Below are 144,179 nucleotides of genomic sequence, written 5' to 3' on the forward strand. Positions count from 1 at the left end.
GCACCCTGTTTGCAATAAGAGTCACATTGGGTTCTGATATAACAGGAATTGCCTCCATTGTCACTACTGAACAACGCTAATATGTTGTATCGGATTCCAAATTCTTATTTAAAAACAGGAATGATTTGTCAGAATAGAATACATATGCATAGGCCCATTGATCTCAGTAATATATTTATTCATTTTATCAGTAGGGCCAAGCTTATAGTAGGACTGATGTATTTCTTTCTATTTTGGGGGTGATTTAAAAATAGCAAATGCATATACCTATATATATTTGAAATGCTGCTAGCAAATACTTTGATACATCAGGGTTACAGCTTTACTATTAATTGTAACAGTGCATAGTAACCATGGAGAACAAAAAAAATCACATTGCAAAATGTCTCGAATATGATCAACCATAATATTTCTTTTCTAGAATTTTCTGATTAAAAATGTTTTTGTGTATTCTAAGAGATTTTAATGAATTGTTCTTCTGCTTTAAAAACACAAACCGCTAACAATATTTCATTATTTAGATCTTTCCCCGTAACTAACAATGCAATCCTAAACAGAGTTAAGATCAATGGGTTTAAACTGCGGTAACTCTGTTTAGGATTACACTTTATATGCACTTTTTTTGCTGAACAGTATTAGGCAAATTTATGAGCTCTACATTTGAATAAGAACAAGGAATTATCCAGGAATTGCTCTTGGCAGAAGAGGTGGGGACAGCTGGAAGAGCTGGGGAGTAAGATGTTGGGAGCTAACTACCTATGCTTTGAAACTCCTGTGCTTCACTGTTTCAGACTTGAAATCAGACTGGTTAGAAAGATGAATCAGGGAGCATGTGAGGAGGTAGAAAGGAACATAGAGCATCAAAGAATGGAGACTACAAGAAGGAAAGATGAATGTTGGTATTGGGAGGATTTATTATTGTGGGGGAAATCAAGAAGTCCAACATGATTCAATAAAATCATTGGGTGAAAGGATCTGATCTTGGTTTTGGAAACTTTCTCTAAAGAGAAACTTTCCCTCTTTCTCCCTCCCTAGGAAACCTGTGGATTATAGAATCTGAACTTTCCCTTTACTGCATGGTCCCCTGAAGTGTTTGATTCTGCTTAAGAAAACTTGCATAAAGACCACACATTTCTCAGCCTCTGCAGGTGTTGATCACTTAAGCAAAACTAGGGAGGATGTGGCTTAGCTTACACATGCAGCAGAGCGAGGTGGAAATGAGGGGGTAGAGTTCTGAGGGGGTAGATTGGGCTGTACCAACTCTGACCACAGTCAGGGCATGAAATGTTTGTTGTCTGCATGGACATCCTCTGAAGTTATAAAACAAGCATAGTACTGAGTGGACTAGGCTAGAACATTTTTTTTCCTGAGGTGCTAATTTAACTGAAGTTTTCATGTGTGAGCATACAAAAAAAAATTGCCACATGAAGTAGTCCAACCTATTCTACTGTCTCCATATCCTACCACTTAATTCTGTTGAGTGTAGACTACGACTTTGTTATCACCAATTACTGCTATTGTGACTGGTCCCTGTAGTTAATCTTGATTACATTTGTCTTCAGCATAACATGACTTCCTGTATTATTGTGGCTTCCTTGGTTTTTTTTTATTTAATTTCACTTATACCTCACCTTTCTCCCCAAGCGGCATATGTCATTCTCCTCGGTTCCACTTCATCCTCACAACAATTGTGAGGTAGATTAGGTTGAGAGTGCGTGACATGTCCAAAGTCACCCAGCAAGCTTCCATGGCAGAGCAGCAAATCAAACCTAGGCCACTCAGATCCTAGTCCACCACTCCAGCCACTACTGCACACTAAAAATCTTCATAATGTGTCTGTGTATGAAGTCTGAAATAGTGGTTGATTTTACCATGATGATTCTACTGTGACATTCCTGTTCTGTTCTTCTGCACACCGAGGCCAAGCTTATTTCTCTTGCTTTTGCTTGGTAAAGGAAATTTTGGGCAAGCAGTATATTAATTGGGTTGAATCCTGCAAGCAGAGGAACCTCTTATATCAGTGGAAGACAACTTGTGTTTGAGAGAAGTGCAGTCAATAGTAGATTTGCAGGATTCCGCCCATTCTGCCTCTGGAGGCTATAGCTTGCTTGCCTGGGACAGTAAAGGGGCAGCTAACTTTCCATCTGAACTCAAAGGAAAAGTAATCCATTCTTTTTTTTCATCTGCTTTGCTGGAGGGCCCATCTGTGAAAATTCCAGAATTCAGGAGGAGTCTTGCTTAGCCCCACTGATTAAGTGGGGAGAGGGGATTTTTAATCTACAATTAAAGCTGCTACTCAGGACACATTTTAAGTAAAACCCCTAAAACTAAATAGATTAACTCTCTGGTACTGAATCTGAATGAGCATGGTACTACACTGTCAGTACGGACAGGGGCAGTTTGAGGAAGTTTTCTTCCAGCCTATAGAAATGGCCTACAGCAAAGTCCCAGTGAAGTAAATGGGGCGCTGCCTGACTCTGCATCATAGCCAGTTCCACCAGCTCTCCAGCTTCTGTCCAGGCACGCCACAAATTCTTCCTGTTTATGTCCCAGGATGGCCACCAATGAATTAGACTATTAAAACCTGCAGTTTAAAGGAAAATTGCACCGCAGTAACATTCCCAATTTGTTTTTTAATGCACTATAGTCTCTTATGTCCTATTTTAAGGATCCCTGGTTAAGTACTGACATGAAACGTTATGACTATTTTCTTACTGCACCGCTAAAGTTATGCTGTATGCAAAGCACACACATTCCCGAGTGTTCTTCATTTATGAACTTTGATCCTGCGTGGAACTGGGAGTAATCACAGAACTACCGTCGCCCAGCTCTGCTTCTAATGGGCCGCCTGTACATGGTGTTTGAATTTGTAACCACACCAATAAAAGCCATTCCCAACCCCTCTACATAACTATGCCCAGGACCCGGCTGTATGAGTGCCCCAAAGGTTGGCACGCTATTTGGAACTGCTTATAACCTCTCTACCTTGTGTGTTGTGTTCTTAGCCGATCCACTGCATCAAAAAGTAAACACTGAGGTAATGTATGCACTGCAGTCTCATGCTTGGCAGAAAGGCTCCCCCACACCCACCTCGGGCACAGCCACTTTCTGGAGGCGAAATTCTGACGCAGAGCAGCGGGCCCGAATAAAGGGGGGGGGGAGGGTGCGAGCGTGGCCTGAGCAGCACCGCCGCTTTTCAGCGTGTGTTTGTGTGTCAGAAGGCGCTGGCCCCGCCAGTCAGGCTGCCTTCCATGTGCTCCTCCAGCGCTTTGGGGAGGAGAAGCAGCCGCCGCCGCCGCCTCGGGGCGGAGCCCGGCGAGGAGGGAGGCTGCCCTCCCATTGACAATGTCCCACCCTGTGCCGCGCAACGTTCCCTCCCTCCCTATCTCTGTCGCACACACGCGCAGAGCGGAGGGAGGCGGCGGCGGCGGCCCCAGCTGTAGCCCAGCCAGCCAGCTCAGCGCCTGAGCGGCAGCATGGCGGGGCTGCGCTACCCGCAGCAAGGCGGCTACTGCCGCGCGGCCACGGCCATGAACCTCCTCTTCGGGGTTTTGCAGGTCCTCCTGCCCTGCTTTCGCCCGGGAGAGGCGCACGGCCAAGGTAAGCGTGGGGAGAAGGCGCGGGCGGGGTCTGCCCCGGGGAGGATGGTGCAGGCGAGGAGGGACGCAAAGGGGGGAGGGGGGAACCGAGGCGCCCCCCCCCCCGCCCCAGGGCCGCGTGCGACAGCATCGGCGCCTGCCGGCTGCGAAGAGCCTTCTCCGTCCTCCCTTTGTGCAGCGGCGGGTCGCCTTCTGAACGCTTCCAGCCCTGCCCGGCGAGCTCTGAGCAGAGTCCCTCCTCCGCTGCGAAGTCCCATTGCTTCGGCACGCGGCCTGTTCTTTTAATTCGTTTAATGTAAGGCAACTGCTGCCCTGTGACAGATCTGTAAAATGTCCACGGCGGGGTGTGGAGGGGAGGCTGGGCGAGCGGAGGACGTTACACAATGCGTGGTTCCTTCCATTCCTCTGGCTTGGCGCTGCTCCCTCCCCTGAGCAACACGCTGCACGGGCCCACATTGCCGCGGAGGAGATGCTCCCCCCGCCGCCGCGAAAGGAGGCGCTTTCGGGGAGGCCCCCGGTTTGAGGCAGCCGCCCTGTGCTGAGCTTTAGCCGCCGCTGCAAATTGGCTCCGAACCCACCGCTGGTGCGCCAGGTTTGCCTTCCTCCTGCCACATGTGATCGGCCGCTGCAGTTTTTAATATGGAAGCCTCTTCCAGCATAGAAGCAAAACAAAACAAAGCCTCATGCACACAAAGCGAGCGGCGACAGATTTGCCAGTAAGAGAAGGGCATGCGCCTCATTGTAAACATAAGAAGAGCCCTGCTGGGCCTGACCGGAGGTGCATCTAGTCCCGTGTACGCTTTTAAACAGTGGCCAGCCAGTTGCCCTGAAGGAGCAATAAATAGGGTGCAGGAGCCACTGCCTTCCAGCACTGGGAATCAGAGGTTTGTTTCCTCTGTATGTGGAGGACTGTCTGGCCTAGTCTTAACACGCACACCCCTCCCTTTGCCCTCAGTTGAAATGGCAGTTTGGGTATTGAACGAGTGTTGTTTTTCCCTTCTCTCTCCCATAGTCATTGATCCCATTCCCAATGTAGTGGAGTTATGGCAAGCTGAGGAAGGGGACCTCCTGATGCCTGCACAGGTAAGGAAATCTTGAGGTGGGAATGCAGGCAGCATGTTGAGTAGCCACATAAAGACGGGAAAAGCTGTCCATAAATGAACACTGAGTGGTGGTTTGGCAAACACCTTCCCCAAATCTACGTGTTTTCTGCACTTTACAACCATGTTCTTATATGATTTTGCAAGCCAGGGTGGCTTTTAGTTCAGGGTGGTTGCAGTGGATTTTTTTAGAGGGTAGCAGCATTACTATAACACCTTGCTAGGTTCAGAAGCAGACCTAGTTAAGATACCAGGTTATCTATGAAAGGGAAATGGTTTTGAGTAGCATGTGATTCTTTTGGTAAGGGAAATTTTTAAGTTTAGTTTCACTTGACTTTAGTGTACAAGATTGAGGCCTGTCTAGTTTACTGCAGTGGTGCTCTTGCCAAAGGTAATCTACACTGTAACCTTATGCACATTTCCCTGAGACATTTCATTACTTTAGTGGAATTTTTCTGTAACCTCAGCATGTTTTGTTTTTTTTAAAAAATGTTGATAAAAGATAGACATATCTTGATTCAGTGTGAGTTTCATCTTTAATTTTTTTCTTTATACGGTAACATCTTGAGTTTTTTCCCCAAACATCTCTGGAATAGGTGGAAGAATATGGGTCACCTGAATTTATTAGCATCTCTGTTTTTGTGTGGATATATATAAATGTATTTTTGTGTGTGAATGAGAGAGAGATAATATCTAATATACTGTAGCTCTGATTACTAAAACTTTATTTCTGAATGAAATGTTTTTCCATTTTTTAACACCAGGAAATTGGGATGGGAAACTGTGTATTTCTTTTAATACTGACCTGGGCATAAGTTCTGTTGTACTCTTAAAGGACTTGTATGTATGGGGTTGCATGCAAATATTTTCCTGCCAGGATTTGGATTATGGATACACATGAATAGGGGAAAATGTGAGCCTCTGTTCCTGTGAACTGTAGAAGGCATTGCCTGAATTACAATGTGTTTAAAAACACATTTTTTAAAAAATCTAGCTGGCTATTTGTAGTAATACTAAAATAAAATTTGGCACACACATTCAATCATTGAGTTTGAAATAATGTAAACACCAGTAAGGTGTTTGGATAAGACTTCCAGGGGCTGGGCGCAGCTCTTCTTCTGTTCCATGCAAAACAGGGAAAAAGTGACAAATAACAGATTTGCATAATTTTGCATATTTTACAATTTGCATAATTTATGCAGGATGCAGAAACCAACTTTTCCTGTTACAGAATGTGAATTGCCTGATGAAGAGTCATTTGTTTCTAGTATGGAATGTACACAAGAATGATTAGGCTTTGGGGGGTTCCGCATGACCGACTTCGATGGGACTTTCTGAGCAGTCGTGCTGCAGTGGAGTTGCACGAATCCGCTGCTCTCCGATTCCACATTAAGGCTTTTGCTTTGCATCGACATTTCATTTCATCATGCTCAAAGTCCATCGTGCGGAATTTGCCAGTATAAAAATCAATTCCTCTTCGCTTTTTCCAGGGGAAGTGTCGACAGACATGCGTCTTCTTCATTTTTTAATTTTTTTTTCCAAAAAACATTGCTACATATAAACATTGCATCAAACAAACACATCTGATAGGTCAGAGCATTTCCCGTCAATATTGTGGAATGAGTATTGGTTATTGACATTTGGAGGGAAAATTGTTACCGATGACCCCACTTTCCCTCTGCCTCAGAAGCTGTCAGCTGTCAGCAAGGAACAAATAACAAGTTTGGCACGTTGAAAAATGGACATGTTGTTGGGCAGCTGTTGTCACGTGACACAGGATATATTTCTGCATAGACATGTAGAAACATTGCAACGTTTTTAATAATTTTTTTTTAAAAAAGAGAAACGAGGGGAAGGGAAAGGGTAGTGGGTGTGGCTTGGAAAACGTGATCAACCAATCAAATTTAGTTGATTTGAAGGGTGGGAGAAAAGGGCAAGGGTGAGGAGAACATCGTATAAAGAATTTCGCACCGTTAAAATCCCTAATCTGCAGTGAATGGATAAATAAGTCGGGGGAAAAGCAGGAAGGAAAAAAATGGACAAAACCTGCAGTGACTTCGAAGCTGCTGCTAGGATTGCCTTCCCATGTGTGGAAACGCAAAAAAATCGAGGTCATTTGGAAGCTGAACCGTGGAAAATCACTAGTGGAGAATCACCCTTTGTTTACTTGATGAGAAGCCAGCGCTTATTTCCTTAGAATCTGAATTGCTCTAAAAACTTTTACCTGATAGATTACAGAAATACCTTTTTTTGTCTTGCTACCTTCGTTATGACTATGTGAAGTAGTGTGATTTCCTGCTTTTTTTTTTGGCAAATGTATTAGCATGAGATTAGAGCCACTGTGCTTTTGGCAGCTGCAGCACCATTGAGTCTTAAAATCTATCAATGAAATGATCACGTCTTATCATTCTGCTGTGAGATAGCCTAGGAGAAGCAGCAAAGTCCATAGAATGTATATTTTCCTGTATTCCGAGAAGAAACTTGTTTTTCAATATGTGTTTTAAAGGAAGAGTTAAACTGTAAATTCATGAATTTTGATGAGCTCTTTCTAGTGACATGAGAAATCTTTGTCTGGTTTGTACATAATTCTGATTTCAGGATCTTAACAAAATACTCCAGTTTTGTTAAAAAGGAAATGAAGGCTTAACTTTTTTGTTTATAAAAGATTTGGTCTCCAAAATTCTTGTTTTAATGACTGGTAGAAAGATAGAATCATTATTGGATGACTTTGGTATGTCTTTCTATATTCTTTAGGACTAAACAAATAGTAAAACGAGTTAGGCATACGTGCTAAAATGCAAGAGAGACAGAGAAAGTAAAGGTTGCTACAAACAGGCAGAGGCAATTTACAGCACTTCTTTGTCAGAAGGAATGATAGGACAGCTACACAAATAAATCCACAAAAGCTACCAGCAGACTGCTTGCCTACAGTAATCCTGTGTTAGTCACTTGCAGCCTAATCAATAAGAAAATACTTTTGTAAAAGTTTGCTTACCTGGTTGCCTGGAAATGATCTTCCTTGACACCTGCCTGTGGGTGTTCTTCAGGTCTATGTTATGGTACTGATAGCAGTGGTGAGCATCAGTTCTTCATACAGGGATTTCATTGGCAGGCAAGATCTAATATTTGTAAACCAGCCTTGTTCCTACAAGCTTTTGGGAATTGATTTTTCATTGTAGAACTTGATGGCTGTAGTAGTTCATTAGAGACTGTGGTTAGAGCTAGCATAGTGTAGTGGGTAGAGTGTTGGACAAGGACCTAGGAGACCCAAGTTCAAATCCCCACTCTGCCATGGAAGCTTGCTGGTTTGCTTTGGGCCGGTCACACACACTCAGCCTAACCTACCTCATAGGGTTGTTGTGAGCATTAATTGGAAGAGAGGAGAATTATGTAAGCCACTTTGGGTCTCATCTGGGGAGAAAGGTGGGATATAAATGAAATAAAATAAATTTTTAAATTCTTTTATAAACTGTTTCATAGAATACTAATACACAGATTATAAAGTCAAAATCTGAACTCTTCCATATATACCTTTGGTCATCCGTGAGTACGCATATATGCATTTACATGTTTGTATGCAATTGGTCTGGCACATGTGTTACATGTCTCTGCTGATCTTTCAGGTGAGTAGGAATGATCCTGGAAATTTTGCATCCCCTTCTCCATCTGATTGTGTCCTTGGCTAAGTTGATTTGCTTCACGTATGTTCAGCACAGTTTGTTTTTATGCTTCACTTTAACAGTAATTGCCATGTATGACTGTGTAAGAAAGTAACCACAAATAGCTACTTTTGTTTTGAACTTTCCTTTGTGGACTCATGGGCTAATCTTCCCTTAAATCCTCTAAAGTAGTGGCACTTCCTTTTTTATTTTGTGGAGTTTGTGGGCATTGTTTAAATTCAACAAAGTAGTAGTAAGGGTGCTAAGAATGGCTTTATCTCAGTTTTTTAGCGGATCTCCGCATATTTTACTTAAATTTATCATGGGTAATTTTCAAAGTGCTTGGATTAAGATGAAATGGATGTACAACAAGAATAAAATTTAGAAGTTAATTTTTATGTATTTTTTAAAAAATAAACTTCAACTAATGTGTAAGACAGGCACTACTTGTTTCATAAACAGCCCCAGGTACACAAAGTGCTCTGCAGAGGATGCCTGCTGTTCAGAGGCCTATCTTTTTTTATTGGGTCATTTACAGATAATGTTAAACTCTATTTTGGATTGAAATTGCCACTACAGGTTCACGGTCTTTCCTTTGTGCCCCAGATCCTGTTGCTCAGTCCAAACCAGTTAGTTATTTCCTTTTTAATGTAAGCAATAGATGGCTATTGCGTCTGAACTAGCAAATAAAAGTTTGCTTTTCCCCTTCCAACCAGGATTGCAAGGGCCAATTTGGAACTATTTTGCAGTCCTTTTTTGTATGGAAAGTGTGAACTGTTGTTTGCTAATTCAGATGTAATGGCAAACTCTGGTATGCACAAAAGTGGAGAAGGCAAAAGAGAGGGAAATGTGCATGGGCCAGAGGTTTAGTCATATAATGGCAAACTGCAGTTCTGCATTTCTTGTGAATTGAACTAATGCACTGTTTCATGAAGCATTGCAGTCTATTTTGGTTGTGTAGGCGGGTATGCTAGCTAGCATAGGACTGCTGATGAAATCTATATTTTTTTTGTACATAGACTGTATACTACTAGTTTCACAAATTTGTAATATATCTGCTTAGGTGTAGAATTTAGTGCCAGTAGGTTAAAGACCTGCTATTTTTAACATCTTCTGATAGCTGAATAGTTCTCCATTTATGATGCCTTCATAATTGTTTTTGGATCAAGACTAGGATCTGGGGGAACCCCCAGGTTCAGATCCCCACTCTGCCATAGAAACTTGCTGGGGGACCTAGGGCTAGTCACATTCTCAGCTTAGCCTACTTCACAGGGTTGTTGTTAGGAGGAGAGGAGAATGATGTTAGCTGCTTTGTGTCCCCATTGGGCAACAGGTGGAGTATAAATGAAGTAAATAAATATGTTTATAAACTTCCAGGCTCAAAAAAGGCATGTTAGTGATTTACAGTGCAGTCCTATGCATATACTCAACAGCCAGTATCTTTTAACTGATAAGCAATGATGTTTTTGGAAACAGATTAACTTGGCCCTGAACAACCAACAATAGCTGCTCAGGCTCTAGTAGTTTCTCTCTGTCCTCAGGTTCAACTGAGTAATGTCTGTGTTCTGGAATAAATGATGGATAGAATAGGTGAGGTGGGTTGGTGACTTGCAGTCACGAGAGTATGCAACTAAGAATTATGCCCTGGAATATAATGGGATGGAGTGGTAAATTGGCCAATCTAGATTTGAAAGACTTTGTGATAGATCCTCTGGAAACTTGGATTCATTCTTCAGTCTTACCAGCTGCTGAGTTTTCCCAGGGCATCTGGGCTCCTTCAGTCATCCTTGCAACTGCAGTATCTGACCCAACTCCATTGGGCCCCTAGATGTCTTATGAAAGGATGGCATCTCTTAAGGCATCTGAGTCCCCCAGTGGAGCTAACCTAATTTTGGGGTTGCTATGGCAACTGCAACACTTCAGCTCCACTTAGGAGGTGATGTTTTCTATTCTTCTCCGTTCCCCCCAACATCCCAGCAAAGGGGGGCAGATTGGGACAGATTTATGGTTGCTAGCTGGGCTTGGGCTGCGTGACATGTCTTAAAGGGCTGCCTGCAGGAAATAAGATGTACACCCATGCTTGCACAATCAATACCAAGGGTGGCATGCAGTTTTATTCGTATGTGGAAAAAAGCCACCTACTACTACTACTACTACTACTACTACTACTACTACTACTACTACTACTACTACTACATGAAAATGGGTAGAGAAAAATCAATCAGACAGAAAATTTGGCAGAAAAATCCTTCACAAAGCCAGAGGACAAACTTAGAATCCCGAGGCTGAAGCAAAACATAGCTATAGATATTTTTTGAGAGATAATTTCCAAGTTCAACTATAATTTGTCATTGGACACCCTTGAGAGTTAGTCATAGGCCTGAGAACAGGGCTTCACGGACATTGCTTTCGTAGGGTCTTAGTCTATTAATATAATGCTGTTTTAATCTTCTATATGATTTCCTAGACTTCCCCACAAGTCTTCAAGCAGCTAAAAATTCTGCTGATACATGAGCCATTTTCCTTCTCTGGCTAATGTATTTTAGTTCTGTCATTTTACAGTAAGTTGAAAGGAAGAGTTTTATTTTGTATTACTGTAACTGCATAATAGGAATGGGCAACAGCAATTTATAAGTGCTTTTCATTGTATTTTATGTATTTAGGGATACCATCTTTACATTTTATGGTCACCTCTTTAGATCAGCTGATGGGAAACGGAATAATTTCAAACATTTTTAAGGTCTGAAGCTGTGTCCTAGGCCAAATATAGTCTCAATCACTGCTTGTTGCATGTATAAAGTCCTGAGCAGTTGAGAAGTTCCCCGGACATACTGAAAGAACCCCCCCACCCCAAACCTACTGAAAGAAACCCAACACATCTGCAAATGCATGTTTTTTGTGGTTATGTTCATCAGGAAGGTATGCTTGGCCACAGTTTTTTAATAAACATATTGGCTGTACTGTGTGGATGTTTGACATTTCTTACATCACTTTTAAAGACACAGTTTACTACTGTGTGGATGTTTGACATTTCTTGCATCACTTTTAAAGACATAGGTGTCACTTGGAGCTTATGCCAATACTGAAGAAATATGAGGATATAGCAGCAACATTATAATTGCTTTATACATGGGTACTTTTCTGAAACAAGCATGGATAAGTGAGTCGAAGGTTGGTTACGTTGTATGTGTTCTCAGATGTAAGTAAGCCTCCTATGGCTGTTGCTTAAATAATTAAAGGGATACTTGGCCTTGAAACTATATTTCTCTTCCTATGGATGTCAGATAGGGATAATTTTTTGACCAAGTGTTTACATTAAAACTGTTTATTACAGTGAAAAACTATATGCTAGATATGTGTTATCCTAGCCGTCCAAGTGGCCCAATGTTGGCTGGTTCTATTTAAAATAATAAGCCTTACTGTTAGAATAAATAACTTAGATTTTGCATCTCAGACCACTCTTAGATGGTTACTTAAGGAAGGCGAGAGGTTGATGTGGTTCACTGTCACCGAGATCCAGATTTGTCATGACATTTTTGCTTTTTATGAAGATAGTTGCTTGTACTCTGTACAGGTACATGCATATAATTCAGAATAAATTAAGTAAAGAATTGTATTAAAATATCTGATCATGTTAGTATGACAGAATTTATCAACTAGATGCCATATATTTACTCAACAGCTGTGCTCAGTGAAACTGCGAGCAGAACCACAAGTGACAAAAGGCACAGATTGGACACTTGTCAGCTTCCCTCAAGTTCTGATGGGAAATGTAGGCAGCTTGGCGGAATGTTGGACAAGTGCCAGTTGAAAAGTCCATTGGACAGCAGTCAGAGAGCCAAGCTGCAAGACTAGGATGCCTACATTTCCCATCAAAACTGGAGGGAAGCTGACAAGTGTCCAATCTGTGCCTTTTGTCACTTGTGGTTCTGCTCTGCTTTTTAAATTATTATGCTTTGCTGATAATTCATAAAGTTTGTAAAATTCAGGAGCTATGTCAAGCATCCTACAGTACTGGAGTCCCATTGAACAAAGTCTCTCAGAATAATGTCAGTGAGATTGCTGATGACAAATGGATGCTGGAAACTTGTTATTGTTGATGACAGTCATTCATGATTTTTTTTGTGTGTGTGTGTTCATTAGGCTGAATCAGAGGAAGATGTGGAAGAACATCCACAAGAGCAAAGGTAAGGAAGGATGAGATGAAAAGATCTTCAGTTCTAGAACATCTTCAGTTGTAGAACCTTTGTACCATATGCCTTGGTAACAATGGCATCAATTTGGATATTTTAAAAAATAGCTTAATTTTTCCCCACTAGAAAAACACAGCATTAGTAATGAACAAATTTTGTTAATTGTCGCATTCATTTTCCTTCTATCCTGTGCTATCTCCCCATTTGCTCCTTATAGGATGCTTTCTTTTAGGAAGTCATTTTATAGACCCAAACCAAGTATTTTAACATTCTTATTGCACGATTACAATCTCATTTGTTATAAAACATGTGTATGTTTACTCAGAACTAACTTCCTATTGCAAGTGTGTACAGAATTGCAGCCTTAGATAGTATTCCATAGAATGTTTACATTGTTATGCCAATAAAGGTATTCTTAAATGGTATGGAACAAGGAATATGAAGACAGCCATTCTTATCATGATAAAGCAAATAATAAAATTGACTTGTTTTGCATTTGGTATAAGTCTTAGAAATATGATTCTTGGACAATAACAACTTTTTTACTAGTTTAATATTCCTGAAGTTTGTCTATCCTATTATTATCTTGCCCTTCCTCCAAGTAGTTTAGGAAGGTATTATAAATTTGCCACCTCTTTTTATTTTCACAAACTTGTGAGGTATGATAGATCAGGATGAGAGATGGTGATGACTTCAGAGTTACCAGTTTGGTGTAGTGGTTAAGAGTGCGGGACTCTAATCTGGAGAACTGGCTTTGATTCCCCACTCCTCCACCTGAAGCCAGCTGGGTGACCTTGGGCTAGTCATGGCCCTCTGGAGCTCTCTCAGCCCCACACACCTCACAGGGTGTTTTGTTGTGGGGATAAGAATAACATACTTCGTAAACCGCTCTGAGTGGGCATTTTGTCCTGAAGGGCAGTATATAAATGGAATGTTGTTGTTGTTGTTGTTACCTAGTGAACTTTACGACTGAGTGGGAACTTGATCAGATTTAGCCACCATACCACACTGGCTCTCAGAATGCTTCGCTGTGATTACAATTTTTTTTTCTCCCTGGGAAAAAATTAATAGCCTCCCATTTGAAACTAAAATCTATTTTGCTGTTTTTATAAAGTATAGAAAGGGTTTTGTTTGGTGTTTTTTTCCCCCCCAAAACTGAATTCAGTTTAATTATTTATATATTTTTTATTGATTTTTAGTTTAAAACTCGGTTTTTGTTTAAAACTGAGAGTAAATTACTTCTCACCTCAACAGCAAACAATTACTCTTTAGAGCAGATGGTAATGGTGCAGTTTGCAAGGACTAAGCAGGGTCTTGTTAGTGGAGGCTGCTTTTGAGTTGTGTGCTGTTCCATAATTTTTTTCTGAATGTCACATTTTCAAAATGGAGGCCACTTCACTTTGCATTGAGTATTTTGAGGGCTTCTTGTAGCTTAAGTACGAATTCTGTATTACAGTTGCATGTTCTCCCAGTGGAAGACCATGCAGACTAAACCACTTTTGGCATAAGCTGCCTACCATATACTTTGTGTGATATGATTCTTAGAAATATAACAGTTGAAAACAAAAGTGTATAATACAAAAACAGTTGAAAACAAAATGTATAATACAGTTGAGTCTCCAGCCACTGTAGGTAAGCAAATCAACTTATCGTGTGATTAAAATGTGAAAAACTACATTCTTGAAACACAAGCAAGATAACAATATCGAATGCTGTGTTCTCTTAGAAACTTGTTAGGTTAATTTTAGAAATAATCAACTGTGGTTAGACAACTGACTTCCTTTGTATATCTTTACTTTGTAGAATCTATATAAGAATTTTAATAGGATGCAGAAATGCGACAAGAATTTATTTTCTTTATGCCCGTGTGTCATGCTAGGGTTAGAAGTCTTGCATCTGGTGAAGGGATCTCTGACTCAGGAAGTATCATGCTGGAACAGATTTTGTTGGTCCTTAAAGTGCTACTGGAGTATGGTTTAATGGAGTTAGAAGTGAATATGTGGAAACAGAAGCCTTTTTACAGACGCTTTGTATGCTGGTTTGAAGGCATACATAATGAAGACTACAGGGGAGGGACTTGTGCCCTAGACTTCTTGATATATTTGATATTTTATTTTGCTTTTTTAGATCAAAACAGAAGATAAGAATTTTAACCGCTGGAAGGCTAGATGGTGGGATTAATTCCCTGAGCAGTGCAATTCTGAAGCCTGCTGTGCCACTGTCACCCATGTACCTGCAGCGCTGCTCATCTGCAACCTAAGGACTTTTGCAGGAGAGCTGTGCCGGTGGCCAAGCCCAGCAAGGCGCCTGCCCTGCCATTCCCTTGACAACCCTGCCAGAATCCCCCAATGGGCATGCTATCCCCCTGACAGGCGCATGAGTGACAAGCAAAGGCACAGCCAATACGTGGGCTGTGATGGCCGCTGCCCATCAACACCTCCATCTTAGAATGGAGAAACGAGCGGTAAGATGCTCGTCAAAAATGGTACATCCTCCCAAATCTCGTGGATTAGTTTAGATTTAGTTGAAGAGCTAGAAAGGCAAACATCAGTTAACTTGGTTATCTGAATGCTTAAATCCTCTACATAAAAAGAACTAAAGGCTTTATTGAGAAATAAGTGCCTGTCATAAGAAAAGTGCGTTTAAATTTTTGCTTTAGAATTAGATAGTAGGAGTGCCGAGGAACTTAAATGTGCTTTGGGCCTTTTGATATAAAGAGAACAATTAGCTGTTGGGAATCAGGGCCATGGTGCAGGGAATTAATGGGTGCAGTTGTCTGCTTCCCCTATCTCTCAACTTTTTGTTGGTTTGTTTTATGGGAGAAAACTCACATGATGCCTATATGCTTTCCCATTAGTGAATGCAGCTGCTCCTGAAAAAGGGAGCAATTTCACTGGGAAAGCGTGGCAGTATATGTTAAATTCCTTTTACCATGGTCTCAGTGGTCCTCATGAAGGGGCTGTGCTGTCTCTCTTAACATTTTAAAAAGTAGGTGAGACTGGTGGAACTCTTTGCGTAAGCTGAGCCTAACAGCCTACCCCATAATTCAAGGTTTCTTTCACTGTGAGATAAGTGAAAGGATCCCGTTGAGTTCTGTAGATTAATCCTTCCTAATCTCTGGGTGAATTTCCACAAAAAGAGACTCCTGCTTGCCTACAATTACATGGCCTCAGAGTAGGAGAAGGATTGTACAGGATACTGGAGTATGGGCTCATTTCTTGTTTAGTTGGGCTGAACAGTTTCCTTAAACTGTGCTCTTGAACTCAAGGGCTGTATAGCTATTTGACCCTGGGGTCTATCCTAACCCATGCCCTTTTTGCATACAAGTAGGCTACACAGTTTTCTCATTCCTAGCAAACGATAGTTTGTGGATTCCAGTGGCTTGGTTTCATGTTGATGTTGGCTTTAACTTGTGTCCCAATCAGAAATCTAAATTTAAAAGTTAATTATACTTGTATGCTTATCTTTCAGTAGATATAGTTTTTAGCTGATCTCATTGATGATGAGAAGAAAAAAAACCACATATGCAGTTTCACATAGAGTTGCAAAAGTTCCTGCTAAATGCCCAATTTAGCATTGTGAAACATGCTTCTCTATGCAGAATATAATTCTCTGGTAGCAATATTTTCTGCAACAGGAGTTATATCACAAATGAAAAGACAGTCCTGAGCAGATGAATGTGGATGGATGTGTCTGTAAAGCACTGGTTTAACCAGTTGAAGCTATTATAACTGCACTGTCTTTCCTTTTTTTAGAAATGTAACATACAGTTGCTCCATTGGAAAGTTTAACTTGCATTGTCTTCATACCTTTTTTTCTCCAAGAGCAGCATAAGTCATCTTAGGTCGGTTTCTTTATAAAGAACATACCACAAGCCAATTAGCAAGTTAGCTGCTTAATAATTTTCTCAAGTAGTTTTTAACACTAAGGATGAAAGTACAAAACCAGTCCTGGTCAACGAGATACTGTGTCTGAGTTGAAGAGTAGACTTGACCCTTTCTTGTAACTTGCACGAGTGAACAGCCTACTGATTTCATTATGAGAAATAAGCCTTGCCTTGGTTTCTTCTTCTTTTTTTATAGTAATCGTGATATAACCTTATTGCAACTTCTGTTGCAATGTGAAATATGTTTCAGAATATACATACTTGAAATGAACAGGAATGGTAAACACTGCTGCTGTTTCCACTGTATGCAAATTGTACTGTTTGACTTGTATTCTTAAGGTTTAGGCAAAACTTGGTTCTTAGCACATGCTTGACATGCTGACCTTATCTGTAGACTGAAAGAACATCATCATCTGCCTAATTTCTTTTCTCCCGATGATTGAATAGCTAATATGTTTTGTAGATTAACATAGGTTTAAAACAAATTGGGTCTTTTTTTTTTTTGGCTGTCTCTTCCACTTCTGTAGATAAACTTACATGAAATCTTTCTTTCAAATCTTCCTTCTAGATGGAGCTTTAATCTTTTCTTCCCAAATTGCTTATCAGTCTAACAAGAGTATGTGTTAGGAAGCCATGTGCAGAGAGGTATCTTTGGTGTGACAGAGGACTACTGTGATCAAACAAGGATGTAGATGCAAATAGAAAAGAGTCCAGTAGCACCTTTAAGACTAACCAACTTTACTGTAGTATAAGCTTTCGAGAATCACAGTTCTCTTTGTCAGTTGTGTCAGATGCAACTGACGAAGAGAACTGTGGTTCTCGAAAGCTTATGCCATAGTAAAGTAGGTTAGTCTTTTCTATTTTGCTACTACAGATTAACACGGCTATCTCCTCTGGATCTATGACTGTAGATGCAAATAGTTAGCGCCAACGTCTTTGTTAGCATCACAACGCAGAGAGTGCCCTTGCAGCTAGTTTTATTATCAATGCTTATACCTCCAGGTAGCATGACAGTATCAAGTGGGAGTACTGAAACTGCATGAAGCATTGCTTCTTGTTACCAGCCAATTAAATCACTGCACAGGAGATTACTGAAAACTGAGCCAATTTAATATCAATATTTAATTCTTAATCTTTTGCACTACCACACAAAGAGCAAAAGCTGTGACAGCAAGTTGTTACAAAGACATTTATTTATAAATCAGTTCAAATACTTAAAGAAGTGGCAATGTGAAAGAGGGGGGGAAAACCCAGGCTTCTATGGCTAGTTGGAAAAGGGGACATTCCTTCCCAACTAGATCTCTTACCGAGAACTTGGCATAAGGTTTGTGTGTTTTGCCAAGATGGTTTCAGCCTGATGGTGCAATGGGGAGATACCTCCAAATTATGTCTTGACAACCCCAAAAGAGGGGCATCTGGAAAAGTAGTTTATTTTGGAGTTCCAGTTAAAGAATCTGGATAAATAGCTCTGCAGCTATAGGATTAACACATTGCAGTTGATAATGTCATGTGTGCAGATTTCATTCTAACTCCTTGTATTCTTAAAGGGTAGTGAGCAATGCGGCTATCTACGGAGGAAGTACTTGAATTTGCATAGACATGTAATATCTTCAATATTAATGGATGATTACTTGAAGGAATAAAGCTGGCACACATGCTGAATGGGGTGTTCCAAAAATGTGCAAATAATTTTTTCTTTCTCTTTGGCTCATAGCATTTCCTCTTAGTAGTTCTTCGCCAACGCTGTTCAGCAATTTATGCCCATTTACTCAATTCCTGGCTTGTGAAGCTCCTTGGCAATGAAATGAAAAGGAATTTTAAAAACAATATTGAATTGATGCATCCCGGCCATGGGCACAGTTTACAAAGAGCATCTCATGTGCAAGACCCACTGAGATGAACAGCAGCCATACTGTAGTACAGTCATACTATTGTAGAGATGCTGTTTTTTTATTATTATTATTTCTTTGACTCATTGTCTAGCATTATCAGCAGTGGTCAGAGTCAGTTGTCCTGCATGTAGCCAATTTTGCAGAGTTCCATTACACAATGTCAAATGCAGCTGTACACTTAAGGATGTGGCTGTGTTGAGACTATAACTTGCCTTAATGGTGTGGGTTTTTTCTTTTTTTGAACCTTTAGTGTACTGTATAGTACTGTAGCCTTAGAATTTGTCACCGTTGACTTTATAAGCTTACAAGTTTTAGTGTGCATTTCTGATAAACCCTAGATATAAAGTGGCATATATCAAAGAATTCCAGTTACAATAGGAAAGCTAGAATTGTGGTAGTCATTGCTCTGCATTAGATCTTACCAGCTTTTGGCTGAATTTTATTTCATGTATACCTCACCTTTCTTCCCTGTTACGAGCCTGGGCCTAAATGTGTGTGTTATGTGCCATCAGGTCGCCTCCAACCTATGGCGACACTATGAATGAAAGACCTCCAAAACATTCAGACTTGCTCTCATCTTGCAAACTGGAGGATGTCGCTTCTTTTATGAGTCAAGCCATCTCGTTTTGGGTCTTCCTCTTTTCCTACTGCCTTCTACCTTTCCTAGCATTGTTGACTTTTCCAGAGAATCTTGTCTTCTCATAATGTGACCAAAGTACGATAGCCTCAGTTTTGTCATTTTAGCTTCTAGGGAGAACTCAGGTTTGATTTGATCTAGTACCCACTTATTTGTCTTTTTGGCCATCCATGGTATCCGTAAAACTCTTCTCCAGTACCACATTTCAAACGAATCAATTTTCTTCCTGTCAGCTTTCTTCACTGTCCAGCTTTCACATCTGTACATTGTAATGGAAAATACCATTGTTTGGATTATCTTGATCATGGTCTCCAGACAGACATCTTTATCTTTAAGGATCTTCTCTAGCTCCCTCACAGCTGCTCTTCCAAGTCTCAGTCTCCTTCTGAATAGTGAGGCTTAGTGGCTCCAGGGAAGCCTGTACTAGAGTGACTACAGGGCCTTCATTTCCCAGGTCCCTTTTGAACCCTGTAATTGGTTAACAGGGGATTTGGAGTGAAAAATTGCACCAATAGAGAAGTAGGGGGATGGTGCCTGAGAAGAAGGGATGAAAGGCCTCGCCCACAGTGGGAGGGTGTTCACTCCTAGGGAGCAGAGGTGAGGAGAGGTTACTGCAGACAGAGGGATCCCTCATCCAGAAGGGGTAAGTCAGCTTGAAGCCAGTCACCAGGAGGCAGGTAGGAACAGTCTAAATAGATGTGTTAGGGTGTATTATTTTGTTCAGCAACCTTTACTGTTCTCTTTATTCTGCAAAGTTTTGAAAACCAGTTGTTACTGGACCTCTTAAATATTTTTTTTTTACTATTCTGCCTTGGTCCTCACATCTCTTTCGGTCACATATAAAGTAAAACCTACTGAGAAAAGTAAACGAAAGGAACTGGGTGGGTGCTCTGGGCCCTCCCGAAGAGACCTGGACTAGAGTAGTGGCAGCCTACAGAGAGCTTCCCTGGTCCCCTGCCTGCGACATCCCCAGTTAGGACCCAAAGTAGCATACATCATTCTCCACTCCATTTTATCCTCACAAGATTTTATTCTGTGAGGTAGGTTAGGCTGAAGTCTGTGATTGGCCCAAGCAAGCTTCCGTTGAAGACCAAGAATTCAAGTCTGGGTCACTCTAGCCACAATATACCACACTGGTTGTCCTCTTCCTTCAGAAGAGGAAGGAAGAGCCCCATTTGACATTGGAAAAGACAGCTGGTAGCAGTTTTGGGGTCCATAGAGACAAATGCAATATAGAGGGGCTGCAATGAGGAAGGAAACAGCAAACTGTGCAATTCTTTCTTGCACAAGTGAAAATGCTAGTAGAACACAACCTATTATGTTAATTTTTGTGACATTTTGCACAGCATGCCACAAAGTTTCCAGAGTTCCTTATATGACATAGTCACAAAATACTTGAGGAAAGAGATAAAAAAGCAAAATGTTGCTTAGAGGAAAAATGCAGAAGTTTGATATTCTTTAAGCCTACATTGATTAGAAACAGCTGTGACGTTTTAAACATTCTTGTGATGCCTCATATCTAGTGATGCCTTGTGATAGTAAACATTGGAGTGATGCCTTTAATTTGTTTGCAATCCTGCTATTTACGAACACTTTTCAGGAGTTATTGGAACCAACATGTAATCATTTTTAATTTGACTACATCTCTGGGAAAGAGATTTCAAGTTATAGGCCTTGAGTTTATACAAGGTATTTGAAATATGTTGTGGTCTTTTGCTCTCAGTATAGATTCTAACATCCTGCTGTTAATTATTTTTCAGTTCTTCTGGGAATTAGATGTTTATAGCAGAACACTAAAGAATAATACTGATGAATTAACATGACAGCAATAGATACAGCTTGCATTTCTATACCTTTATGCATATTAGATATCTCTTCCAGTTAAGGCTGCTCAGTGGTAGAGTTCAAAAATAATCTTAATGCATAGAGAGAGAGAGAGCAATAAAATCAAAAGGAATCTTATCTGTTTAGTCTCATTTAATCTCAGATTCATTTATTTGCTAAGCATTGCTTTTCCGTGCTCAGCATCCAAACAAAATGAAGCCCAAACTAAACATTCAGCTTTCAAATGGTGCAAATAATGGCCACCAGGGTTGTTTCAACTTGGGAAAACTTATACAGGTGTGTGTGTGTGTGTGTGCAGAAAACTCTCCACCCACACCAATGTCCCAAACAGTGTGACTTCAGGGAATGTGCGTTGGGTATGAGGAACATGGATGTAGTTTGTTAAACATTGTAACATCTAGCTTGATTTTCTAGATTGTAAGAATTGAGAACATTTTTGTTTTCTTCAACCCACCACTCACAGTTTTTGAAATGACCACATTGCTTAGTTACCTATAGCAATTAATCTAGGGGAAGAGCCACATTTTGAAATGGGCTATATTGAAGTGGCTCATTCCTGTCGGAACGGGGTTGGGCAAAAGGGTTCTTTAATTCTTTGTTCCTACCTCCCTGTGTGAACAGTAAGAGGCTTTGACAGTGTGTTTCCCTTACTGCACCAATTAACTCATAGCTTGACTCTCATGAGAATTTGGCTGAAGTGCATATTAAGAGTCAGTTTCTTCAGATTGGCAGATAGTCTTGAGGGCCAGCTGAATAGCTTTTGGAGGCTGGGTTGAAGTCATGGGCCACCCATTGTCTTTATGTATTATGCAGCTTACCTCTCCCATCTGCTGCAAGAGCTATGCTCCTTTCTATCTTTCTGGGACCTCAGCTAATTGGTGAGTAGGTTTCTGATTCATGGAAACAATACTGGTAAGATCATGGTAGCAAACTTAAACATTCTCCATAGGTAGTTGGTTGATTAATAGGAAAAGCTGAGTTTTCTGGAAGAAGGGGATATAAGGGGCTTTAGGTAGGTAAATTTGTCTGCATCCATAATCAGTCTTGGGAGCTGGAATAATGGATGGTGCAGGAGAAACCTCAGGACTTAACTAGATGGTATGCTAGATGTTCAATGAATAGACCTTCAGGGATGCATCCACATATCATTAAAAAGTAGTTCAGCTAGTTAAACTCTCAGTGGCTGTTAATTTGGTAGACTCCAGAGATTGCCTAGTCTCTGTCTTGGGGATAGTGCCATTGTGCTGATTATGGCTTACTACTCGACCCTGTAAATAAACAGATATATTGGTGGTTTTAAAAATCTTGTATGAATTATATCAAAAAGTAAAATTCAGCTGTGTATTCCCAAAATCCCCCCCACTGGATAGAGTGGAAATCATTGTGCTGTTTTGCATGTTGATGTTTGTCAGTAACTCGTAACACAGGTTCTTTGTAATTGCAGTTTAAATGTAATCATGAGTGAGTTAGAACCACCTGAACTCCGAATTTCTGTACAGATGTGTGGTCAGAAAGGCTTTTTCCTGAAGTTTAAGATATATGCTTTCACATATGAAAATTGTTTAGTCTTGTGTGTCAAGATGCAAGTAAAACCCATACGGTCTGGCAATTCATTGATGAATGTCAAATCTGGTGTACTGTAGCTGAGGTTAAAGCTGAGCATATGATTCTGTTATCTATGGGAGATACCTAGAGTGACAGTCTTGTTATCCTGAGACAACAAAGTCTTGAGGAGATATGTTTAAGTATAGGCAAGGTTCACATGTAGCCATGATTTGTTATTACAGGAGCAATTCTGGCCTGATTTTTTCTTCCTCGCCTCATGTGTGGCAAACTATACATATTGTACTATACTCGAAACCACAGGAGGAAAGAGAATGGGCACTAATTTGTGGTTTAACAACAAATTATGTGTTGCAGCAAAAATGGAAGGGGAGCACTATGAAAGGACAAAGAGGAGGAAACCTTAGAGGCTGCTTGTAATATTTTGCATCAAAATAGCTTGGATTATATTTCTTCTTGCTAATACTTGTTTTTAATATTTGTTGCTGTGAGTAAAATATGAGTTTAAATCTGATGAGTGGAGTGAAATCTGATTGGGCAGTAGCTGTACCCTAGGGGGTGGCATGAACTGCAGTTTTTAGTCAGTGCTGAGGGAAAGTTTTCTCGTCACCATTTGTATATCTAAATGAGAGGTTATTTTACTTGAGTCAGCCAAACTCTATGGAGTCTGAACCGCCTACGACTTTCTGCGAGAAAGAATTTATTCTGCCAAGTTCAATGAAACTATGTGTTCCTGAAAGAGACTCTGTTTCTCAGAGCATGAGGCGACCACTGAAGGGCCAGGGGGCGGAGCAGCCTTTTAAGGCATTCAGCTCTGCCCCACCTCTTGAGTGCCCAGATGGCCGAAGGTGTGCCCTGCCACTTTCCCCTTACGGGGTGGCAAAGGTGGCCCCTGGCCCTAGCAGCCAGGTCTGTGGACTGGGAAGGGCTGGATTCTCAGAGAAACAATTCTGGAAAAATCAAGCAATCTGTGTGGCAACCTGAGAGCCTAATTCTGTCAAAGTCAGCCAAACTGTGTGTGCACCTGGGGCGGTCTGTGGATATCTCAGAGAGAAATTATTCTATCTAGGTCAGGCCAACTGTGTGGGAAGCTGTAAATCTATGTCTATGTGTATTACATGAAAATTTATTCTGTTAGAGAAGACCTGTGTGGATGCTTAGTCTGTGTGACAGGCCTTGTGAATATATAACTGTCTTTGAAACTTCTAGGCTTAAGAACTATTCTGAAATTGATACCCTTATCAAAACTCTGAAACTACCGTGCTTATGTACTTACAAATTCTGCTTTTGTTAAGAAAAAAATCCCTTTTCCTCTCACAACCACCCTCATGGTCTGACCATTCTGTCAAGCTACTATCTATAACAAGCCTTCCTATATTACAAGGTAAATCAAGAAGGTCTAAGGCAAAAAGCCTTTGGTGGCAGCAAAGCTCTTTTGTGGGAGTCAGGAAGGTGGCAATATAAAGGCCACACAAACAAAAGGGAAGGTGTTCTCGAGGTAAAAGCTTCGGAAAAGTAGAGAACACCTGAAGCTCCATGTCAGTGGAATTAAAAAGTGTGTTGGCTGTGACTAGAACCCTCCTGAGGTATAAGTTTAAGGTACTGTAAGGAGGAGCTGGATTTAAGGTCCAAGGCCAAAGGTTTAAAAAAGGTTTAAGGTTAAACCAAACAGCAAATCATTACTGGCTGGTTCAAAACTTAGAAAATTATTACACCAGTGATGTTCGGATCTCATTCCTGTAACAGCAAACCATGTTTTTTCTTATATGTAATGTTTGCCAGTGTGAAACATTAAGTGGTAATTGATTTGTCTCACGCTCTGTGGCAAATTTAGTTTGGCTGGTTGGGGTGAAGAGAGGACTTTATATCCAGTGTAAAGACTGAAATTTCTTCTTGTAGATTTTCTGTCAGTATATCTAATTCTCAGTTTGAACATATCTATGGATACTTAAATCCAGCAATTGGAGACATAACAGAAAAGTCAGATCTTTCTACAAATCTGAGAAAAGCCCCAGGTTTGTAGAAAACTCTGACATCTTAAAAAAAAAATCATGTTGGTGGGTTAACACTCTTATCCAAATGATAAAAGAAGTGCTTGTAGCTTTAAGAAACAAATGCCTTCAGTTGCTGTTGCTAGGCAACAACAAAAGTATTGCCAGCATTCAAGTCTTGGTTTCTGTCAGTAGAGGGGGGGCAAAGTCCTTTCAGGAGCTGTTTTGACCTTTGAGGGAGGACTCAGTGGGGCTAGGACCAGCAGGAACCACAAAGTGACAGTAAGTAACCAGTTACTTACTGTTCAGCAGCAGCGACCCCATGCAAACCAGGGTGATAAAGTGGTTAGAGTTTCAGATTAGGATCTGGGAACCCCATGGGGTTCACTGGAGGATCTTGGGCCAGTCCCACACTTTCAGCCTAACCTACTTTACAAGGTTGTGAGGAAAAATGGAGAAGAGAATGATGTAAGCTGCTTTGGGCCCCCATTGGGGAGAAAGGTGGGGTATAAATGAAGTAAATAAATAATAAAAATAGCTGAAGATGAAGTACAGATAAAAGGTTGATTCATTGCCTGGTGGTTGGGAAAGAGAAAAGGAAGCAGGAAAAAGTGAGGATTATGGGGCTGCCAGGATGAAAGAAAGAGGAAATTGTGTGGGAATCATAGGATTTGAATGGACCTCTAGTGTCATCTAGTCCAACCCCCTGTACAATATAGGAAATTCACGGTCCGTTCCCCCCCCCCACACACACACACAGTGACTCTTATTGCATGCCCAGAAGATGGCAAAACACCATCAGGATCCCTAGCCAAACTAGCCTGGGGGAAATTGCTACCTGACCCCAAGGTAGCAATTGGCCTTACCTTGGGCATGTAAGAAAGGGCCGCAAGAACTAAGCATTGATGTAACCCTTCCTGTCCACCCTGTCATGATTTGCCTAGGTTCACAGAATAAGCATTGCTGTTTGGAAGGAGATACAGGGGAAAGTGAGGTGCCCCTTGCAATTCCTTGCAAATTCCTCACAGCACACTGGACCCAGCCCAGCTGGCACTGCACAACTCAACCAGAGTTTTCCCAGAGAGAGACTGCCAGGGTGAGGGAAGAAGGGAAAGCTGAAGATGAGAGTGGGGCGGGGCAGATAAGGTAGGAGAGAAGGAAGCAAAAATGGGGGTTTTCATGGAAGGGAAAGAGGAAGTAGTGGGGCAAGGGAAAATGAGATGTCCCCCACAAGTCCTTGCGAGTTCCCCACTTGTATCCTCTCTAAATCCTGAGACCTTTGGCAGTACCAGTAATTCTTCTTCCGGTTGGTGCTGAGAAGCTCATACATTCTGATGGTATGAAACATAACAGCAGTAAATGTGTCTTGGGACAATGGGTTGTTAAAGCCCCATGTAGGATCGTTGCTCTGCCTTCTGTAGCTAGTCTTGCTTTGTTGGAAGACTGTCAACTGGGAATATAAAGTTTAATTTTCAGATGTTTCCTAATCCCATTTCAAGCAATATTTTGTTTGCAAATTAATACTGTGAAGCTTTGCTGGTCTGTTCTTTATATGCCAGAAATTCAGTATTTTTGCCAATTAAAACATCTAGATCAGAACTTCTCAAATGTTCGCTTTCTTCAATTGAAAATCTTTGTTCTGTCTGGCACATGGTTTAGAACTGCCATGTCTTTAATTGGTTTTTGATTTTTTAACACTTACCTATGCATCCATTCATCTTTATCCCATCCTTTCTCCACTCCCCATTTTTGTTCTCACAACAATTCCGTAACATAGGTTAGTCTGAGAGAGTTATTGGCTGAAAGCATTCAGAGTTGGATCCACACTAAATTTTCTGCTAACAGAAGGGGAGGTGAAATTTCTGTCAATTCCTACCATGCTGCAGACCCCTGATTTGTCCCTAATGTCATTCCTGAGGGTCCCCTGTCGCCCAGGAGCAGCATTGGCAGTGGAAGGAGGTAGAGTTAGGGAAAGTTGTGTTCCACTGATGGAAGGGCCTTCCTTTAGAGCTAAATTTAGTCTGGATCCAGCCCTCAGTGAGCTTTATGGCAAAATGGAGATTTGATTGTAGGCTTCTCGGGTCCTAGTCCAGTGCTTTAATTACTATACCACACATCCCTGGGCAAAGAAATGGACAGTGCTTCTTATTCTTTAGGCTCTTCTCTAAGAGACACTCAACCAATAAAATCGCTAAAGAACTATTTTTGTTATATCAGGGAACATACATTCTACTGTCAGTGTAATAATGGTTTTGAACTTGCTGTACCTCTTACTGATGTATGGAACGGTTTTCTGTCATTTCATATTTGCATGTTCTATTTCTATTTTTATGCTAAGAAAAAAATGCACTTCCATAATACCAGCATTTTAATCCTTGAACACATAAATCAAAGGAAAAAATCTAGCACTGAAAGAATTTTTGTGATGACATTTAAAATATGAGGATAGCAGAAGGACAAAACTGTTATTTCTTCAAATAATTAATCGGCATTATTTTAAAGATGATCTTAAGGAACGCATGGAAAAATAGCATTCTGGAAAAGTTCTTCAATTTTATGAGAAGTGACAGTTGCTTTGTGTAAGTATTCATAGACAGGCAGCCAAATGTCAAAGTGATCCCTGACCACTACATCGAATGGTTGTCGTTTCAGATATATCTAATGCTAAATGCTTCTCTTAAGTATTTTCCTCTTTTCATTTTTTTTGTTTATTTAACAGATGTCAAAATACCATAAACACAAATACTGTTCAAATCCATGTGAAATACATGTGAGCAGCAGTAGCAGACAATTTGGCTGGAAGGGGTTGAGCAAGAAAGTGGGGCATAAAGATAATTGTGAGAGGTCTAAGTAATTTTCGGAACAGAATGTTGTGCCTAAGGAACGTTACAATAAAAGAAAATTCTGACTTAACAATATTACTAAATTTAAGCTACAGTAAAATTCTATGAAAAAAGCTCTGGCTACAGTGTGACTGAAGAAATACGCTTCAGGAGTGGAATAGCTAAGGTTAAATTAGAGAAAACAGAATAAGATAATCCAGACAGAGAAATCAGCAAAGAGCAAAATTATTGAAGCGGTTTTATTTTCCTTATGGTTTAATTTGAGTAATAGATGTAGCCTGAAAGATTAAAATTAAAAAGTAATTTAATTTTCATACTGTAGTTTTGCAACAGAAATAAGAAATACGCCTGCCTTTAAAAGGTGCTAGTTGTCTCTTGAAAGAGTTCTTCGGAGAGCAGTGCTGTTTGTAATTCTGAGGCCTGTATTCCTGGAACAGTAGTGACAGAATAGCAAGAGCTGAAGGGCCTCTACTTGACCAGCTCCTTGACCCGTGTCTTAACATGCTTTGTTGCTGTTAACTGCTTTTCTTTGTTGCCTATTTGATTTCCACTGCAGAGTTTCCAGTGCTTGTTGGCCAGATGATTACTTCTAGATACCTTCTGCCACCTCTTGCAAGATTCAAGATTTTTGTTTTAAAGTGCATTGCTACTTCCTGTGGTTGCAGACTGTTGACATGAATGTATGTTGTGATGAGACTGCAGGCACCCGCATGCGCCTAGCTGACTGTTCTGTTTCTTCCAGTTTGTATTTATTTTCAAGGCAGCCTGTGTATGCATGAAATCTAGCGTAGCATGTAGGTTGGTTGCATAGCTACTTGGAAGGAAGGGCAGAATATGAGGTTAAGTTTTAAAAAAGTACGGAAGAAGGCAAAATTTTATGGCTGCCAACACTTTTCAGTCCTTAAAACAGATTTAAAAAGTATCCAGAACACGCCCCGATAATTTTACCTCAAAGTACCATGGGGAGCAATATGTCTGTTGTTGCCCCTAGCTGCTGCCCCTGCACTACTTACCTGGCTGGTGGGGAGGAAGGGAGAGGTTGGCCAGAGCACATGGTGAAATGGTGCACTTATGTTCCGTGACCTTCAGGATGATGTCACTTCCAGTTTAAACCAGACATGACGTGGTCTCAGCAGGGCCGATTATTTTGGAATAGTCCCCCCCCCCGAGTCTATAGGTAAGGGGACCTGGCAGCTCTAGAGATCACCAGGATTGCTTTGCAGGGGAAGGCAGTGGCAAACTCTTGCCTTGAAAACCCATGAGGGGATCACATTAAGTCAGTTGAAACTTGATAGCTGTTGTTGTTGTTATTAATTGTTGTTAGGTCTTAATGGGGTAAATAAGTTTGATCTGGCTTTGGGAGATCAGTGAGAAACAACCTTTACAGATACATTATTTCCAGGCTTTTTTCATTTCTATCTCTTTGTTTTAAAAAATTGCAATAGAAAAAATAAAGAATTAAAGAAAAAACCAACCCGCAAATAATTTTCAGTCTGTACCTCATTTGCCTTAAACAAAGGATTCTTTATTCATAACAGTAATTAATGTAAATCAAATCCAGCTTTTCATAAGTTCCCTATCTGTCACTAATAATTATACATAACGCAACAGGACTCCAAAATCCCCTAAGAAGTTGGGGGGGGGGCAGGGGGGCATTAGTTTTTCACAAGTTGCTAATTTTACAAGATACAATCCCATACATTTCCAACTGTACAGGCTTGGTTACTAGTATTTCTGCTTTCCAGTACTTAACATAACACAGCCTTACAACAACTGGTAGATTTTAAAATTAACTCTTAAGAATATGCCAGCTCTACATTTTTACAAAATTAAAATGACATTCCAGTGGCAATGGTATAGTTAATATTTCTTGTACCATTCCCACAAGTATTCTCTAAAAATGTTTAGCTCATGCATAGAATTATTGCATAAATTAAAAGTTATCCTTAGCCTACATAATGCCAGCTGTTTCTTATATCCAAAGTATATAAAATGTGTGTGTATGTATGTATAAAAAAATCTATCTCATATCCAATGTATATATTTTTAAAATTTCCCAAGGCATATTGTGCCATAACATCCTTATAGTTCTTATTCATCCCAACAATCTCTATTTTATGTCTTTTTCTGAAGTCACAAATGGATTACCTCTAAATGGAGCTTCCTTTAAAACCATGTAATGAAGCTTCTTTACTAGCCTCAGGCAGGGTGATTCCTCTGTATAAATCACAGAAATTTGAAAAGAAGCATAAATTCCAATGAAGAAGGTCAGAGATGAAACATTGCTGAAATAAAACATAAGTAATTTGATGTGATATATCAAATAATACATAAACTACCCAGTAGGAGCATGTCTACGTCAATAGACAGTACACAGTAGTATGGTTGACAGATCCTGTCTTTTTATTTCTTTGATCCAGTTCCTTACAGCACAGTCCCGATTGTCAGAATAATTCAGTTTTGTATAGTTTGCAGAAGCTTAAGAGAGTGGGAGCTTTCCTCAAGTGCTTTCCTCAAGTCTTGGCATTTGACAAGAATTAAATGGACACCATGGAGTAACGTTTAGATTTTGCATGTTGGTTTCCAAAACGTATTCCACTAGTCCTGGCCTCAGTTATATTGCTGAATTTCTCTTGTTGTTCTTTGCTGACATCTGCAGGCACTTTCTCTAGAGATTACTTCTCAAAATTCAACTCTGGCTACTTAGAGGTACACATAATTTTTGATAAGTCTTGTCCCTGACATATTGGCAAAAAGCGGCGTCATTCCACTTACCAGAAAACAAAGGTCTAGGCCAACTAACAGGAAAAAAGATATTCTGTGATGTTGTTAAATTATGGTAAGTTAAGAATGTGGGCCTCAGAGGTCTGCTAGGCACAATAAGGGAAGGAAATAATTTTCTTTATAAGATGATAGATTTAATCTGTGATGTAGATCCAGCCATCCATTTTGTAGAGTGGGACTTCCCACTTTTCCCTCTGGCTACAGCCCAGGATCCCCAAGACTATTGATCCTTCTGGTCTTCAGGAACAGTGGGGCAGGGAAGGGGGTCAGGGATCTGCAGCAGGGGCAAAGAATTGGAGGAAATCACCACCCCCTTTCCAATAAAGTAAAACTCTGTTCAGTCGAGGAACTGTGGCTAGATACATGCCTTTCTTACTTTTATCAATTATGCATACACTATGTGTTTGGCAAGAGAGAAAATAAATAGCATTTTCTTAATTCAGAGGTATGGTGAGATGGTGGTGACTTTTAGGTTATTGTGTTGGATGAATTTGCTCTGTAGGTGATTACTCAAGGTATGCATTTTACCTAGGTGTAAGAAATACTGATTTCTACACTAAACTCAGCTAACAGTAATGGCATCCCTTGGTTTTGGTTTCTGAAGTGTTGCATGCATGCTCAGTTAATAGGTTTTATTTTTACTTTAGCAGCAGGCTTTTGGAAAATGTAAACAACTTCAGCTATGCTTCTGGAAGATAATAAGACTGCTAGAAAAATGTCTTGGTCTTTTTATTAGCAGATAGCTATGGGGGTTTTCTTTTTAGCATACCATGACAAGTAGTGATGAGTGATGTGAAATGCTCCTTGCAATCTATTTACTCCAGTAGAAGGAGCTAGAAAAATACTGTCTTCTATCTCAGTGTCCTGGCATGAAAATGTTTGGCTCTTTCTCTCTCTTGCTAAAAATACTACTTCAGGAAAATAATTAAGCTTTCCTCCTTGGGATATGCAGACTGGTAATTATTACATAGTGTATATAGGAGTGTATATAGCAGTTCAGATAGGACCACAATCTAGTGTTCAGTTGCCCATTTTCTACTTAATTCTATTGTCCCTAGCAACAACATTTATGGGTTGAATAAATTAATTGTTTGGTTATGTATTAATGCAAACACAGAATATGGGTATAAAAGGTTGAACAGTACCATCCTAAGCATAGTTACACCCAAACCCAGTGATTTCAATGGACTTAGAAGAGTGTAACTCTGCTTAGGATGGCACCCTAAATCACCTGGATCTATGCTAGGCCAATTTTCCATGTGTCCCCTTCCAGGTCAGGTTTTGGCAGGTCACTTTCTAGAGGTCAGGAGAACGGAGCCTCTGTATGCACAAAGGCATATATGTCCCAAGCTGCCAATGTGTTGGAACTAATTGTGGAGATGTGTGTGCATATTGAAATCCTCCCTCTCTTACACAAGATATTAAGGGAATAATGTATTAAGGGAATAACGAATGGTATTAAGGGAATAATGACTTGAATAACAGCTCTTATTTTCATTATTGCGTGAAATCTGTTATATCGCTGCATAAGTACTCACTGTAAGGGGCCCCGTGGTGCAGAGTGGTAAGCTGCTGTACTGCAGCCCAAGCTCTGCTCACAACCTGAGTTCAATCCTAGCAGAAGCCAGGTTCAGGCAACTGGCTCAAGGTTGACTCAGCCTTCCATCCTTCCGAGGTCGGTAAAATGAGTACCCAGTTTCCTGGGGATAAAGTGTAGATGACTGGGGAAGGCAATGGCAAGCCACCCTGTAACAAAAAGTCTGCCAAGAAAACGTCGTGATGCGACATCCCTCCATGGGTCAGTAATGACTCGGTGCTTGCACAGGGGGACTACCTTTACCCTTTTACCCCTAAATACTCACTGTACCAGAGATTTGAGTCTAGTAGCACCTTAAGGAAAACCAAGATTTTTCAGACTATTAGCTTTTGAAGCACTCTTTTTCAGATACCTAACTCAGCAGTTTATACTATGAAAATCTTGTTGGTCTTTACGGTCAAAGTCAAAAGAGTTTATTATCTATTGCCATAGGCCGTCACAATTCACCAAACATTGACTAATAAACAATTAAATCCCGTATCACAGTTTGTATAGGTTACTAAAATTAATTAAAACAGTACAGTATGCCAAACTATCCCAGGAGTCACGAAACAGCCTCATTCAGTACCACTTTAGATCTTATATTTTTGGCTGCGAGTGCAAACTGAGAGACTCTATAGGATACATGATTATCAGTGTCAGATAACAAAAACACAATCTTCTTGATTTCAGAGTATGTGTTTGTCATTGATAGGATTCTAGCCAAAAATTTAGCTCTGGGTACACTATATAATGGGCAATAAAGTAGGTAGTGGGAAACGTTCTCCACTGTAGGTAATCCACAAATGCAGGTGTGATGTTCCATAGGGCCGTGAGAATAACGCCCTGCCAAAAGAGCTGTCTGCATCATCTGGAAGCGCAGAGCACTGAAAGACACTCTGAGGTTGTAATGAGAAATACTGGCTAGGTAGGGAGATCTTGAATGGTCAAATTTGATTAGTTTATACCAAGGAGCTGCCTTAGATTTTGATATTGATAGCCGATCCATCACTGGATTGGCTATCAATAGCCTTTTCATCCTTGCTTGAGGGAGTAAGTTGCCGAACAAAGGGGGGAAAGGCTATCATGAATTCACCTACGAATAAATCTAGAGCAATAAAGATGTACCTGGCTCCTGATTGAACCATGTCTTGTTTACTGGCTCCAACTGCAAGTAAGGATTCCTTTAAAATCTGGGTTGAAAGAGGCAGTTAAAACTACCTGGGAGTCAGGCCCTCCTTTCAGCTGCTCCCAGAATAGTAAATTCATGATGACTTTTGCATCCTTGCTTGAGGGGGTAAGTTGCTGAACAAAGGGGGGGAAGAGGACTAAAAAACGACTAGGACTCTAACAGGAAGATCTACAATAAACTTCTCAAATGTCCCGCTGTTCTAATGTTGGAGGGGGAACTACGATTCCCATGAGTACCAATTGTTAAACGGACAGCACATAGTTCTGACTACACAGATAACAGAGGCTTTCTAAGCTGTGGTAACAGTACACCCTTCCACGTCATAAAGCCCAGCCAGACAATAAATGGGAGATTCCTTCTCAGGAGCTCACAGCATTTTAAAACTTGCATATCAGGTCACAAGGCCCTAATTTGGATCGTGCAGCAGGATGGGGTGGGGTGTTAGGCTTTCATCCATACAATGTCTCCACAATCTAAAAAAGCCCTGCGAGAACTACCATTTCCCTATTAGAGAAAGCTTATACATTGGCATCAAAAAAGAACCACAATTTCAGGGGGAGCCTTTGGACTTCTGGAGCCCTTTTTTGTTTAATCAGTGCAAAGGTTTCCAAGACTACTCTGGCTCAGTGGATTAAGTAAGAATAGTATGAGTTTTGCTTACCAGTTATCTGCTAAGTGGGTTCCTAAAGGGATTATAGCTATTCAGTAACAAGTTGTAGTACAACAGCAGGCTTCTCAAGTTGTTCTCCCATAGAAAAGTTTTGTAGAGCAAGCAGTGCCTCTCACCCTTAGTTCTTGACTACGCTGAGGTGCCCAGTGAAAGTTGGAAGATTTGTTGGCTGATGTCGCCTTTGGCCACAAGCTTCCGGTCCAGGAGCACCTTAAAGATCAACTAGATATCCAGGGTCGGAGAGTTGGAGCTCCCTTTGTCAGATACATGGAGTGGAAAAAGGAAGGAGTTCGTAGAATCCAGGCAGAGGGGGTGGGAGGAGTATGTGAATTAGAACTTCAGAATGCAAGCTATAATACGTGTTGTAGTTAACTTGATAGAATCTGGGTGTGAAATGCAGAAAATTAGCATCTGTAATGCAAGAAAAATCTAATGTCTCAATTCAATCCTGGAACTTTTTGCAAGGCTCATTTCAGGAATATTTCTCTGAATCCAGAGAGAATGATTTACAGAGAGGAAGTGAGAGTCTTTTCATAAAGAGCAGAGCTGTTGTTACCTGCTCTGCCTTGTGAATGGGTCTGTTGATGGCAAGTAATGTTTGTGAAATGTTACAGTTTTCTGGGGCATTTCTGGACATTATGAGCCACTTTGTGTCTGTACTGAGCTGAGAAAAAGGGGATTAAAAGCACCCAAATAATACTTCATGATTTTCCAATCTAGGTGAAAGCAGAGGGAAATCCTGACCCACCCATTCTGATTCTGTCTTGACGAGGCTTCTAGGTCATTCTCATTTTCTTTGTCTGCTGTTTTGTTTTATTTATTTATTTATCTGTGGTTTAAAATTAATTTAAGTCTTTGCTGTCCCAGCAAAGCATGGAAAGCCCCTCTTCAATCAGTAAGGTAACTTCCTGTTTCTATCCTCCAGTATCATTTTTTGAAATGTGCCCAGAAATGAGATTCTTTAGATAAGCTAAACCCTATGGCAGCATTATGTCTGCATTATACATGAGGTCTTCAGTCAGGGAGAATGAGATTTGCCTAAGGACACTCAGCTGTGTTTGTGGGTGCTCTGAAATTTGAACCATGGATTTTTCAGAACAGAGCTCATGCTTTCAACCATTGTGGTAATGGTTGAAAGTTCTTTGTGTATGGATGTTGTACCTTCTTTAATATTCATACTGAAGCCTGCTAAGAAAGCACGATGTTGTTGCAAATGTCTGGAATGTTTCATTTCTTCTGCATAGTACAGTTGTGGCTGAATGGCACAGTTCAAATGACATTTAAAGTGGCTCATTGCTTTAGGACACATTGAGCAATGTTAGACAAAATGTGGGAATTATTTAAGGACAGAATTCCAAGTTTGTAGGACTATGCACCAGATTTTCCAGCCTTTGTTTAGCTGTCCGTTTGGTTGCTGTTCCTTTTTAGGAAAGTTTCAGAGGAAGAAAAATGATTTACTTCTTTATGAGAGCATTGGATAGTTTATCCCAAATACACTGTAAAGCTTCATAGGAGCCATTCTGACCTGTCAGTACAAAGCTGTATTTTGGTATTTGCTGAGTCTGAATGATTTCATTGAAACAGAAACTGAATGGTCCATAAGACCTTCTGAAATGGACAGCAGAAAACTTAAGAATATAGGTATCAATTATGAAACTGGTCCAATTGACTGTGCAGTCACAGATTCTTTAAACTGTGTATTGCTAAGCGGCTTAATTTTAAAATTATTCTGTGGTGGGAACTTGGATAGCATTAGTAGTAGATAAAAGAAGAACATAGTGGATGTAATCCCATGTAGCAAGTGTGCTCACTTCCTGTTACTTTGAATTTTGTAACTATCTTGTACTTCCTTTCAGTCTCCCAATTTCTGTTAGGATGAACTGACTCTTATATAGATGACTGAGCAAAACACACGTACATGAAGATGAAGTATTAAGCTTGAATTGAGAGAACGGTCTGCCTAACTTTGGAATACTGAAAATTAAACAAAATGTGGTGTTAGACCAAGATGCAGTGTGTTGATGCCAATCATATTCAGATCTTGATTAACACAAAACCATAACATGCTCTCTCTCAGTGTATTACTGAGGAATTATGTATTTTATTTATTCTGCTATATACTCTTCTCTTTGTTACCCAGCTTTGACTTGGTGCTTTGTCCTTTCTGAAGTGGAACAGCTGTCTATAGTTTTGTCTTCTTGCTTAGCTTTAACAGTACAAGTCTGTGCACTGTTACTTCAGTCTAAGCCCACTGAAACCGATGGTCTTAGACCAGCATAACTCAGGATAGGTTGCAGTAGTGCAACTGTCACCTTTAAGTAGTGCTGCTGCTAATGAGGGGTGTGCATGGGTCTCCTGCTTCGGGTTTACCCAAAGCAGGAAACAATCTGGAATAACCCAAATCCCAAAGTGTTAAGCTAGGATTCAGGTATTTAAACCACTTCAGTATGCTCCATAAAGATTCAAAGCACACCGAAGTGAAAAAGCTGAGGGAAGCTTTGTCCTGGCCCAGCCCCGCCCCCATCCTGCCAGTCAGTTGGAGCAAGGGCACAAACTTTAAAGTGCCCTCCACACTGCTTGCAAGTTAAAGTTTAAACCCCTGCCATTGCTCTAGCTGACTGGCAGAGCCAGCTGGAGCAAGGGCGTGGGGTTTAAATGCTTGAAGCTTTCCAAAGCAACCCAAATCGCTTCAGAAAGCTTTGATTCAAGATTCGGGCCAGCATGGTCCCCATTTCGGAAATCCCGAATCTTTACGAATTGGGTCCGATTTGGAGCTTATATGGAGATCTGAGCCATTATTTTTGAAGTTATCATTATTTGGATTCCACCAATACAACTATCACAGTGACCATCTAATATTGGTAGATGTGCCTGTATGCAGGATGCTGTTGAAAGGTAAAAAGAAACTGTTGTCAGCCCACAGGAACATAGATGCAAAGCAGAAAAACTTGTACCTCATTCAGGATGTTCATCTTAGTTTTGCAGAGAATTTTCTTGTTAAGGGCATGCATGTAAAGTCACTTCTTTCCTTTACCACCATTCATGAATATGAGGCATAAGCCAGTCTTGTCCCAAGATCCCTCTATTCTTACCTAATTCTTTGAAAAAATAAAATGCAGACCACTTTGAGGATTGAGGATTAAGTGTTATTTTGTACAGCCGGAGATGTTCGGTTTCATGGTTTCATGTGCTATACATTGAACAGTGGAAATGGGTCAGATTGCCACTTAGGCACATAATATATGGTCTAGAAGAACTACGTTTCTTATAACCTGGACCAGTAATGTCTAAACCATCCATGCTACTTAATTTTTGTTTTAATTTAAGAACAAAGTTTTATTTATTTGATTTATACCCTGCCCTTCCCACAGAAGGGCTCAGAGTGGCTTCCAACAGTATTCCAATAAAAATACAATAAAAAACATTAAAACCACTTAATCCAGATGACATGAAAAAAGTCAAAGGTGAGTGTAAATGATCAGTGTGAACTGTTTATCACAGGAGCATAAAACTACAGTGGAGCAAAATACCAGGGTATTTGTTTTTTTAAAAGATGCACAACCATGCAGGGTTGATGTTCAAACTCACTTAAATGCATTCAGCTGTAAATTACTATCCTACAAATCTGCTTCATGTGCAGAAATAGGCTTCTGTGAAGAACAGGTTTTCCGTAATCTAGTACACTGAAGATAAACTGGGAATGCTGTGCCAACCCAGGCATTCTGTAATACATTCTGTCTTTGACATTATGCCTATTATGATTACAACTAGATCCAAGTTTCAGTGTAAATTTTAGCTATATTATGTGCTGTATAAAAGAGAGTTTTTCTTTACCTGAAAATTAAAACCTTTGAGAACTTGGCAAGTAAGATTTCATTGCTGGTACTGATAAAAATAAACTTACAAGTGCACAGCTTCTTTTTCTTCTGTTTTTTGAAAATGATGTTGACATTTTACCTTAAAGGTCCATTACATGTGGACCTGTTACATTAAAGAATATATTTGAGGATATGTACAGTACAGCAAGCATACAAGTGTTCTTTTTAAGAATATAGTTTGAACTTCGAACATTTCAATCCAGCTTCTAGCCTGATTTGAGGAGAGAGAATTTGGGGAAGCATTACTCATTTATAGCTTGCCTTTCTCCCCAGTGATGACCTAAAGCAGTTTATATTGGTCTCCTCTCCTCCATTATACCCTCACAACAATCCTGTGAGGAGGGCTATGCTGAGTGTGTGACTGGCCCAAGGTCACCCAGAAAGCTTCCATGGCAGAGTGAGGATTTGAATCTGAGTTTCCCAGATCTTAGTCCAATGCACTAACCACTACACTCTTACTTCTGGACTTCTTTATATCTTTTCATGCCAGTGTCCTTCAGGATTGTTGGCTAGAACAGGCACTGGTGCCATCATACTTGGATGGTTCCGTGTAAGTCTGGCTGTTGGGTTCCAGAAGATCTTGCTGGGTAATGGCTGCTGTGCCATTGAGGTCTCACAAGGTTCCATCTCATCCTGTATGTTGTTTAAGGTCCATATGAGACTTCCGGAAGAGGTCCAAGAGACTTGGAAAGATCTTTATTGGTACCAGCTCTGTTGTTATTTTTTCCCTAAATTGGATGAGATAATAGACATCTTGAGGTAGTAATGGGCTGGATAAAAGCCATTTAACTTAAGTTCTGAGCAGATGGATGGAGAATCAAGTGTCACCTGTGTATTTGTCAACTGTGGTTGGTCTGTAGGCTGCCACCCTGTGGTTTGTCCACACCACAGGTCATCCATGTTCTGATCAAATCTAGGTTAGATTATAATGAACTAAGTGAGGCTGCCTTTGAAGATGGTACAATTGATTTGCAGCAGCAAGATGGTTCGTTGGTGGTTGTTGTGGGTTTTCCGGGCTGTATTGCCGTGGTCTTGGCATTGTAGTTCCTGACGTTTCGCCAGCAGCTGGGGCTGGCATCTTCAGAGGTGTAGCACCAAAAGACAGAGATCTCTCAGTGTCACTGTGACACTGAGAGATCTCTGTCTTTTGGTGCTACACCTCTGAAGATGCCAGCCACAGCTGCTGGCGAAACGTCAGGAACTACAATGCCAAGACCACGGCAATACAGCCCGGAAACCCCACAACAACCATAATTCTTAGGCTGGTTGTTACTTTTAAGACAATTACAAACCAGGAAACCTTACAGGATTATTTGCTCCCATACGGTCCTGTCGGTCAATTAAGGCAATCTGTGGAGCCCTGCTCTGTTTGCCTTGACTATCTAAGACAAGGTGACTGTAAGAGGAGGAACTTTTCATTTGTGGCATCGAAACTCAGGAAATCCTTTCTCTCAGTCTTTAGCCTGGTGCTAAATTAAACCCATTGAAAGCCCATTTCTTTACCCAGGCTCCCTACCTCTCCTGAATATTAAAGCCACCCTCTGCAGTGTTATATATAGGCTTTGATGATGTGGACCTTTAAATTATATTAATTACTGCAGCTGGTCTTTTTAAGTATTTTAATGCAGTTGTGATTTCTATTGATATGTTTATGTTTAATATTATTTCATTATTTTAATCATGTTGCAAACTGTTTCAGGAGATGGTACAGCTGAGGATATGAGAAACACATTTTTTTAAAAAATAAACTACAATCAAAAAGTAGAGGAGGAGGAAGTATATGAAAGTGCAATTAAAAGGGGGAAAAAACCCACCAGGCTTTAAATGTAAATGTTAAGCTGTAAATGTTAAGCAAGATGGTTTAAAGAGCTAAAAGAGTACATCAGTTATGTAAACCTCAGAATTTATAAAAGTATGCATTAAACAGCAAAGCACTCAGAAGTCATGGAAATCATAACTTAATATATCTGGAAACATAATTGGGGTCTCTCATAATTGGGCTACTTGCACTGGTTTCGAGAGTTAGGAGCCTGGGGGTGATCCTGGATGCTTCCCTGACTATGGAGGCACAGGTCGCAGCAGTTGCCCGGTCTTCATTTTTCTATCTAAGACAGGCCCGGCAGCTTGTCCCCTACCTATCAACCCGTGACTTAACTGCAGTGATCCAAGCAACGGTGACTTCTAGATTAGACTCCTGCAACTCACTCTACGCAGGGCTTCCCCTGGGCCTGATCCGGAGGCTACAGCTGGTCCAAAATGCAGCTGCGTGAGTAATTGCAAGGGTCCCAATTAGGGAACATATAACACCTATACTACGCCAGCTGCACTGTTTACCAGTTGAGTACCGGGTCCAGTTCAAGGTTTTGGTGTTGACCTATAAAGCCCTATGCGGACTGGGCCCAGCATATCTGCAGGACTGCCTCTCCCCATATGTACCCCAGAGGATGCTTCGTTCAACAAATAAACAACTGTTGATGGTCCCTGGCCCAAGGGAGGCCCGCCTGGCCTCGACCAGAGCCAGGGCATTTTCAGTCCTGGCACTGACCTTGTGGAACTCTGTCTGAGGAAACCAGGGCCCAGCAGGATTTATTATCTTTCCTACGGGCCCGTAAGACAGAGATGTTCTGCCAGGCATATGGTGGAGGCTAGGTTGGGCCCCCACTGGCCACACTAAAGATCTGTCCACCACCCTACATATGAGCCAGGGCTTGAAAAGCAGTATTTTATCATCGCCATCTGAAGAAACCGTATTGTATAAAGTTGTTTTAATGTTATTTGTATACTGTTTTATCTGTTTTTAACTGTATTTATGTAAATTGAAAAGTTGTACTCTGCCCTGAGCCCGCCTGGTGGGGAGGGCGGACTAAAAATCTAATATAATAAAATAATCTGCCAATTCCTTTTAGATTTTATCTTTTGGTATCACATGTAATTCTGAAGGGCTGTGCCCTGTGTGGATATCAAAATGAGGCATGAAGGGGGAAGAACATTCTGTATATCTGAAGGAACCCCTAATTATACAGAGAACTTTCTCCTTGAACCTTTAAAGTAGAGTAACTCTCTTCCAGAAGGGATTTTAGTGATCTATGCCTGCATTTGCAGGGTACCACAGATGAGCTAGGTTGCAAAGGCCTGGCGTCTTGCAAGATTTTGGATGCCATTTTGCAATTCACTCAGATATCAAGGCCTCTGGTTTCCATTATGTTGTATGATGAAATGAGCACAACTTGTTACTGTTCCAGTTGTTCTGGCAGCCCAAAATGGCATCCAAAATCTTGGGATGTCATTTTGCTAGACTTCAGACACAATTTTGAGTTGCCAGACCAATACTGAAGCTGATGGTGAGAGTGATGGTTGGTGGGTGAGACAGAGGGAAGATAGGCGAAGGAAATATGGAGGAGAAAGACTCTGCAATTCCTTGTGGGTCTGAACTTCAGTATAAAACTGAATTGTAATCAAAGGACAAGTAAGTAAAGTATAGCCTTTGCCTTGTGTAATTATGTATAGCACTGATGTATGTGATAAAAGCTTATTTTTTAGAAAATCTTAACACAGAATGATGTTGCATTATCATCATATATCTAATTCTGAAACAGGGTGGATTTGATTTAAATTGAATCAATTTAAATCATGATTTGAACCACAATTTAAATCACTAGTCAGTAAGACTAGATTTAAATCATGGTTTTCTACATAAAGACTCATTCTTTTCTATTCATCGAATTTTTTGAAACTTGGCACTTAATAAGTAAGGGGTTTGTTCTGTGTACAAAGATTTGCAAAGGAACAATGGGATTAAGGTCTTTTTCTTAACTGTGTATGCTTATTTTATAACCTTTTTGCTGTGAAGAAGAGACACGTGATCTCTGCAGACACAAATTCACAGTTTTGAGAGCTGTAAAACCAAGCATCTGTGACAATATCTTCTAGATAGAAAAATTGCCCAATAATCTACAGAAACTTCTGGAAGAGCATGACATTGCGAATGGATTAATGGAATTCGTCACCAAAAAATTTAAACATTGCATGAATATACAGCCTCATGCTACATAATTAAAAACGAATCCTTATTTCATGATGATAACTTTTGGGCTATAATGTATCTTGAATAAAAAACTTATCTTTAGATAGATTTTTCCTCAAAAAACATTTTATTATAAAATCTGATTTTTAATTTTAAAAAAAATCATTGATTTTTTATCCACCTTGTTCTGGCTCCTGTGTGGATCAGAAAAACCAGAGAATGGGGCCAGGTGTGTGTGTGCCCCCACCCCATTGCTGCTGTCTCCCCCCCCCTTCTTGCCCAGCTCATGTAGGTGTTAGGTCTGAGGTTATTTCCCCTCCTTCAGTAGCAGCTTGGACCACAGAGTGCCAGGACACATTTTTCAATCTGCTGCATCCTACACTTTCTGAGAAAGCCACACATTATTATGAGTTCCTGTAATGATTTGAAGTGTATGTGTTTTGTTAAAATGCTTGGTGTGTTACAGAAGAAGGTGGTGAAAGAGAGGGATGAATGAGTGAGATGATTGTTTGATGATTGAGAGTGTGGGTGGAGCTGAGAAGTGTGTGTGGAGAGAGAGGCAGTTAGCTGTGTAAGTCCGGAGGGGAGTTAACAGTCAAAGCTGTCAGGAGTTAACAGAGTAGAATCCAAAATAGTGCTGTGAAAGGCTGATAAGTTTCTAAAAGATAGCGTAATTGATCCAGTGTATGATGTGACATCTGGATCTTGGTCAGTCAACATTGTATTATCAACACAAGTTCTGGAACCCAAGAATACAATGGGTCGAATCCAGCCACTTTTCCATTCAATCTTGCTCAATTCTCCTTCACACTACAACTTCTATTTCATGTGGTTTTTGTACACACACGTCCCATGATTCTTACAACAGCCTTTTTAGAAGCTGGTTGCATCCAGCCCAATTTCCCCCTTCTTTCTATTCAGATTCCATAGCCGTATCATTTCCCATTTACAAGAGCTAAGACTGTGCATAGATGATGTTAGAACTTCTCATTTAAGATTGCTTACAATAGTAGAGATGTAAGCACCAAAACTAAAATTAACTGGGGTGGGTTAAAAATGGGATTTGCTTCAACAAAACCCACTTTAAGACGAGCATGATTGTTCATCTCCAGAGAACCTGGGCCTGTAACTGCAAAAAAACAGCCTAATGGTACATTTAAGCAAAAGGACTTAGCACTAGAGATGGGCACAAAACAGGAAAAAAACTAGAGTTTCACGTTTCGTCACATTCCAAGAATCACGAAACACGAACTTTGATGAAATTGTCCTGTTTCACAATATGATTTGTTAGTTTCATGATTCATCAGAACCTGGGGCACTTCAACGGCCTCTTACATATTCAGAGAGACTGGACTTGGGGGGAGGGCCCCAAAACCACCACACCCCAAAACCACCACACAGCCCAGGTGGGAGAGGTGCACAAAATAAAACCAAAGGAAACAACAAGAGTGTGAGTCCTCAAAAGAGCAGAGAAAGAATTAAGAAGAAAAAAAGACAAGCAAATAAAAAATAAGGGAGGCCTCAGTCAAGCTAGGCCCCAAAGCTAGGCAAAGGCCTGAGACTAGAGTGGGGTGGAGGAAAAAAGGCACCCTCACCCAAAGACCTTGTAGTGTACTGGGAGCTTCAAGAAGAAGGCTTTAGTAGCAAGGCTCTGTACAGCTGCATTCCGATTGGCCGGGTTGTTGAGCCGGCCAATCAGGATTCCCCTACAGACTAGTGAATTAGCGAATAGGGTTTCTGGATACCGGGTATTTGCTATTGGTTGAATTTAATTGTGGGCGTGTTTTGGTAGGGAGTTGAGTGTTCTATAACTGCTGTTTGATGTTTGTGCTTTGAGTGGTGATGTTCCTGTTAATAAAAGAGTTACTGGAAATCACTTGAACTGTCATACCCACTATATAGTAGCTATACAGCTAGGCCAAGAGCTGAAAATAAGAGGCTTTTAAGACTCTTTCAAAGCAGCAGCAGCAGCCAAAACCTCAGTTCCACTTTTCTCTCACTCCAGTCCCAGCAACAGGTCCTCCCTCTCCCTCTGTCTACTGGGACTGAAAAGCACAAGGCAGAGCGCTCTGCCTTATATAACAAACACTCACATAGAGCAGAACAAGAGGTCTGTGGTTGGCAGACAGACCTGCCTAACAGGGTTTGGAGAGATGATATTGGTGTTCCCATGGCTACAGAAGGCCATCTCCTCAGTTGCCTAGGGGATTAACCCCCCTGCTCCTCGCTGTATAGGGCAGAATGGAAGCTCTACAGTTGGCAAGGAGAGCTGCCTATTGAGGTTACGTGGGCTAAGATTGGGGTTTCCAATAGCAACGAAAGGTCTGCAGACATTCCAGGCTTATGTTGCCTAGAGAATTAATGGATCAGTGCCAGCCTGTCTGGCATCATGAATCGTTCACGAATCGAACAAATTGGGCCAAAAAGTCGCAGATTTTGTGGAAACCGCGGCCCCACAAAATGTGTTTTGTGAAACACAGATCGGGCTGATTCATCATGAAATTTGATTCATATTTCGATTCGTGCCCATGTCTACTTAGCACAAATAAAGGAAGAAAAATGATCTTTTAAACTTTTGGTTTATCTGCAATAAGATATGATAAACTGATACGATCCCCATAATAGCACACCACACCACACCAAATTACAGTTGCCATAGAAAATAGCAATAGCAAAAAACAAGCCAGGGAATCACTTATCAATAATATATTTCCATGTGAAAAAGTGCAATAGTGCAAAAGTGCAACGATTCAATTATTATAATAATTTTACAATACAGGAATACACAAATACACAATACAATCATTACGAAAAGTCCTTCATAGTCCGTACAAATTCTCCTATGCGTTAAAGTGCAAATTGCAAAATGTCTATTGTAATAAGAAGCCGGAGGAGGAGAGTGGCAATGAGCTCTTATATCCTTTCACAGTCCAAAAATTAAATTGATTCAAAAACGCCGACGGGAGTGTGCAGGCAGATCTCAATTAACCCGTTTCGTGAGTGAAAAACTCACTTCATCCTGGGCATGAACATTTCGGACTGGACCCACTGTAAACAAAATTGCAATCAACATATGTAGCCATTATACATCACATATGAAAAATTATACAAAAATTCATAAATTCATAAAATACACTCACAGTGTGGTACAAGCTCCATATACCCTCTCCGGCAGCAAATGAAACAGATGGTGCTAACGGACTCATGATTGGTAAATTAATTACTGTGTATATATCACTTACAAGGGGCCAATTACAACAGTGATCTCATCTAAATGAATTACAGCTGGAGGGAGGGAGGTCCGCAGCACCCTCACTACTTATAGTAGAATCTCCGGTTATAAAAAACAAGAGTAGACAATCTCCAGATTCAATCCATGTGGTGAAAGGGTGTTAAGTTGGAAGATCCATTTGGACTCCAACCGCATAAGTGATTTATTTATATCTGAAGCATATGGGCAGTCCAGATGTTCGAGGACGGAGACCTTAAAGTCGTGGTGTGTGTGTTTACACTCACGGAAATGACCGACCAAGGGTGCCTCTAGTACCCCATTCTTAATCCTTGAAATATGTTCTTGTATTCTTATCCTGAGCGGGCGGATGGTACTGCCTATGTATAACAAAGGGCACTGGCATTGTATAATATACACCACATGGGCTGATTTACAATTTGTGAATTCATGCCGCGGAGGCGTGTGGGTCGGCAAAATCCGATCCAGTCCTACCATGTGGCCACATACATTACATGTGCCACATGCAAAATGGCCCTTAGGCATATTAGGACGGGATGGTGCATTTGAAAATTCAGACCTGATTAAGATGTCCCTGATCGATTTGGTTCGTCTATAGCCGACCGCTACTCCTGACTCACATCCCCGGACGTCCGCTATAAGATGCCAATGTTGCCGTATAATGGAGGTAATCTTCGGTGCTAGGGGAGTATATTCCAATCCCCATTTAATCCTGTCGTCCTCTCTCCTCTGTTTAGGAGTCAACAAGGTTCCCCTGTCCGTCGCATCCGAGCGTATCCTAGCTTGATCTATAACTGTGCTAGGATAGCCTCTTGTGGCAAAGTTTTCCCCCAATTCCCTGCGTCCAATTCTATAAAAATACGGGTTGGTAGAGTTCCGTTTTATCCTCAAAAATTGGCCTACGGGAATATTATTCCGCAGGCTTCTTGGATGGAAAGACTGATAGTGTAAGTAGGCACAACGATCTGTGGACTTCTTAAAGGGGCGTACTGCAAGTTTGTTATCTGCCTCACGATAAATAGTGATGTCTAGGTAGTCTATGCTGTCAGTGCTGCCGGTCCAGGTAAACTGGATAGCCGGATGCCAGGAGTTAAACCACCTACCCAGTTCTTCAGCGTGCCTCTCCTCCCGTAATAAGATTATGACGTCATCTATGTAGCGCCTATAGAGGAGGATGTGTTCCTTGAAAGGATTTCGGTCCTCATTGAATATCCATTGGTTCTCTAAAGAGGACATAAAAATATTGGCAATGCTCGGGGCAGCCGCGCAGCCCATGGCTACCCCCTGCAATTGAAAGTAGAATTCATCATTAAATCTAAAGTAATTCTTCTCCAATACAATATCTAGTATATTGAGAAGAAAATGGGTGGAGGGCTTCTGCACATCCCGTGAGAGGAGGGCATTCTGGATTACATGCCTTGCCTCTTCATGAGGGATAGAGGTATATAATGACCTCACATCCAAAGACATCAGATATATTGTCGGAGGAACGTCCATTGATTCCACTAGGGAAATTAAAGACATAGTGTCTTTTAAATAGGCGGGCGTAATGATGACTAGAGGCTGCAGGAAATGGTCCAGATAGCGTGATAGTGGTTCCAAAACTGAATTGGAGCCAGAAATAATCGGGCGTCCAGGAGGAGGATGTCCCGGCTTATGGATTTTGGGTAATGTGTAAAAGACGGGTATTCTGGGGCTAGGGTTGATGAGTGCATCCCTAGTCCTCTTGTCTATCTCATTCCCAGCTAGCCCCTCATCCAAAACGATCCTAATGATTCGTTGGATGTGTGTTGTAGGGTTAGTGGACACCCGTCTATATTCAATCTCATTATTAAGCTGTCTAGTACATTCCTGCACATAGTCCCCCGTGTCCTGTATCACGATTCCTCCCCCCTTGTCCGCGGTCTTAATAACTATGTCTTTGTCATTTTTAAGGGTCTGCAAAGCCTCCCATTCTAATTTAGAGAGATTATATCTTTTGTGGATCCTACTTAATTCCAATTTGGTCACATCCCTTAGCACCACCTTTTCAAAGCTGTCTATCATGGTGTCTGATATATTAGGACAAAACGTTGATTTATAAGTAATACCCGTGGACACAGGGGGGTCCCCCCGCCCAAAGATGCTTCTAAGTTTAATCAGACGTATTAATTTAAAGAGATCCACCCTGGTCCGGAAGGCATTATATTGGGGGGTGGGCACTATTGCACTTTTTCACATGGAAATATATTATTGATAAGTGATTCCCTGGCTTGTTTTTTGCTATTATAATTGTTAGCCTGGGGTTGCCCGTAGTTTTGTCCAATAGAAAATAGCAAAGCTTTATGGCAAGCATTCTCCTTAATTTTGTCTTTCAGCACTTTATTTTATAACTAACAGGTCTACAATTGTATTTGGTTTTTATACTTTGCTGATTCTTAATTTGTTTGTTCCACTGTGACTTTATTCCACTGTGACTTTGTTTCACTGTGCCTGTTTTTAAAGAAACTGTTGTTGATTAAACTAAATTCTCAACACAGTAGGAGAAAGCAGAACTGACAAGAAAGTATATAATGTAGAGGAGCTACCATATCAGGGGCCACAAATAACATCTTTCCTGATGAGCAGCCTTATGATGACCATCTACAATCATCATGGATATACTTGGAATCACAGGGTTATGAAAGTCTTCCTTGAAAAGAAGTGAACTCTGATAACGGTCTCTTAAACAACGTTAATGTTCTGCAGACATTTTGAGTTTCTGCTAAGCAGCTGTTCTTTGAAATTTAAAATGGAATCTAGGCTCCGGAAGAAAAAGGATTTAAAAAAAATTGAATCTCTATACTACTAATGTATGAATCCTTGGACAACCAGAAGTAACAGTGGCTTCTCTTTTCCTTTTGCAGCTTCTCTGCAAAAATGCCCAGTGGGAGGATCCTCCATTTTCACCCTTCAATTCTCCATTTTGGAATGCAGTGAGTATCTTGTATACATCCCAAATACAGGGATGGTTATTGCCATGTCTTGACAAGTTTTCTCTTAAAACAATCTATTATTTCCTGTCCTCTTTTTGTGAACATTATCTCCCCTTTGTTGATTGGCAACATAAAGATTAACATTGGTTATCCATATTAGTGAACTGATGTTCCTATCTGTATAGATAGGAACATCAGTGATGTTCCTATCTGCATTAGTTGTGTTAGCAACAGTGTGAGTATAAGAGAGTGTAAGAGAAAGTTCATGTGTACTGGCAAAACTTGGGTTGGTGCTATGAGGACAAGTCCTGGGTTTGAGCCCTGCTCCCTGTTCCTAGTTAGTTACTTCCTGCTTTTTCAACAAAGTAGTTTCCTGTTACATGGCGTGTTTGCCCTGCAAACCCAGACCAAACTGTGGTCTGCAATCCCAGTTTTTAGAGCAAATTCAAGTGATGGCTTCCTGAAAACCAGCAAGTAATGAACTAGCTTGCAGTATGCATCATGAAATGCAGGAGGAGCAGCCACATGAGCTCAGGATTCTCACAGGCTCATTTGCATAGCACTAAACTATGGTTTAGCATTATGCCTGAATCAAAACGTACTGTTTACTTACCTCAGTGTTTAAGTTGATTCCTGTCATCCCTTGTTTTGATTTCAGTAAATTGACTGGGTTTGGGGGTAATACGATTCCTTTAAAATTAACATGTCAACAAAACATGATTCTTCAAGATAAACTAAAGATTGGCGACCTCTGTTTTAAAACAATAAAGTGAAATAGTAGTTTTTAAGTTTGAATTTTCCTAATTTCTGAATTGAATTACAGCCTTCTACCCAGAAAAAAAATGTCTTTTTCTTTACAGTCTAGATTACTTGCTTACTTCAAAGGATTTTTATTTATATTTTAATGAAACTAAATAATATACTTTTGTCCTGAATATTGAAAGTTTGTGTGTAGAGTGAAAAGTACCAATCACTATTTTTTTCACTGTCAGTAACTCCTTCTCCACTTTCTTGTTTTCCCCTAGGTTACTGGGACTGCCTAAAGCTAAAATTCTGTATGCTTACAACCCCAGTAAGGATAGCGAAGTTATAGTGAATTCAGTGTTTACAACTAGTAGACATTTTCATGTGTCTCCTGTTTATGGCAGGGTGAGTGTTGCTATACTTTTGGAAAGTATGCTGTGGGAGAGTGGGAGAATGTCCAAATGTCATGCTTCCTTTGGCCTAAGGCATTTATTCTGTGGCCCCTCTTCTCTACTTTCCCAATCATTAGCCTGTTCTCTGTTGACATGTGTGTTTCTACTAGGGCTGAGCCCAAAGTTCTCGCATGAATATTTCTGATATGAACGAAGGAGCTTTTGCATCATACCTGTAAAAAGGCTCCTGGAGGAGTTCTGCCCTCGATTAAATGTCATATATTGGGATGGGGGTGGTTGCATAGGCTATCTAAATGTGTGATGGGAGGATGTTTTAAAAGGGTCCGAAAAGATATATGTATTGCGATAAAATTTCTCATTTTGGCTCAACCCTAATATCTACCGCATTGAAATTAAAGTAGACTGGCAAATATGGATGAAAACAAAGAATGCATAGCTGCCTGTAGCTCCAGAAGGAAGACTGCATATTTATATCAGCTTGCCTTTTGTTCCTAAATATAGTACATTTTGTATATATGGTAGCAGTTAAAAATCAAGTGTATTTGTCTTGAATTACTGTGCTACGGCACATAATCAAGGACATTTTGGGAACATACTCAAGTTTAAAAGTTTTTCGAACAATATAATAGAGTTTGACGTGTACCACATTTCTTTCCTTTTGCAAATACTAACCAATTTTTCTAGAAGTATCTGACCTGGGTGAAAGAACTGCCCTTCCAAAGGTTTTGGACAAAGACATAGAACATCAACACCAAGTGACAGGGAAATTTGCTTCAAAGCTGTAATGGAGAAGGGAGTTCTCTTTGATTTATAATCACACTAGTAATGTTATATAGCATAGTTTAAAATCCTTTTTAATAAAGGAAATTTAAACAATGTTTTCCATGTAACTTCATTAGAACTGTTTTTAGAATTGGTTGCAAACATTTGGGTTTGGACTTAAATGGTCTCACTTGGGATACAATTAGTAAAAATTGAGATTGTGCATAGACTTGTCCATTAGAGACACTCTGTTTAGGATGGCATTGCAGAAAACCCATCCAAGACCTCATGTCAAATAATGGTTCTTGGCACACTAGCCCTAACACTGATTTTCAGTAAAAAAAGATAAGGTATCTTGATTGTCACCAATTATAAGAATTGCCTCCAGGTGTTTTCCCATTCTCTCTCTCTCTGTCTCTCTCTCTGTGTGTTTGTGTGTGTGTGTGTTGTGTGAGAGAGAGAGGAGAGAGAGAGAGAGAGAGAGAATTCACTCCAGATTTACTGGCGTTCATTGCTGCCGCCTCCGCCCTTGCCCTGTGAGAGGGCGAAAGGGCAATCCCAATTGTTAGCACAGTACTGATGACAGTTGCCCATCCTCGTAGTGTCCCTGTCTTCCGGTTCATTTGTGGTGAGGCATGGGGTGGGCATAAAGGGTAGGCACAGGCTAGTGGGGAAAATATTGGATGGTGACATCTTATTTTTTTTATTTACAAGGCTGTAATAAAAGCAATGCAACTAAGTATGTTGAACATCAGACACCTTTATTTTATCTGTAGGTGATTCCAGCAATGGGGAAAATTTATTTCAGAGTACTGTTTCTTCCAATAGAAGAAGGCAGTTTTGAAAGTTCATTATTTATAAATACCTCATCTCATGGAATATTTTCATATCAGGTAATGTTTTATTCACTGGCTTCAGACCTAGAAGATACGTGTTCTCAAATGATGTCACAGTGGGAAAAACAGGAAACTGCCAGTAGTTCTTGGTTATGAATGGATAAGACTTGAAAAGCACATTACAATCCCCATGAGACTAAAGCCCACTGAGGCACAGTAGTGTTTGCCTCTCTGTTCTCTACTGCCCTCAGAATTTTCCTGCTTTTATGTTAAGGAGCAAGAGGGTGGTATTTTGGTAGTGCCTACATAAGCATTTCAGAGAGGCATTTGTAAACAGAGCTGCTTCTTAACATGGTTTGCACATCTTAAATACTTGAAAAGAGGCATTGAATTGTTTGGGTATGTTGTGCACCATACAAAATATAAGTCTCCTGAATAGAATTCCATTAAAGTCTCTGTTGGGCAAATGACAAGGTGAGGCAATGTGTGCTTCAGATGTAGCTGGGAGTCTTGCTGTGGGGAGCCTCAGGGTTTGGGATAGAGAAACAAGAGCTTACTGTGTCAGGAATCCACGAGGTTTTATTTAATTTTGGATTTTAAAACTGTTTTAGCACATTTTCCTTGTTAAAGTAATCTTCATTGCATAGCAGCTGACACAGTGATGCCTCTGATGTTGCTATTTTCTGGAGGCAAGATTGATTGATTGATGGAAATCCTTTCTGCTTCTTACAGCCCTAAAGCTAGCTTGCTGGTTCCAATATTGAGAGAGAGCTCAATTCCAAGATTGAGAGAGAGTTCAATGGCTGTCCATAGACTATAGTGTGTTGACCAAGGCATAGCTGCAGTTCTGGTCCCTCCCTGTATAAAAAGGCCTGGATTGTATCTGTTGTTTTCATAGGGGTACGAGGCTACTTGTAAACCTTGTGATACTATATACCTCTTGAAGCAGGGAGGGAGATGCTTTGAAAAGCTGTCATTTAAAAATGGAGCTTGTACAACAGAGAAGTCCACAAAAAAGTAGATTGTGTCCCAGACACTGTATCTCTTGGCCCATTTAAACTTTATAGAGCTGTTTCTTCTGGTTGGTTGATTTTAAATAGTAAGTAAAAGTGCTTTAAGTGCTTCAAGTAGTTAGAGTATTACAAAACTGTAGCTGACATGCAGTTTCTCTCGGGGGCCAAGTACAATTTAAATGGATGTGTACTAAGAGCCATGTACAGAGATACCCGAGTGATTAAATACAATTAGGGTTTCTCCCACACTCTTCTGATTTAGGAACAGAAGTAGCTCAGTTGAAGTCCTGATACACATAGTTTCCTTATTTCTCCACCATCTCACTAGCACTTTACTTTTTTTTTCATTGTTGCCAAAGTAAATTTTTTGGTATAAGATATGACTATAATTCAGTCATACCAGTAACGTTTGAGGGGTGCTACCTGTTTCCGTTATGCTTCCCAGGCTTCCTCCCTCCCACTTTCTCCCTTGCACCACTAATGGCTGTCCAGTGCCCTTTCCCTGTGTCTGCTGCACCCGTAATCCCTTTCTGTCACATTTAATGAATGGTACTGCTTATAAATATCTTGCCACATTAGGAATCCATAAGGCTTTACCCACTTTTCTATTTTGAAAACTTCTAGCATTTTTTTTTCTTGATTGAATTGCAGCTAGCATGGTGAAACTATCTGATACTGATTGGCTGAGCCAGTATGATAGTGTGAAATCAATGGTCTTGGAAGTAAACCAGTTGAGAAAATTGTCAGTTTCTGGTTCCAACCTCACAACAGGAATGACAGGCAGGATAGTTTATCTGTCTTTGGGTTACCTTCTTCTCAAGTATTCTGTGGAAAGACTCTTTGTGATGGTTATCTGGGGCAGCAGTGGTGGAACTTTCCAGATGGAAAATGGATGCTCACCTTGATTGAACAGGAAAAGTGGGTGTATGGGACTCAGATAATCTTATTTAATGATAGACTGTTCTGACTTCACTCATCCTCAGCACTAACTGATTATTAAATGGTCTTGAGATGGCAGTTGGGAAGAGGAGAAGCCACTTCAGAAGGAACCCTTGGGAGCTGGAGGTCAAGCTGGTTATTAAGTAGCCTTCTAGATGTCTGAATCCAGAGAAATGCATATAGTATATTATAGTGGTATAGAGTATATATCAAAGTAAAAGCATTAAGTGTGAATACACTTGATTTTCAACCCATTTTTCATCTGCCTAAAATTACATTATTCATTTGTGAAATTCTCTGCATGTTTTAATACATTTCTTGATTGTTGTTTAATGCAAAGAAGGCTCAATGTACGTGTCTTCTCACAGACCACTTTTTCCAGGCCTGATCTAGGTAAATGTGTCTGAAAAATGGTGATTAAATGTTTTTCAGGAGCAATGTGTACAACGCCTTTGTAAGACTTTCTAACATAGCAGTCCCGCCCACCTTTCTTGTTTGAATCTTTGGTGATAATCCGGTTGTTCTCTAGGTGCACTGCTACAATGCATGTTTTGAATAAGACTGAGCCCAAACTAGGACACTTCTTTTAAAAGCTTTTATCTTCTTATGGAAGCTACCCTTTGTAATAATTTGGGGATGGGGGGGGCGGAATGGCTAAATGCAAATTGGGTAAGTGCTTGCTCATTCAGAGTAAGAGCAGAAAGTACTAATCTAAGTTGGTTTAATGATGTCATCACATAGTTAAATCAGACTGTTTATGTGGTGTTATGATATCATTGATTATATGATCCTTACTGGCCTGGATTGTCAGGAGGAAGTATCTAAACTTTTTTTAAAAATAGGGTTGAAGCGTTAAACGACAAAGACCAGCAAATGTGTGTGTGTGTGGGGGGGGGTGCCTTGGGAAACACTTTGAATGTCCTTTCACCTTGAAACATTCACTAGTTATTTTAAAGCATTCTTGTTGAGTGCTGAAACATGGTGTTGTCTTGTTAGAATTATTTGTAATTAGCTGGTGTCCTATTTGCATTAGGTCTTTGGAATGGGAACTTCGAGGACCGTTTCAGAAGATTCTAGAAAGCAGCTAGCAAATACTTATTTACTGCTTCCACATATCAACAGTATCCAAATCTCACAAACACTGGTATAGTATTTTAAAGTAAATATTAAGCAACGTTTAGGAACCATGTGTTGTTTTTGTTCTTCAAAAATAACTGCTTCAGTTTCCTCTTCTGTATTAAGCAAAGTAATAGCAACAGGTTTTAATTGAAATTGTTGTGGTTTCTGAAGATTTGAGTGAAAGTAGAAGTAACGGCAGCATTATTTACATGTTACAAAAAATTGCATTTGAAATAGTACAGTTGAATCTGATCTTTGCACGTAGCTTGTCAGTTCTATGTGAGTAAGTTGTATAGTTGGTCAACTGTTAAGACTTCAAGGTTGTGTGGTAGTTGCCCTTTGTATCCATATTGCTCCAAAAAGTAAGCTGTAGTTGTCCTTTAGTACAGTTATTTCTTCTAGTTGTCACTGTAGATAATGGCTTATAGCAATGAAGAGGTAAAAATGTCACTGGTGAAATATGACATCTCTATGCCCTTCTGCATAAAGAAATGTTATCCTTGAGAGAAGCAGTTTGGTTGTACTTAATGAGTAAGGGAATTTGAATTGAGCTAGAATCTCTTGGTCCAAAGCCTTTGTATGTAGCTTTATATTTGGAATTATCTATAGTCAGGAAACTAATTCTTTGTTGTTCTGCACACTTTAGTCCCTGTGGACTGCAAAATGTCTTCAGGTCAGTGTAACATCCTGCATGATCAGTTTCATTACTGGGTGTTTCATAACTCTCTGGTTGTGTGACCGGCCCCCCCCCCCCACCTTATTTGTTCACATCAGTTTGTCCTTTTTCTTACCTGGATCAAGATTTCAGAATCTTCAGTTCTTACTCCGAGACCCAAATCAGATGTGATAGCAGCAGATTCATACATTCATTTTTTCACAAAAAATGTAACCAACATCAAAATATTGTAATGATCATCATCATGAATATGATACAAGGATTCCATAGTTGTTGAAATTTAGATTTAGTAGTCTTTGATAATATCAATATTTCTAGCTGTTGACAAAGTTGACAAAGCTTTCGCAATCTTGATACAGGCCTATATTTGGCAGTTAATATGTTACCTGCTGTCAACAAATTTCAAATTAGTTCATTATGTAATGAGATGTTGTTTAAACGACCTCTACTCCAGTCAAGTAGAAAGCTGTGATCTGGTTTAAACAGAAACCAGAGATGGGACTATGGTAAAACCTTCCTTCTCCATTTGGGGAAGGATCTGGCTAGCCCTACTTTCTCATTCCTTGTGTTATTAAATTCAGCTATTCCACCGCTGTTGCTTTCTACATGGCTGTTGGGTCTGCTGCTGTCATGGCTAACATGGTCACCATTTATGTTTTTGGAGTCAAGATACTGTATTCTGAAAATGAGGCTAGATGGGTTGCTTCGCCAATATCATTTGTTCAGTCTTTTTAAAATTGACTTTGTACAGAATGTTATGTTGTTTGCACATAATTGGGAGAACCAGGTTTGATTCCCCACTCCTCTGCTTGAAGCCAGCTGGGTGACCTTGGGTCAGTCATAGCTTTTAGGAGCTCTCTTAGCCCCACCCACCTCACGGGGTGTTTTATTGTGGGGATAATAATAACATACTTTGTAAACCACTCCGTGTGGGCATTAAGTTGTCCTGAAGGGCGGAATATAAATGTTGTTGTTGTTGTTGTTGTTGTTATTAAACACTACTGTGAAATACAAGCAGAACATACAAGAAAAGAACATACAATCTGCTGTCACTCTACTGTCTACAACACAGTAACTTGCAAACTTAATCACCAGCTCTGCATGGTACAGCAGAAGGAAGGGGAAGCGGTTTGTTAAACTAAATGTGGTAATAAACCAACACTGAGCTTACAAATAATGGTACTAAGTGTTTTCATTCAGTCCACTGCAAAAACAACCAGGGCTCATTTCTCTACAATTTGCACTGATATTTTGGGTTTTTTTGAACTCCCATTACCTCAGTTCTCAAGAAACTGATTCATTAATGTGGCTTTTCATTGTGAGTGATTATGTGGAAGTTTGCTGGTGCTTGTGTGCATCAGTAATAGTTAAAGTTATAATACATTTTTACTTGATCTGTTTCTTTACCTGCAAAATGTGATGGTGATAGGGAGAAGTTCAGACCTGGGCCTTTTCTGCACGGGTGATTTTTGCCACTTTGGGCTGCATACCTCTTCAGGTTTTCTTCTGTATTCCAGACACTTAACTCCCCCTTCAGATTTCAGTGTGGCATTTTCAAGATTTCTCTTCAGATTTTCTGTATATGCTTATTCTCTGATGCTTTTCTCCATGCAGTTTTGAGTCAGCTTTTTCAATCAAGCAGAATTTTCCTTTTGGATCCCCCCCACCCTCCATCTTCTCTTCTGCCCCCCCCCCCGCCCTCTGCCGGCCACTTCTCGCTGATTGGTCTTTCCATTATCATCTCAGTGCCTCCCTTTTCCCTTCCCTTTCCTCCTTTTCCTCATCCCCCTCTTTCCCAAGATGCGTCTTTTTTTGTGAAGAAAACTTAATGAAGTTATAACATCATAATGTTGTTGTTATGGCATTGTATTAGTTTGCCTCTCGGTATCATTCTCTGTCTCCTAACTCTGGGTCAGCCTATGTGGGGCTCTCCAGTTTGGACCGTGGAGGGGGGGCTTATACTAAACAAAACCATGCCAAGCATGGCTGTCCCATATCAGGGATTTTTTTTTTAAAAAAAACAAGCATAATGACATTAAAACTTACGTCATTATACTTGGTTTAAAAAAATTTCCCCGATGCAGGCTGACCCAGAGTTGGGAGGTGAATGCTGGCACTGATGGGCAAACCAACACAATGCCATAACAATGGTGATACAATGTTATAACGACATTGAGTTTTCTTCACACACACAAAAAGAAGTGCATCGTAACAATAAAATGACAGTCAATTTGTATTGTGGTTACATGGATCTCTTTTAGGGTTTATCTAGGGGTTCAACCTTCTGACTACCGTTTCCAAGTACTGTTAACAGCCACTCAGAACCCCTCTTGGCCCTCCTGGAGGATTGAAACACCCGGTTTGTTTGAGTCTTCCTAGTCTCCAGGTTCTTTTTCTCTGGGATTTGCGCACAACTGGTCAGAAACTCAAGACACAGGCTTAAATATAATGGTTGTTTATTAATTCAGAGAGTGTAGGCAGGGCTGCAGGAACTGTTCTATAAGGCTCAAGCAAAGACAGTAAAAGAACAAACTATCTATTTTTAAGCTAAAACTATCTGTCTAGACATGAAGCTGTGAAGAGGCTTTAGTTGCTCATATTCACAAAGTCCAAATCCATGCCAGGCAACTCTGGTCATCTCAGGCCTGACATGGAGCAATGTCTCTCACATGCTGATGGAGTAAAGGTAGCAATAGAATGGTGAAACCAGGTCCAAGTGAGGGCATGTGATGCATGTCTGGGTGCAGTGAGGAGCCATCGTTTCTAGTACTGTCAGCCGGTCAGGGCACACTTCGATATCAACGTTTCTAGACCTAAGAAAGGGAAGGAGGACATGCGGAGCGGAGACCCCCTTCCACCCAAGGACTCCTTAGTCTGGAACGACAGCTTGCAGGTGCAGCTAATTAACAAGGCTGCTCATTCCATCCCCAGGGTGGCAAGCCAGAACTGGACCTGTGAGAACTTAGGAACTTGAACCAATGTATGTAGAATAGGCATGTATATGTATCTCTAGACAGGGTTCTGTGCTTTTTGGGTTAAAAGTTCTGTGTTTGGGGTGACTGCGCCAACACTGCATGCTCACCATGTTAGGTTTCTTTTTGCTTTCATTTCTCTTTCATTTCTTTTCCTTACTACTAATACTGTAGTGCATCATAGTGTAATAACGCAATTGAGCATACACAAAAATAAAAAACCAGGGGTGGTGGTGATATAACGGCACCGGTGATGCCAACAATGTTGCCAGTGGTGACATCCACATCTTACTGTATAGGCTTCTTTATTTCATGTCTGTGCAGACAAAAAAAAGATGACATCCACACCAGGATTAAAAGCAGTGTGTGGAAAGGTAGGTGGCCAGAATGAGTCTGATCCTTGAGGAGTGGACACTCAAAACGAGAGGAGTAAAATCACTGGTGCAGAAAAGGCCCTGCTTTTTGACCTTAAAGGTTTAAATGTTGTATTTTATGGGCAACATCTCCCCCTTGTGGATTCTGCAGGGATTCTTGAACAAGATGGAACAATGAACTATTCTGTTTTAGGCAGGCCTTGATGGTGCTTTACTAACTTTTGGCAGTGCTGCTGTAAAGAATTGGTTTTACCTCTTTTCTGAATATGCTTTGTAAACTTTTGTGTCTTTTTCTTGGACTGTATGGGGCTACATTCACCTAAAATATAATAATGAAGGAATTGCTCAATTTGTGCTAGTTATTTTTGGTTAAAAAAAAATTAAGAGACCTTAGAAACACAACTGATAACTATAAGGGAATGTCTCATTTTACTAGTTTAAAGCTGGTCGTGAACCAAAATAAATACATACATACATACATACAACTGATAACTTATAACTTTGCGAATAGTGTTCAGAGAGTCAAAACGTAAGCAAATTCTAGGATTTTTATTTTTAAGTTAAAAAGAGGGAAGTAAATTGGCAAATTTTGGTGTAGAAGAAAGGTCTGGAATATTTTCCCAACCTGAAAATATATACTTTCCTGTGTGTTTAGGGAAGCATATGTTTTTGGCCAAGAAAATAAGTATCTTCTTTGGCCTCATGTTTCTTGGGAATAAGCTGTCTTTGACAGTCTGGTACCTATTTCTTCCAGCTTCAGATTATTGAACTACTTTCTGTTTGTGTCTTTAAATTTTTCCAGGCAGAAGCTAAGAATGTCAGTTATTTAAAAGTTCATCTTGAATGCAGTTTGCATAACAAATTGCACCACCATTTTAAGGTATGATGTATCGTTTTTGTTTTCCAGTCTGTTGTTAGCGAGAGTCCCCCAATGTGTTAAGTTCCATTCACAATCATTCCCATCTGAGGGCTCACATAGATATGATGAAGAGAACTGCATCTGAGGACGAGAACTGTGATTCTCGAAAGCTTATGCTACAATAAAGTTGGTTAGTCTTAAAGGTGCTACTGGACTCTTTTTGATAGATATGACGGACATCCCCAAAATGCCATTTTAAAAAATTCCCTCATGGAAACTGCTTTAAAATATGTCAAGAACCTGATTCTGGTTGGGTTCCTCCCCCCCCCCCACCATTGTTTTTCTTGCCGAAAATGACACTGGGGGGACATACGGGCCAATAATGTCCCTCAGCACCATTTTTAGGGGGGAAACAATAGAGGGGGAGCAGGATCTCCCCCTTCCCCTGAGCTGCTGTGGTCTTGACCAGAATCAGGCCTCCACAATGTTTAAAGGAGTTCTTGGTTGGGAGTTTGCTTTTTAAAATGGCAGCGCATCTCTGGGGTAAACCCAGACATACCTGTAACATCTAGAAGTTGTACTCTAATGTAGTCGACGTTGCTCAGACAGTTTTGCAGGGCCCATGGCTGGCTGTTGAGACCTGGCTTGGGATATCATGGCTTCTGTAAGTCTGTCCCAAACACCAGCTAACCCACTATATGTTGCAGAAGACACTTTTAAGTTTGATATTTACCACTAGAAATAGTTGCTGCAATGAGTAATGTTAAAATGAGTCCTTGTTCACTGTTGCATCATTACTTCTCCCATAGTTCTATCTGGCATCATTAAGACAGGACCATGGTACTCACAGAGAAGAAGCTTAAGCTCCCCCTCACCCATGTCAGTTTCCCAACCTGAAATGGCCCAGATGACTGCTGTATGCCCCATCACCTGTATCGGGTGCAAATAATTACTCCCTAGGGCCAGTCAGGTTGGGAACGTGACATGGAAGGGAGATATGAGCCCATTTTATATGTAGTTCTGAACAGAATCAGGTCCAGGTACACCTAGAAATAAAGTTCCCAACAGGGAACCCAAAACTCATCACTCAGAATCCCATGTAAATTCTGTAATGTGTGAATTAACCTTTTAATATATCCAAAATAAATGGCGGCTTCTTTCAAAACCCCGGTTTCAAATATGTTTTTTAAGACTTTAGTTCAGCTCCCTACAATTTGTGAGTCAGTCAAGTAGATTAATAAGAAGCAATTCATATCTGTGAACGATCAGGTTCTTCCACCATGCCCACTCCATGCCCACTCCCTCTTGATGCTTGACTGTTCTGCCCTTTCACATTCATGCTTGCCACAACCTACTTCAAGAATGGATATCACTTACCCAGTTTTGCGTTTCTCATAATTTCTTATTTGCTTCTGAGTAGAGATCTGTATTGTAGAAGTCCCTGTCGTCTCGCTTTGCAGGTCACAATGGCATAGAGAGAAACTAAAGGACTCTTGTCAGCAGTTCTCACATCTAACCGTTTCAAATCAAGAGATGAGAAATAAAGATCCCTTTTACTGGGTTGTGTTTTGTGAGGGTTAAGAACCAGCTTTTCTTTTTGGTCCATTGTTGTTCAGCAATGGATTTAATTCTTTTGTAGTGTCAATCATAGCAATTTGTCTAGGCCCCTTTTAGCTCATTATTAGCATTGACATGAATTTGAATGAAGGATTCTAAACATTGTACTGTGGTTACTTGTTTGAATGTTTGAAATGTTTTTAATGTTTGCTACCTTGGGGACCCTGAGTAGGGTGGAAAAGCATAATAGAAGTGTTATAAATTAATAAAACATTTGTGGAATTTTGTTGTAGAATTGCTGCTTTGCACCTGATGGTCTGCTGCTGCTAGAAATAAGCTTAATAGTCCAAGTGGAAAACATGCAGCATGAATTTGTGGACCTAAGACAATACATATTGGAAAACCTCTTTGTCGTTTTTGTAGCGGTGAACAAAACACAAACCTCAGGTAGGTCCTAAGATCTTCATCCGTCCTTTGTCATTTATCTTGGTAATTTTCTGTGTTACCGCACAAAATTGATAGCAGAGCTTTGACCTTTGGTTTTATTTATTCTCTTTTTGGACAGATGATTACCCAGTAATCCTGTATGTGTTGCATTCAGGCAGCAACCTTTTGCACGTGCAGGTAATTATGATTTGATAAGTATTCTTTAACTGTATGCAACCTGCCAGTAACTGATAATCTATGTTCTGAAGTTTGCTTCAAAAAATTGGGGCAGAAACTATCTAATTAGTGATTCCCCCCCCCCCCCCCCGACTTTCTGATACAGTAATGTTAGTACTTGGCTTTAGATGAAAATGAACTTGGGGAATAGCTGTGGTGGACATAGAAATCAAAGAATCCTTTGCTGAATCTTTGATTGACTTTGTAAATTGTTGACTTTGTGCACTGCCAGAGGTCTAGCCTTTGTCAGGCCATAAAAAAGGGGATAACTAGAAAATAGATGAACGCAGTAGTTGGAAACTGACTCCTGAAGGATACATCCATCTAATTTGAGTTAGGAGAGAGTTTGAAAGTAAGGAGGGGCCATGGATCAGTGGCAGAGAAAATACTTTGCAGGCTGAAGGTCCCAATTCACTCTTTTACATTTCCAGTTAAAGGATCTGGGGTAGCAGGTGTTGGTAAAAGAAATCTTTTACTGTAGTAGGTGACACTTGGCTAGAAAGACTGTGGGCCAAACTACAAGTGACGCCTGATACTAGTTGGACACTTGTCAGCTTCCCTCCAGTTTTGATGGGAAATGTAGGTAGACTGGCGGAATGTTGGACAAGTGACAGTTGAAAAGTCCATTGGACAGCAGTCGGAGAGCCAAGCTGCAAGACCAGGATGCCTACATTTCCCATTAAAACTTGAGGGAAGCTGACAAGTGTCCAACCTGTGTCATTCGTTACTTGTAGCTTGGTCCTGAGTTTGACTCTGTATAAAGCAATTTGTTCACATATGATGGCACCATTGAAGTGACCAGAGGGAATGAGCAAATGGGCTTTATTTTCCCTCTGTCTTTGTATTGAATATTACAGTGCTCAGGGGAGTAAGTGGAAACACATTCTCTGTTCGCTTCTCTCTGTAACTCCAGTAGATGTTCCAGAAATTTGTGAATTAACATACCTGGTCTTTTTTCAAGAGCAGTGGGGAGTTTTACAGAGCATTTTCTGCAGTCCTCGGTGATGATTACTGTCTTTTCAGCAACATTTTGCGGGTTCCTGCTTGTTCTGCTTAGTTTTAAAACTGTGAGTGGAGCGCCAAGTCGAGCAGATTCTGGAGAGTGAGGAACATAATATTTTTTATTAAATGAAATTAGAACCAAAGGTTGATGTTTCTTTTCAACAGCATACATCATTTAAAAGGGAATTTCTAAGCAATGCCATGAATATTCCATACTTACTCTTTCTCAGAATAAATGTGTTTATTTAGGGTCCTTTACAAGATGGCCTTTCAGTCTTTAAAAAAGGGTCAAGGAGGCATATGTTAATATCAGTAACGACTACATAAAATCTTACAACCATCTACAGGGGTGTAAAGTAAAATTGCACTGCATGTTCTGTCCCAGTAATCCAAGACTTCCCTGACAAACTGACTTTAGCTGTGGTGATTCCTATAGGAGAGCACCATTTACAGACATTAAGTGTTTCAGATATCCTGGATCCTGGCTGTTTAGGGCTCTAAAGATTAATCCCGTCATCTTCGATTGGACCCATAGCCAAACTGACAGTTGCTGTAACGGGAATAACAGTGGCTTTATATGATCACTGTGAGATGTCCCAATAAGGTCTTTGCTTCTGCATTTTGAACTAAATAAGTTTTCTTACAGTAAAATGAATAATTCTGCAATGGATAAAATAAGGGTCCTTTTTATAGCCACTTATCACACTACTGCGTAAGTTGGCCTCCAGGTGCAGGTGTGTCCCAGGCTGAGGTTTTTCTATGAAGTCTTAGTGGAGCTTTATGCAGAATTGATTTATAAGAAATCAAGGACTGCATCAGGATGTTGGTTATTCAAATAAAGATTGCTTGACAGAATGAGCTGCAGTGACTTGCAAGTTAAATTGTTATGAAGATGAAAATTTATAGCTGCTAAAGTTGCAATACTATGCTTTTTATTTTTTTGGTAGGATGTGAAGCATTTGTCACAGAAAGGAACAGTTTCTGTGCTGTTTGAGCCAATAATGCTGCCATCATCAGCCACAAATTTCACCGAAGTAGCTTCCATTGTTTGTAAAGGTATGGTATTTATGTCACACCTCTCTGCTTATATGCACAGTTACAGAGGGGCTAAGATTATAGCAAGTCACAAATATATTAGCTAAAACAATCCTCATGAAGTCTCACATCAGTAGCACCAGAAGATGCAAGGGCATTGGAGGCTGTGACTGGATGGCTAAAGCAGAGCAGGCTGAAGTTGAATCCAACGAAGACGGAGGTCCTTTACCCAGGTTGTGGGCTGTCAGGCTCAGGGATCCGGTTCCCGTCTCTCGATGGGACACTGCTTGCGCCTGCTTCAGTGGTAAGAAGTCTGGGTGTGGCCCTTGGATGCCTTATTATCAATGGAGGCCCAGATCGTGGCGGTTGCCAGATGGGCGTTTTACTATGTCAGATCAGGCAGCTTGCCCCCTACTTTTCGACCCACGACCTGGCAACAGTAATCCATGCAATGGTCACTTCCAGGTTGGACTGTAGTAACTGGCTCTACGCTGGACTGCTCTTGGGCCTGCTCTGGAAGTTACAGCTGGTCCAGAATGCAGCAGTGTGACTTCTGACTGGGACTCTGTTCCGGTAGCATGTGACACCTGTTGTGTGCCCACTGCACTGGCTCCCTATGGAATTCCAGATCAGGTTCAAGGTTTTGACTTTTAAAGCCCTTGGCAGACTGGGACCAGTATACCTAAGAGACTGTCTCTCACCCTATATTCCTTGGAGGCTGCTCCATTCAGCAGACAAACATCTACTGGTGGTCCCTGGCTCCAAGGCGGTCCATCTTGCCTCTGCCAGGACCTGGGCCTTTTTGGCCCTGCTCTCAGCCTAGTGGAACTCTCTGTGACAACTCGGGCCCAGCAAGATTTATTATATCACCGGGCCTGCAAGACGGAGATGTTCTGCCAGGCCTTTGGTCGTTGAGGCAAGCAGGCCTCCAACTTGTCCTCCTACCAGAGGAGGGGGCACATTGATGATTGTCAGTAGACCCCATGGACCCAGAATGGCTGTATACGGGACTGTGCAGTGTGCCCTGCTGAGGGTGAATCTGTAACTTGTACCTGTTTTTTACGCTACTGGTTTTATCTGTTTTATTTGATGTCTTTTAAACTGACGTGATCCTGCTTGCAGGGAGAGCAGACTATAAACAAACAAATGAAAACAAACAAACAAGCAAATCTAATAGACGGAGATATATGATACAGTGTAGTCTGACCATTCTTATACTGTCCTGTATCTCACAGTGTGATAAACTGCAGTAGGGTAGCTAGAGTTTGCAGTGGACAGAAGAAAGGTCTTTTCCCATCATCACTTTAGCATAAATTGCCTTTTCAGGCTCAGATTTACCACATGCTAAAGTTGTATGAAGTCTGAGCAGAACTTTGTGCAGAAGCATGTGCAAGAAACCAGTAACTGCATCAAGATGTTGCTTATTCAAAATTCTTTTACTTTATATTTGATACAGCATTTAATAAATGATACACTGCTGTGATCAAAAGTGAGTGGAGTCAGGTAAACAGAGTAGTAAACTAGAAATCAGGAAAAACCTGCCCTGCCCTTTTTTTTCTCAGTGTGAGATAGTGCTGCATAACATATAAAGGTTTAATTTAGAAAATTAGACTTCAACAAAACATTCCAAACAGAGAGGGAAAATATCCAGATACCTGCATAGACAATATGCTTTTAAGGTGCTTAAACTATGTTTCTGGACCAAATTCTTGAAAATATTCTGTATTCTATAATACTTTAAAGTGCTTTTCCAGCACTGAGTCCTAAATGTGTTTCTGGTTTCAAATCCAGTCAGATGCAGTCATACTGTTACAATCATCAGCTATTCCTTTGGAATCTACTTTATTGATTGGGAGAGACCGCTGTATTGGTCTGCAGTAGAAGAGCAAGATATGAGTCCAGTGGCACCTTTTAAGGATCAACAAGATTTCCCAGCGTACCAACTGTTGAGAGTCAATCAAGCACTCCTGATGAAAGTGTCTGATGAAGGGAGCTTGACTCTCAAAAGCATAAACTCCGGAACATCTTGTTGGTCTTTAAAGGTGTTGGTGGACTTGAATCATGATTGATGGAGTATTTTTTAAAAACGATTTGAGAAGGCATTCACTATTCTGAAAGAATTTCATTAAAGAATTTTATGTCCTTCTCCAGTCCTTCTTTTTCAATCTTTGGGAAGAAAAAAATTGTGTTTTAATTAGGATTGCCAACCTCCAGGTGGGGAGATGGAGATCTCTTGGAATTCCAACTGATTTCCAAACAACAGAGATCAGTTTCTCTGGAGAGAATGGCTGCTTTGAGGGTGGACTGTATTGAATTATACCACGCTGAGCTCCCTCTCCCTAAATCACCCCCTCCCCAAGCTCAACCCCAAAACTTCCAGGAATTTCTCAACCCAAAGTAGGTAACCTGAATTTTAGTATTTGTCTTTTCCAGTTTTTCAAGGTTTTTTTTTTTAATAGGCCTTCACAGGTCTTTCTTTAGAAACATTTTTAGAATCTTCAGAGTTTTTATTATATATGTTCTGAAGTGAAATTCACTTTTTCTTGATACAGGTTCACTGTGTGACCATGAAAACAATCATGTTGTTAACAACAGGATAAACTTGCTAGACAGTGATACCTTGCTCAAAGCATGTTCTTCCCATGCTGCTGTGGAAAGGTAAGATTTTCATTAAATGTGCACCAGAATACTCTAAACTATAAAATGTACTGTGGTGTACACACAGAGTGATGGCAGTTCTAATTTGGGACTAGGTCATGTTAGAAGAAATCAGAAAAGAAAAATGTACATGTTCACCTGTAATGTGGAAAGGGGTATATGTTTTCCTCAAAACATAATATTTTTAGGGGATGTAGCTTACACATTGATCTGAAATTCATCAAAAGATATATGTGCATGATTGGAGCAGCCCCATGTGTATGTACCCTCTGTCTTCAGAGTGCTGTGTTTCCAGTATACAAGCTGCTGTGCATATTTATACTTTTCCCGCCAGAAATCCATACACTGTGTTTGTAAGTTGTTAAGAGAATATATTGAAAATACAGTTGATTGAAAAGAAAACTCAAGTGGGGCAATCCTTTTTGTAGAAAGTGCCTAGTGTTTGATGGCATAAGAAAATAAGGCAAACATTTCAGCTGGTGTCTACCCATTTAGCGTTATCATAATGTGTAAATACCTAAATATTTGTGTGTGTACATATTTATTACATTTTTATAGTCATAATTTTGCATGTTAGCTATAACTGCATTTCACTAAATATACTTAACAACTATTAAGAGTGAGCTTTTCTCATGTGTGGTGCCCACCCTGTGGAACTCTCTCAAGAAGACTACAGAATCACACTCTTATGGCTTCTGGGGCAGTGGCTAAGGCTTTATATTATTATAGCTTTTTATATTTTTGTTCTTAATTTTGTGTTTACTTATTTATGAACTTTATTGTAAACCACCGTGATAGTCAAGGCTAGGCAACAATAATGGATATAATTTTGAAAAAAAAGGGTAAAATAGATTTAAGATAATGGTGTCTCATGTATATTTTAACCTTTATAGGTACCATGGCACTGATCCATTTATGAAGGCATTTCACATAGAACCACATCACAGTATTTCAGCGTCTTGGTCTATATGGTTTACGAACAATTTTGATTTGAATATAGTGTTAAATGATGTCTATGTTGCAAGAGAAACGAAGGATATTTTAAAAGTGAGTTTTTGTTTTAGGATCTACTGTGTACTTTTCTTTTCAGTGAGGGGGCAGACTTGATATCACAGCCTTCCTCTATTAGCCAGTTTGGTGTAGTGGTTAAGAGCGCGGGACTCTAATCTGGAGAGCCGGGTTTGATTCCCTGCTCCTCCACTTGAAGCCAGCTGGGCTAGTCACAGTTTTCTGGAGCTCTCTCAGCCCCACCCACCTCACAGGGTGTTTTGTTGTGGGAATAATAATAGCATACTTTGTAAACCGCTCTGAGTGGGCATTAAGTTGTCCTGAAGGGTGGTATATAAATCAAATGTTATCATCATCATCATCATCATCATTATACTTTGGGTCATGCCCTCAAAAAATCAATTCTTCACTAAGTAAAATTAAATTATTTGACTAGTATAAATTATTAACATTTTAGTAGCTCGCTTATCTGAATATATTACTTTGATTTTTACTAGTTATGGGAGGCAAAGGAAGCTACTCAGGGTATTGAAGGCCCATGCTCTAATCAGATAGGCCTATTTTGCTTTGTCTTCCCGTTGAGGTTTTCCAAGGCATTGCCTACAAATCTTCTATTCTTTGTTGACTAGCAACTGAGATTACCAGGATACTGAATTTTGCGTGCATCTTTTTTATAATTGAATGATGGGATGCATTTGTATAGATTTTAAAACTTAGGACCTGATCCACAATTGTCGTTGCCCTTGGGAAGGCTGCTGACAGTAAAGGGGGATTTGCAGCAGCAATTGCACAGTCCCATGTATTGGGGACCACGAATAAGGTAGCAAAAGGTGTTGGTGATTTTGTCATTATTATTTTTCTTTTTACAGCCATATTTTCTTCTCTGCATTAGCAATTTTCTTCTCTACATTGCTTCTAATTAGCATTAGAATTAGCTAATTAGAAGCAAAAGATATGAAACCAAAGTAAAATGTTTCTCTGTTGTTATCTTGATCCGATGTTTTCATCTTTAGGTCCTGAACTTCACTGATCCTCTGACTCTACCTCCAGGCTGTTGGAATGCATTTTCTTTGAAACTCCATATCAAAGAATTTGTAATAAGTCTATTTTCCAGTGTTTTTGTGACCACAAATATTGGAATGATATTTGAGATACCGCTACAGATTTATTCTACTTCGTCCCAGGTACAGCATTGAACTGTTATGGTTGTTGAGTGCTGTTATTTCCGGATTATTTTGACTCATTTAGGTTTTTTGGAAAATTATGTATACAATTTAAGAGTAGGAAAATTATTGCAGATTTTATGAAGTATTACCGTATGCAAGCTTGCTGAAACAAAGTCTCTTTCATGCAAGTCTCATCATCATCATCATCATCATCATTATTATTCCTCTTCCTCCAGTCTTAATGGTTGCAGGGAGTTGGGGAGGAGAATGCTGTGCTCTAGACCTCTTTGCACATTGCTGCGAGTGGTCAAAGGTGAAAGCTTGCACGTGTTCCACATGCCTCCCCCTGCAGAAGAAAGGTGCAAGTTCCCTTTTTACCATGTTAAAATAAAACTAAATCTTTTAACATGCAAAATGGCTTTAAATTGTGATTTTTCTCTCTGATCTTGTAAAATAATTTTATGAGGGGAGATGGAATAGTGTGTTATAGAGATGGTTTATGTTTCATTTTCTTTCTCTTCGTTAACATGCATTATGCCGATTTATACAATTTTCAATTAATGTTTTTCAGCAGGGAGAGCTTAATTTTGAAGCCATAATACATTATGATATGTACTGTTCCTTGAGAATGTCTGAAACAGGTAATTGTAGTGTAAATTTTTTTTTACATGCCAATATAAAGTTAACAGTGTGAAGGTGTTTAATAAAATAAACCCCCTTTTCCCTGAACGTAAGGCCCCCCTATCCTTGAGGCATTGGTGCTTCTGAGATTTTGAGAGGAGGAGTCAGTGTTGGCACACAATGACTGCTGTTGCAACAGGGCCAGTTGTAAAATGCTGAGAGTTTGCTCAAAGTATTGCATTGTATGAAGCCAAGTATGGTCCTACAGTGGAAGCACTCCTTGAAGATGCAAAGGCCCTTCCAAAGAGCCACGTTGGAAGCAGTTTCTGCTTTGAGCAGGTGAAGGAAAGCCATAAATGGGCTTTTCCCTTGAGAAAATAGATGCTAGTGGATTTTGATTTCTAAAGGAAGGGAAGGGTTTGCTTCCTGAGTGGCCACATAAAGAGGTTGCCTAGCCCCAGATACATCAGAAAGTCTCTGGTGTGCATTTATGATGCACCTATATTTGGGGTGAGCTCAGCCCTTTGCTTAGTCAGTAAACTAGTAGGGAACGAAACCCAGAACACCCCAGTTCAATATTCTATCCATACCACAACACTGGAGCTTGTTGGGTAGGGAATAGAGGTGCTGCAGAGTTCTGTCTTTCTTGCAGGATAGCATTCCTTTTAAAATACATATGGAAACGAAGACTCTTTTTCAAATAATGCTCAAACCACTAAACCACAGAGCTGTATATAAATGGCTGTTCTCTTCTTCAGCCTCTTTGAAGTCAGAAGTTTGTTTACTTTCCAGGTATCAAGTGAAAATCATGCATCTCAGCCAATAATCACTCAGAGCGGGACCACAAGTGATGCCTGACACAGGTTGGACACTTGCCAGCTTCCCTCAAGTTTTGATGGGAAATGTAGGCAGGCGGAATGTTGGACAAGTGACAGTTGAAAAGTCCATTGGACAGCAGTCAGAGAGTCAAGCTGCAAGACCAGGATGCCTACATTTCCCATCAAAACTTGAGGGAAGCTGACTAGTGTCCAACCTGTGTCAGGTGTCACTTGTGGTCCCGCTCTCAGTGTTGTCTTTTAAGACTTTTATTTAAAATCCATCTAATCAATCTTGAAATAGTCAAAATATACAAAGATTAAATAGACATGTCTGTATGTTAAAAATATCAGAAGCAGATATGCATATATGTCATCATCCCGTATCTAGCTTAGATCTAAAAGATAAAATACAATTTTAAGGCTCTTACCAAAGGGCTTTCAGAAAGATTATGTGGTCTCATGCAACCCGGGTCAGGTATATTTTGTGTGTGGCTACCTCATTAGGCTCAATGATGTGAAACCCACATGACCATATCAGTATCCTCTGATTCGTAACTTCTCTGTGGTATGTCATGAGTTTCTCTTTGAGCTATAGAACAGTGGTTCATTGTCAGTCTTTTGGGCAGTCCCAGATGGGTCTGTGCATGCACAGTTCTGCTGATTGGTAGGTTTATATAGCTTTAAGACTGGAAAAGGTTGGGAAACACTGCCATAGAAGACCTTTTTCATGAAATAAATGTAATACACTTTGTACTTCTTAAGAACAGGGCTCATTTTGAGGGGGGACGCACAGGAACACAGTTCCAACAGTTCCCCAAAGAGGTCACATGACAGGTGGCCCTGCTCACCTGACTCTTAGCCATTTTAGGCCCATTTCGGCTTGGATTGAGGCCGAAATGGCCCGGATCGGGCCTCTGACAGGTGGTGGATCACTCTCCCGCTCAGCAACGGCCCGATCCTGACCATTTGGGGCCCCTTTTCGGCCCCTTTTTGCCATTTTGGGCCCAATTTTGGCCTAAATGGCCAGGATTGGGTCCAAAACAGCTAGGATAGGTGATGTCAGGGTGTGCGGCATATGCAAATCAGTTATGCTAATGACACACTTCCAGTGCTGGCAAGGGGTATGGCATATGCTAATGAGTTATGCTAATGAGTTCCTCCCGCTCTTTTTCTACAAAATGACCCTTGCTTAAGAACAAGATTATTCTGGGCATCCAGCTGACCATTGTAACTTAACTTTCAAGGATGTACAGAGAGAACATATCTGAGAAAAACATGTTTTGCAAATATAAAAATAAAGCAGTTGTCAGACCTGCTTTCTTTTGTTCAATCAATATCTGTTTCAGATTAGGGTATTTGATAGGGCAGAGTACTGGGTTTGCACTAGCATAAAATAGGTGAGCCAGAAAATGGTGTAGCTGTGAAAAGGAAACACATATATTTTAACATTTATAAGTGACATGACATTTTAAAAATGACAAAGCAGATAGCCAGTGTTCTCTGTCAGTCGGCCTGTTTTATTGTTAGTTCTCATGTTACCTTCTTGAGATCAGCTCTAGAGTAGTGTTCAGTAGAGAAAAAAATTATATATCTGTAAAAAGGAATGTTATATATTCTAGCAAATCTTCTTTGGGAAAGAAGCCTTTCTCTGGACCATTCTACAGGGATTGTGGATTCTGATCTTGCATATGAGCTTCATGAAAAATGGCAAAAAATTAAGCACAGTGAAACATGCAGGTCTGTATAAAGAATTATATTTCTAAATTCAGCAACATGGAGTAGTCTTTTCTGCATTTTGATAGACTATAATCATCTTAGTAATCCTTTTTGGGGGATCTGAAATTAATTAGTCCTATCCATAGTTAGGCCAATGATGAAGAAACATTCCTGGTTCCTTAACCATGGTGAGGGAGATCAGCTATGAACCGAGGTGTCTAATGCTTTTTCCCAGCTTCTTCTCTCTTTGAATTCCTTCACCCTCCCACAGGTTAAGGATTATGTTGCCAGTGCTCTTGAGCCTGAGTTAATGTTAACCATAGTTGGTATTACTGAGGAAATTCCCAAATGCTGGTTAGCATTAGCCATGGTTACAGCTGACAGATATAGCCCAGAACCTTGATACCAATTGGGAAATTTGTGCTGGAGAGGAAAGAACTATTTGGGATCCTACATTAGCCTCCAGTGCTGGAAATTTGTTAATTTAGTCAGTGGCAGTGAAATATGTAAATACTTTGCATACACTCCTTTTTTTAAAAAAACTGTTCAGCACTTATTTTAGTGTGAAGTTTCCCAGTTCTCTAATACTATATGATATTTTCACATTTTAAAAGAAGTATTTTTCCTAAAAGAAATAATTTGTTGAGGCAGTAAGAGTGACAAATCTTCATTTTAAAAAGATGTTTGTTGTCAATTTAACAGGAGAAATTTTGGGGAAGTTATTCCTGTTGCTTCTCCAGAGAGTCCTGAAGAGAAATCATTTGCATTCTCTCTACCCCACTTGGTTACAGAACTTGACCATACATTGAATTTCAGTGCAGCTGCACCAATGAATAGCATGGTGAGACTATTTTTAGATTTTAAAAAAATGTTGTCAAAACCACTGGTGAAGTCTTATGTTTTCATGCGGTTTTAAGAGGGAAATTATTAATCTTTATGAGATATTTTACCAAGACAGGACTGAACTTGCAAAGTCTCAGGGGGTTGGACTAGATGGTCTGTAAGGCCCCTTCCAGCTCTATGATTCTATGGTATATTTGGAAGCCACGTGCTAGAGCAGTCTTGTTTAAGCTAAGCAGGTCTTAGTCTGCTCAGGGCCACTCTGCATGTGCCATTTTAAAAAGTTCCATGACAGAAGAAAGGAGCTACAAATTCAGTAACTGATAAAACTTTTTTAAAAATAATACTTTTTTGTTATCCTGGTTGTTAGTCTAATTGTTGGAGGTATAGAGAATTGTGCCTCCTATTTTTGTCATAATTTATTCAAAAGAGTATTATTTTTAGATACGTTAGGTGACATTTGTCTATTGATGAAACAATTCTGACCTTCGAATGTCTCTTAGATCTCATATCTGTGCAAGTGGAAAGTTTCACTTGCTGCTCTTGGGGCCTCAGTTTGTGGGTCTCGAGGGAAGGGGTGGACGGGTGTGGAGCATGGTGGCCATCATTAAACAGGGCCTGGAAGTCTCCAGGTGGGCAGCACAGCAGCCAGCAGTTCAAGTACCCAGCCAGCCATTTGGCAGTGGACTGGCTGGGCTTGTGTTGGAAGGGCTTCCCTGCCAGCAGATCTGGAGGATGAGTGGACTGCTGGCTGGGGGAAAAGGTTGCACAGTCAGCCAGGCTTCCGGCACTCAGCTCCTGAACCATCTTCCCACCCGTCGCACCCTCATTCTAGGGATTGTTGGGTGTTTGGCTTGGCTCTTGGATTTATGCTATCAGCCATTCTGTCATCGTCACAACTTTGGGAGTGATGGTTTTAGTATTAGGCATAGATCCTTTTCCGGGGAAACGGGGCCACCAGCCCAGTTTCTCCATACTTTGAGATCCTCTTAAGGGATCTTGGAGGTGAGGCATTGCCAGGAGCACCTCAGTTGGGGGCTGTCGGGCTATGCTCATTCTAAAGTGGCAGGGTGATCCATGCAGAGGATTGTGCCCATGTGGAAGTTCATGGCCTGTCATCCCATGGTTTCCCCCTTCAGCAAGGAGGCTGAAAGGGTGAGGGGGTCGCTGGCCAGTAGGCAGGCCAGCCGATGCTTGGGATCTGTGCCCTAGGCAGCACCAGTGTTCCTTAAAGTGTAACCAGTACATTTGTGGCCTTTTGTTAATTATAAGAAAATGTCTGTTTTCTGTTGCCTCGCCTTACCCCTTGACTTCCCCTCTTGATGCTAGGCCCACAAGTTCGTTATTTGCATCATATGCAAAAGTAACAAATTTAGCTCATTTGTTTGAAAGAAAAATCATTATTATCTTACTCTATTATAAGATGTTTTTCTTTTGAACGTCTGCAATTGCAAATGTATTATCTACAGATATTAAATCAAATGAAAACTCTTGTGTGTGTTAATATTTCAAAAACTAAATAGTGTAAGAATGTTTCAAAACATAAGAGACTTAAAAAATATCTTGGACCTCTCAGTCTTGTGTTTTTCTCTTAACTTGAATTTTAACACAAAGGTACAAATACTAACCTAAATTTTTAAAATTGTTTAGGTAAAATATTTCACGCTAAGAAACCCTTCCTCTTTCCCGGTTGTGTTACAACTCCTGCCATTATCATACTACCCTGATCCTGAAGCTTCACTGAGTCTTCTTAGCAAATGGTAATGATGAGTATAACTATTTAAGAATACCACTTTCAATTTCTTTCATGGTCTGCTTTTCATTTTTGCTTTAATAACGTCTTTAATTTTAAAAGAAATATCCAAGCTTTGTAGCTTTGACCGCTTCTCAGCATTGCTATCTCCATTCTTAATCGAGAGCATATGATATGACTACTTCTTGCGTGTGAAGAGTATTGGTTGAAACTGTATAGCACTCATCTTTAAAACATTCTTTCACAGTGAAACAATAGAGCTAGTATTAGCTGCTTGCTAAAATTGTTTCCAAAATGTAGACTTATCCTCTAATGTGTACAGCCTAAATGTTTGTTTTGAAACAGACTCATTCGCATCTGTTTTTATCTTGGTTTGTGTAGGTTTGGCGCAAATGTACAATCTCTTAATTTTACAACCACTGAATTCAGGTTGACAGAAGAGTCTGTTCCCAGGGTAACTATGTCTGGTTTTTCTTTCTATGTCAGAAGGGAATCTTGCTGCCTGCTTGCAATAAATTTTAAAAAGTCGTTGGCAACCCCGGCTTAGCCTAGATTTCATCTTTTTTATGTATGAAAAAAATGGCTTTTTTGTGCAACATAAAATTTGCGTTTACATTTAATGAAAAGCAATTTTGAACTATTTGTGTTTATAAAGTTAGCCAAGAAATTTTCCTGAAAATATTCCCCCCCCCCCCCAAAAAAAACAGTTCTTAAATTTATATTCTGTGGTCCATTCTTACTATTGCTGGACTTTATTTATGTTGTTTATAGTCCACCTTTCTTGCTGAGGCACAAGGTGGATTACATAGTAATCCCAAAAGAAATTTCCAGAAAGGGCTCAGAAACAAAGTTAAATGACGCATTATTCTGCCTCTGAGAACTACAGGACCTCAGATCATAAGAGCAGGATGAAGCTCCAACGTCAGCATTAACCTGCTGTAAGTGCCTTGGCTTTACTGCAATGGCTGCAGTGTTCTGATAAACATGCCTTTTCTCCTAATGGGTAGGGTGAGAAATAAGGCAGGGGTCAAAGGTTTGATCCTGCCCACAGTGTATTCGTCAGCAAGCCTCTGGTCTTCATAATACGCACTCAACTAAGTGCCTTCATCCAGAGAATGTAATTCATCTGACTATCCAAAACTGCCTTTGAAAACACACCGTCTGTTTCCTAATAACATGTTTTGGTGGGGAAATTATCTTCATGACTAGACGTGTTCCAGGTCCTAACCCTGGCCTGTACATGACAAAGAGTGAAGTATGTTCCATACTCCCCCCCACCCCAACCAAGATAGCTTTGGTAGCTTGGCAGGATAAGAACCAGATCAAAATTTATATTGTGAATACACAGGCTAAAGGTAGCCGTGCTTACTGACTATCTGAACTGTACTATTTGAGAGGGGAAAGATGCACACAATTTGTACATATGCAGGGTTTTTTTTTTGCATCTTACAAACAATAAAAAGGGCCAGTACAGAAAAAGATTTTAATTTGGCTCTGCAGCCAGTAGTGAGTGGCAGCTAGCTTTACAAAGGGGGCAGTGCAAGAACTATTGGCAGCTATATGAGGACTATATGAGGATGAGCATATGCCTATCCATGCTGGAAGCCAAAAAGATGCTACATGGTGTAGGAGCTGCAAACTGTGGTGGCCTGTGAGCCTCTCTTCACTTCTGGAAGAGTCAAATGTGACTTGCAAGCCAAGGTTTGGCAGTTCTTGAGCTGAGGGAAAGTAGGACAGAAACTAATCTGAAAAAACAGGTAACCCTCTGCTAAATTGCTATAGAGCTGTTAGATGGCTCAACTGATTGCATAGGCACCTTTTACCAGTCAGAAGGCCTACCTCAGTTGCTCCAAACTGCAGTTACTGAAGACTAACAGAATTATCTATGTTCCTGTCTGCACAGCTTTGACAATGAGAGCTTATGTTTAATTAGGATACATTGATAATACTTGCTGTGCCCACTAGTATGGTAAGAAAGTGTCCTCAAAGGATAAATGAAAATGTTCTGGCTTTTACGTGTTAATAATAAAACATGATTTCATAAGTTTGCTAAAAAGATGCTCTCTCTCCATAATAAAAGTAATTCTGTATTGTAGTGTTGGACCAAAAATACTTTAATGTGTGCATGGGGACACACACACACACACACGGAACGTTACCAATCCATGCATAGTAAGGGGTGTCATGATGCCATAAGGTGAATGTTGTGATATGGTGATTTTAATTTGATTTTACAGGATGAACTGCAAAAGGAACAAGATTATGGCAGATCTAGTTTTGAAAGGCTCCATTTAAAATTGCAACCTTTGGAAACGAGACGAGTTGGTGTTGTCTTTACACCTACTGATTACAAAAGAGTAACTTCTCTTATACTTGTCAGGTAGGACTATTCTTAAACCCCTGGCCAGGAGAATGAGAAAATTTTTTAAATTACGATTTAAAGCACATCCAGGTTTCCATTCAAATACCTAAGCTTCAGTGCTGAAACTTTCAAAATTGGATCATCAAAAATGATCTGAAAGCATTTGAGAACTTTGCTGCATTGGCCAGCAGGGGGTTACATAGTTGCACTTAAACAGTAATCTATTTTAAAAACAGATGCACAGATAATCTTATCACTTTTTTCTGCATACTAATTTTCATTTCAACTCTTACCCTTTTTGCCCATCTTACCATATCAATAATTATTTAAGTTTCTCTGTGGCCTTTCTGTTCTATAAGAACCATGGAAAGGGAAGGTCATAATAATAAGTTACAGTGTATGGTGGTACTTATGTTATTAAAATGAGACAGTAAGAAGTGTAGGTATCGGAATGTGCCCTTGGTGTCAGTGCAGGGAAGAATACTTTTATTCTGTGTGTCAGGCAGTTACTGCTTTAGTCTGGGGATCAGCAACTGGCGTTTGCAGGCCAAATCCATGAAGCAGTGACAGAAGCCCCCACTTCACCACCCTCTCCACTGTTAAGCCAATCCAGAGGCTTTGTAATGAGGTAGCAGCCATGACCATGCGAACTGTTGGTATTCTGTTTGAGCAGCATCTGGATGTTGGAGGCCTGTTCATCCTTGCCCTTCTTCAAAATAGCCCTCCCATAAATATAGTTTCGAACCAGAGACCTAGTCCAAACGCTGATCTTCTGATGGCCTGTAAAGTTTGACTTTACAAAGGCTAAAAGTAATCAATATACACAGGAAACTAGCTTTAGTCTCAAATATTTTTTTGGGGGGGGTGAGGGAAACACACTTGTATTGTACTGTTGAACAAGGCATGTAGTCAAAAGCCTCCTTTGTTTTTCAACTGCTTAATGTTTATGAATTGCAGGAATAATTTGACCGTTCTGGATGTGGTCTATGTAGAAGGCACTGGAGCTAGAGAACTGTTGAAAGTAGGAGGAAGGTTGCCAGGGGCAGGAGGCTCTCTTAGATTTAAGGTTCCAGAATCTACCCTCTTGGACTGCAGGAGACGTGAGTGGCCAACCAGGATCAGTCTGTTTCTCTCAATACTACATAAATGGAAGAAGCAACAGAATAATGCTACAAGGGATGGTTTGGCATCATGGGAATGAGCCTTGGGATTTATGTCTTCCTTCTTCCTCCTCTTGCTTACTGCAGTTTCCTCCCTTTTAGAGGGAGCGTATTTTATCGTTACAGCTGAATGGTCGGATGTATGCCTTCCAGACCAGAACAGCAAACTTTGATTTGTTTCCAGACATGGAAGAAAGGAAACAAGCAAAGGGGAGGAGGGAGCACATGAACCTGAGGCTCCATGGTTTGAGGCTGAAGAGCATCAGTGGGTGCTCATTTGGGCACAGCCTGCATGGAGACATGTCTGTTTTTATTGTACATGATTATAATTCCTTGTGCACAGCTGAGGTAACATAAACATATGAACTTCACATAATGGCCATTTCCACACACGTTGAATAATGCACTTTCAATGCACTTTCACAATCCTTTGGAAGTGGATTTTTTGTTCCACACATGGAAAAGCAGTTCCAAATGTTCACTAAAGAGTATTGAAAGTGGATTATCCAACGTGTGTGGAAGCAGCCAATGATTGGGGGTTTTTTGGGGTTCACATGTTAACTACATTCATGTTTGGAAAATAGTCTGTGGAATGATACTCCATGTTACTCTCTGTTAAACCGGCTTTAATTTATTGTGAAACAAGAAATATTCTTGTCACTATGACAGTAGCACATCAAGATGACTTTATGTGATTCCCGTGAAAGTAACTTTTTTTCACTTTCTGTACAGTCTGCTATGAAAAGAACTAAATTGTCCACTTTGTTTTCTTCAGAACTGAAAGACAGCAAGCAAATTCTCTCTATCACCAAGAGCTTTAAAGTTGAGAATATTGGTCATCTTCCTATTACTATAACATCTATGACAATTAATGGGTACAGTTGTCAAGGATATGGGTTTGAAGTACTAGATTGCCACGATTTTTATCTAGCACAAAACGCTTCACGGGAAATCAGCATTGTGTAAGCATTTCCTCGTTCATTTAAAAATTAACATTTTAGGATTAATCTATAATGTGGGTCTTTGTTCACTTTGCTAAAAACCTACAAAATTTCATATTTTCTCAATGAAGATTACTTTATGACACTAAACAGAATAATTTCTCATGAGATTTAACAAGTATTCTGTAGTAGCCAACAACATCTTTTACCGATTGCTTGCGTGCTCTTTGGTGGTTAGGTGAATGTATGCATGGCCATTATTTGAGATGGTTGTCACAAAAAGATTTTTACACATGAATCAGGGCAAAGTGGCAGCCCAGAGCCTTGTTCACTCGTGGGACCTGAATGTTGCAAATACCTGTTAACCGTGAAGCCCTGCTGAAGTCACAATGCAGTAGTGGCACGAACAAGCAGTGCCTTTACTGAAGGTGTTTCACTAGCCTTCAGATATTTTAGGGCTTCATATTGGATGCTTTCCTAGCAGGAAAGGAATGAATCTACAAAAAGTGAACTCAGAAATAAACAAGAAAGCAAATGTGACCCTTGTTGCTTGCATTGACTGTATTTTTTTTTCTGATACAGGTTTACTCCAGATTTTACCTCTTCATGGGTTATTCGTGAGCTGACTCTTGTGACTGCTGGTGGTGTAGAATTCCACTTTACACTCAATGTGACCCTTCCTCACCATCTCTTACCTCTGTGTGCAGATGTAGTACCAGGACCCAGCTGGGAAGAATCCTTTTGGAGGCTCACAGTGCTCTTTGTCAGGTAAAAAACATTTTAATTCAGACTGGTGTCAACTAAAACAGTAAGATGGCACACCCGGCTGCATGTGAAACATGCTTAGGCTGGGTGCCACTTTTTGCCTCTCTGCATGGATGGAAAGACAGCCTTACATCCCTGGGCATCCAGGCTTTGGGAGGTGGGGCCTGGCCCTGTAAAGGGCGGCTCCGCCTCTGTAGGGCTCAGTCAGCTTTGAAAGCTCGGCCCACCCACCGCACCCTATGGCAGTACAGGATTAGCTGGTTGCTGGTTACCAGGGCCAGGTAGGAATTTTTTCTCCTTTTCCCAAATTGGCACAGGGATGAGGTGTTTTTCGCCTACCTTGTACTGTCTTTTAGGAGTGGTACTTGGAGTGGTGGAACTGTAACCTATGTCCCTGGCAGGTTAGATTTGGGTAGACAGAGCGGGCCGGTGAGCACCCAGTGGCACCTCCCCATTGGTGGGGAATAGGGGTCTGTCAGGGATCGGCTGGCGGGCTGTACGGCTGTCAGCTGAGAGGGCAGACTGCCTGTGGGACCCCCTGTACAAGTCCTTCCCTTGGGCTTCATGGCTGCGGTGTATGGAGCTTTAAGGGGGGGAACCATTCGCCTGGCCGGCTGGGTTACAGCCATTCGCATGGATGGCTCGCACCTGGGGAGGGGTGACTCGCCCAGACAGGTCGGGGAGGAGGTCCGGGGTGATCCCTTGGTCCTGACCTGTACCACTAGTGATGCCCTTGCCGTTATTAAGTTTAATGTTGGTCAATAAATGGCCCAAATTTATACCCAAGCCTTGTGTCTGTCTTCATTCCGAATTGGGGGGGGGGGGGGCAAATAAATAAATCCACTAGCAATGCCTGAATACGTTTCTAGTTACAGTTAACAAATACTATCTTTTGTAAAGTCTTGTAAGGATTTTTATAACCCTTCTAGCAAAGCAAGTTTCTGGATGTTTTTATGCCTATTAACATTTGTCTGTTTAGTAAAGATGTCCACTGAGGTTGTTCCTGTAATAGAGAAGTCACTGTATTTTAGTTTTGGAGGCTGTGACAGAAGTCTTTACAAATAGCTTACTTACCTTTGAAGCAACTGTTGAAAGCAGAAAAAAAAATCCCCTGAACAGCCCACTTCTTTGCTCTTCTGTGGTTGCCTGTAGAATGTAGAAAATGACCTCATAGGCAGAGAAGTGGATGGTAAACAGAAGTGGGGAAAGGTAGGAGCCAGGGTACATCTGGATGGAGATAAGAATCACAAATGTTTGAAGAAGGGCATTTTACCAGTATTTCTATTTGCCTGTTGTATTTTCTCATCTTCTAGTATTCCAAGCACAATCCCCAGTTTCTGTTGACTGCCCGTTTCAACTAGTCTCTTGAAAACATTTCTTTCTCTTGCAGCTTGTCTCTGCTGGGTGTGATTCTGATCGCTTTCCAACAAGCCCAGTACATTCTAACAGAATTCATAAAGTCAAGACAGAGGCCAAATCCCAGCTCTTCTCCATCACAAAACAACAGTTCTGTGGACATCATCAGTTCTGACTCTTACAAGTAATAAATATTTTCTTTCTATTCAAGACTGGGGGAGAGGGCAGAACTCTTTAAAATGGTGAATTGATTGAGCACCTGCATAGACAGGTGGAAGTTGGTAATTTATCAAGAATGAGGCGATCGGGGAGGTTCTATAGCAGTTTCTGCTTGTGCAAGAGATAGTACAGCTGGAAAAATATACTTAGTCAGTACTTTAGAATAAAATGTGAAATTCCCTTCCATGAATGATCGACTACTTCACACTGGCTTTCTGATGTTGTGATTTAGTAAGGAAAAGTATAAATGTCTTGGATATTATGGGATTGAAGGAGGCATAGGAAGGTCAGGACTCAGACATCGAATGTTTCCCATCCCCAGGTTTACTGAATTTGTTTCATATACCTGCCACTGCAGGGCTGCTCCCTCTTATGAGCTGCTTTGCTGCACCAAGGGAAGATTGTTTTCCTGTCAGAATAGTTTCTCAAACTGTCAGAAACAACCTCATCTTTGAAGGCAGGGGAGATTTCTGGGCAAGTGCAGCTGTAGAGAGCCAGGAAGAACAATCTACTTGTATTTTCTAGTTTTCTTGGGCACCATTGTGTCTGAACTAAGTGTATTGGCTAAAATAAGTAAAAAGTTGAGAAGACTTTTTTAAAATGAAGGGTCCGACACAGTATACAGTTAGGGTCAAGATAAAAACCCGGTATTCAATATCATGACTATTTTCCCTTGTCTCTGTCTTCATGCTTCAAAAAATTATGGAAACAATAAATAAATCTGTTAACTTGAATTCATATTCAGGGGTAGCTGCAAAACGTTTACGGATGCTTATGGTTCGTCTGATAAAGGGAAAGGAAAAGGCTCCCTTTCTGTGGGTACCGCAACCAGTCGAAGCCAGAATGCTGCCAAGAGGAGTCCAGCAACATACAGCCATTCTCAAAAGAAACACAAATGCTCTGTGTACTATGGAAAACAAAAATCAAGCACAGCCATTAGCAGCAACATTTTAACTACTGATGACAAACAGAACCAGCCTGTTGAAAATCAGACTTCAGCACCAAAGGAGGACATTTGCACTGTTCGCGAGAGCTGGTTAAACCTAAAATATGCAAGTAGCATAAATGTAAACATGCAAAAGAATTTGCTGCACCCAGGGAATTTTCTAGACAAAGAAGAAAGTGCATTGAAAAATGCAACACTTCCGAAAAACACTTCTTCAGAATGCAGTTTGAAGGAGGGTCTTCGTACAAGTATGTTTCCTAAGGAAACGAACCTTAAGACTTCAGAAAATATAGTTGAGCTTAGAGAATCTGAGCTGTGTCTCTTGAAGTCATCGAAGAAGCTATCTGAAAGTCGCTTCTCCAGACATTCACCTCAGCAACAATCAGAATTCCAAGACATTTCTAGGAAAAATAATGGTAATCTTTTTCATATACACCAAGAGTGTTTGAATGGTCTCAACTGAGAAGCGCATGCCAATGTTTAGGATAAGTATAGAGAGAAGGTAGATGATGGCCAAGTACTGGCAAATTTCTGGTGGGCAACCTAATGTTGGGATTCTTAGAACTTGGTTGATTCAGCATGTCTTACAGTGCAACCCTAAGCGGAGTTACTCCAGTCTAAGCTCACTGATTTCAGTAGGCTTAGACTGGAGTAGTTCTTAGGATTGTACTATTATATTCTTAAGCAAGTCTGGTGACTTGAGATCATTTAACCAGAGATGTAAAACTTCTGAAAACTTGTGGCAGGGGGAAACCTAGATTTTTTTTTCCAGGAAAAAAGCCAGAATTTGAAATGGACAGATTGAGCTATATGTGTCTTCTTGTTTAAGAACATTAAATGCATTATGCATAGCTAGCACAAAAATTACACTAATTGTCATTGCTGCAGCTGATCAGTAGAGGGAGTAAATTTTGAAAGTCACACAATTGCCTGATTCAGTTCAGGACCTCAAGAAAAGGAACCTTCTTGGTCTCATGTTCTCACACACCATGGTTCTGATCCAAATTATGCCCCTGTATGTATCTGGGAAAAGCTTTAAAACATTGTTTCCTCTACTGATTGGCTGGGGTTGCAGTGGTCTCTTGAAGGGGTCGCTGCACTATGGCAGCACCTATCCTGCAGCAACCTCCAGTTGGAGTATATGTGGGGTGTCTACCAGAAGCAGTGGCTGAGAGGGCCTTCCTCCTTTGGGAGAATCTGCATGTTTCAGCCAAGTCCTCACAGAAGGGGGGGGGCACATTATAGCTGCCATCACGAACTTTGGGCTGAGCCCAGCCTCCCCCTCCTCATGAGACCTCCCAGGGTACCAGACAATAATGACTCTGAACCCTGTGAGTAATAATTTTCTTTTAATCATGTGATTCCCTACTTAAGTTTTGAAACTTACGGAGGGCTGTACAATTTTCTTTTTATGAATAAACAGCTTGGTCACAAGTGACATACAAGCTACATGATAATTAGATGCCTAACAACATGGAAAATCCATGAAAATTTTGTGCCATCTCCGAATCCATGGCCAGCCAGTTATGTGCAGCCCGGTTCAATGTGCAGGACTGTATATTTTGTTGTTCAAAAGATTTCTCTTATTCCTATAAATCACTGGATCCAGATTCAGAGAAATTTGTCTTCTCGTTGCCCCTCCCAGCCCCAGAAAGGGCCTCCTAGCAGCCTTGAGCCCCTGCACCTCTCCCTGGGAGAATTACTTACTGAGGCAGCCATTTTGATCAGTGCCCCTCCAACATCCTCTTCCCTCCTTTCCCTCCTTTAAACTTTGCCTCCCCTTATCAAAAGAGCAATTGACTTTTCAGTAATAAGATAACTTTCAATTTATTTAAATGTAATCGTTAACTCAACTGCCTTTTAACCAATGAATCCAGTAAAAATGGTTTCATTGGAGGACAACCCTGATAACAGCAGCTGTGATATCAGGGCCATTCACCACCTGAAACATTTTTGCTAGATGATGATAGAGCCAGCATGGTGTAGTGGTTAAAGTCTTGGACTAGGATCTAGGAGACCCAGGTTCAAGACTCCACTCTGCCGTGGAGTCTCACTGAGTGACCTCAGGCCAGACCCCTCTCTTAGCCTAACTACCTCACAAGGTTATGGTGAAGATAATTGGAGGGGTGATAATGGATAGGGTAGTATACATATCTAAATAAATAAATTTATAATGAATTTCTACTGTATAAATCATTTTGCGCAGCTTATCTCAGTCGTCTTTATAGTAGCCCACTAAAGTAGGCCAGTAGTTATGTCCCCTTTGTCCGGGGTCTGAGCCCCAGCCCCCAGACTTGACAAGAGGGAACAGCAGGTCAACCGGGCTGACGGGCAAACAGAGGGGGCAGCCAGCAGCCAGCAGGTCAACCGGTCAGCCAGCAGACAGTAGGTCAACCGGTCTGACTGGCAAGCAGAGGGGGCAGCCTGGGGGCAGCAGGTCATCCCCTCCCACGGGCAAATGGAGCCAGAACCTGCCGGCGCCAGGGGCAAGAGGCAAAGGCCCAGGGCCTCAGGAGTCAGGGGGAGACAGAGAGAAACCAGCGAGTCCCACTCCCCTGGGGAAGGAAAGGGGACTAAGCAAGGCAGAAGGGGGCAAAGGCAGAGGGATTGGGGGCCCAGCAGTCACCCACCCAAGGACCTTACCTAAGGAGGAGAAGCAGCAGCAGCCCCAACAGCCCAAAGCCACGCCCCAGCTAGAAAATAGTAGCCTGGCCCAGGAGTTGCCAAAAGCCAAGCCACTCCAGGTGGGGCTATTGGAGGCACTCTGCAGGAAGCCCTGGGCAACCAGCCAAGGAGCCGCAGCTGGACCCACCTTCAGCCATCAGCTCAGCCAGGGAGGCCGAGCTGCTAGCCAGGGGACTGCAGCTGGACAGGCCTTCAGCAATCAGCCAAGGCAGGGAGGCTGGGCAGCCAGGGAACAAGGCACAGCTGGTGCTGGTCAGTGGGGCCAGATCAGCTACCCCAGCTGCAACTGCTTGGTGCAGCCCAAGACTGGGCTGGAAGAGGGGTGGGACAGTAGAAGGAAGCCCTATAAAAGCTGGCTGGGAAGAGCCCTGTGGTGTGGGTGTGAGTGAGGAGTGATGATGTGGAGTGAGAGCGGTGCAATGCAAGAGTGGAGGTTTGGAGGAGAGTTCTGGAAGGAGGGGATGAAGGAGGACACAGGGGGCAAGCAGGCCAGGTTGAGCAGGCCAGCGAGTGGACTGAGAGGGAGTCTGGGTGAGGTATACCGCCCCTCCTTTCACAGAGCAGGGTCCTGCAGCATCCCTGGCCCCCCTATGACGTCAGGAGCAGACCTCCCAATGCCACACCCAGCGGCAGCGGCGGCAAGCCCTGACACCCTTGCTGTAGAAACACTACTGTGCTTTCATCAGGTGTTGTCATGGCGTGAGGCTTGATGCAGTGCCCATCAAGGACCAATCTTATTCATGTCTCTGTGAGTTGCACACCACTGGTCTAATCCAAATTGGTGGTTCAGAGGTCTGGACCTTGTGTTTCTGAACTGTCACATCATGGAACAGAGAACCAAAATTGAAGCTTTAATTTACCAGTTCCTTTGCAATTACTTAAGGGCAGTCTGTCATCTTTATACTGAGAGATATTGAAGAATGACTGAATATATGGTATTTTTGTCTAAAAAATCAAATAGATAATTTAATTAGGTTGGAGGAATTCTATTGCATTTGTACATTTATATACACATGTAAGATAAATGGATTTAAAATGCTAACATTGTGTCACATCGTGGATTTGATAGCTTTAAGTAGATAAGGAAATAGCATTCTTAATATTAGTGGTGTTCAGAAAACTATCTTTTTTTAAAAAAAAAACAATGTCCAAGATTAATATGAAACTAGGTGGGGAATAAATGAGGCTTACTCTTCTAACGTGAGATAACTGTGTTTGTTTGTTTTTTTCATTTTTAAGGAAATAATCAGCAAGTGCCTCTCAGGAATGAAACAGAAAACTGTGAGACTTTGAAAAAGCAAGTTAATACAAAGCCTTCTGCAGAGAAGATAATAAATAAAGGGCTGAAAGATGAATCATTGTGCTGTGGAAAACAGGAAATTTCTTCTGCTGAGGTCTTCAGCTATACGCTTCTTAAAACCTTTAAAAATAGCTTTTGGACTCTGAAATGGCACGAAGACACTTTTTTAAAATACACAATTGTACTGGTGCAATATTGGAGTGGGTAGTTCAGTACATAGCCGTTTGAGAGACTTTCTGTGCAATTAGAGTGGACGTATATTCATAGTGTTTCATGAATGACTTTTAGCAGCATCATTGGTTCAGCCTAAGTTTGACTTTAAGGCTAATTAACACAGTGATCTTCAGTCTGAAATAGTACCTGCACAGTAAAGTGGCTTGTTAACATAAGTTGCCTTTGTAAAGTTACTGCAACCTTGAATCATTAATTAAAGAACAAGTCACTGGCTTGAGTCCGGCAGTCCCTCAACAGAGCTCTGCTGGTTTGCCTGTCTCCCCCTGCTGTGTGGGCCCTGCACCTCCCAGAAGGCCACTCCTGAAGATCAGTGGGATATTGGGAACAGCAGACAGGTGAAAGGGCAAGCTTGCATTGAAACCACTAATTTTTAGGCAGGAGTTTTAGGACTGTACTTCTCATCCAGAGTCAGTGTGCTACATTACAACCTAATGTTAGGTTGCTTTAAGACTGACTGACTTGGATGGGTTTATGTTGCCAAAGTGCAGAATTACAGCTGAAGCCTGCTTTAACGCTCCCCGCCCCCTACCAGTTCTTATAGTTCAGATTTACGTCTCCTACCATTTTCTCATAGCTCTGGGAACAGCTGGATTTTCTTTAGGTTAGCTGTGTGCTTAATCTAAAGCTTAAATAACTTTTAAGGCAATGTTGTTCCTTATTGTTTCTTCGATAGCAGTTCAGGTGAACAGGATGGGAAACAAGAAAAAGTGAAGAAAGAAAGGATTTATGTACTGAAGGTGTAACCAAACTGGTCATAAACCTGACAGATGGTTCTGTTTTAATCCAGCCAAAATTGTACAGACCATTGTTCCCTGGTTCTTAGCCTCTTTACGCCTCTGTGGTGTGCTGTTGAAGAAAGAATCCAGGGGCATGAAGGAGGCAGAGAAAAGGTGCATACTAAAGTTTCAGAATCAGAACTTTGTGTGTCTGAACTTTAACATTCATACTAGTGACAGAATATTTGTGCACGATTATTACTTTGGAGCATTGTATTCATGAAACATTAACTCGGTCTGATGATCTTGAGCCCTTGAGTTGTCTCAAGAAGTCCTATTCTTGCCTTTCAGCCAGAAGATGCTCATTGGAAAAATGGGTCTCAGGAGAAAAGAGAAGGAAATTTACCAAATACAAATTGGAATAGAAATAGAGCAAATAGAAGGAATAAGAAGAAGCACGTTAATGTATCTGTGCGGTATGTTTTGCTAGCTTCCACATGTTCTTCGGTCTTTAATTCTGGTGGACTTGCAATGCTTCTGTGACTTCGGGGAGACACATGTACCTAGCTTCTGGAGGAAGTGCCTTAAAGTGGCATTATAGCCTTTCAGCTAGTCTGAGAAATAGGCTAGGATTGGGGCCTTTGCCTTCTAATAGCATACATAATCTCCATTGTTACTAATTAACAAACACAATGGTTGGAAAAGAAAATATATCTGGGGGTTTTTTTTGTTTGGGATTGTTACAGGGTTCCTGAACAAGCTGAACTGAAGCATGCATGCAATGAATTTGAAAGACCTGAACTTCGAACTAATATTAATATAAGAAACTGGTGCGCTCAAAGCAACAGCGAACCTTGTAAAACAGAAGAGAGAGCTGTTTTGTCTACACAGAGAGAAGCTGGTATGTCATTACAAGTGATCTGAAAACAAGTACTGTGTAACTTTTTAAAGTCTTTATTTTGAATCCTTTCCTTTGTAACTGTCCTCTAATCAAAGAACTTAGAACACAACAGGTACTGTAGTGTGACTGCTGCCTTCTGAGTCCGTTTCCTTGGAACAGTCTCGGCCAATGAGAAAGGACTTGGGAGAATGGGATGGTCATAAATCATATGTCTTAACATGTCAGTAAATCTGTGTGAAGGCTCTGTAGCACAAGTAGGCAAATTTAGAAATTTATCTTTATTCATTTGAGTGTTTTTATTCTACTTTTCTCTTGCAAAGCAAGACTCAGATTGGCTTACACCCCCTGTCCCCCCCCCAACAATCTAAAAATCAAATGTAATCAGGCAACAGAAGCAGCAGTCAGAAGGTGAGGCTGAGCCCCTGGAAGAAAGCTCCTAATGAACAGTCATCCCTGGTTTCTGCTATGAATACATGCCTCCAGTTTCTAGCTGCAAAATACAGATTCTTTGACAATTGCATCTTTGCTTGTTAGCAAGAGTAAAATGATAAGAGGCACAAGACCATGTTTTGTTCTGTTTCCCAAATTCACCAGAAGGTTTCTATCAGTGGCCCAAGAAGAAGTGCGTGGATAGGTTTTGCTCAGACTCAAGCTCTGACTGTGGAAGCTCTTCCGGTAGCGTCCGTGCCAGTCGAGGCAGCTGGGGCAGCTGGAGCAGCACCAGTAGCTCTGACGGAGATAAGAAACCGATGGTTCCCGGCAGACACTTCCTTCCTTCTAGTAAGTACCAAAAATGTTGTGTGTTCTCTGTTGTATTTCTGGTATTTTTAGAAAGCACCACGTTCTGCCCACTATGGTTAGTTTTGTTGAGGGCTCTCTTTTAGAGGCTGGAATTCCAAAAATTAACTACAAGCTGTCTGTAAAATACTTTGCAGAAAAGATTATCTGTGTGTGCTTTTACATCTTCATTGGATCATAAATGCTTCTAGCGAATCCTTCATCTCTTCTAAATCTCCTGTGGCATTATTGGATATGTGGTTAGTTGAATAGACCCTTCCCTACAAGGAAGGGTCAAAAGTAGCACATTTTACATTTAATCTCACTGATTGACCTAAATTCCTAGTCTGCCATTGGGGAATCCTATAGAAGAGTGTCATTAGCCAATATCCAAATTCCTATAACATTTGTGAGGGGTGAACAGCACCATTTTTAAAAGGGAAACATTCCTATAGTTAAATTTAAGATGCATCCTGCCACAGGTAAGTGGGTATTTTTGAGATTAATTAAGTCTACCTGGATAGCCCAGGAGAGCCTGATACTGTCAGGTCTCAAAAGCTAAGCTAGGTTGGCCTTGGTTAGTAATTGGATGGGAGACCTCCAGCGAAAACCAGGGTTGCAGAGGCAGGCAATGGCAAACCACTTCTGTTAGTCTCTTGCCATGGAAACCCCGCCAGGGGCCGCCATAAGTCAGCTAAGCCTTGAGGGCACTCTCCACCACTGCCAGCTGTTTACTTAGGATTATTTATCCACAGTCCCTGCCCTGTTATACATTATTCTAGATAAATCCATGTAGTCATAGCAGTTAGTAACTGTCTTAGATTACTGTCATCAAAATGTTTGATTTCACAATAATTTTTTTATTTGTGTTCATAGGGGAAAGTATTCCTTGCAATGATTTTTCAACTGAAACACCCATTACTTTAAATCTCTCTCATAACATCTGCAATACCAGGTAAAGTCTTTTCCACATTTCTGGAAAGCAATAAAACACCATCAGCTTTCAAATCAAGTTAGCCCATGATCCAAAAGTAAAATAAGTCTTGGAAATCACTTTGAAATGTTGGACTGGTGCTTCATTTGGTAGTTTGTTTGTTTATTTAAAAAAACTATTCCCAGTAAATGCATAGAAAACTCCATATTAAGCAACACTGCATCACAGTGCAACCAAAATAGAGGAAACTATGCAGACTACCTATAAAAGATGTACTATATTGTCTGCTTCTGGCTTTTCTGGTGGTAGCTACTTTTAGTGCAAGTTACTCCTCTTACTATGTAAAATGTGTTTTAATTTGCCTTTAGTAGAGATGTGAATACTGTCCCCCAGTTTCCAGAGAATCTGTGCCCAAACTTCACTGACATAACTGCAGATCCAGACAAGAATAAAGGTTAGTTAATTAAAATAATCTGATACTGTTCTTTGCATAATATATATATTTATTGTACCATGATATTAATCAATTACTTTTACTTCCTATAAATGTCTTAACTTCTCCTCCTCCTGTTGGTTAAAAAAGGCACATTGTCAGTTTTCTTAATTTTTCCAGTTAAAGTTGCTACTGCCCAAGCGATGTAGAATACTGTCTCAGTAGACTTACCCAGGTTAAATAAAAGACTATGCATATTTTATACGTATGATTTTAGAGGAAAGTGCTACATTGATTTCTGTTTACAGCCTAATTCTCCCTCCAAGTTGTGAATGTATCCATCTTTCATTTCTTGTATGTATGTGTATTTCACTTTTTGCACTTCTGTTCAGAGGTGTTGCATTATAGTAACAAAGATCTATTTGGAAGTAGTTTTACAGCAAAGAATCAAATTACACATTAACACGAGGAATCTGTAATCGGATCCCCAAATATGTATTTCGGCTGCAAACGCAGCAGCTGGAAAGGAATGGGATGTGTATGGGGAAGGTTGAGCTCCCCCCCCCTCCCCCGCCCTTGCCAGTACCATATCCCCAGTCAGAAATGCTCAGGTGACTCTACTGTGCCTTCCTTTTCCCCCTACCAGGGCTTAATGGAACTTTTGGGGCCGTTTTTGATTAGAGCAATGGAGCAAGAGAGAATAGTTTACTCCCCTCTGTATTGTTCCAGCCATTTCTTCATGGGATCTTTAAATTTGTACTATTCAATCCTATACAGCCACATCTGAAGCCGGAATTTTTTGGGGTGGGGGAAAGAGGGCAGTGTTGCTGCCTCTTCTCCTTCCTCTGTATCTTTCTGAAATACTCCTCCAGAGGATCAGAAGGAAATAGATGGGTGGAGCTACAACCAGAAAGAAGAATCAGCAGAAATCACTGCCCAGTCTCTTGCTTGAGCTCTTCCATGAGTCTGAATCCACATCTTTCCTGAATAATGGAAGAGCTCAAGCAAGAGACCGGGCAGGGATTTCTGCCAGTTTGCCCTCCTACACTATATGATGAATCTTCAGGAATTGCTTTCCAGAAGCGCAGTGGGCAGGGGCAAACATCTGTTCCACAAATGTATCGTTTTGCAGATCCATCCCAGTATGCTTAAATACAAAAATACTTAGTTAAAAAGCGATTTAAACAAACAATAAAATTAGTATTCCATACTAACATTTGCTTCTAATGATTTATAATTTCCATGTCGCTTTTAAAAAAACACCTTCCTGATATCAGATACTGTGCAGCATTTTTATTGTAGAGCTTGAATTTCACTCTAATGTTGCTTAAAGAATGTGGTATTTCATAGGTGGTGCTCTCAACTTGCCTCTCTAGGTCTCTATCCAGCAGGAGATCTGTGGCCTCCTCAGCCCATCTGCCTAGCAAACAGTGTAAACTACGGCCTGGAGAACAACATCCCATGCATGATCCAGGAAAACTCTTCCATACACAATGGGCAGGTTTTCTTTTTTTCTCACTTTCTAGATTTCTGCTTGCATTTTTTTTTTTTTTGCAAATTATTTTTTCAAAGTGGTATTAAATTTTGCTTTGTCTTGTATTAGCTTCATTGATTGGAATCCATCATGTGATGGCCAGTTTACCAATATGTACTGTCCGGTTGAAGTGAATGATTACAGTGCTTTTCCAGAAGGTAAGCTTCCTTCCAAGCCATGGGCAGTTGGATATGAAACAAGCATATTTGTCCTAAGGCCTGTCTCTGTCCATTTGTCTTCTGTCTGGCATCTAAAAAAGGTAAAGGTAGTCCCCTGTGCAAGCACCGAGTCATTACTGACCCATAGGGGGACATCACATCACGACGTTTTCTTGGCAGACTTTTTGTTATGGGGTGGTTTGCCGTTGCCTTCCCCATCATCTACACTTTACCCCCAGGAAACTGGGTACTCATTTTACCGACCTCAGAAGGATGGAAGGCTGAGTCAACTTTGAGCCAGATATTTGAATCTGGCTTCTGCCAGGATCGAACTCAGGACATGAGCAGAGCTTGGGCTGCAGTACTGCAGCTTACCACTGCCCTGCATTATCCCAGTATCAACATTCCTATCTACCTACCTACCATTCAACTGTCCACCCAGATGATTACTCTTACATTCATACCCATAGTACTCAGATCCACCTTGAACCCCTGCTCAGCTAGATTCTGTTCTCCCCCCACCCCAGTAGGCCTGCTTATAGCCCTCCCAAGCAGTCTCATAAGCCCTGTGTCCTCCCCATGTCCAGACAAGTCAAAATTAAAGCAAAATATAGGTTCCAGTTGAAGACTTTTCTGATAGCAGAAATCCGATCTACACTACATTGTTGACTAAAAGTTCAGCTTTTTGCAGCCATAAAGTCATCTCTTCAAGTGATGGCTTGATGGTTCTCTGCAGTGTCTGAAATTAAGAACTTGGATTTGTTCAATAGTGTTTCATGTTTAGTCATGAGTTGTGCCATGTAGTGAATTGTTCTGGCAGCATTACTGCTCCAAGGGAGGACATTGACATTAAGAAGTACTACACAATCTAGCCTGTCCTTGTGGTTGCTGCTTCCAAATGTTATGGATTTAGTGGTGGTGATGGAGAGTGCCCTCAAGTCATAGCTCAGGTATAGCACATCTTTTGTGTGAAAGCATTTTTTCTTGCAGTGTCAAATACCCCATACTTCTAGCTTATGCTCTCGCTGTTAATATTGCAGTGTTGGAGGAGATTCAGAAAACTTACTAAGCCTTAGCGCTTTTTCCTGTAAAAGTTCTAAAGTTCTTTTATGAGTAAAGAAATATTCTTTATTCTTAGTAAAGAAATATTCTTAATTAATTTTCCTTGAGAAGTACCTAACAATTCTAGTTGTTGTCCATGAGCTTAGATCATAATAACATTCAATTTATATAATAAAAACATTTGATTTATATAACGCCATTTATATACCACCCTTCAGGACAACTTAACACCCACTCAGAGCGGTTTGCAAAGTGTGCTATTATTATCTTCATGACAATCACCCTATGAGGTGGGTGGGGCTGAGAGAGCTCTGAGAAAGCTGTGACTGACCCGAGGTCACCCAGCTGGCTTCAAGCAGAGGAGCCGGGAATCAAACCCGGTTCTCCAGATTAGAGTCCTGCCGCTTTTAACTACTACACCAAACTGAGTCTTTGATGCATGTATCTCCCTTTCTCCTAAATTATAGAAAACATGAACTACCATAATGGCTTCCCATGTGCTGCAGAAGTTCAGAACACAGCCTTCATTGATCACAACTGTCAGTCTACTTGGAGCACCACACCTAACCTCCCTCCAACCTGGGAACCAACCAATTATGTCAACTCAACGGTGAGTGTCACAAGTATTACCATAAAATGACCTTTTAGGGCAATCATATCAGTTGTTTCTCTTGAAGTTCATTTGACTGTAGAAGGCTCTTTACTAATATGCTTCAAAATTTAACCCTCACCACTTCCATTTCCCTTGTAGCCCAGTCAGATCTGTAGATGAGAGACTAAAGCTGAAATTAGATTTGAATTTTGGGTTGTTTAATTGATATTTAAGTGGATGTTCTATGGGATTTGTCTGTCACCAAGTGGGAGAATACTATGTGAAAGTGGTTCTCCCCCTGACATCATGATGGACATTGGGGAGGGGAGGGTCCTCAGTAAAGTGTTTGCAACTATAATATAAGCAATGAACAAAATGCTAGCTGTTGCAACAAAAGTTTTTAAAAGGAGAACTGGGTGAAATTGTCTGTGAAGCAGAAGCTTATTTAGGAACTTGTCATTCATACACAGTTTGCCTGCATGACCATCGTAGTGTAGAAAACGCATGAATTTTGCTGTTAATTTTTTAATCTCCTTTGTTTTTTCTGGAAAAAATGCAGTCACTAGCAGTATGCAATCTGGCTCTGGGAATCAGCTTTTTAAAGCCAGATTTATGCCAATTTGGCATAATCTGGTGTTGATGGTTCCACAGGTCAGCCCCTGGATTGGATCTGGGCGCTGGGCCAGATTATCTGGCCACTACTACACCTGTTACAGGCAGCTAGCAAGAGGGCAGACACAGAACCAAGCCCTGCGCTGCTGGTGTAGGAGAGAGGTGTGGGGCAGGGGAGGAGGGCAGGCAGAATGGATTCCCATCCCCTTCTGTCTCTCACCCAAGCTCCAAAAGAGCCCCAGCTTGCCAGTGCTGAGCACTCTTTAAACTCTGCAGCTTGGTGGCAACTGAGAGATTCTTCACCATTTCCTTAGGGAAACAATGGAGAGTGGCTGGGGGCAGCTTGTTCAGGGCCTCATAGAATTGGACCTGAAATTTGGGGGGAAATTTGATGAAATTAGTGCAAATAGGGGATTAATGGCCAGTTAAATCCAATATTCTCTAACCTGGCTCAGAGAATCTGACCTGGATTTCATGAATCCGGGATTTTTTATATATATATAAATGAAACCAGTATCTGGATCACCTGGATTTTTTTCGGGGGGGGGGGGGGAGGTGCACACTCTCATTGTCGCAATATTGAGGAAAACCATTAGAGCTCAGTCACTTTAATGCTAATTCTTTTCCAAAACTTGTCTTGGTTCTGAACTCAGAAGCAGACCTTGAAGAAATCAGTTCAAAGATAGTGGCTCATTTTCAGAAAGGCAGAAGAGCAGGGCTTTGATAGACAAGAGATGCAATCTGTGACATTTGTATGCAAAACAACATAGTCACAGGGAGGATGAACTATCGTTTTTGCTCCTTGGGAGCCCTGTGTTTGGTTGTGATAATTTATACACACTATACCATTTCATTATAGATATGTAAGCAGTAAGCATGAAAGGACTTTAAGGGCAATTTAAGTTTTTCTTTGGTTGGTTAATTGCAAGACTTATACCCTGCCTTTTTGCCCAGATAGGGCCCCTAAGGCGGCTGTTAACAGGGCATGTGCATGTTGGTACAAATGCTTCCGCTTAGCAAAGGCCTCGCAAAGTAACGGCCAAACCAGAAGAGATGCTGAGAGCTCCGTGAGTGGAGCTTCCAGCCTTCTCATTCAGAGATCAGATGAGCAGGGAGACAATTCCAGTTGAAACCAGTGTGAGGAGGAACGGGGAGCTTACGTTTTTCCTCTGTACAGTTTTCCCAGCCTGCAAAGGTGCCAGGGAGCCTCTGTTTCGGTCCATTGTGCAAACAGTGCACCTGTATCAGTGACATACATTTGCCACAACTGGATAAATAGCAGCTCCTCAGGACCATTTCAGGTCAGGAGACTGGGGCAGCAAGAAGGTTGATAACCTCTTCCCTTACATCATAGTACTAACAGGAACTGGGACCCCCCCCCCCCCATGCACCTGATTTAAAAAACAAACAAACGTGTTGGTTGCTCTGTTCATGGAACTCGCAGAGTCTTGTCTGATGCTAACTCACTTTCCACCCTAGGTTTTCTAGCTTTTCTTCCATTCTGAATTTCTAAATGCGTCCATTTGAACTCCATGGTGTTTGCTGTTGTCTTTCAGCCCTACCTCTCAAGCACCAGAAGTTTGTCCCCTATGTCTGGACTGTTTGGTTCCATCTGGGCCCCTCAGAGTGATGTTTATGAAAGTTGCTGCCCAGTCAGTGCCAACGCTCAACATTCGACTCAGGTTGAAAACCAGGCGGTGATATGTAAGCAGGAATACTACCCAAGATTTAACCCATTCCGTGCCTACATGAACTTGGACATATGGACTTCAGCAGCCAACCGAAATGCAAACTTCCCTCTTTCTAGGGACTCGGGTTATTGTGGAAACATGTGAAAAAGAATTTGGTTTTTAAAATGTGAAGTAAAGATGCTTTCAGTTTTGATTCTAGAATAAGCTGGTTGTGGAACTAGAATTCAATGTTGGTGGATATTTTGGCACTTTTGTATGGAAAATAAACTTTTTTTTACTGGAGCGGGTGGATTTTCTGCTTTCATAAAAACCAAGATTTGTTTAATAATAATCTAATGTTGAAGGTTAGGAAGGAGCATAAAAACCTTCGTAACCTAAGCAGTTGCTGGTGGAACTACATACTGCTGTCCCTGGTAGGATGGGGGAAAGACTGCTTCCCTTGCTAAGGAATACCTTCTCTGAAATTAACATCTACTGATGTTGTGCTGGCTTCTGCAGATCTGATTGTCTCGAGAACCTTGTTAAGATGCTGCAGAAGGAGATAGGCATATCATGTTTTGCAATTCCAGTAAAACCATATTAATTACGTTGCTGGATCAAAGAAAGGGCCATGAAACCCAGCATTCTGGAGGTCCATTCTATTTAGCTGTCCTAGATAATCTGCCATTGCTTAATTATATTTTAAAGCCATCTAAACTTCTGGCCGGAACCAATTTTGTGGTAGTGAATTTCATAAATTATGGTTGTTTTCAGATATTGCATTTAACCAATATTAAGCTGAAATGCTCAAATTAAACTAAATAGAATGGAAACATGAAGAAGTACTTCCTGCTGTCAGACCTGAGCATTTAATGGCTCTCGATTCCAGTACTATGAAAGGAAAACAGTTGTGTTCGTCCAGTCACATGACTCATACATTTACAAAAGTGAATGCTCGCTCACTAGCATCTGTCCCCATCTCTGAATTAAATACTCTCAATTTTTGAGCCTTTCTTTGTAATGGAATATTCCAACTTCTTGATCGGTTTAGTTTCCTTTTCCTGAAATGTAGTGGCCAGTACTGGATGAAGTATTCTACATGTCGCTGTAATGTAATGAAACTGACACCCATGTTCACATTTTGTGTTAAGTTGTTCTTTTGCTATGAATGGCTGTCTAAATGTTAGCTGAACTCTAGCTGAAATTTACTAATCAGTATGAAAACTTGCTGTTTCCAGAGCCAAAAGTGCCTTACAGTCAAGGGGTGAGATTTATTTGAAGTTGATTGAGGTCCTCTTGATTTGTAGCTATATAGAATCGCCTACCCTCTGACATCTGCTATAGACAATATCAACATTTACCAACTTCTTTTGAATTTCTCACTATATTATTTTGAGGATGGTAGCCTCAATGGGCCATGGATGTCTTGCCACATTCACTTTGAAAAGCTGCTGTTGTAATTTTTAACATGCAAATTCCAATTTTTTAAATCACTGCCAGAGCAAAGGCGGTTGACTTTTGGGGAGAGCATTCCACTTGGATATCTATCAGTAACTTACTGATTAACAACCTGAGCCTAGGGGTAGAGGCCTTCCCTTGATGCTGCCTGCTAGCACTGAGACTGAGATTCAACTGCCTCTAGTCTGGACATGAAGGTTCCCTTTAGCCATTACAGACCTCTGCTCTGGATTTTGGGGGACTAGGAAAGGAGAACTGTGAGGTTAGCACTGTGGAATTTCCTGTAAATTTCATGAGAGCAATTTCCTAACGGCTGCAGAAAGAAATTGAAACATGAAGGGAATGTGTATAACAACACACAAGGCAGTCCTAAGCACTTGGAAAACATCCCACAGCATTTAGAGAGCTTTATATATCAATACACACGCTCTAGATTCGGGTGTAAGAAGCCAAAGGAAAGCTTCAGTGTCTCTCTGGCCAATATAAGTAAGGGTCTGGGGGAAATCTCTCTGATTTTTATTTTTTCCAACTCCAGTGCTTGGAAAAAAACTCACATTTATGCCTAAGCCAAAATGTTATTAGAAATAAATTAGACTAAGGTAAAGCTTTTTGTTAACATTTTAAAGTTCACAATGAATGCTCTTCTGTCATAAAATTAGAGGGTCAGCTGCAGAGTCCTACCTGCAAATTTTGACATTTACAGTAACTGTGTTTTCCTACATCCATTGTGACAACCCCTGCCCCATTTAGGAAGCACTCACATCTGCATCTGTTTCAATCATCTTGACAGTTCCTAAAATGATTTGCTGATTTATGTGAGCAGATATGGGTGTAATCTGCAATGTGTGTCACAGGGACAACTTTCAAGAGTCAAGTCAGGCTTAAGAATCAAAATTGTAAGGATGGAAGTGGCCCTGAGCAATACGTTCAGCTGGAGCTGCATGGTTTCCGTGGTGTTAATTCCGCTGAGACCTTTATTACTACAGAGAGCTTTGCAGCGTTTTTTACTGCATTACAGAGGATTCGTATTTGGCTTTGGATTGATACAGCATGGAGCACTAGGACCTAGTTATTTATGTGTGTGAGTGAGAGAGAAGTGCAGTGTGCAAAGGATATATAGTACTTTTTAAAAATGTACTATGTGCTATTTGGGTTTTGAAAAATTCAAAAAGTCACTTGCTGGACTTTATTCCACCTTTAGCGCACACCTTTTATAACTGTCTACTTGTTCAATAGCAGACAGTAGTAAAGTGGCTGGGATTGCTTAGAAAAGGGCTGGCACCAATTTCTGAGAGTTCTCTTTGTCTTCTAATTTGACCGCATAATCCCTTTCCAGAAAGCAGAAACTGGTTTTGCAATCATCTTAAGTCATGCAAGAAGCTACAGTCTAAGGACCGGTCTGAAAGGCTGTAAGTTCATCTCCAGAAACCAGGATTACTCACACACCTGAGTTAAGGCCAAGGGGGGGGTCATCGCACAATGGCTAAACATGTTTTGCATACTGAAGACCCCAGGTTGCCTCCTTGGTATCTCTACTGAAAAGCATCTCGGGGGGTCACAGGAATGGCCAAGCCCCCTTGTTCTGAGATCCTGAAAAGCTGCTCCCAGTCATACTAAATGGTATTGTGGTAGGACAAACAATGGGCCAGTTTCATAAAAGGTCATGTGTTTTATTATTCTGAGCTGCCTCAAGCATGTCAGGAGAGGCAGCATTCAAATGATTAAAATATTTTTATATTCAGCTTGTCTCGTTTGGCAGGTGTGTGTGTGTGTTGTGGATATGAACGCTGCTCCTCTAGTAGCTATTGTAGTAGCATCCAACCATTCCTGGCTTGGGGATCCACTTTGAGCATCTAGGAAGCATGGGGTTCACTGAGCTGCAAGCATATGACATCATAGTCACATGATGAGAAGAGGGGGAGCTAAAGAGATGACCACTGGTGCCAAGGCCAGAACTACGGGCAGCAGCCCAAGAGAGCCAGGAAGAAGGCGCGCAAGCGAGGCATGGGGAGGGGTATTGTCATGAAGGAAAAAAAAGGGTCAGAACCCCAGGGGGAACCTTCTTCACACATGCAAAGAGACTCTCTATGCACGAACACTAGTTGCAAGACGTCCCAAAAAGCAGCAACAAAGAAATGTGGAAATGTAACCCAGCTGGTGGGGCTCCACAACCTACCTGAGGCTCCTCAGCTGTGGCTTGGAGACCACTGGGCTATTTTGATTGAAGACAAGAAATGAGGCCTTTTGCCTTAAAGTCAAGTCACACAATAAATTTAGCATCTAACATAACGTCGTTTGATTCTTTAAAAACAGCTTTGTTGTTTGGAGTAAAACAAGTTTTGCATCCTGAACAGGTTTCACACTGGAATCTTTTATAAAAAGAGATGTCATGCTTTATTTACGCAGCCTGTTGTAATGAGATACTAAGCAGTCTAAAAGTAAATAAATTAAAATTCATGGGAATCTGTTTCCAGCGAGATTGGGATAAACGTAGCCATTTGTACGGCTTTAGCTAGATAAGAACTGGGCAGTCACACACCGAAGAGCCAAAGCTCTTGATGCATTTAAGATGTTTCTGGTCGTCTCTCTGCTTTAAAACCGTCCCCTTCAGATGGAACCAAGATAGCAGCTGCTGCCCGCCGTTGTTGAGGCTGCTGTTCTCTGGAAGGGGCCTTGTTCTCTCTCCTTGTTCTTCCTCAGGGTGGGTCACCTACAAGTTTCTGGAGAGAACGGGAAACCTGTGCTGGCTGCGGCTAATTTCAGGACTGCAGTTAAACCATAATGGCTACTGTTATACCAGAGTCCAGGAATCTGATTTCTGTTATTACCATTTGGCTAATTTATAGAAATGGGTATCTGCTTTAAACTATGTGATTCATCAAAAAATACCTTGGTCTGTGTATAACAGTTGGCACATATTTGAGAACCGCAAAGATTTCAGTCCAGTGGCACCTTAGAGACCAACAAGATTTTCAGGGGGTAAGCTTTTGAGAGTCAGAGCTCCCTTCTTCTGAAGCTCACACCTGAAAATTTTGTTGGTTTCCGAGGTGCGACTGAACTCAAATCCTGCTTTTCTACTGCAGGCCAACATGGCTATCTATCCAAAAGGAACCACAAAGTGATTCAGATTCATAACCAGGAATTGAAGTCTCTGTGCATTTTGCAATTCCCCATAAGCACAACATTGGGTATTTCACATATTTCTTGGTCTGATCGTCACCCTTATGAGCTACCTTTTCATGCACAGGATATTTTTTTGAAGGGAAGACGTATTTGTATAATCTTAGTGCAGCATCAGTGGGGTGTGCCATTCCTGCATATTTTAATCAACTCTAAGTGAGACCTGAAAACGGACTGAACATCTTCAGTGCGGCTTCTAGACAGTAGCTCTATTTAAGCAACCTTATTCAGTAAAAGTTAACAGTGCCAGTAAATATGCTATGCTTTTGTCTTATTTTTAGTTTGTTCTGATTCCCCAAAACTTGAAGTCATTTTTTCTCTCGACAGTCTTCTCACTTCAGGGAAATGTTTCAAAGCAACCTTAGCAGAAGCCAGTAATTAGGGAACACAACTTAAATAGTTCATGATTTGGCCATAAATAGAAATCTGGGAGGGGGGGAGTAGATTTGATACTGAAAGATGCAGAAGCTTCTGCTTGCAAATGGTAGTTATGATTACCTTGAGACTGCAAGAAAGGAGGCCTATAAATAAAGCAAATATCATTTCTATCCCAACATAGTAGGGAGAGTTGACTTCAGTTGGATTTTGACAAGACTTAGGATTCCACTGTAGTTTTGATATTCAGTTTCCTGTACCAAACATTTATGGAAAATTTTGCTTCTCTGCACCTTTTCAATTTTGATGGTTGTTATTTTCTACAATACAGTTGACGTGTCTAGCTTTTTGAGACCACAAGTGAGCACTGGTAAAAGTATCAGTTCTGCTTTTCTATTTTTGACATTTATGGCTGAAGACAAGCTGTGTGTTTCTCCCTTCACAATACTGAACCAAGTGCTTATAGATGGGAAGCCTTCTTGCATAAGCCACAACTTGTTGAAAGACCCTTCCATCCCTTTGTATAACAAGCAAGAGGCTAATACATGAAGTGGCTTGCAAGTAATGTGACCAAAGAGGTTGTTAGACTCTATATACGAATCCCCATTAATAATAATAACATTCGATTTATCATGAACCCCCAAAGACAGGAAAGACTGAAAACTAGAAAGGAGAAAAGGAAAGAAAGTGTATGACTTAAAAAAAAATTAGATCATATACAAGAGAGAAATAACGCCACTGCTGCTGCGGTGGTGATGGTGGTCAAGAAGAACTTACTGGGAAAATACAACTCCACTAACCCAGGCATGCGTGTTAGCACCATCTCCTTCAAGTGAGTGAGCTAGCCACTCAATCTAGTTTAAGCTTAATTCTGGAAGATACCAATTGTGGCTCTACCTAGGTGCAGGAATTTTAGTTGGTGTGCCTGCACAAGGCCCATGATGAAGAACAAAGAACACATCAAATATTTGACAGATGGCATTCAGCAAAAAAAACACTTGTTTTCTTAACCTTTTCCTTCTACAGACGTATTCACAAATACTGCCTGGAATAATTTCTAATCTTAGCATCATTTTTAATATGCCTATTGTGTGAACATAATCAAAACATGATATATTCTTATATAACTGAATTCAGAAAGAACAGTGAAGGCAATAACTGGATTCTGAAATCATTATTACTAATAACAATTAAAACAACTAGTCCTTTAGGCTGGACTACTGTAACGCACTCTACGCTGGGCTTCCCCTAAACCTGATCCGGCGGTTACAGCTGGTACAGAATGCAGCAGCGCGGGTCATCACCGGAACGCCGATGCGTGCGCATATAACGCCAGTATTGTGTCAGCTGCACTGGTTGCCGGTGGAGTACCGAATCAGGTTCAAGGTTTTGGTATTAACCTATAAAGCCCCATATGGACTGGGACTGGCGTATCTGTGGGACCGCCTCTCCCCATATGAACCCCAGAAGACTCTTTGCTCTAGCGATAAGCATCTATTAAAGATTCCTGGCCCTAGGGAGGCCCGCCTGGCATCGACCAGGGCCAGGGCTTTTTCAGTCCTGGCCCCAGCCTGGTGGAACGCTCTGTCCAATGAGGCCAGGGCCTGGCGAGATTTATTAGCATTTCACCGGGCCTGTAAGACAGAGCTGTTCCACCAGGCATATGGTTGATGCCGGGCGGTGCCCCCTAGCCGGGGGAGCACAGTATATGCCCTCCCTACTAGTGACACCTCCATCTCTCATACATCCCTGGCAAAATTCTCTGGAGATGGCTAAATAGGGGGGTCGTCTGGATTATGTGCCACTGTGTTTACATACATACATACACATGTATGTGTGTGTGTGTGTGTGTGTATGTGTGTGAATATGTTTACATGTATTTTAATCTCTGTATTGGGATGTTTTATGATTTTAAAGTGTATATATGATGAAATATGTTTTTAAACTTGGTTGTGATCCGCCCTGAGCCTGCTGATGTGGGGAGGGCGGAATATAAATTAAATATAAACAAAATAAATAAACTATTCTGGATAAAATGGTGGAGAACAGAAGATGGACCTATTAAGAAAACAGAATGGGTTCTGTGAAAGTAAGTCCAATTTTTGGAGATCTTTGAGAGTGTCAACAAAAAGGGGAAGGGGTGATCCAACAGCCTATATGAACTAGGATTTCCAAAAAACTTTTGACAAAGTCCCTCATCAATAGCTGGTAAATAAACTTAGCTGGGATAAAAGGATTGGTATGGAGTGTAAATGTATGGTATGCCCACACTTGGAACCTTGCACTTCAAAGGAAGTAGCAGCAAAAAGATAATTAATTCAAATAGCATCATCACGTACGGGTTTAACCAAGAAAAAAGTGACTGAAAAGAAAGGGGGGAAAGCACCTTGGTCAGCACAACAGCTGTTTCGGTGCATTGATTTGAACATTAAGCTTAAGTTGTGGGGACCTTGGCTCACCCTGAATCAGGGCAATTGTATGTTCTTGGCCAGATCATTCAGTTTTATGAAATGGGCTTGATACTGGGGAATTCCAACTTACTTCATGAGAGTATAAAGTGAAGTACAAACAATATTTTAAAAAAGCCCAAGGGGGAATATGTTAGGAGTGTGATGCTTATGTCATCTCTGCCCCAAAGTGGTGAAACAGAGCTCCTGACTTGCCTCCTAAATATTAGCTGACAAGGAGCCATCCAAGCCTGTCCTGGAGAGGCATGCCATAGCTTTGGGGCTATCACTTAAAGGCCCTATTATTTCCCTCTAGCTTTATTTCTGATGGGAGGAAATGCATAGACTGAGGGCCAAGCTGCAAGTGACGAATGACACCTGAACGGCAAGTGGATTGAGTGGAGTGCAAGTGAACAGGGAGAAATACACTTGCCGTTCAAGTGTCATTCGTCACTTGTAGCTTGGCCCCAAGGCTCTGAAAACCGCCTGAGTGTGCAAGGAGGCTCATACAGAGGGAAGCCGTCCTGGAGGTGAAATGAGCTAGAGGTGATTTAGAATAACGTTAAGCAGTTGGAATTGGGGCCAGACACCAACTTGTGAAATCAGTATGGGTGTTTCATAACTAGGATAATACATGCAAGGACCCACAAGGACTTACAATAAAGAAAATTCTCGCTCCATGGCACCCTTCCTTGTGTTGTCTTCACCGTGTGCTCTGGCACCTCTTTCCCTTTCTACTAGACTCTGCTTCCCTCCTTTCCTCTAATTCACTTCCATTCCCCTCTCCGCTCATGCCAGCTGCCCTTTTGGGCTGGCTCTCCTTTCCCTTGCTTACCAGCCCCATGGACTTTCTTTTCTCTCTCCTTCCTTTCCCCTCCTCAATGGCTGGCTGCCACACAGTATCAGGTGGCACTGGGGATCCCACAATCTCTCAAAATTCTACCTGAACATCAGGGTTTTCTCTTTAAAAAATGTTTGTACACATACAGACATCACTTATTTTGGAGGGGGGGCAGGTTACCCATCCATTTTCTTTTATACATTGTCTTCTCCCTCAGGTGTTTATCCTTTCATGGCTGATCCCTTTGCCCCAAAGGTCTGTGTGTGTTATGTGCTGTCAAGTCACTTCCGACTCTGTAAATGAATAACCACCTGTCACTGACAACCTTGCTCTGGTCTTGCAAACTGAAGGCTGTGGCTTACTTTACTTGAGTCAATCCATCTCATGTTGGGTCTTTTCCTACTGCCTTCAACTTGTTGTCAATCTTCTTCCCTTTTCTGAGGCTCCTAGGAGAAGACTTAAAGCTAACAATCTTCTCCAGAAATGAACTGTTTTTACCATTTTCCCCAAAGGTCATCAACAAATGAGTGATCTGGGTGGGGAAACAAGATCCAAAGTTCATAAGGAAGAGATTATCCACCATGACCTGCGGACTCCTATATTTCTAATAGGAAGGAAGAAAACCAGGCTCTCTGCCCAGTTCCTACCTTGTCTTAGGGAAAAGATAGGTGTACCGTCATGGCCGCCCACATAGTTGGATCACAGGGATGTCCCTCTGCTTTGTTATGCCTTCTACATTTTGTTTTCTCTTCAAGAGGGCACTTATTTTATAGTGTTGTTGTTCTTGCTTAAAATTCAGTTGCTTTGCAATTATGTTAGAAACACTGAACTTTGCTGGCATAAGTTGCTCAACTGAAGGGGACGCTTCCCAAGGCAAGAGAAAGAAGCTTCTAGAAGTCCTCAGGTTCTCAAGATGTCCTCCTCTCTATGTGCAAGAAAACCTTCACAGAAAGTCCAATGTTTCTTTCACCATTGCATTTAACTATGTTTTACATTCTTAAAATATGAAAGCTGAGATACTTAGTATTTTATATTAAACCCCAAATAGACTATAAAAGTGCAGCACAGAGTCTTGGTGTGGTCCTACAGTACACTGTACACTCCTTAATAATCCTCGGTTTTTCTGGTGTTCATTCCTTGCACATACAGGTTGCTGTGTGCTAAATCCATATAATGTAACTGCCAAAAGCTATCTTTCATTTGGTACAATGCCCACTACTCACTTATAGAATTTTTATAATTTTGTAAAGCAAGAACTTTATGAGGTATTGCATTAACTATTTACTTTTCTCATCTTCCAGGAAGCAAGGTTGAAGTCCTACTTCTTTGTCACATGGTGGATTCTGAAGGATAAATTCAACTTTCTTTTCATAGGACCACAACAGGATAATTATCAGGATTACTATCAACATTAGTCAAATTTATGGGGAACTGGATCTCCCAGCATTAACATTTAAAGAACATTACACTTTTGAATATTGTACTCTACCATAATTATGCCATTGAATTGTAGCTGACAGTATTCAAGGTTTTAGGAGGTGTATTTTAAAATATGTATTTCAAAAATTCTTTAACTCGGGATCTCATGGAAGGAGCTCACTCCAGATGGCTTGCAGTCACATTCACAAAATGAATCCCATGTTGACATAGCTAAAAATGACTAGTATGCCTTTTTCCCCTCAGCCTCTAAAGTTGGAGGATATTTATGTAAACAAGATTAAAAAATACTTTCAAATGCAATGGAAAATCCTGTGGTTTTCTATGTATGGACGTCTTCCAGGAATGTGGGGGGAAGAATCCTTTTGTTGCTGCTGTTTTTCTTGTATGTGCGGGTGTGTGCGCCAATCCGTAAGGTGTAGTTTCTTTGAAAGTACTATCGTTGTATTTCTGCTACCAAAATCAGAAAAAAATTGGCAGGCAAAAGCATAAATGTCTCTGAAGCAAGGCTGCGGTTGAGCTGGCAGTTTTCCCAAATGAATAACTCTGCACTAGCTAGAAGGAGAAAATAATAACATTCGATTTATATATATATTCAAGACAACTTAATGCCCACTCAGAGCGGTTTACAAAGTATGTCATTATTATTATCATGACAAAGTATATCATTATTATCCCCACAACAAAACACCCTGTGAGGTGGGTGGGGCTGAGAGAGCTCCAGAGAGCCATGACTAGCCCAAGGTCACCCAGCTGGCTTCAAGTGGAGGAGTGCGGAATCAAAACTGGCTCTCCAGATTAGAGTCCCACGCTCTTAACCACTACACCAAACTGGCACCAAAACCCCATTCATTTCTGGGAACAGAGATGAGAAATAATGAAGATTAGCATATTATTGCCACTTGGCTCTTTGGCTGTATCTAGATCAAGCAGCAGCCCCAGATCTGCTCTTCTTTTTAAAGTAATGATTGTATAAACTGTTTTTTTCCCCTTCTGAATTATTAATCCTTTGAAAAAGAGCAAGCAACATTCAGGTTAAAGAAGACTATGATGAGTTCACTGGATAGCATCTAAGAGGTCCCTCCAAGGCCAGCTAGGGTTGCCCATTTCTTGCCCATCTGGTTTGTCAAGAGAACTTGCATCAGGTGATTACAATGTTATGATGGAAAGGAATGCAAGTTATTATTCAACTCGGAAAAAGATAAATTACTTTTATGATAGCCAAAAAAACACTCCTCTTTGCTCATGGTTCTTGACATGGCACTGCAAAATAGAAGACATCCAGTTAAAAGAAAGGTCTCTTTGAAGGTTTCCTGTTTGTTTGTGTTATTTATACTCTGCCTTTCTCACTTAAGATTCAAAGTGGATTATACAGTGTAAGTCATGATCAACAGCTGGAACATTCAATAAAAATACAATAGGGTATGCATTGCAGAAATTTGAAAAGAAGCATACATTACAGGAATACTGAGATGAAAGATCTTCACTGCGGGTTGGGTTGGGTTGTGGGGTTGTGGGGACACAACGTAGGCAAGCTCTCAACTGACAGGCTGGACCATTGTGATATATAACAAGGAGGCGACATCTCACTTCACAGAATGAGCTAATGTTGAGCTAGGAGGTTCTGCTACAGCAGGGAAGCTCTACTAGTGTTTTCCCCGTTAAAGTCAAACAACAAATTTACATAAGGAGAATAATTCCAGAGGGGAAGCCGTGCTAGTCTATTGTAGGAAAAATAAAGAGGAGTCTAGCAGCACTTTGAAGACTTACAGAGCTTATTTTTCTGCCACTTTTTCTGCCAGCTCTGACTCATGAAAGTCCATACCAGAATACACATTGTTAGTCTTCAAGGTTTCCCTGGCCTTCTGCTTGTGTTGGCAAACATGGGTTATGCCACTGGAATTAACAAGGTTTTATTTCAGCATAAATTTCCACGAGTCACTATGTAGCCTTGGAGAACTGAGTTGTAGTCCCTGGAAATGTATACTTGAATAAAATCTTGCCGATTTCAGTGTGCTACCAAACTCGTGTTTGTTTTTTCTGCCCAGGCAAGGCTTGTTCAAGAATAAACTGATGAGGACAGGGCAGGAAGTTGCTTTTTGCTGCAGCTTGCTGCAAGGCATGGAGCTTTTGTTTTCATACAAGGGCTCTTTCATAACTAGGGCCGAGGCATGAATCTGGAACCTGTACAGTGCTTGAATTAGAGGGGGCCACGGCAGGCCTCTGCTTTGATGACTGTGGTTAGTTTTAGTGCTGTTTTAACTATATTGCTGTATTTATTGTTATTCATGATATTGTGACCCGTCTTGAGCCCACTTACCTGGAAGGCGAGGTATCTGATAGACAGATAGACACTTTGGGGAAAGAAGGATTTGGCCTCCTCAGCCAAGGACTGAGGATTTCACCCTACCCACCCCCAACCACACCATTTAAGTGTTGAACAACTTATTGGTTTTTTTAAAAAAAACCTAGGCATCTGCTAATCCTACTGCACATCAACTGCTGTGGCATAGTGGTTAAGTGGTCGGGTTGCCAACCAGCCTTCTGCTGGTTTCAATCCCACTGCTGTCACGAGCTCAGCAGGTGGCCTTGGGCAAGCCGTTCCTCTCAGCCCCTCGCCGGTTGCATTTTGGGGATAATCCCACGGCTGACTTTGTTCACCGCTCTGAGGGAGGCTCTGATCTGTCTAGAAGATTCGGTCTTCGTCCCAATTCGAAATCCTGCCGCTTCTGGACGCCGGTCCCTTCTTGGTGGTTTCAAAGGTGCCAAAGGAAAAACCAAGTTCAGCGCCGGGACGGCTGGCCCCTTTCCCGCTTGGGTGTGGCTTTTTTCGGGGCTTTCCAGCGACCGAAGGCAGCCTTTATTTCACCAGCGGCGGCTGCGCAGCAGGCCGCAGAGGGAAGGCTGTGGGCTGGCGGCAGCGCTTCTCCCAGCAGCGAGGGAAGGCCGGAGCGAGGAAGCCGCGCGGCTCAGCGTGTGCAAGCCGCAGCCTCGGGGGCAGCGCGGGGTCCGCGCTGGGCGCTTCGCCGCTTTTGGTGGGTATGGCTTCTTCCGGCGTTTCCAGCCGTGAGTGTTTGCTGGCCTTTTTGAAAACTTTCTTTCGCCTTCCTCGGCTCTTCTTTTACAGTTCCAAACCACACCGACACCGCTTTGAAAAAACGCCCGCCCCCTGCGCGTTGCTCCGTTCGCAATTCGACTCCCCAAAGTACGTCGCGTAGGCTGCGCGCAGTTTACATCGGAACCCCCGCCTCGCCGCTCGCAAAGGGAGCAAGAGCGGCGCAAGGATTCTGTCGGTAATGTCGTTTGTTGTCTTAGCAACCGCCTTCGCTTTAGGACAGAACTAAGCACGCTGGAAGCAATGCCCGAACTGTAAAGAGACAGAAAACCTCAAAGTGTAGGGCGTTGTGTGCCAGCAGTATACTTTCCTTGGTAAAAAATTGGGTGCGCTTCCTCATATCTGGCAGGCACCAAGTTTCTGCAGGCGCTGTGTGTCTTAGAAGGATGCTCCTCTTCTCTTTAGCATAGGGTTGCCAGCTCCAAGTTGGGAAATTCCTGGAGATCTAGGGGGTGAAACCTGGAGAAGCCTGGAGAAAGTGGGGTTTGGGGAGGGAAAGGACCTTGGCAGGGCATAATTCCATGATGTCCACCCCGCAAAGTAGCCATTTTCTCCAGGTGAACTGATCTCTCCAGTTGTAATTCCGGGAGATCTCCAGCCACCACCTGGAGGCTGGCAACCCTACCCAAGAGCCTCTTTACAGAATCACTGTGAGGGCTGTTCAGATGCCAGGGTCCCTTGCTACAGCAACGAATTGAAAGTGTAAGGGTGCAACCCTAACTTCTCCAAGTTAACAGTGTGGTGGTTTTGAATCCTTGCTGTTTTGAATCAGCCGTAGAAGTAAGCTTATGATGCAACAGCCGGCTCTTTTTTGCATACTGCAAGATGCTCAGTTTTCTTCTCTAATGCCCAGTTCTCTTAAGATATATGCTTGCTTTTGATTTAATTTTAAAAATTTGTAGGCCACTTTCCCATTAAAGTTTGCAAAGTGGTGTATAATATAATTTTTAAAATTAAGGATTAAAAACAGTACAATGAAAAGAGCAAAAAGAAGCAAAATTAACAACAAACAAGTCACATGAGCAGATGGTGTAGAGGCTGATAAGGCATCAGTAAAACTTCAACAGATGACAAAAGCAGAAATCAAAGCCTGAAACTGGCACCTAAATGAAATGTACATAGATGCCTCAAGATCTGCCTGGGGAAGCTTGTTTGGTAGACAGGGTGACACCTTTGAAAAGGCCTTTTGTCAGGTTACCAATGCTTGATCTCAGACGGTAGAACATTGATGTCGCTGTCAGGTTTCTTAGTTGCACTTTTCTTTGCCCTGTACATTTTGCTGCCTTCTCTTTGCAGCTCGTGTATTCACTTCCTGCCACAAATGGGTTCCCCCCCCCAGTAGTGAAATGGAGCTTGTAATTTTCTGCATCTTTCTCCCTGACTGGCAACAGATGCACAAGGAAATAGAAAAACAAAAAAACTAACAGTAGAAAAGAGCAAGCGTCCAGTAGCACCTATAAGACTAACAAAATTTGTGGTAGGGTATGCGCTTTCACTTCTTCAGACATCTGGACTACTGCTACTGGACTCTTGCTCCAGACTAACACGGTTACCCATCTTGAAAAAACAGTTATGAAACATCAGTGGCCACTGATTATTACCAAACTGCTGGTACTGTGCAAATACCTTTGTACATGGAAACATCTGCTTATTTTGCACCATTAGCTATAACTTGCTGTGAGAACCAACCCTTGTGTGATGGTAGACCTCAGTTTTATCTGAAGCTCAAGGTGGAATGCAAGGTGGAATGCAAAGAGGGACGCTGAACCCTCCCTCTGCTGTCCAGTTTCCCCCTCCTGCCCATCTTGTGGCATGTTTTCCTTACCAAGTTGCTGATACCAAAAGAGAAACTGAGAGATTAGACTTTCTCTGCCTAGACTGCCTAAATTCTACCTAAATTAGGCTTTTTGTCCAGTGATATGGAGTAAAGGGGATTTACACTAGGTGTCCGAAGTTTGAATGTGACACTCTATCACTATGCTATACTGTTTCTACAAACAATGACAAAATAGTAGAGTCCAGTAGTACCTTTAAGACTAACCAACTTTATTGTAGCATAAGCTTTGGAGAGCCACAGCTCTCTTCGTCAGATAGAGTGCTGTGGCTCTCGAAAGCTATTTTGCTACTACAAACTAACATGGCTAACTCCTCTGGATCTACAAACAATGACAGGATGCAACCATGACTGCTTGCCTTATGGTTGCTCTCAGTGCTTTTTTTCTGGGAAAAGAGGTGGTGGAACTCAGTGGGTTGCCCTTGGAGAAAATGGTCACATGGCTGGTGGCCCCACCCCCTGATCTCCAGACAGAGGGAAGTTGAGATTGCCCTCCACACTGCAGTGCGGAGGGCATTCTAAGATCCCCTCTGTCTGGAGATCAGGGGGCGGGGCCACCAGCCATGTGACCATTTTCAAGAGGTTCTGGAACTCTGTTCCACCGCGTTCCAGCTGAAAAAAAGCCGTGGTTACTCTTATGAAAATTCTTTCTAGCCGCATGGACAGTAGGTCATCTCTAGATTCCAGTCAATGCTCCTCCTTCTCCTCCTTCTCCCCCTTCTTATTCTTAATGTATTGAGAACCAATGTGTTGGTTAACATGGTGGACTTAGAAGTCCTGGATAAAAATCCCTATTCTGCCTCTTTCAGCGTAACCTATTTTGCAGGATTGTTGTGGAGACAAATGGATTGGATCCAGCCAGCTTTTTCACTCGGTCTCATCTAATTTTCCAGTTGCACGTAGCTTTTATCTGTGCAGGTTCTGTGATGTTCTACATAGTTTTTTTGGTACTCAGAGAGTGATCCCCCCTTGTTCCTATTTTCAGCAGAAAAGCTGGTTGAATTCAGCCTAGCATGTGGAGGGAAGGAACCGTAACTGCTCGGAGCTCCTTAGATGAAGCCTGGGGTGTAAATGAGTAGCTTTCATCATAGTCCAGCATGATTTTCGCCTGCTCACTAAGTTGCCAGGGCTTTCACCTGCTCGCCACATGTTTAGAGAGTCCATAGAGGGTAATTCCCTACAGAGAATGTTTATGGTTTCCAAATGGCTATTTGAGGATAGCAAATTAGAGAAGAGAGCTCCCTTCTCGAGGCAATGTTGCTGTGCGTTTGTCTGTGATAGAAATTTACAGTCTGGGGCATTCCTTGTCAAAGCATCTGCAGAATCAAGGTCTTGGCCTGCACAACACAAAAGAAAAAACACAGAGACTGGGACTTTCCCTTCCTTTTCCCGTAATATTCAGCCAACACAAATTGCTGGAGAGCAGTCAAAGGCATTTTCTCCCAGCTTTGTTGCACAGTCCGTGCTGTCATGGCTTTTCTCCATCCCCCACCCCTGCTCTTTCTGAAATCTGCTTTCCCCTTATCTTTTTTCCTGAAATGGCTTGATTTTGTGTTTTTGCCTGTGCCATTCCTTATTGCTCCACTCACCTTGCCATTTTGTTTTGATGCATGGTTGGCATTTTTTAAAAATCTGCATACTAATGATATATCGAAACAGTAATATGCTGCTCTTGCATTAAATGAACTGGAAATGGCCAATCAGAACACTGGAGAGAAGCAGCCAATCCTTTCCTCACTGCCACCTGAAACATTCCCTCTAGGGGCACACCTGAGCTCTGTGCCTGGGTGCCGTGTTCAAGCTCTGTGTGTACTGCTGGCTACTTCCCTTTTTAACATGCAATCTAAAGACACAACCAAGCCTGTGGGTGCATGTGGGATCTCCTCGACAGAAAGGGAAACCATTGTCTTGCTCCTAATCTGGGCTGAGGAGAAGCTTCAGGGTATTTCCCATCACCCATGTCCCCCATCCCGCCTAGCATGCCCTCCAAAGAAACCCGTGAAAGAGACACTGCCAGCAATGGCCCAGCACAGTAACTGGTTTGTTCAGGGGAGTATGTGGGTGGCTGGGTGGTAGTGGTGGTACTCCCAAGTGCTGAGTACTAGCATCTTTTTGGAGGCTCTCCCAAGTGCTGAGGGGGGAATTGATGGGAATCAATGCAACCATATGCATAAATACTGCTGCAGTTTTTTAAAATAAATAAATAAAGCACTAGTCTATTCAGAAGTTCACAATTAACGATCCATGAATTGGAATGTAGCCACAAAACATTTCTTGGCTTTAATGATGATTTGGTTGTGGTTAGGTAATTCTGAAACAGAATTTGCCTTAGTATTAACCTTATCCCCCCCTACACACACACACAACCACTTTGTGTGAATGAAATTGGTGCACAGTATTAATGAATTTGACCTTGATATAAGGATGCAGCAAAATTCTTTATTGATGAACAGAATAGGACAACCAAACAGTGCACGGGTACTTTGAAGAATCTCAACAATAACCTTCCGAAGTAACATCTTAGTCCTGCAGGCGGCCATGAGCATAGCTATGCTGAATTCTTTAATATGGTCCATAATTCAAAAAGGGCACGAAGGACAGCACAGCCAATCACAACCACCCGTCAAACATGGGAAAGCAGCTAACCAATCAAAGTCCAGTCATGTACACAAGGTGCGATTTGCTGGTGGGCTTTGGGGGCAGTAAATGATTAAGTAACACCATGATACAGTGGACGCACAAGAGGAGTGTGTTTGATAGATTGCTTCATTGCAGCAGTGCAAGCACACAAACAAAAAAGCTGCGAACAGAACAGCCTGTAAAGGAGGGAAGGACACGCACATGGGAAAAATCCACATAAAAGGCAGCTGTGTAGAACAGGTTCCAAGCAGATTGTGATTGAAATTGCTGCGGAGGTGAGTGAAACCCCTATCACTGTTGTCTAGAAGATGCCAAAGATTGGAACTGTCAATATAAAAACTGGTTTTTTCAAAATAGCGTGGAGTCATGGAAAGAATGATGGGTTTGGATTTAAGAGACCCAAGTTTAAATTTGGGGTTAGCCATGAATTTGTTGAGTAGCCTTTGGCAAAACAATGACTACACAATGGACACAAGTATGAAGAAGGACAAAAAATGAGTGAGGAAGAGAGCAGTCAGTGTCCACTGTGCGGTCACTGTTTTACCAAAGGCAGAGACTCAGAAACGGACCATTGATTCACCTGCTGAAGGTAACTTGTATTCCTGTGGGTCTGTTTGTGAGTTCCCCGCACAAAGGCCATTTCTATACAGATTATTTGCCCTGGGTTCAGTGCTGTTGGGAAGCATTTTTTCCTGCTTCCCTACAACATCATGGTGTGCATTCATGCACTACATGGGGTTTCTCCAGGGGCCCAGTTTCCCCCCAATTTTTCACAATTCTTCTTTGCTCCAAAGTTTTGGGAAAGATCATAGCAAAGCCTGGATAGTTGCCATATAGATGGGAGAGTCTGGATTTTCCTGGTCCTACCCTCGTTATGGCTATCCCCTCCCCCTCACCACTGGGCAGCTGTTTGTTCTTTTTATTCTGCAACTGAACATTGCTGTATCACTATAGCATTGTATGAATAGCACCTTTTGTTGTGGTGATATAAAGGGAAAGACATATCTACCCAATGAAAGGGTATTCAGAGAACCTGATACACATACTGATATAACAATATTCATTTACCATTTTTTAATGTAAAATTTCAGATGTTCTTAATATCCAAAGTGTTTACTTTTAAAAGCTGCAAATCTAAGCTTAATAAGAGCTCACCCACTGTCACTGATCTGAGCATGGATTAGAAAGAAGCAAGCTGGACCAGTGATTCATGCAGAGACACAAAGGGCAGCATCCTCAGAGGGCAAGTTAATTCTGCTGTGTCTGTGCATCAAAACTGACTGATCCAGTCACAAAGAGATGCAGCAGCATTGGCTTCTCGTTCTAGTGGAGGCTGATAGGAAAGAAATAAGACCAGAATGATTGAATCATATACAGACAACTCGTGTAGTGCACCCCCCAAAAAATCAGAAAAATCTGGATTGCAGGGACACCCTCCCCCCTGCCCAATCCAAGATTCCTGAAATCTGGGAAAGATTCTCTGATCTGGTTAAGACAGATCAGAGAATCCCATATTTATTTGGCCATAATTCCCTATGGGGAAAACTGTCAAAGGGCTATCCAGGGGGCTGGGAGTGGCATTTCTCAAGCAAACTCCACCAAATTTGCACGGAAATGACTCCTGACTGTCCTTTAAAGACTACCCAAGTTTCAGGAAGATTGAGCCCCAGGGTCCAGTTCTGTGGGCCCCTGAAGAAGGTGCTCCTAGCCACTGTCCATTATTTACTATGGGGAAAACATTTCCAAGCAGGCTGTCAGGCAGAAATGCACAGGGGCAAGGTTGCCAGTGGCCAAAGGCATGCTCCCAAACACAAGAGAAACCCAACAGAACCAAATTGAATCAAGGGAATGGATAGAATCCCCTCACAACCAAAGTGAATCAAGGGGACCAAGAGACCAGAGAATAATCTCAAAACAGAGAATTCCATTCATATCAAACTGAAGCAAAGGATAGTGTTGCAAGTTAGCCCAACTGGACCAGCGTCACATACAGAAGCCAGGCAGACAAGGAGGGCTCCTGCACAGATTGGCCGCTCAGTCCCCCCTCGCTGCCTCACTGCCCCTCCTTCCTGCCTCTGCTGTAGCAACAGCCAGTACCAGCCAAGCCACACATTGATTCATGTCATTCATTATCAGTTAATAATCCGATCTTCTTTGAAGGAACTCACTGTATCATACATGATGGGGATCCCATTTCTTTTCCCTGTGTGATGGATTAGACCAGAAGAGAATAAATGAAAATGACTGGTCTTCCTGTAAACATCATGGCTTAGGCAGGGACTTGAACTCAGATCCTCCAAGCTCAACCCATATAATTTGGGGCTTTCTTTTGCACAATTTTGGTGGGTATTTATGCACACTTGTCCAGGTACAATTGAAAAGGGGCTTAATTCTCTGATGGGATTTTATGGTTTTCTTCTGAATCCCTGACATACCCTCCTACATTACCACAGTTGAGAATCTGCCCTTTGAAATCATCCCATGCACAAATTGTGAGCATGGTATTCATGTAGAGTTGTAATCCTGTGCTGGCGCTAAGAAACAGTTCTAATAAGTAACTATATTATCTTTCTGATCCTTTTAGATCATCATGATTAAGTCAATCTGGAGCTTTTGGGTCATCTCTGTTGTTGGAGCCGCAAGTCTTTCTGCACGACAGCTCAGTCCGTTTTGTGATGCCTCTCATTTCTGCAACTATTCTTCAATGGCTTTAGATGAAATTCCTTCTGGTCTAACAGCTGATATCACAGGACTCAACCTGGCCTCCAACTCTATAGAACAAATTAACCAGATGGACCTGAAGTTTGCTGTCAATCTCCGAATACTTCTGCTCCATTCTAATCGAATCCGGATAATTGATGACGATGCCTTTCGCTTCCTTGTAAAGCTGGAGCACTTGGATTTATCAAAGAACAGTCTGACTCGCTTGTCTCCTTCTTGGTTCAGATACCTTTCTTCCTTACGGCAGTTAAACATAAAAGGTAACATGTACTCTGATTTAGGGGCAAGGCCTCTCTTTTCAGATCTGCAAAAACTGAGGTTTCTCTACTTTGGAAATAACGAGTACTTCTCTACTCTACGGAAACAAGACTTAGAAGGAATTTCAGTTCTTGAAAAACTGGAAGTTGAGGCACGGAACCTTGAACAATATGAGCAAGGAAGTCTAAAATCAATCAAGCACATAGATCACATTATTTTAAATGTCCACCCCCCTGCCACATTAATTCTGATCATAGATGACATTACAACTTCTGTGGTGTGTTTTGAACTAAGAAACCTACGGTCTCTGAACAATTCATACGTGTACCGGTTTTATCCATCCGATTCTGTGATTGTGCAGAAAGTTATTCTTAGAAATGTTGTTCTCTCAGACTTTTCTGTTGGTCAGATTGCCCCCATCTTTGCAGATTTGAACCAACTTCATGAGATAGAAGTGGTGGATAGCATGTTTAATGGAATTGGGAACATGCATGTGCGTGGATTGAGCTCTGTGGGACACCTAGAAGTAGTAACAATCCGAAATTTAACAATTGATTTGTTTTATTCATTTACAGATCTTTCTAGTGTAATACATCTTGTAGATAAAATTGTCAGACTTACAGTTGAAAATGCAAAAGTGTATCTGATGCCCTGCTCACTTTCAAAAGCATTTAAATCTCTGGAATATCTGGATTTAAGTGTCAATCTACTACAAGACTTAACTATTCAATCCTCCTTTTGCAAACTAAGAACTCCTTTTGCAAATGCCTTTCCTAAACTAAGAACTTTAAATGTTAGTCAAAATGCTTTGTCTGATTTAGGTTCCATAGTAACAAGTGTAGCTCATCTAGTGAATTTCACAAGCTTGGATGTAAGCCGAAACAACTTTGGTCGGATGCCGGAATCATGTTCATGGCCCCAAAGTTTGAAATTTTTAAACATCTCTGGCTGTAAAATAATCAGGCTTACAACATGTATCCCTCAAAGTCTGGACGTACTGGATGTTAGTAATAATAACCTCAATGACTTTAGACTGAGCTTGCCACAGCTCCGGGAGCTTTACATCACGAAGAACAAATTAACGACCCTGCCAGATGCTGCCTTCATCTCCAGTGTTAGACTCATAGAGGTTCGAGAAAACAAACTGATGGATTTTTCTAAGGAGCAACTAGGAAAATTTGCAGAACTGGAGACGCTGGATGCATGTGGCAAAAGTTTCAGCTGCTCATGTCAATTTCTCTCCTTTGTTGAGTATGGAGAAGGAATATCTAAGATCTTGGTTGGTTGGCCTGAAAACTACATCTGTGATTTGCCATCCACTGTAAGGGGGAAGCAGGTCCATGTTGTCCAGTTACCACTAACTGAATGTCACAGGACATTGGTGGTGTCCCTAATCTGTATTTTGATGCTGGCGATGATCCTGGTGGTGGCAGTTCTTTGCTACAAGCTTCATGCCATCTGGTATATGAAAATGACCTGGGCCTGGCTTCAAGCAAAACGCAAGCCTCAACAGGGCCGCAGTAATGAAATTTGCTATGACGCTTTTGTTTCCTACAGTGAGCAGGACTCTGAATGGGTGGAGAATATAATGGTGGAGGAGCTGGAGCATGCTAATCCCCCATTTAAACTCTGCCTTCATAAAAGGGATTTTATGCCTGGCAAATGGATTGTGGACAACATTATTGACTCCATTGAGAAAAGCTATAAAACTCTGTTTGTGCTCTCCGAGCACTTTGTCCAGAGCGAATGGTGCAAGTATGAACTGGATTTCTCACATTTCCGGCTTTTTGATGAGAATAATGATGCTGTGATTTTGATCCTTCTGGAGCCCATTCCAGAGCAAACCATTCCCAAAAGATTTTGTAAGCTCAGGAAACTAATGAATACCAAAACCTACCTTGAATGGCCAAGGGATGACAGACAACAGCAAATATTTTGGTTTAATTTGCGAACGGCGCTAAAGGCATAGGAGGAATGTGGGGTACTTGATAAATTCAATCACAGAGTCCTGTACATTGCTGTACGTTCACCTCTGCTGTAAAATATACAGCAGAAATAAGCAACTGGTAGTTGAGGGACTGGTCTTGTCTCCATGTCCCACTGCTGTAATGGCCACAGAGACCAACTCTCACCTCCCTCTTCTTACACTCTTTGACTGCTTTCTTCTGGAACAAGATACAAAGTCTGCCTGCCAGCAGCAACAGAGGTTATGTATGTGCATGTTCTTCTCTCCTGTGCTTCAGCAGTTTTTTTGTATAAGAGATCAAACACATGCAAATGGGAGTGAGCAGCTGAGGCACATAAAGTGTGGGATGCTCTCTCTGTGTGTGTGAGAGGGAGGTGTCCATGTTGATGGTGCCCTGGCTCTGTTCAAAACAGAGCACATTACAAGCTATTTGATGCCCCCCAATATCTACAGTATTATAAACAATTTTTGTGTCTTATTTTGGCAATTGATTAACAAAATACTATTTTTCATAGTATTGTCTTTTAGTGTATGTTTCTGAATGGTGATCCTGATCCATTTGTTCCACTGAACAAGCGAAGGCATGATACGGATGTATGGACATGTGGTGCAAGTGGGAACTACCCATTTTCTTCCGTATTTAGGAATGTGCATTGCTCACTGTTCTAGGGAATGTAGCAGGTTGAGGTCGCGCCGGTTTCTCCACGTACAGATGAAGGCAATGGCCAGAATGCGGTTTCAGTTTTACTGTATATTACTGTCACAATGTCTAGTACAATCACATCTCACTGCATAAATGATATTTGCACTTGCAAAAGTCTGTTTTCAGTTTTTGCTGTATTAAATGTATTCTTCCTGTATTGCTATGCATTACTTAATTCCATTGGCCTAAACACATCCATAACCCACTTAAGCTAAAGTACCTATATTTGTGGCCAGGTTTACAGCAATAGTGGCATGGCACACACATTGGCATTTTTGTTTCTTGTCTCTGCATGATGATACTGCACTCACAGTATTATGCATTTTCAAATAGTATTGTTTTTTGCTTGATAGAAATGCCACAACCAACATTTTTGTGGTCAAGGGCTCCTGAAAGAGAGCTACATTACCTGTGGCCAAAAAATGATGATTGATTTTTTGCTAATTCCTTTGCAGCTGCAAGATGTATATAACAGATGATTTTAAGCAAATGCATCACTTTCCAGAGTTTATCACTAAATGTCCGTTTTTCATATTATACAATGGTTTAACTGCAGGGCTCATTTGAAGGGGGAACGCGCTGGAACGGCATTCCTGTAGATCTGGAAAGAGGTTATGTGGGTTTTGGCCCTGCCCACGTGATTCCTTTTCCTCCCCACAGCCTCCCTGCTGCCCGTGTCTTTAGCAACAGGCAGTGGCAGAGGCGGCAGCAGCTGCAGCACCAGCACCACCCCATTGCCACCTCCTGGATTCCTTGGTAGGAAGCTGGGATGAGTGCAGCCGCAGCGGCCACACACAAGGGTGGGGCAGCCACACACGAGGGCAGGGCATGGGGGGGCGTGCAGCCTATCCCTCCAGGCCTGCAAGCAGTGAGGGCTCTCCAAAGGAGGGTAAGCTGCTTTGAATTAATTCTGAATCTGCTTTATTTTCATTCATGACTTGTGAGTGAGTGAATGAGTGCATGCGTGCGTGCAAGCAAGGCTGCTGGGCCTGGCCCTCCAGAGGAGGGTAAGTTGCTTTGAGTTCATTCTGCTTTATTTTCAGGAAATACCTGGAGATTTTTGGGGAAAGGGGCCTGAGGGGTGGGTGTTGCCTTCTGACACTTCCGGTGATGACCCCTGTTTAACTGTATACATTTTCAGAAAAATATTGAGACACTAATACATATTTGTAGCCTAACTGCATTTGTACTTACTTGAAGTAGTTTTCTGCATGGGTTTTCCCCACAGATTCTGGCCCCAGACTGCTTCGATTTATGCCCTGAATTCCACATGCAATTTTTTTGCTGTTAGTTTTCTCTTCAAGTTTTTGGGTTTCCCCTCTCCCCCCCTTTTATTTTAGACCACTTTTACCCCAATCTTTTTCTGGAAGCCAATTTTGAGTCAATTTTTTCATTGTATGTAATATTTCTTTTGGTTTTACTTGTCCCACCCACCTTCCCCCCCCCTTGCCTTCCTTCTCTTCTTCTTGGTTCTGTTTTGATCAATTTAAATGGCTAATTTCATATCGAGAGATTGAACTGCCATTGCAAGAATAGGTGCAGCAGCTTCTCTGAATTCCCAGTTTTCGTTTTTAAAAAACAAAGAGTCTAACCACTTGTGGAGATACAAAGAAAAAGGCATATCTCTGTAAGGGAAGGAGCTAGAGACTTACTTTTTAAAAAATGGAAGCTAGGAACTCAGAGAACCTGCCGCACCTTTTATTACAATGTTATGTCAATTTGTTGATATGAAATGGATGATTTTTTAAAAAAATGCAAAAGCCCTGGTAGCCAGGGCGGGGGGCGCTTCTGGCCCCAGAAAAAGCAGCGCAGTGTGAAAAGCACACAGCCACTGCTGCTCTTGGGTATGTCCTAAGAGGTCGTTTTGCCCTGCTGGTGCCGGCCTGAACCAGCCTGGGCAGGACTCTCCAGTTTGGATAGGGGGAACTTGGGTATGTGTGGTGGAGCTGCTCCCCTTTTAGGCTTCTCCAGGCAAAGACTTCCTCATATGTTCATTTTCAACCTTAAAAAAAAAAAGCTTATCTATCTATTGATACAAGCATAAGCAAAAAATAAAAAGAGGGTACTGTGTCATTACCGATGATGCCACCCATGACTCCAGCACCCATTCTTGAAAATCCTTATTATTTAAGCCACATGCAGAACAAACCAACTTCACAACTGCATGTGGGGCGAATATAATGGACAGAGAGAACTTTTTCTCTCTCCCACAGCACTAAAATTCAATAGATTTAAGAACAGACAAAAGGTAGTAGTAGTAGTAGTTGTAACAACATTCTATTTATATACCATCCTTCAGGACAACTTAACACCCACTCAGCAGTTTTCAAAGTATGTTGTTGTTATCCCCACAACAATTGCCCTGTGAGGTGGGTGGGGCTGGGAGAGCTCTGAAAGAGCTGTGACTGACTCAAGGTTACTCAGCTGGCTTCAAGCAGAGGAGGGGGAATCAAACCCGGCTCTCCAGATTAGAGTCCCAGCACTCTTAAACACTACACCAAACTGGTGTGGTGTAATGACTGACTGAGTAATTATATTGCAGAATTTACTGTGAGGGGATGTAGTGGTAACCGTTATCATAAAGTCTTTAAAAGATTATTGGAGGATAGGTCCATCAATGGCTATTAGCCATGGTGTGTAAAGGGAACATCCATATTCAGGGGGAACAGACCTCTGAATACCAGTGCTGGGTGGCAACATTAGGGCAAGATCTCTATTCCCTGTTTGTTGACCCTTCAGGACAACTGCTTGGCTACTGTGAGTAATAAGGTTACCAGGCTGCATCCAACAACTCTCAGGAGAAAATGGGGACAAGGTCTGGCATGCCAACATCTTGCTGGTGCATTTACATCACTTCCAGTTTTACCATAGAGTTTTTGTAAAATGCTAGAGCATCCACTGTGTCACTTGTAGTTTAACTAGAAGTGACATAAGCAAGCATTGGGCTTGGCAGGCAACAAGGATGCTGATCTTAGCCTTAATGTAACAGGATACTGATCTTCTTATCAGTGAGTACATTAATGGCATATTTGCAGATTATTAAATCAGAAAGCCAGTACTGGTGAGAGTGTCAGACAATCTGGGAGACCAAAGTTTGAATCTTGACTCTGCCGTGGAAGTCTGCCTGGTGACCTTGGGCCAGCCACACATGTGCAGGTTAATTTACCTCAAAGAGACGTTATGAGGATAAAATGGAGAAGGGGGAAGCATGATGCCCTTTGGGTACCCACTGGATAGAAAGGCTGAATATAAATGAAGAAAATAAGAATCTACAAACATAATCAGAGACAATATGTCGTTTGTTTTCACATTTTTTTTAAAGCTGGAGGTGAATGGTATAGGATCCCTCCATCCTACCAGCCCCTATGGGCACTAGCTGGCACTGCAGTTAGCTAAGTTACAAGGATGGGAAAACTTTTGCATGCAACTAGGGACATTCTCAGCACCTGCAAGAAAAGTTTTAATGTAAGATATAAAGCCTATATCTGAAAGAGAACCAACATTTCTGGGAGGAAAAGCATAAAAGTATTTGAAACTAGTGAGCTGCTTCAGTATCTGCTCCATTTTGGACTGTTAAATTAATTTAATGAGCAGTGCAATTGCATTTACCATTTACCCTCTTGTGTAAAATCTATTTATAGAACAGCAGTGCAGACTGTTTATATACCAGCCATCATAACGTACCAGGATACCAATTAATACTTTAAAAGCTCCTCTTTAGGTTAAACAATAATAATGACAATTATATTGAGGTTGACACTGGTGTAAATCAGGAGCAATGAGGTAGCTATAGTGACTGGTGTAAACATTAAAATCATGTACTTGCATATTAAACTTCTGGGGCCAAGATGTTTGCTGGCACAGTGCCACTTAAAATAATGAAGCAGGCTTTAAATCTGGCTTTAAAGATGCCTGTAAAGCTAGAGTCTGGGCACTGAGCAAAATCTCTAAGGAATCAGTTATAAAAACCACACAGAGGGTAACTTTCTAAGCATCTCAGTTAAAAGCACAAACTCAAGTCTGTGGTTTCAGCTTTCATTTTTTGTTAGTAATGTCAAACAACGATTGCTTTAGCGCCTTTTCTCTTTTAGCATGCATAGGAAACACATCATACAAGTGGCTGAAGAAATTTGCTGGATGAGCCCATGGGACTACCTAGTCCAATATCCTGCTATCAGTGGCCAACCAGACGTTTTGTGGCCCACAAGTAGGACATGCAGACAATAGTCAGTAGTCCTTTCTGCAGCATGTGGTGTTCAGAAACACACTGCTTCTGAATATGGAGGGTGTGTTATCAGAATTACTCCTTGTGAGTAGGGGGAATTAGCAGCAAGGAGAAGGCTATGCAAGAGGGGTAACAAGTGAGATCCTCTACCAATTTTTTTCTGGGTCCCCTCCCCAAGGAAACTGATGAGACAGGTGTTCTTCAAGTAAAGAGTGGTTTTTATTTAAAGGGGAAAATGCACACACAAGAGATAACTCACAAGCATACAAGGTTCATAGGAAAAGCAATGGTGAAAGTGGAATAGGCTTGAGGGATTTTCGGGTGATAATTACCTATCTGAAGAGCAGAATAGTACACAGGAGAGAAGGGCTTCAAATGGCCAGCGTTCTTGACCAGGAGAGCTTAGGGAAGGAGACCCTAAGGGTACAGTGCTCAGATCCGAAGAGGCATGCACAATTTGAATGGGGCAAAGCCTGGGTTCTTACAGGGCAAATCCATCCCTGAGGCGGGAAGGTGCCTTGACGGTTAGGACAAAGACCTTAAAGGTCATCTCTGGGGAATGACAAAAGTTTGAGTACCTTTGATTGGTGCTACCGGGGTGTAGCAAAGAATTAGATTGGTCTCTCCTGGTGTTTCATAAAGAAACGGCAGTTAATTAATGTCTCCGGAGCTTGGTGATGAATTTAGATCCTTGATTAGATGTTTTCTGGAGGGAGTTACAAACTTATCGGAGCATATTGATGGCCCTAGATTGTAGGATAGGATTTAATCACAAAGAAGAGGGGAGATTGGAATGTTTGGGTGGTGACTCAACGAGAACCCTCAAGACTGCACATTCTGCAGCTTGGAGGGGCAAGAATCAATCATGCCCGATCGCTCAGCATTTTGTACTTGATACTGACTGTATTAACCTCATACTGTGTAATCCGCCTTGAGTCTCAGTGAGAAAGGCGGACTATAAATGACATTAATAAATAAAATAAATAAAAAATTCATGACTCACTCTCCCGGGTGGGACTTGGCAACGCTTTATTCAGCCACTAGAACCTTCTAATGTGGATCAAGCCACATTAGATTCAAGGGGCTTATGATTTTTATATCATAAGCTGCTATAAAATGGCGGAGGCCTGGGTCTACTACTCACATATGAAACTATTAAGGCTGACATCGACAGCTCTATATGAATTGGTCTAGTTTTCTCTTAAAGCCCTCTAAGCCAATGATTGTTACTACATGGCAGAGATTTCCATAAGTTAAAGATGCACTGTGTACATCATAATGGATTATTCTTTCATTTGTTCTTTTACCCAGTTTTATTGAATATGCCCAACAAGCTCTAATATTGTGAAGGAGGAAGGAAACTCCTAGCCATTTAGCCATATTATAATAAAGTTTATAGTGAACTTTATTACGTTCCTCTCCGTAATCTTTTTGTCACAACTATTTCAGTTTTCCTCCCTTGGGAAGGTGCTCTACCCATGGCTGGTCTGGCTGCCCCTTTACAGATAGTTTTGAGATGGGAGACAAGTTTGGTGTAGTAGTTAAGAGCAGTGGGACTCTAATCTAGAGAGCTGTGTTTGATTCTCCACTCCTCTGCTTGAAGCCAGCTGGGTGACCTTGGGTCAGTCACAGCTTCTAGGAGCTCTCTCAGCCCCACCTTACAGGGTGATTGTTGTGGGGATAATAATAACATACTTTGTAAACCACTCTGAGTGGGTGTTAAGTCATCCTGAAGGGCAGTATATAAATCGAATGTTGTTGTTATTGTTGCTGTTATTATCATCATACACTGGCTCATGAAAAATCTCTGCAGATGGGAGGGACCACCATCAGCAGAACAAACTTTCCTTGTTTCTCCTGTCCTACTTCAGCCCCCAAATGCTCACCAAATGCTACTTGTAGGGGGCAGGAGACCCTCCCCCTGGAGCAAATGAATATTATTCTTATCCTATGGTCACTCAATTGGCTTCCTTTTAGTTACCGAGCCCAATTCAAGGTATTGGCTATCACCTATGAAGTTCTCCACAGCCTTGGTCCATCATATCTATGGAACTGCTTCTCTCCCTATATTTCACCATGGCAACTTCGCTCATCTAAACAGGGCCTTCTGCAGGTGCCACCTTGTACATGGGCAAAATCAACAGCTGCCCATACATGAACATTCTCTGTGGTGGCCCCCACTGTATGGAGCAGCTTGTCTGAGGAGGTTAGGAAAGCTCCCACTGTCCTGGCCTTCTGTAAACAATGCAAAACCGAATTGTTCAAGAGGGCTTTTTGCTCAGATGGAAGGGCTGTACTGTAAGAAAGTGGCCCCAAGAGATCCATCAGTAAAGGGATAGGGAACCATCAGGAAAGGTCTAAGAAGGGACGTTATCCATTTTCACTACTATTGCTATAAACAGTGAAGGACCATAGACTTCACTGCTATTGCTGTAAGTATGATCTTACTGGATAGCTCCTATGTTGTTTAATATTTCAGTCATGGAATTTGTCTATGCTCTGTTTCAACACTGTTAAATCTTTTTTCCCCATTTTTTCTTTCACTCTTTAAATCTTGCAAATTGCATGTATATATCCATTACTGAAATGTCATGATATTGATTGCACTGACGCACACCATGTAATCTACCTTGAGTCTCAGTGAAAAAGGTGGACTATAAATGACATATAAATAAATAAGTAGATAAGTAAATAAATAAATAGAGGTCTGCAGTGGGAGGGGAGAACTGGCAAAAATCAGTTTCTTTCTGTTAGGGGATCTAGTCCAGTGTCTTCTATCCTGTCACTGCACTCGGCCAAGTCTGAAGTCTTTCCGCCGCCCAAGAAGTCTTCCTCTGATGATTCCTTGGGCTGGAGGAAAGCTTCAGACTGGGCTGAGCAGAGGGGCAGGAGCCATTATTTTAAATGGGTTTCCCCCCTCACCATAGACATTACAGTGCTGGATATTTTATTTACAAACCCTTCCTTAAGGTGGAATTTGCCTTTGTCCCCGCTCAGGGGGTGCCTCTTTCCATCATGATTTCAAGACCTCTTTCCTGGTTAATCCCCATCAGTTCAGCCTGATAGGTTTACTCGCATGTTTGGCCTTGGATCTCCATATATAACATCTACTGGATTGTTCTGTCTACATGTATCAGTGTACAAGGGCATTTCCATAGCCAACACTGTGGGCTTGCTTGCACACATATCCCAGTACATTGGGACTGCTATCCTGTACTACAGTCCAAAAAGGTCTTGCGCAGCCAATCCTATATGTGTTTGATTGAACGTAAGCTCCTTTGAGTTCAATGGAGCATAGTGCCAAGTAACATTGTTGGCAGAGAGAGGGCATTCATCTCTTAAAGTGACAAGCACTGCTTCTATTATTTTGAGGTTAACCCATTTATTTTTTATAAGATTTCAGATTTTTCTGCAAATCTCGGGCTTTTCTTGGGTTTATAGAAAGATCAGCCTTGTTTGTATATGCCCCATATCCATAGAAGAAGTCACATTGAGAATTATTGATGAGTAACTAGAAGCTCTTCTTCTATCAGAAACAGGATTGTCAGGCTGCAGCTTGGAGCTTCTGAGTGCATTTAGGGGACAGGGATGGGCACACGGGTATCATGCTGGTGCACAACATCACTTCCAGCAAAAACAGGGAGCAATGTTGGGGGCACTCTGGAATGTGCAAGAACTCTGTGGTTAAACCTCCACCTGACAGGTTTGCCAACTTTGGATTGGGAAATTCATTGAGATTTAGGGGTGGAGCTTGGGGAGGGCAGAGTTTGGGGAAAAGGGGGCCTCAGCAGAGTATAATTCCATAGTGAGTACCCTCTAAAGCAGCTATTTTCTCCAGGGAAACTGATCTCTCTAGTCTGAAGATCAGGTAAAGAGTCCAGTAGCACCTTTAAGACTAACCATCTTCACTGTAGTATAAGCTTTCGAGAACCGTAGTTCTCTTCATCAGATGCATGCATCTGATGAAGAGACCTGTGGTTCTTGAAAGGTTATGCTACAATAAAGTTGGTTAGTCTTAAAGGTGCTACTGGACTCTTTACTATTTTGTGACTACAGACTAACACAGCTAAGTCCTCTGGATCTATGAAGATCAGATGTAACTCGAGGAGAATGTCAGGCTCCACCTGGAGGTTGGCATCCCCACCCCTATGGCATGATGTCACTTTCACTTTTCAGGAGAACTGATGTGCCAGCGTGATGCCAGCATGCCCCACAAATGTCTCCACTCTCCCCCCTAGCCTATCAGGTGCTGGTGGGCAACACAGGACATTTCCAGGTCTCCCACCATAGCAGGAGCCCTGGCAACCCTAGAGACAGTATGCCTCTAAATCTCAGTTGCTGGGAAGGCAACACCATAGAGGAGGCTTTGTCCGCTGTGCCCCATTTGTCCTCCTTCTGGAAATCAGGATGGCTGCCATAGTCTGCAGGATGCTGCACTTTGGTCTTATTCAGCAGAATTGCTCATGTTTTTTGGCACCAGTATCTTGAACAACAGCTTGATTTGTGACACCAGACAGTAATGATGCTTATCTCCATACCAGGAAAAGTTTCACCTATATCTGCAGAGCAATCTGCGGCGAACAACACAGAATTGAACAATAGATCTGTTCCCTCCTCATAGCGGTACTGGAATAGTCAGAAATATATGGATTATTACAGATGTGTTTTAAACAATCCCAGTTTTACTCATGCTTTTAGCTGCCATCCAACATAAACTGCAGCAGGCAGTGCTTATAATTTTTGGATCAGCTACAATTACATACTAATCATATCTGCAATGAAAATCTTGCTGAGCAATCAGAATTTGATTGATGGTCATCCACCTACAAAACTGAGAGACTGGAGTGCTGCCATGTTTTTGATTGTCAGTAGAACAGCTGAAGCTCAGCAATGTGATACGCACAGAATTTTTTAGTATAGAGATCTCCGTCCGCTTTCACTCACTTAAATTTAGTTCATCCTGCTACAAAACAAGTCTCCAGCTCTAAGAGTGCCCCCTGCTGGAAAATGTCAAGGATGCAGTTCTAGTGATGCTGATTTTGATTCATATAATTAAAGGGATGCTATCCTACATTGGCTATTGAGACTGCATTAATGTAAAGGTAATACTACACCTCCCAGCATACTTTTAAGAGTGGAGGGCAGAAGCAGGAAAAGGATAAAGGTTTTGCAAATCTGGCTCATTTCCCTCAGATGGAGGGGGTGCTTGCTCGGATGCCACCTGAAGAGATCTCAGTAGTTCCAATTGTAGGGGCAACAATAAGAAATTAATAATTGAAAGAGGCTATTTCCTTTTCCTCTCAATTATAATGAAAAATTCTGTCTTGCAATCAGCCAAAAGATGGAAAAACTGGTAATGTTCAAAGAGAAAGTGGCTAGTTGGCTACCCTACATGCAGAAATAATAGCGTACTTTGGAGCAACCTTTCGCTTCTAACTGTATAATTAAGACCATTCATCTGATAAATGATGTTAATAGGAAGATCTTATATGTTAGAAACTCTACAGCAGTTTTTGTTTTAGAAATTAACTGTTGGGTATGGTGATAGTTGTTAGAGTTTAATGATTTTTCAGCATTTGCTTTATAGCACCCACTTAGCAGTTTGCAACAAAGACTATGAATCAGCAGAGACAGACAAGTTTCATCCTCCTTCCTCCTTCATCCGCTGGAGAGAATATTTTAGCCCCAAGAATGTGACATCTTTTGCTTGTATCTTGTGGATCATGTTTGTTTTTAACCGATAAATGAAACATTGAAGTGTCTATTGTGTCATTCCCACAGGGATAGTAGCACACTTACAAGCCCTCCCCCCTGCCACCCATCACAAGAACCTAAAGTAGATTACAATGTTTTAAATTCCCCGATTTCTCAAAAGTAATTAAAATGCAAAGTGCAGAGGTATACCCTGAAAGATGCACTGTTAAAGCATCTGTTGAATGGGCTGGGTATTCTTGATTGAATAGCTCCGTGGAAATGTAGGCCTAATCAGTCCATTGGATGAGACCCCCATGAGATATACACATGATAAATATACTACACACACATTTAAAACACACAGGTCCATTATTTTGGATTATTATTAGTGTAGTGCAATTGATAAAATATTTCTGATGCACTCTAGGTTATGGTATTTTACACATCTAGGTTATTTTGTTTCTATGTAAGATTACCTAAGTTATGATCAGCTAAAATGTTTTTATGCAATACATAATTAGATACGCAAAGATAACCTGGACTTCAGTGACTCCTTCAGTCCTCACTCGTAGAGCATATCAAAATGATTAAGGTACATCCCCACAAGCTCGATCCCTAAAATTTGATAAACATGTAGTACAGAGTGTGTGTCACTAAACTCTTTTCAGCTATTAGGCAAGGCCCAAGATCAATAATCAACACTAAGGTACCTTTATACAGAATGATATGATTTCCAAAGTCAACTGTTTTAACACTCATCTCTGCCGGTGCTGTTGGGTCAATTTTTCACAGACACCAGAGAGAATATTTTAACCCCAAGAAGAAACTGACCAATAAAATGGTGCGAGCAGGTTAGAACTAACAGTGAATCTTGACCTATTCTACATGGCCACAGTAAAGTTACTATGTTTACCTACAAGGGATATTTTGGGAAAAAACATAAACCATACTCTATGTAAAACTCCATAATTTCTAGAAAAATCAGAAAACAAGAAACTTACACACTTTCCCCTGAAAATGTGGGCCAAATTCCATACATAGGTAGCCTCCTGGATTTCCGCAAACGATGCAAACTCAGATTATTCAAAAAGGCCTTTTACTCAGATGGAAGGGCTGTATTGTAGGGAGGGGATCTCAGATGATCCGCTAATAAGTTAGGAATCATAAACTTCACCACTATGTTGTATTGAATTCCTGCTAACGCTACGTCTTTGTGAATTTGTATTTATGTACCCTATGGCATTGTTTATGGAAATGTTCTTGATATTGACTGTACTAATGTCACACTGTGTAATTCATTCTGAGTCTCAGTAAGAAAGGCGGACTGTAAATGACATAAATAAATACTAAAAAAAGACATTTTTCAATGTGAGCTTGCAAACTGGGATGGGAGAAATTGCAGGTCAGTTAGTAAATTGTTATTATGGTCCAAAAGACATACAGAAGCAGAACAAACGATGTTAAATTAATTACCTAAATTCATATCTCTACATATATAACTCATCCTAGCTCATCAGACAATGAAAAATACCATAGGTAATCAAAAATAGGGGGAAATGTATTTTACATCACAGTATAAGCTCACTTTGCAGCCGTGAGCATGGTACGCACAATATTGGATTATGGGATTTCTTAAGAGATATAGTAGCTAAATTACAAACTATAGAACTAGAAGATACATTTTATAGAATATAAACTATAGAATGAGATCCCTATTCAAGCTTATCATCTGTCCTACAGGTTCTACAAAAGTGGTTGGCCTTATGAAGTTTGAGAGTGATAATTCATTAGTGTCCAGCTCACGTTTTTCATCACTTTCAAGATAGTCCAGATGGAAGATTATGAAAACAATTTGAAGCATTAGAAAAGAGAAGAAATAGCCTTAACATGAAATTCTCTAGATTTCAACCTCGAAAAGAAAAATTATTTTATCACTTTAACGAGTGGTTTGATCAGTGTGATTTTTTTTTTGTAAAACAAAACATGCCAGTATTCATATACAATGTTGCACCAATTTCCACCACTTCTCCCCTTAGGATTTGGGTGACCCCTCCCCTTCCCCAAAGTGCTGGTTCTCAGTACCATTGAGTATCAGCACAAAGAAAGTCTGGCTTTAATTATATTTGAAACAGTTATTGATGATGGATGATTTTCACAATCAGTTCTCCATCCTTTCTTCAAGGTCCTTAAGTATTTAGGTCCCATTGGATATTACATGGGGCTATGTTAGGATAGTGTAGAGTGCAAGAGGTAAAGTTTCCAGCAATGACCCACCCACCCCTCAGTTCTATGAAAGAGTTATTATTAGATGTTTACTTGACATGGGTAGTTGAAGTTGGAGGTGGGGGAGAGCTAAGATTTGAAAGTATTATAACTTCTTGGGATCCTAAAACAAAATTTCTTTTACGAGAAGTTTCATGTTGCTCTTTTTCAAAGTGATGTATATCTTTAAAAAGGTTTTGTGATACTTGTTGTAATACTACTAACAACTATGCTTATTTCAGTCAAAGAGACTGCAGGAAGCTACATTGGTCCAAAGCAAAATCCAAAATCAAAAGCCAATAATACCTTTCATGAAAACCAACCAAAATAACAGAAAACAATATGCAAGCCTTCAAGTTTTTCAGAACTCTTGATCAGGCTGGGTACTCAAAGGTGGTTGGGGGAAGAGAAACTCATATTTCATGTCATTGTGAAAAAGCCTCTTGTCTGCATGCCGTTGGATGTGTGTAGGGTTCTTAGTGGACTTCAGTGGGCAGAGGGTGTAACTAGCTAGGATCAGATTGTGTTCCTGGCATGTTGGGAAAAAGAAAAAAAACCCTGAAAATACAAAAACCAGCAGCTGGTTAAATGTCTATCTAATGGTTGGTCAACAGTTGTTGGTGTCCTGGTCATTTTGTATGTGCATATGATGCTATCTTTCAATGGTAAATTCTATGTTGTTCGAGGTATGGTCTTGATCATGGTCTTTTCCAGATGCATTATTCCAGGAAACTAGAAATGCATATTTACTAAGTTATTTTGAAAAAAGATGTTTATGAAGGTGTTTATAAAAAAATCCAATTTTCCTTAAAATATCCAAGTGACAATCACAAATGGACTCACATTCTAGCTGTATCTGACCAAGTGAGCTCATACCCTACCACAAATTTTGTTAGTCTTATAGGTGCTACTGGACTCTTGCTCTTTTCTACAAATTATTTCTCCTTTCATGTTTTAACCAATGCCAGAGCGCACCATGACGGAATGTAATTTCATTAGACTTTTATCTTGTACTTTATTTACAAATCTTGCTTACCTGACTTGTAGAAATAATTTCTGTACAGGGGAATTACATGTTGAGAGCCCATGTGAGCACAGGGAATGTTCGTATGTTTACCTCTGTGTTCTCTGGATAACTTCAAAGAGCTGCTGACTTCTGGTCTAGTGTGTTATGAGAGTCCATTTACTTTCCATCTCTCATTGTTTCCTTTCACAGCCTAATCAGAAGAAATGGTGGGGTAAATAAAGAAGGCCTCAACAATGACTGTAATGCTCACATGAAAGAAGGCTGTCTAGGAAGTGAATGGGTCAGCCATGGTAGGCTATAGCAGGGAAATAAATGATTTGGCACTGGACGGTGACAACCAGCAGGGTGCACATGCCCAGCATCAGAACAAATGATAGTTAATCTGCCCATTTGAAGATCTAATTGAGAGAACATTGTTTAACTCTTTAGCCGTAACTAAACTGAAACTTGAAAAGAGTTCGTATGCATCTGGCTGCTCGCCGGCTTCAAAGGCTCAATAGCTAAGCAGTGGGTCTAAGACTCAGACAGAAAGCTATGATTTGATCATCTTCTCATGAGCTTAATGCATTAACCCTCTTATGCAGATTGAGTAAATTCATTGCAGGATCACCGTCATATATCGGTATTAAGTTTTGATATTAATTAGGATTTCACCAGATGCAGTCCCTTCTCTTGTTAATATTGCGGCACAGTAATTGAATTGTGTATCTATAGGTGACTGTCTTGCTGCTAAATTGAGAACACCATTCCATAACTAAAGTAGAGTATCTTAATCTTGAAGTTTGTAAACTTTATCAGAGGAACATACCTAAAGAGTTTGTCTTTGCTTAGAATCCATTTATCTGTGCTACCTCATGATCTGGAAATCTTCTATTGATCTACATCTTGTAAGGTTTTGTATCTATATACTTTCTTCTAACAGACTGCTTATGCAATCACAAAACAGCTATTACTTACCATTCAGAACTTGAGGCTATATAGCTTGTGAAAACTCCTTTCTTCTTAAAGAAATGTTTAGAAGGCCTCTGCTGCGGGGAGGAGGAATGAATTTTGTGAAAATAATATCCTACCTTCAAGGGGTCAGGTTGTCTTTTAAGTAAGTTTATGACCTAGCATATTTATGTATTACCTTTCTCACTGGGATACATGGCATATTATTGCAGACTAACACAACTACCCACCTGGAAGTATAATAAAAACTTTCCATTGATCAGTACATGCTAGACAAAGTTTATTGTTTATAGAGGTTGCATGCCATTAGACATGTGCCTCTGTTATCAGAGACCTGTAAACAGGACAGGAGGAGTCCATTGGGGGCTAGAATCTCCTAAGTGCAGAGCATCACATGGGAGAAGGCCACAGGGAGGGTGCTAGGGGTAACTGGACATTGTATTTTTTCAGAACTCAATAGTTAAAGCAAAAACAAAATCATCTATGGCAGAAAATCAGAAACAAAATGCCAGTCCAACTGTGAGAGCCTATAACTATAGTCCAGTAGCACCTTTAAGACTAACCAACTTTATTGTAGCATAAGCTTTCGAGAATTACAGTTCTCTTCGTCAGATGCATGGAGGGCAAGAAGAAACTGGTCAGATATATAGGTGGAGAGGGGAGGGAGGAGTAGATGCAAACAGTAGCTTCTGATATGGAGATCAGTTTGCTTCTGTTAAGGAAGTCAGTTACTTCTGATAATGAGATAACCATTCAGTCTCTATTCAATCCCAGCCTGACTGAGTCAAATTTACATAATCTGAATAGAGACTATGAATGGTTATCTCATTATCAGAAGTAACTGACTTCCTTAACAGAAGCAAACTGATCTTGATATCAGAAGCTACTGTTTGCATCTACTCCTCCCTCCCCTCTCCACCTATATATCTGACCAGTTTCTTCTTGCCCTCCATGCATCAGATGAAGAGAACTGTGATTCTTGAAAGCTTATGCTACAATAAAGTTGGTTAGTCTTAAAGGTGCTACTGGACTCTTTTTGATTTTGCTACTACAGACCAACACGGCTAACTCCTCTGCATCTATGACTATAGTATTAACCGTTAGATTTTCTTCAGGCATATCCAAATCAGAATTCCGCCAACATAAACCTCATTGAGGCTGCAGAATTTAGCAAGAGCCACCTCCCCGCCCCCCCCACAAATTAGATCGCAGCTAAGTCCCAAACTAGTCATTATGTGTAACATGATCACCAAAGGATACATTTAGGAGGGTGACAGTGTTAGTCTGCAATAGAACAGCAGGATTTGATTCTAGTGGCCCCTTACAGATCAACAAGATTTTCAGGATATAAGCTTTCAAGAGTCAGAGCTTCTTCCTTCTTCAGACACAAGTAGGAATAGAGATCCCCGAGTCTGTATATCCCAGCCAGAAAAATAATCACCCCCAAAGGGTTTGCCACATGCTGGCTGCTGTGAGTTTCCTGTGGGAACTCAGTTCTGTCATAGAGAATGTTATTTGACCTGTGGAAGATATGGGCTGCATGTGCAAGTATTCAGCGGGGCAACTCACACCCCTGGGGCTATTTCAGGTAGGAAAAATGGCACAGGGAAAAGGCTGAAGCCTCTTGTCCCCCCCATGCAATGGTTCCAATCTGAATTCGGCCCTTGCGATGCTTCAGAATTGAGTTCCCACAATAAATTTGCAGCTGCTGTTTTGCCTACAAGTACCTGCAGCAGTCGTACACATAACTTCTAGTTTGGGCCTAACTAACATAGGCCTGTGTGAGTGGGCTAATAAAAAGATTTGTTACCTAGCAACAGTTATGGACCTCAATGAAAGTCAGAATCTTGAAGGAAGAGCACTGGAGGGCACTGGTTGCCCAGGGGAGCTGGATAAAGTACTGTACCGCAGGTGTGCTGTGCAGCCATAAAGGCAAAGACTCTTTTATTAAGCAGTAGAGAAGGGGAACTTTCTGATAAGTTTCTCTCTCAGCAAATCCTACTCACAAGTTGTTGTAAGGATAAAATTGAAGAGGGCCCATCTATACTGCCCTGAGCTCTTCGGAGGAAGGTTTAGTTATGAATGGAAATGGAATGGAAAACAAAATGTATGATACGCATAAAGAACCAGTTGTGCCCAAAACAAGCCACATTGCTTGTTTTCACAGATAGGGTCTGATAGTGTGGTGGAGGGAATCCGGAGGAATATTTCTCTGGGCCCATAGGGACTTGAAAAATGTACACAGGAATTGAGATTATATCTTATGAAACAACATTAGGCAGTAAATGTTTAAATTTTCCCTTCACAACCCTTCAGAGGCTTAAATGTAATATTGCATTTCAGACTTAAAAATAAAGCAGGGCACATTATTTAGACTTATGGATAAAACGGCCGTAGAAATTGTATTCAAGCTGTTAATTGATAACTTTATATTCAAAATCAGAAAATCCATATTTTCTAGTCAAAATTGTGAAAATCTGAGTTTCCCTACAATAGCTATACTAAAACCTAATCCAATTAAAAATGGAAATTAATAAACAAAGCAGCATACAAAAAAAATTATCTCGTTTCTGAACAAGGAATTATGCTAAATGTTTCTTTTCCACTGTTCCTTTTTTGTGGGAGTGGGGAGAATGGAGAACCATTTATAGCAGCTACATTTAATATGGGATATTGAAATTATGCAGTGTATAGTTTTAATATAATTCAACAGATGGAAACATGCAGGCAAACTCGTGTTTCTTGTTGGAAAGTGTGATTCAGGAGTTGGGACTAAGCACGTGCAGGCAGCTCTAATCTGAGTGTTATCAATAACACAAATCCTCTGTTCAAAGAAGGTCTTGAATCCTGCCTTCTGCTCCCACAGTCTTATGCAGCTTTGACCAGACTTTTCAGTTGAAAATAATGTGTTCACAGCACCTGTCTTGGTATTTCTCCTGTTGGATTATAGGTTTGGTTATGACATACAGGAGAATGAAGGATGGATAAAAGTGGTAGAATATTCTGTACCACTTCAGGCCTGCCGGTGGTAGACTCCAGCTTTGAATGCTCCTGTCTAAAGTTTCCTGCAAAACAACAATAAAAACAACAACCTTGCACAGCAAGGAAAAAGGTTCTTGCTTCTCTCTTTGCTTCCTGTGCTGATTTTCTGATGACAGGGATTTAAAAATATCTTTCAGAATCCTTTGCCTGAAGTCTAAAGTGATGTACTTGATCCTACCATCTTGTATTCCTGTGTTTGTTTGTGAACCGTGTCTAAGTGCAGTTCAAACTAACATTAGGCTATGAATTCTATGGTACAAACAACAGCTTTGGAAGCCATGCAAAAGAGCGAAGAAAAAATTCAGAAATGACTCTTTTCTGTAAGCGGGATGAGATGTGGTGCATTTCACTACAGGAGAGGTGCAAGAGCTGTTGTTTGAGATGTTGCAGTGAAAATATAGAAAGAATATGCATGATTTGAAACTAATGACACCTTAAAGGCCAACAAGATTTTCAGGTATCTTTGACTCTCAAAAGCTTACACCCTAAAAATCTTGTTGGTCTTTAGAGTGCTACTGGACTCAAATCTTGCTGTTCTACTGCACACCAAGATGGCTGCCTACCTGAAACTAAAGAATATGCATGTCACTCATAATTGTCTCTCCGGTCTCTTGAGGCTTCTTTAAAATTTTGACTTAACGTTTTCGGTCTAGATCAAATTGAAAGTGAAATTAGCAGGGGAGGATTAAATAGCCTCTTACGGCAGATAAAGGCTTGATTAAGGAAAGTATTTGTAGTGGTATCAGCTGAACAATTTGATCTTTATAAATGCTTTATTGGATTCAGGCATATCATGAACTCTCGTTTTATATTATTGCCATACAAACCATTACATCTTGCTGAACCATTCCTCTGTGGTGAATCCAAATGAGACGGAGATGAAAGTTGCATCTAAGGTTAGAGATATTTAAAAAGTAGGCAGTCTGATGGTGGTTGGGGAGGGGGTATAAGTAACATGAACAAGTGGATCAAAAATGGCTAGAGCCTACTGAAGGGTTTGTTCTACAAATGTTATTGCCTCTTCACAGCAGTCCTTGAACCCCGCAGAAAACAAAGACAAAAGGTAAACTATGATGTAAAGTTTATGTACAAGAATATAAGGTTTATCTGGAATATTTACAAGATTTGTTTAAAGTAATATTTTACAACTCTTTCAGAATAACCACTAATTATATTACAGTTAGGCTGAAGAAAGGTTTACTTTGAGAAGGCAAAAGTACCAAAAAATCCCCCACAAAACCTCTCCTAAAATGTTATTTCAGTCAGTTTAAAATTCTTGTTATTGACCGGTATGTATAAAATACTGTGTAAAAACTGCTAATATACCTTTATTGGTTAAGTTTCTTCATAAGTAGCACATGCAACAGTGGATTTTTCTATAGTGTATAGAAATAGATGGCACATCACTTCATAAGAGAGAGACTCAGGTCCAACATTCAAGGCCAGAATGAAACTATAACGGCCATAATCCAACATAAACCTAACTATGATAAAGCCCAGCTGAATTAATAGGCTTAAGCATGCCCAACTCTGCATGGGATCGTGACCAACGACTGGGCAAGAGTCCAGGTTGCAAGCTCTCTCTGTTCCATAGTCCTGATATGATGTTCAAAAAATTACCACAAAGCAACTTTTCCCATCATTTCCACACAGCCACCTTTTCTTATGACTAATTCCCCCGCAGATGGTGACACTGTGGCTGCACTAATCCCCCAAATGACAGGGCCACATCCCCTTCTGGTGGCTTTGTACCACATTACTGAACCTGACAATCATACCTTATGCTTGACACACTCATTCTAAATATATCCTATACGGAAATGTAGCAATATAGAATGCATTGCGAGACAGTTAGAAACAGAAAGCCAAAATGGTAGACTTTTTAAAAAAAAGTCTCAGATCACATTCTGAACCAATGCAAATAACTAGCTCTAAGTAAGATATTCTGATACTTCGCAAAAATATTATAGTTTTACTATATGTACAAAATCAGCCTCCCTCTTCCTCCTTTTTTGAAACGGGTCTTCCTCTCTCATGCCTGCTGTGCTTTGTGGCTGAGGAAGCAGGAAGGTGCAAGAGATTTGGAAGAGCCCTGGGGACTGAAAGCACCACACGCGGAAGTGACTAGCACTGCAGTTTGCGGATGCTGCGCGAGAATCTCTTGAATGCCCTCTGACCTTTCTGCCACCGCTTTACGGAGGTGATCACCAGCTCTCCTGCCAGCCGCTGTCCCATCACTAAATAGGGTGCATTTATATCATTCATCTCATCACAGGTACACTGAAGGCCACCTTTGAGCCAGAGCACAGTCTTTTTCAGATCTCTTTCTGTCACACCATTCAGCTTGTAGATGGTTTTGCTCTTTGTTTCTGGGGTGATCTTGGTGTCTCCATTGATGTAGGCGATCTCCTTCACTTTTATCTTCAAGGCTAATCAGGATAACGGGCAAGGGAGAGAGAGGAGTGGGGTTGAGAGAAAGAGAGAGAGGTTTTTCCCATTAGTGTGCATAAAGAGGACCTGGGGAGGGATGTCTTCTATTGCTAATTAAACTGTCAGTAGCTGACAGGGTGGACAGCAGGTGGCTCCATTTCTAAAGCCACAAAGGGCACGCAAGTCATTGCAGTTTGAATCAAACTTTTGGGAGGGGTGGGAGCTGTTTTTTAGAAACAAAAATCTTCTCTAAATGGATCTTTCCCCCTGTCTTTTCTATCATTTGTAAACAGAAAAAGCACCCATTTTGTACATTAATTATGCATTAGGGTTTCAGTTAGCATGATGTTGTCTCATGGAGGCTGCAGTGGGAAAGGGAGGGGTCTACTTTTCATTGGGAATTTGTTCTCTGCAGTGGATGAAAACTTTTCAGACTAAATTTACAAGGTCAGTCTTAGGCAAACCTATAAGAAGGAATCAATATTGCTTGTGTTCAGAAAAATCTGGCAAAGAGAAGGAGAATTAGTTCAACAGCTGCATTTAATTTGGGAAAACAACTAAGAGGATGACAAACACAAGGGCTCTTTAAGAAGCCTGCAGAAACTCTTAGCCCTTAAAAAAAAAGAGCTTATCTGAATAGCTCATGTTGGATGTACCAGACGAAATCTTAAGGTAGTAATGGGCAATTGTGACTTGCTGTCAATTTGATGCTGCTTTAATATAAAACTATTAATACCTTTAAAATTCCACTGCACGTGTTTTTATAGTTATAAACTGATAAGATTGTAGCACATATTTACTATTGTCAACTTTAATTCCCTTCCTGCCGACTCTTTTCTCACATTTAATCAGCTTTGTTCAAGAAAGTTTTCCAATCGCTCGTAAGCCAGAGAGATGGTCATGTTTTGCAACAATTTGTCTGCCCGCTCACATCCACAATGAGATTCACAACCTGCTTAATCCTACAGCGGTTATGCTGTCATTTTGGGAATCTCTGATTTTTCAAGAGAAACACTGAACAGGTTTGATTTGGGAACTTGAAGGGTTAGCAGTAATGGTATGAATTAACATTAAGAGCTGAGAAATGATATACAATCAGCATGCCCCGTGCATCTTCTGAGTTTTCCAACCCTTCCCACCATTTCAAGTCTGGCATCCCAGCAGGATAGTAGGCTGTATTCTCTTTCTTTCCCCAATGGGAAGATGGGAACTGGAGAGGAGAAAAGCCATGCTGTCGGATCCACAGCAGGATAGGAGCTCAAGCGCCCCTTTCTTAGTTCCCCTCCCCCAGCTCTGTAGGAACAGACAAGGGGAAACAGTATGGAGCCAAGATCTGCAGGCTAGGCTTGCATTCAAACTTTCTTTTGTATGCTTCACTAAACTACGTATCAGCATACCATGGCATACAGATATCGGTCAGAAAATCACCAGTAGAAGTCATAACAACATTTACACCGTATGTTGCTTCAGACACTTGCAGAGGAGAAGGTGATTAATAAATCTAGAAATAAATATTTTCTTGAATGGTAAGAGCTCACTAATGCTTTTTGCACAAGTCCATTTAACTTCTCTATCACAAGGATTCCTGTGGCTCGCTACTCTTATTATTAAATATAGAAATCACTATGTACAAATCCATCAAGCTGTCCATTCTAATGGAGCAGTGAGAAGTTATTCAAAGAAAGGCATATAGAAAGGGACAGCTCTCCCAGTGTATGCTAACTAGCTGGATGTCTTAGACTGGCCCACACATTTCGGTTGCTGAGCCCAGCCGTCCTCTGTTAAGGGGCACTCTTTCTGCTAGATACAGGTGGTCTGGAACAGCTTGTTAAGGGAAGGACACGCTGCTCTTTCCCTTCTTGTTTCTCCAAAGGGCTTTCAAAATAGTGTGACTAGTGGTGGGAGGGATTTGAACCCAACAAGCAAGGACACTGGGGACTATTTATACTGGCAGTTGTTCCCTTAAAGATACAGTGGATTTTATTTTAAACTGTTTTAAAAATATGTTTGCTAGCTCTTTTAAACTTTGTAGGTTAAATTCAAACAAGCCATTTTCAGTAGCTCCTATTGATTTCTGTGGGTTGAAGTCAAAGATACATATGAAGGTTGGGGGAAACTGGCTGCCTGCTCCAGATACTGGTGCCAGCAGGGGCAGCTCTGGCTGCCTTAGTCGGGTCTCAGGGCACCTGTTCACTTTCTTCTGTAAGTGAATGATTTTAAGTCATTTCTGTGTGGGAGACAGGAAACCTGTGAATAATATTGCAGTGGAAGAAAAATCTATCCCCTGTTCTTACCTGGGGTAAGCTAGGGCTCCACGGGAGATTTATTCCACCACATAGGGAATAAGAGGCATCTCCCTTAAATGGTTCCTGAACTATACAGACCCTGCACTTCTCATAGTAAAAGGCACTTTACTACTAACAAGAGAGCAGCTGTCATGTTTGTTTCAAAAAAGGATGCTACACAACTTGAAGGCTGACTACATTGCCAATGCAGCTAAGCCAAATAAACACATTAATTTTGTATCCTAATGACCTGAGATTGTATTCTTGTTGAATTAATTGCTTAAATAAAAAATTTCATCTGCATGATTTCAGGAACATTTTGTTAATGACAAATTTTAGTAAGATTTTCACTTTGAAGACCAACTAGATTTCCAGAGTAGGAACTTTCAAGAGTCAGAAGCTCATAGCCCGGAAATCTAGTTGATCATTAAGGTGCTATGGGACCCGAATCTTGTTCATCTACTACAGACCAACAAGGCTACCCACTTGAAACAAAGTTTTAGCAAGATGATAAAAATGGTCCTTCTTTTAAATCACATAAATTTGCTTCCACTTACCAAAATCATTTTTGCAAAGGTTTTCCACAATTTCATTGTCATCTTCATTCTTGCTTTTGCAGGCATCACAAACTTTGGGTGCTAGAAATGTAAACATTTAAAAAGAGAACTCATATTCAAATGAGAACAGTAGGTGGCGTTTGGAAGCAAAGTATTCTTCTTTTTAGACATAGTTAGGGACAGTCACCGATTTCTGCCATTTCCACCCATTTTTTCTGCTACTTTTAACTTAACATTGCTAATAATTTTTTTGGAAGCCATCTAGTTAGATTTTACTGAACTAATTCTAAGAAAGAACTAGTGAAATATAAAAACAGTGGTAGAAATGAACAGCAACAGACATTCATCAATGTCTTTGGGATAACCTGCACGGCAGTTTAAAGAGTTTGGAATGGTTTGTTTTAGTGAAAAAATAATTGAAATAAAAATTAGATAGCCATGTTCAGCACAAATCAAAGAAGACTGAAAGGGAATTTGAGAGGATATTGAAAAAGAAGATAGATGAATTTTCCGTTGCTCCCCCTCCCAGCTCCACACCCCCTAGGTTTCTCTGAGTGAACAAAAATCAATGATGGGAGGGGGAGCAGAGAAGAGGAAAGATACAGGCAACACATTGCACAAGGGGTTGCTTCAGAAAAGCTGCTCTCTCTTCTCCTGTTCCTTGTATTTAAACACTTGGGAAAATCTCACCTCTCTCTCTTTGCTGTAGCTAATTAAAACCATCTCCCCAAGTTGTAAACCGTTAAATGCTGCAGGCAATTTTTTTTTAAATGACAGTTCATGGATTTGATGCACACTGCATTTGTTTATTTATCAACACATTGTTTTGGGACGTCAAAGGCTTGTCTTTCTCTTCCTTATCAATGAGAGAGTTCTTTCTGTAAGTCTTGTTCCAGCCATTTTTATAACACTTTTACAATGGTCAAAGCTATACTAATAAGTTTAAATGGGAAATGAGCTACTCGAAAAGTGAATGCTGCTATTCCACCAGAGAATCAAACGGGAAAGGGGGGGAAAGAAATCCACCGTATTTGATAAGCACCAAGAGTCAGTGCCTAGGGATCAACTACAGTGACTCAAGGCACCATTTTCAAGTTTGTCTGGCCTTAGACTGCAATCCTAAACACACTTACTAGGGGATTCAAGGGACTTCTCGGAATAAGTATGCTTAGAATTGAGCTATACAGCTGCAGCGAGCTTAAGAATATATCCTGTGGTGGTGGAAAGTAGGAAATGGTTAATATTCTGCTGGACTTCATTTTGCGCAAACGTTCTTAGGACTGCACTGAACACAGCGGTAGAGTTCTAAGCAAGAGACAGCCATTGGGTCTTTCTCTAGCACTGTGATATTTAGAAGACATGGGCAATGCCTATTTGATTTCAGAGAAAATCATCATCTATTGTATGCTGTTATTCTGACAGTCGCTGCTGACTGGAGGCTGTTAAGGGGCAGGGGGGGCCTTAACGGGCAGACCTAAAGAGGCTTGCTATGTCCTATTCAGTTCAGCCACAGGGGTTCTTTCCGCATACATTTACTGCTATCTTTTGCGCTCTTACCTGGGAATCAGCACAATTAAACGCAGCGATTTGTGTGTGAGCTCTAGTACATCCGCTCATGGTCGGGCTGCAGATCCCGCCACCCACTCACCGGGGATTATTATAAGACCCGGGCTGCGCATAACCAGCTGCAGCCCTCGGCAGCGCCCAAGGGCGAGCGCCAAAGCGGAGCCGGCCGCCTTACCTTCTCGGGGCGTGGGGAGGACGTGATCGCTGCTGGCCGGGGGGATGCAGAGGTCGTTGTCCTGAGGGAAGCGCCCGCAGTCCAGCATGTCGGGCCAGGGGAAGCCGAAGGCGGACATGACCGGCGCGCAGCTGTCCTTCACCTGCTGGCAGAGCGAGTGGCACGGCTGGATGGTCTCGTCCAGGTCGTCGATGCAGACGGGCGCGAAGAGGGAGCAGAGGAACTTGCGCGTGTCCGGGTGGCACTGCTTCTGCACCAGCGGGATCCAGGCGCCCGCCTGCTCCAGCACCTCCTGCATGGTTTCGTGGCCCAGCAGGTTGGGCAGCCGCATGTTGGGATACTCGATGCCGCGGCACAGGAGCAGGGAGGCGGGGATGGGCTTGCAGTTGGACCGCTTGTAGGAGAACTCGGGCTGCCCGAAGAGGAAGAGCCCGCGGGTCGAGCCGAAGCACGGCGCGGCCAGGAAGAGCAGGCACAGGGCGAGGTCGCGGGCGGGCATGGCGGGCGCGGCGCGGCCCGGCCGGGCTCCGGGAGGGAGGCTGCGGGGCGCGAGCGAAGGCAGCGCGGGCGGGAGGCACAAACGCGCCGGCTACCTGCAGCGCCCCCAGCGCGCCGCCCCAGTCCCGCTCGCTCGCTCGCCGCCGGCGGACACGCACTGCCCAGCGCGCTGGGCGCCCCGGCGCTTGCTCGCAGTTTTGTATGCAAATTGCGAGGGGCTTGGGGGCGGCGGGGGGCGGTGCCGGCTGGCAGTCCGGCGGCGGGATTGGCCGCTTCGCGCTCGGGTGTGTGTGTGTGTGGGGGGGAGATCTCCCGAGAGGGGCGCCTTTCTGGCAAGAGGACCGGCGAAGAAACGGCTCGCTACACGCCTGCTAAGAGCTAACCTCTCGGGCAGAGCACGGCGTCGAAAGACCGAGGAGCGGATTGTCGTTGAGTCCTCGTAGGGCAAGTGAAGGGCTTAAAATACCTGCTTTTGCAAAAGACCAACAGACTGGAAAGGCGAAAGTAGCCGAGGAAGGGGCCACGCACCTCCTTGGCCACGCCCCAAAGGGGGAGGGCTGAGCAGTCCCCGTCAGGCTGGGACCGGCGGCTCTGGGTTTGGGGTGCTGCAAGACCGGGAGTTTCTTCTCCAATGGAGCCAGGGTTAGGCAGCCCCGTTGGGGACAGTGGGAGATGCCTGAAAGCTCAGTGGATATGCCAACTGATTTGTATGGGCTTCACTGAAATACACTGACTTAGTGAAAAGTTGCAATGAGATTGTTTAATGGGTTTGGAGAAAACTACTCTGGACCTGAGATGACAGCCCCAGAGTGGAATGACAGTCTGGAATTGGAATCAGTGATCCTGGGCCTGGAATGACAACTCTTAGAGTGGAGTGATAGTCCCTGGGACCATATAAACTGCTCTGGGACTGAAATGACAACCCCAGGAAGGAACAAAAGCCCCCCGGGCTGGAATTAGATCATTATGACTGGGGTGACAGCCTCTAAATTGGAGTGACAGTTGCTGGAATCAGCACACTGGGAGTGGAATGAAATCCTTAGAGAGGAATGATGGTCCCTCCGAGTAGCATGAGTGTTCTGGGCCTGGAATGCCAGACCACAGGGTGGAATGACAGTCCCTGGTATTGCAATGGGTGACTCAGCATGCCTTGGACTTTGGGGGGCGCTGCATGTCTCTGTGTGGATGTGTTACTGGCTTGTTAAGTAAGCCTCTTTATCTAAGGTGGGAATGCTTCCTGACTCCTCCCCTCTGTTTCCCTTGGGCGATTCTCCCTTCTCGTCCCTTTGCCTTCCAAAGGGGAAGGATGTATTTTTCAGAACTCCTGCCATCAAAGCTTCATTCACCCACCTACATCCAGCCTTGATGCCTTTCAAGGCGACCATGGTAATTGGGAAAGTAATTGTTTAGAATCAGGGCTTTTTTCTGGGAAAAGAGGTGGTGGAACTCAGGACTGCACAATGATGTCTCTTTGGGTCAGCTGGAACAAGGGGGGAGTTTTTTAAAGTTTAAATCGCCCTTGGCAAAAATGGTCACATGGCCGGTGGCCCCGCCCCCTGATCTCCAGACAGAGGGGAGTTTAGATTGCCCTCCATGACAGTGGCGTGGAGGGCAATCTAAACTCCCCTCTGTCTGGAGATCAGGGGGCGGGGCCACCGGCCATGTGACCATTTTCAAGAGGTGCCGGAACTCCATTCCACCGCATTCCCGCTGAAAAAAAGGCCTGTTTAGAATAGGAATCTTTTTTTCTACTCCAAGATATTGCCATGAATGGAATCTATTTCAATAAATGTACGTTCTATGTTTTCTACAACTTAATTGCCTGATGATTAATTACTGCCCATCGGGGGAAAAGCATCTGATTGGGTAACTCTGCTATCGAAGTATAACTACTTCTAATACCTGGAACCATATAAATTGCCATGGAACTGGAATGAAAGCTCCCTCCCAGTAGAATGACTGGGAATTGAATCACTGCTGTGCTACTGGAATGACATATCCCAAAGCAGGAATGATGGTCCTTGGATCTAGAATCAATCCTCTGGAAAGGGAACG

The 144,179-nt window shown here is 41.4% G+C and overlaps 3 protein-coding genes and 1 non-coding gene across 10 annotated transcripts; 3 read left to right on the forward strand and 1 right to left on the reverse strand.

Moving 5' to 3' along the window:
* Positions 1-3,476: 3,476 nt before the first annotated feature.
* Positions 3,477-94,740, forward strand: TMEM131L (transmembrane 131 like). Of its 5 annotated transcripts, none has more exons than XM_054989887.1 (35): positions 3,477-3,600; positions 4,612-4,682; positions 12,502-12,545; positions 47,468-47,536; positions 48,562-48,685; positions 50,232-50,348; positions 53,277-53,387; positions 58,187-58,264; positions 60,094-60,247; positions 60,366-60,424; positions 62,413-62,521; positions 65,053-65,158; positions 66,052-66,205; positions 67,180-67,350; positions 67,904-67,973; positions 70,391-70,508; positions 71,190-71,328; positions 72,978-73,087; positions 73,462-73,534; positions 75,318-75,460; positions 76,400-76,542; positions 77,378-77,564; positions 78,126-78,311; positions 79,699-79,848; positions 80,629-81,245; positions 84,754-84,908; positions 86,116-86,240; positions 86,511-86,665; positions 87,260-87,445; positions 88,319-88,397; positions 88,745-88,830; positions 90,186-90,306; positions 90,413-90,501; positions 92,031-92,173; positions 94,324-94,740. In XM_054989887.1, exons 1-35 carry the CDS (start codon positions 3,477-3,479, stop codon positions 94,600-94,602), a joined length of 4,845 nt encoding a protein of 1,614 aa, XP_054845862.1. In that variant the 3' UTR covers positions 94,603-94,740. The 5 variants fall into 5 exon arrangements, with proteins under 5 accessions (XP_054845862.1, XP_054845863.1, XP_054845864.1 ...); XM_054989888.1 differs by having other exon boundaries at positions 88,748-88,830; XM_054989889.1 differs by having other exon boundaries at positions 87,263-87,445.
* LOC129337193 (small nucleolar RNA SNORA66) lies at positions 55,115-55,240 on the forward strand. Its single transcript, XR_008597788.1, has one exon. It is a non-coding gene; the product is annotated as a small nucleolar RNA SNORA66 (small nucleolar RNA).
* Positions 94,741-107,092: 12,352 nt separating the features above from the next.
* TLR2 (toll like receptor 2) lies at positions 107,093-117,539 on the forward strand. Of its 3 annotated transcripts, XM_054990624.1 has the most exons (3): positions 107,093-107,210; positions 107,303-107,468; positions 114,349-117,539. In XM_054990624.1, the coding sequence occupies exon 3, from the start codon at positions 114,355-114,357 to the stop codon at positions 116,710-116,712; it is 2,358 nt and encodes a 785-aa protein (XP_054846599.1). In that variant the 5' UTR covers positions 107,093-107,210; positions 107,303-107,468; positions 114,349-114,354; the 3' UTR covers positions 116,713-117,539. The 3 variants fall into 3 exon arrangements, with proteins under 3 accessions (XP_054846599.1, XP_054846600.1, XP_054846601.1); XM_054990625.1 differs by lacking the exon at positions 107,303-107,468; XM_054990626.1 differs by lacking the exons at positions 107,093-107,210; positions 107,303-107,468 and adding an exon at positions 111,959-112,039.
* Positions 117,540-135,677: 18,138 nt separating this feature from the next.
* SFRP2 (secreted frizzled related protein 2) lies at positions 135,678-142,293 on the reverse strand. Its single transcript, XM_054990066.1, has 3 exons — positions 141,627-142,293; positions 139,886-139,966; positions 135,678-137,042 (listed from the first exon to the last, which is right to left on the reverse strand). Exons 1-3 carry the CDS (start codon positions 142,123-142,125, stop codon positions 136,738-136,740), a joined length of 885 nt encoding a protein of 294 aa, XP_054846041.1. The 5' UTR covers positions 142,126-142,293; the 3' UTR covers positions 135,678-136,737.
* Between the last annotated feature and the right edge of the window lie 1,886 nt (positions 142,294-144,179).

The sequence above is a fragment of the Eublepharis macularius genome, chromosome 10, assembly GCF_028583425.1.
Source record: "Eublepharis macularius isolate TG4126 chromosome 10, MPM_Emac_v1.0, whole genome shotgun sequence".
NCBI lineage: Eukaryota > Metazoa > Chordata > Lepidosauria > Squamata > Eublepharidae > Eublepharis > Eublepharis macularius.

Bases quoted from the DNA above. Each gene is read 5' to 3' on its own strand.
- TMEM131L (XM_054989887.1), top strand. From the start codon at position 3,477: ATGGCGGGGCTGCGCTACCCGCAGCAAGGCGGCTACTGCCGCGCGGCC. The intron at 62,522-65,052 runs GTATGGTATTTA...TTCTTGATACAG, and splicing joins AGCTTCCATTGTTTGTAAAG to GTTCACTGTGTGACCATGAA. The intron at 90,502-92,030 runs GTAAGCTTCCTT...CCTAAATTATAG, and splicing joins TTACAGTGCTTTTCCAGAAG to AAAACATGAACTACCATAAT.
- SFRP2 (XM_054990066.1), bottom strand. From the start codon at position 142,125: ATGCCCGCCCGCGACCTCGCCCTGTGCCTGCTCTTCCTGGCCGCGCCG. The intron at 139,967-141,626 runs GTAAGGCGGCCG...TTACATTTCTAG, and splicing joins CCTCCCCACGCCCCGAGAAG to CACCCAAAGTTTGTGATGCC. The intron at 137,043-139,885 runs GTAAGTGGAAGC...TATCCTGATTAG, and splicing joins CCTTTGCAAAAATGATTTTG to CCTTGAAGATAAAAGTGAAG.
- TLR2 (XM_054990624.1), top strand. From the start codon at position 114,355: ATGATTAAGTCAATCTGGAGCTTTTGGGTCATCTCTGTTGTTGGAGCC.